Consider the following 107,639-nt stretch of genomic DNA (forward strand, 5'->3'; position numbering starts at 1 on the left):
ATATATATATATCTCTCTTTGGTGTTTCTTTTTTTTTCTTTCTTTTAAGTTTTTCCCTCACATCCTCTGTTCAATTTTGTTTTATCTGTTTTTGTGAGTCACTATGATTTGTGTGACAGATGTGTGAACATTTTTGAATTTATCCATCACTTAGAAAACTGGCCTGTGTTGCGTTCAGGGAACTGCATATGTCCAGTTACCTCCACCCTGTCAGGAATAATAGAGACTCTTTTCGTCACACCTTAACCAAATTAGACAACAACATTTTTCTGATCGTCTTTCACAGAGATGTGCTCTGAAGGTTAGTAGACACTAGAGGGAATTCGAAAACTTACCGGCTGTGATTCCAGGTAACTGAGAGCAAAAGCATCTTAAAAATCCTCATGAATTATGAAAAATAAAACCTGTTTGAGGCTGAAGCTGAATCTGAGTGATGAGGCAGATAAACACGCAGATAAACAACAAACCCGCTGTTTGTTCATTCAGCAGCACTGATGGGGGATACAGTCATTACTGACCAACATCCTATGCAGCCTTAAAATCAGATATTTCCTCCTATGCCCCAAACAGAGGAACTTTGTCATATTTTACTTAGTAAAAAGATTCAGTACCTGGTGTTTTCTAGATCCCGTTGACCAGTTTTAGGAGCAGCTTCTCCTCTCCTCTGGCACTGACACCTCCTGCAGAAGAACATCAGTTTTATCTACGACAGGAAGGAGAGCCTGTGTGACCTGCTTCTCCACCACCTGTGGCCCAAAAAGGTTTGGGGAGGAAACTCCATGTAGCACAAGTTTCTATCTTTGTCTCGTTTTTTTGTCTGTTCTTTCTTCTGTTCAGGAGCTGGACCTGACTGGTGGTTTCCTGATGACCTGAGTTTTTTTTTAAAAACAAAAAAATCTCTCCTATATCCTCCTTCTCATCACCTTGACCCCATCAGCAAACATCAGAGGAGAATGAGGAGATTCAGACAGGTTTCCCAAAATTAGACATTTTTCATTGTTTTTTTTCTGTTGTTCGCTTAATGTTCTGCTTTCAGTTGTCAAAGTCTCCCTGATTTCATTTGCTAATCGCCCACAGCTGTTTTCTTTCAGCCAATGATCTTCAGGGATTTTAGTGTCTGCGTTGCAGGTCATTTGTTGTCTTTGGCCTTTTTGTTCCTGTAACAGTGGAGCATCTTTCAGAGTTTCCTCTAGAAAGAGCCTCCTTCATCACCGCCTTATAGCCACTCTGTGGAACTTCTGTCATCTTCTCTCATAACAACCAGTGGAACACCATTCTGTTTTGCTTTCAAGAAAATATGGACCACCCTTCATCCTTCTCTGTTGGAAACACCTGAGCATTCTTCATTCATTCATTCACTTAACCATTTTTCCCTTTCGGGGTCACGGGGCTGCTGGGGCCTATCCCGGCCACTTGTGGGCGAAGGCAGGGGACACCCTGGACAGTTTGCCAGTCTGTCACAGGGTAGAATGTCCACAATCACACATCCATTCACTCTCACAGTCATACCTATGGTCAATTTAGAGTTGCCAATTAACCTATGAAGCATGTTTTTTGGACGGTGGGGGGAAGCCGGAGATCCCGGAGAAAACCCACGCATGCACAGGGAGAACATGCAAACTCCACACAGAAAGGTCCCCCATTTGTTGTTTTTCACATCCCCTAGCAAGGACTTGAACCGGGGGCCTTCTTGCTGTGAGGCAAGAGCGCTAACCGCTGCGCCACCGTGCAGCTGTTCATTATTTCCTTCAGGAAAAACTGTTAGCCTCACCTCAAGGAAACCATTCTTTATTTCCTCCTTTAGGCCACCATTGAGAACTTTTTACCATTTCTCATTGCAAACACTGGAACATCCTACTTTTTCTCCTTTAGAAAAGCATCCTTTATCACGTCTTCAAGGATACCATGGAGTATCCTTAATGAGAGGGAATAACCTAATCCTACAAAGTTGTCTCCAAATCTGGACAAAGATTTTAAAGATCTCATGTTAAAGAATGTAAAAAATCATTTTTATTTTACATTAGACAATAGAAAAGTGAAAAGTGAAAGGAGTCATTCTGATTTTGGTTTAACTCCATCAAAAACATTTTTCTCTAAAAACTGGTCATTTGAAGCACATGTGTCCCAACCTCACCTTCCATTCCTTCATTTGAACCAGGAAGTACAAACTGCTGCAGTTCCTGAAATGACCAGTGGAGGGTGGTGTCAGAGGAGAGCAATTTCCAAAAGATACCTTTTTTTAAGTCTGTATTAAAACTGTCATGTATGTAAAGCCTGATGTCAAGTTGTGGCTCATTTTTTTGCCCATGAGTAGCGTGTGGGGGGAAATTATGATTTCTTTTTTTCCCAATGAAAATAGCTTAATGGTTTAGTGGAAATACCTTTAGTAGGTTTTCTTTGGAGATAAAAAGTTGCATCATTTTATGTAAACAAGAAGATCAGAAAGATGACCTCACTCCCAATGTTAAAGTGCCTAGGATAGCACAAGAGTTACAGTAATGAATTGTGGGAGGTTCAGGAGGCTGCTGTGCTGTGCCCAGCATGAACACCAGATGTCAGCACATGTGTCTCTGTGTTGACTTCCTACTGCTTTTCTACAAAATCAAGCTTGTCTTAATTCCTGTTTGGGACCGTTCTTCTCTAAATGGAACACGGCAGATCCTCTTCTTCCTTTAAAAAGGTCCAGAGCGTTTTACCGTCACATACCTATTCACACACAGAGGCAGGTCTGGAACATCAGCTAAACCACTGGGTGTTGGGGGGCCTTAACTTTTTTGTGAAGTTTTACTTTTAGCTTCAATGAAACAATTTTCAGCTGTTTTCTAGAACAAAACCTGAATAATCTAAGTTCAGTGGATGTTTGCTGAACTTTTCTCTCTCACATGCTTAAACCTCTGTAGCTCCTAAACTCATCGGGGAGTTTTTTAGTCACATCGGCTGTTTACGGTGACGCAGGAATGAAACCAAACCCCCAATTAGGTTTCAAAAAGTTTGTAGTTTTGAAATGTTTGATTTAAAACTAACATAAGAGTTATGGCACATAGTTGTGATAACCCTTGGAATAAATCCTTAAATGTAATTTAGTGGAGCTTTGTCTGTTTTTTTTAGACATTTTTTACCTTGTTTTTGCTTTGTTTGTAGCTTTATATATTTTTAGTTTCATCCTTTGTTCTAAACTGTTTAATCACAATTTTTGTGTGATAGCTGCAGTTAAAACATGACCAAAGATAGCGCTCGGAATTCAGTTTTTTGGACAGTTTCAGGTTCATCGTGGAATTATTGTGTAAAAATATTAAACATATAAATAAACTGGGGTTGTGCTGAAAGGTGAATGTCAAGCAATGCCACAAAAAACATTGTAAATATAAATGAATCGAGTACATTTTTAAGTAGAATAACAGCTCAAAAAGGCCCCAGACTGCTATTAACCTTTTGTCTGTCCTGAAACGTGTTTTGCTTGATGAATTAAAACTGAGCCTAAAAATGAAGGAAAAAATTAGAGCGGGAAGTATAGCAAACAAGTGCAACGGTTTTGTTGTTTTCAGGAAAATGTCTAAGGCTGCAAATGTGACAAGAAAACTTGCAGGAGGGGGACTAAAGTGGGAGGGGCTATAACCCCGCTGAAGAGAGAGAAGAAACCCAAAGCTTCCTGTACAGATCTGGATCTGCAGCGTCTGTTAGCGTGTGGTTTCAACTGATCAAACTGTTGCAACTCATTGCACACGTGCAAACTCACGTGCAAACACACATTTATACTCAAACACACACATGCAGGAGTCTGACTCTGAGGCAGAGCTTCCTGTTCTTACTCTCAGTTTTCTGCAAAAACAAAAACACAACAATTAAAATCTGTTTAAAAGTTCTTTATTATTAATATTTAGTACTGTTAGAATAAAACACAAAAACATGCAGCAGCTACAAAACATTGATGCAAAGACTCATACAACAAATCAAACAAAATCAACAAAATAAGAAACATTTTCTGAAAACATTTAAGAAAAAACATTATCCCTGTATTAAAAAAAAGCCCCTGTTAAATGTTCTGTTGACAGGAAGGAGATGGTAAATGGTGTGTACTTCTGTTGCACTTTTCTACCTTCATTAAGCCCAAAAGTGCTGTACAGTCACAGTCCCATTCACACACATTTACACACCAATAGAGGCCAACCTATAACCACCGGGGGCAATGAGTGATCCCTGTGATCAGAGGGCGACCGCTCAGCCTCTACACCATAGAGAAGCATCAGTGAACCAGGGCTTTGATGGTCAGGAGAGTGGTGAAGGCCAGCACCTTGGTGAGCGCCACACGCACTGCATTCATGATCAGCAGGTAGGAGTTCACCGATGCGTTACCTGGAAGAGAGGGTTACACCGTTCTAAACTAAAGCAAAGTCCAGAGGAAACAGAAATGTGCATTCAGATGGTTGTATTTTGGAGTGTGTTCAGATGTGTTCAGGTGTTTGGTCAGGTGACTCACCTGGATGAACTTTCTCGCAGACATCCACTGTGTGGAAACAGAGAAGTCGGCGGTCACACAAACATCAAATAAAATGGTTTACTTTGGGAGGCGGGTTCTCTCACCGTTCCTGTAGTGGCTGTAGGTGCCATCCGCCTCACAGAAGTCCATGCTTCGGCTGCTGAAGGCAAAGTGGTAGCTCTTGTTGTGGGAGGAAATGGTGCCGGTGATATTATGGCTGACTCGCCCTCCGCACAAATTCATAGACAGCATTCCTGCACTGGGTGGTAAATTAGAAGCCAAGCAGACGTCCGGGTAGTCCTCACTTGTCTTTAACAAGGAAATGGGAGGATCCAAAGGACTAATTGCAAACAGCTGTGGTTTCCCTTGGGAACGATGTGAGAAATGAAAAGAAAGACAAAAAAACATCCATGTTAATAAAGGAGAGAGGTGGAGGGGTCAGTATGTCTTCAGATTTACAAACATTTGTGTTCAATGTTAACGATAACCTCCGCTAATATGGACAGGGTGGGGATGGGTTGGCTTTCATCCATTGAGTCCTTTTGCCCAGCACAAAACTGAACTTTGACTCTTAGTTCATTTAAACTCCAAATCCTCAAGGTTGGATCTAACCTACTGTTAACCTTTGTGGCATCCTAGGCACTTTAACATTGGGAGTTGGGTCATCTAGACCCACTAGACAATGCGCTGAACCTATTTTCTTCAATGATTTGTGATCTTCACTGGTGTCCATGGATTACATGAAATCTTTCCACCTTTATCCACCTTTGTCATGGTAGGGAGAACACGTCAATGTAAGGGTGTGGTCATCTAAGATAGCACAAGGGTTAAAATGGTATTGTGATTTTCCGTCCTCCTGGCCCTGCCTCAAACTTCTCAAATGAGTTTGCTTAGTTTTTATTTTACTATTATTGAACTTGATTTAGTGTTTTTAGTGGGCGATTTCAATATTCACATTGATAATTCTTCTGCTTTTGCATCAAAAGTGTTATTTTTTTACCGAGTTGTTTAATTTTCTTCAGCATGTCAAGGGTCCCACTCATGAAAAAGGCCATACTTTGGATCTGGTCGTTTCTTTAGGTCTAAATATTGATCAACTTTGTGTGAAAGACAGTCATGTGATCACAGCTGGACCCTCTGGTGCCTCACCGTCATTTACAAGGTCAGAATGTTTCTGATGGTTTAATGGACCGATTTGACATGAAGTCTTTTAAAAAATGATTCAATGTTGATTCTTTCATGCAATCCTTTACTAGAGCTCCCTTTGAACACGGTTGCTCCTGTCAGAATGAAAATTGTCTCTTGTAAAATGTCTTTTCCATGGATACATGAAGAAATTGTTCTAGAAGGCTTTGCTGCAAAGTGGAGTGTTTATGGAAATCAACTCATTTGGAAGTGCACAGGATGCACCGTAAGGACCCGATCTTTCCTCTGAATGAAATATAAGACAAGCCAGTTTAGCTTTCTTTTGTAAGTTTATTTCTATCACTAGGAAAAATCCTAAGATTTTTTTCAACACTCTTAACTCTCTTGTCTCACCTGATTCTTCTGAATTCGCCCAAACTTTCCCAACCTGATTGTAGTTCATTTCTTCAGGGGTTTCTTAGCGAAGGTTTGGATGTCGGAGCAAACATCCACAAGGTGTTTTATTCAGAAGAACTTTTAGTTAATTTTAGTCCTTGTTTTTAACTTTTGTTTATAACTTTTAGTTGGCCTTGTTAATATTGGATTGTACTACTTCTCTGTGTTTGGTTTTGATGCTATGCTGCCTTTCTGTAAAGCACTTTGTGATTCTTTCTGTGAAAAGTCCTATAGAAATAAAGATATTCTATTCTATTCTATTCTATTCTATTCTATTCTATTTAGAAACACACACCATCTTGTTTCAGACATAATGAAGAAAAAACACAAACTAAAGACTCTTTTCAACTCAAATTTTACTGAAATTTTGCACAAATCCTCCATAAATGGCTTTGGACAAAAATCTCATACATTTATCATTTATACATTCTGTCTTTTTTCATGTGATTTCATGATTTTGTTGCACCCAGTTTTATAAAGAAGAATTATTATCTTTGTACGATTGCTTTCATTTCAGTCTACTTATACTTTCTGCTGCATTCTCGAACATCTAAACATGTTTTTTATCAGGTTAAATAAAAATTTATATTTTTACCGCTAAAGAAGTTCACAGATTTGGAAAAATTTTAATAATGTGGCACCAACTGCATCAAATGCTTCAGACAGCAGAACGTCTGCATTTTCTATTGAACTGTGGTTTTAATCAGCACCAAAGGTCAATTTTCTGCAGATTTAGTCACAAAGGGAATTTTTTTCTGAAACTGTTTGTAAATAAAGTTTCTCACAGATCTATTGGATCTCTGGAGGAAAGCAGCAGAGCTGTGACAGTTACCATAGCACATTACAAATGTAGTGCAAAATATGTGTTTTTACATTTTCACTTTTAAAATAATAAAGTCCCCATTGCTGTGGTTCTAAAAACATATTTTTACTACAACAGTTACAGTTACTTAAAAGTACCGGTAATCCCCTACTTTACAAATTGGCTGTCTTAGATTTGTAAGGAGTACCACTCACTTTTAGTTTATTCCTTAAAAAATAAATTTTTAAAAAAAGCAGGTAGAAATAAAGGCCTTTATGCATCTGAAAGAGAAATAATTGATCATATGAACTAAACCTTAAACATGTAGACCGAAAATTTTGAATCTGTGAAATCTTACGAGCAAACAATTCACTCAAACACAAATATGAAAAGTTTAGAAAAATCAATGTTGGTTCCTAAATATCTACTATTTTCTTCTGTTTTTTTTTTTGATTAGATTTAATTTAAGTGCCAATACTTATGTTCAAGTACAAATCAAATCAAACTTTATTTGCTGCACATTTCACACTTGTGTAACACAAAGTGCTTTACATAATAAAGTTAATATTGTAAAAGAAAAAACGTTTGTACAGAAACTGTCAAACGTTTTTGTGATTTTTCGTTTTTGTTTTTTGAAGTCCCTGAATGAACATCATGACAACATCTGCAGAAATCTAAAACATTTAATTATGAAAACATTATATTTAAAAATCACACTTTTGAACCAGCTCCAGGTTCCAAGCTTTTGAACTCATAATGACGACACTGAAAACATGCAACATTGCAGTTTACAGGCCTAACAAACATCTATTTTACTGCCTTTTCACAGAGATGTTCTGCAGCTTCTGCATGTATTTTCCTAAAGAATATGAACAATGCAAAGTGAGCAAACGTCAGACAGGTTTAGACAAAATAAGCTTATTTTCATATTTTAAGATCCACTCAAGATGTTTTGCCTCTCTTCTCTTTTAAAATGTATGTCTGTAAAGATTTTTTTATGATGTGATTTACATGCTTGTTTATTCATTTGACTTAAAAAACAAATCTGTAACCCAAACTTTTGGGAAGAGCCTTTCAAACAGCCATCAAACTTCATTTGTTTTCTCTTTTCTCATTCTCCTCGGACGGAAAGTGTCCGCTGAGCAGAAGCAGCTGCATTCCTGCTGCAGATCCTGGTCTGCAAGACCCTGAACTCCTTCAGATTTGGAATTCACAGAACTCGCGGTTACAGAACATTTTGGCACCAACGTCCTCTTATCATTTCTGTTTTGGCTCTAACGTTTTGCCCTGGATACATAAACGATACTGTTCGATTAATAGTCAAATTTAAGTCTAAAACACAAAAAGTGGATTCTGAAAGCAACAAACTCTGCAGATGACTTCTGTTCTCCCTGAAATGATGATCAAAAAAAGTTTTTTTCTTACCTTCAGGAATGACGGTCAGCTTAATCGGGTTTCCAAACCAGCGAGGAATCACAGTGCTGCAGCCTCGTACAAAAACCTTGTCCCGCTCAAACCTCCTGAAAGTTGCACAAAAAAGGCTCACACACTTTTTAAATAGATCCATGTAGAGCTGGAAACCTGAGGAACAAACTGGGAGAGGTAATGTTTAAAATTCCCAGCTGTGAAGCAAGAGAAGCTTTCTGCAGCAGGAGAACCCAAAGTCCAGAATCCTGAAGATGAAGGTAAAGGAGAGAGTTTTCCTGCAGGGATGACCTGCAGAGGATTCTACTGCAAACATGGTTGCTGCTCCTGACTTCTGCTTTCTCTACAGGATTCCTGGTTTTCACCAGAGAAGCAGACAAAGTTGCAGGTTTTTGCACGACTCTGAATGCAGGTTCAGTCATTGTGGTAGTATACCCCCCCACAGTGAAAACCGCTCGTACAAAAACCTTGTCACGCTCAAACCTCCTGAAAGTAGCACAAAAAATCTTCACACACTTTTTTAGTAGAACCATGTAGAGCTGGAAACCCGAGGAACAAACTAGTAGAGGTAATGTTTGAAATTCCCAGCTGTGACGCCTGAAAAGCTTTCTGCAGCAGGAGAACCCAAAGTCCAGAATCCTGAAGATGAAGGTAAAGGAGAGAGTTTTCCTGCAGGGATGACCTGCAGAGGATTCTGCTGCAAACATGGTTGCTGCTCCTGACTTCTGCTTTCTCTACAGGATTCCTGGTTTTCAGCAGAGAAGCAGACGAGGCTGCAGGTTTTTGCACGGCTCTGAATGCAGGTTCAGTCATTGTGGTACCCCAATATACACAGTGAAAACTGCTCGTACAAAAACACGCAGCAGCAGGAAGTTGATGTTGCCACTCTCAAATCAAAATCTGTTTCCAGCAGAAACAGAACTGCAGACATTGAGCAAGTATGAGGGATTCCACGCTGAAAGAGTCTAAGAGTCACCAGAGGAAGGAGAACTTCTTATTTAATGTGATGGAAACAGACGTTTTTTCCACGACTGAGGTTCGGCAGCTGTTGAGGACACGGCAGCTGCAGCAACAATAAGCTGACAGACACAATCTGCTGTAATTCACAATCAGGACAACACATCAGGATCTGGTTCCTAAATCAGAAGACCACTTCATCCATCCCAGACTATTCCCCACTAGCACACAGAAGATTCATGTTCTGATGACTGAATACAATTTATGGATTTGCAGAAATGTAAACTAAAAGAGCTTTTATGTTTTTATGTACATGGTTGGTTTATCGTTACCATAACAACCAGATGGGTTTCAGGAGGGTCACATAGCTTCTCAAGGGGGTTAGCGATGCTGCAGTGCAGACTGTTCTACATCTGCAGTTTTTTTCATGATGAAAATGTATTGTTTTGCTGTACCCAAATCTTTAATCTCATTGCCTTCCAACAGATTGTTATTTTTCATTTTTAAGTTGGTATTATTTTACCTAAAGTGTTTAGAGTCATAAACTGCAACTTCTTTTTCTGTTGTGTATTCAAAAACACAAATATGTATTCTGATGTAATTGCTGCGAGGTGACCATTTTAGGGGGGGGGGGGGGGTTACAAAAAGAATTGTAATCCAGAAAAGGATCGAGACTCCGCCCACTTTTGTGTTGGAGAATTCAGATGTTTACACACTGACCTCTAACAACATTCACAAATGCTTTAACCCTTGTGCTATCTTAGGCACTTTAACATTGGGAGTTGGGTCATCTAGACCCACTAGACAGTGCGCTGAACCTTGTTTCTTCAATGATTTGTGTCTAGATGACCCAACTCCCAATGTTAAAGTGCCTAGGATAGCACAAGGGTTACACACAAAACAAAACACAGCAATCAAGCTGAGCGCAGAAAAACTTTATTTATACTTGAAGCTAAATTAAATGACGGGAAAAAAAAAAAAAAAAAAAAAAAAAACAGAAAAAGACACTCAGAGGATTAAAAGCATTGGTTTGTGATATAGAGTTTACAGAGACACGACAAAAAATGCATGTCTATAAAACATGTTTTTGTTAAAAAGAGCGTAGAAACATGAGCAAACAAGCAAGTATTCAAGAGTACAGTCTTTGTGCAGAATACAATTGTTTCTGCCAGCTGGAAAGAACGCTGATAACCATTTAACTCTGGAAAAAAAAAAAAAAAAAAATTTTTATTGCTGTAATAGAGGCTGTAAAAAACACAAGGGGACTGGCTTGGCTCTACGGAGGGGTGGGTCAGAAGACCACTGCTCTGACGGTCAGGATGGTGCTGAAGGCCAGAGCCTTGGTGAGCAGCACACGCACGCCGTTCATCACCAGCGTGTACAGGTTCAGCTTGCTCCTCTCTGGAAGCAGACAAACACGGGTCAGTCAGATCTGAAGGTTTTCCTGAACCTCTGATGGATTCTGGATCCTTCCATCAAAGTGTTCAGTATGCGGTGCACTGAGGTGTGTTGGGTAACTTACTTGGATAAACATCTTCCATGGGGACGACTGCTGGGAATCAGAAAATAAAGCAAACATTAAAGATTTTTTAGGCACATGAGGGAACTTGAAGAAACTTTGGAGAAGTTTGGGAGAGTTTGGTCCATTTTTTCACATATTTACGAGGTTTGGAAAGCTTTGGATCAGTTGGGAACTCTCAGAACTATTTCAAAGTTTTTGGACCAGATTGAATGGAGAGGTGTTTGTGACTTACCTGGGGCAACAGGTATATCGGGTTTTCTTGATGTAAGCTTAGGCTCTACCTTGTGTGTTGGAGATATTGGGACTGTAACAGGCACTGAAAAAACAACCGTCAGAGTTACCAAAGGGTCAGAATTCTGAATCATGTTCAATTCTTACTCTCACTCTAAGTTACAAGGGCCAGTTTATCAAAAGCAAACAGGTACGTTTAGGTTTGTTGAGGTGTGTTGAGGTGTGGTTGGGTGTGTTGAGGTGTGGTTAGGTGTGTTCAGGTCTATACAGTTAAGCTCAGGTGTGTTCAAGTATGCTTGGATTCATGGGGTGTGTTTGTCCACGTTCAGGTGTCGGTATGTTATCAATGCTTTGCTGGGCTCAGCTGACTCACCTGCTTTAACGTCCTTATTGTCGCTGTCTGTTTGGGAACAAAGAACATTATATTAAATGGATGGCAGCTCTTCTCAGGTGAAAATGCTGCAAGTCACAGCTCATGATCACTCTGTGTTTTTAGTAAAATTCAACCTTGATGCGAGCATTTAGCTTCAAACCAGAGAACCTGGAGGCCTTCTTACCACGTTTGGCCTCTATGATCACTCCATTCAAGTCACAGGTGTTGATGGGCTCACTACTGATGCCAGCAAAGAAGTAGGTTTTGCTCTTGATGGACACGGGGGCGTTTCCGGTGCTCAAAGGCCTGTCGTCATTCAGTTTCATGTGTCCTCCTTTTGGATGAAAGTCAAGTGCCAGGCATACTTCTGGATTATGAGAGCTTGTTGGCATTTCTTGGGAGTTGGGCCTCAACTGGGGGCGCAGGATATACAGGGTGGGAGAAATAACAGAACTATCTGCAGAAGACCAAAAAACAACATCAATTAAATTAATCACAGAGCCTCACAGGGAAGAGCAGATTTGAGCAAAACATTTCCAAAACCTCCATTTGAAATCCCACCTCTCTGTCTGTCTGTCCATCCAATACTTTAAATAATCAAATCACTACTTGGTGGATCAGTATTCAGTCACTATAGGATGCACATCTTCCAGATCCTCCAAAACAACTTGTTTTGAAATATGGCTTGGTAAGTTAGCCCTTATGCAAATTTTACTAATTTTCGGCCGATAGCAGCCCATATTCAGCCATGAGGGCAGTGGTGACTGTGGCTTTAAATGCTACTTTGATCATTCCTATTGTGATGTCATGATTGTGGCTCACATTTATTTTGGTTTTGCACACATCTGTGAACTATAAAGAGGTGTGATAAATCCTCCGTCAGATCAAAGATGCACAGACAGAAAAACTGGGGACAGGTTGCGTTTGGACTTTCCTTATAGATTCAAGTGAGAAAGAAAATTACCACTTAAGTCCTGGAACCTGTACAAACCAGTCCAGATCAGCACCAACACAATTGCAGACAAAGTGAACTAAACAGATCTGAGTCTGAGAACTGACTTCATTTTGTTTTGTTTAAAATGCAGCAGAAACCAGTTTCCTTTGGTGGATATTTGGGAACACTTACACTTCTTGCTGTAATAAAACTCTGCTCTGAGTTGATGAAAAAGGCCACCAGAGGCTCTACTTCAAGATGCTGACGATGAACATTGTATCCAGGAGATTCCTGGTGACCCTCTATCGGTGTTCCACAGAGAGCTTTCTTACATGCCACATTAGTGAGTATGGATCACCTGCTGCAGTGGCGTGGAGGAAAACACTCCAGCATGGCTGCTGTAACTACACAGTTCACTAGGGATGTCCCGATCCGATCATTGGAAATCAAGCCCGATCAAAGTTTCAGACTGTCAAAATCGGATGTTGTCAGGATTTATTTTGTTCAATTATTTTGATCTGCGCTGATTTCAAGCTTTCTATTTCAAACAAATGCCCCGATAGAAATCTGCATATCGTCAACGATCGTGACATTCGAGTGCTGTAAAATGCAGCTGAATATGACACTAGTTTGAGCAGAAGGCGCACAAAAACAGTTTGGTAAATGAGCAACATATTCACAGATTCAGACTTCAGGGCTCAATAATTCTTTTAATAAAAATTTTAAACTGACAGCAAATGTCTCTTGCTTTTTGTCTTTATGCAAACAAAGACCCACAAAAAAAAATTTTAACAGAAAAAAGATCAGGTTTTTGTTTTTCTCAATGAGAACGGCGCTCTCTTGCTTTGGACTGTGAGACGCTGCATTCGGTAAAACAGATTTAGAAAAAATAAAAAAGATTAAATAAATCGGTACTCTCTCATAAACAGGAACTGATAAATTGTAACATTAATATGAGCAATTCATGAATATTCATAAATTTCATGTTACAACAACTATGGGAGAAAGTCCCTACTTTTAATGTTTATTGGATCAGAAATCTTCTGAAGATCCCAAAGCTACAGACACCAAACTTTGTTACTTGTCTAATTACTACCATAATGTCTACGGTAAATGCAACAAATATTTTTGTAGAAAAATCACTTCCATTTATATATGTTTACATGAAAACAATTTTATATTTAATCAAAAAGACTTATAGTTCTAAAAGGACTAACGCTACAGTTTTCAAACTTTCTCACATGACTCATTTTACTTGATTATTGAAGCTACTTCACAGGTGTGATTTCTTTAAATGTTAAACAATAAAAGAAGGTAATAAAAATAGCGATCACCATGGATGTTTATAACATTTAAAAAAAATGTTTAGGTTTTTCAAACGTTTTAGATCAGGACTCTGTATCAAAAATCAAATGTTTTGGGATTAGATTAGGACCAAGCCGTCAGTAAAATAACAGACAAACAGACTAAAAACGGTTTCTATCCAACAGCCAGAGCTGCTCTAAAAAACACTCATTTCTGTTTGGAAGGAAAACAATCTCAAAGGTTTTATTTTGTTTTTCAGACATCGAAATTTCATGTAATTAGACTTGCATGAATGACTGTTCTGAAGATTAGAAACTTTAAAATTTCGTTTTACACATTTTATTACACTAAACACCTTTTATTGTTTTCATAAACTGGTTTCAAATGTTTGGCTCAATAGGTGAACATCAGTAAGTTTTCACTTTTGGTTTTCTTGACTCATTAAGGAGAAATTTAAAGAAAAGAAAAACGTTGAAAAGGACTTTACTGACAAATTACAAAAAGGTACCAATGCTATAAATTACAAATAAATGGTTTTTTTTATGTTTTAAACTAAAAGTAGGTCCCAACAAAAGAAGACTGTTAAGCGACAAGTCTTCCACATTTCATTACCTTTCTGCAGCGTGACTTTTGTCAGGAGTTTCTCAAATTTCAGAAGCCAGATTTACAGCTATAAAAACTTCATTTTCTCTGAACTCTTTCCTTTTTTATCATTCACTTCAGACTAAAACAGGTTTGGATATTTCCCGCACAGAAAATGTCGCTGCAATTCTGCTGCAGTTTCCATTCTCTGCATCCAAACGCTGCAGGACTCTGACCTTCTGCAGGGTCTGAACGGACAGAAATTATGGTTGCATACATTTTGCACCACATCCTGACACCAACAACATCTGAGGATTTTTGGTTTTGCTCCAAACTTTAGCTCTGGAAGCAACAAGGAACAAGCTGGTCCTTTCACCAAACATCATGTTTAAGACTAAAACACAAAACTAAATTCTGAAAAGAACAATCTGCAGATGGCTGCTGTTTAACCTGAAATGATGATCAGAAAAAGGTTTTTCTTACCTGAAGGAACGACGGTCAGCTTAATCGGGTTTCCAAATGTGAGAGCAGCACAGTGCTGCAGCCTCGTACAAAAACCTCGTCCCGCTCAAACCTCCTGAAAGCAGCACAAAAAAGGCTCACACACTTTTTAAATAGATCCACGTAGGACTGGAAACATTAGGAACATACTGGGAGAGGCAATGCCTGGAATTTCCAGCTGTGAAGCCTGAAAAGCTTTCTGCAGCAGGAGAACCCAAAGTCCAGAATCCTGAAGATGAAGATAAAGGAGAGAGTTTTCCTGCAGGGATGACCTGCAGAGGATTCTGCTGCAAAAATGGCTGCTGCTCCTGACTTCTGCTTTCTCTGCAGGATTCCTGGTTTCCAGCAGAGAAGCAGATGAAGCTGCAGGTTTTTGCACGGCTCTGAATGCAGGTTCAGTCATTGTGGTACCGTACACGGTGAAAACCGCTCGTACAAAAACACGCAGCAGCAGGAAGCTGCAGATCTCATTGACTTCCTACAGCTCACAAACCAAATCCTGTCACAAGAATGAGGCAGGTCAAAAGCAGTTGAAGTCCTGCTGCTCACCAGAGGGAGAAGGGGCTGTTTCGGAGATTTTTTTATCTTCACAGAAAATTCAGAGAAAGTCCAAAGCCAGAAAGTGGAAGATTTTTTAGTCCAAAAAGAAGATTGAAGTACAAATGGAAACTTTGAGGCATATGGCGTATGCTTATATAGCACTTTTCTACCCCAGCTGAATGCCCAAAACGCTTTCCAGTCTCAGTCCTAATCATCCACACACATTCACACACTGATGGAAGCTCTGCTGTCACAGCTCTTCAACACATGGCAGGGACCAAATCTGCAATCTTACAATCTAAGGTCAACCACTACACCTCTGCACCACGGCCGTCCCTTTAGACATGATGGGTTAAATCTGATGATGTGGTTTCTTGTTGGATCTGTTCCAGTTAGAAACTGGTCTTTGGGTCCCTGAAACATGACAAGAGTGAGGAATGCATCCTTTTTTTTGTTTTTTATTTTTTCAGTTATATTTTCTTCATGCTCCCAGTCACAGTCCAACCTGGTTTCAATAAACCACAGCTGTCTTCATTTGAGTCAATCACCATCAATGTCTCTGGTCTTCAATTCTTCCAGGTCAGATTATCTGTTTTTGTATCTTTTGTTAATCTGTTTTGGTAAAAACACCAAAAACATGAAGTGGAACTTTAAGTTATTTCTTGCTATTCCTCAGATCTGTCCTCATTGAAATGTATTTGTTTTAAAGCTCCACAACACTGGTCTCCTGCGTTTTGGATCCTTCATCACCACTTCCTGATGAGACTCCTTTGAAAAAAAATTCAGCGTTCAGGTCATGTTCCAGACAAACAAGCTATTGTCTTTGTTTCACGCAGATTGCAGACAAACTTGTCCATTCCACAAAAGCTTTTCTGTTCCCTCGTGGATTCTGTGGAAAGACAGTAAACCTCTGAACCAAACCCTGCAGGATTTTTGGCCCAATCTCACTTTAGTGTATCCCTGGACTATAATAAATGCATCTCTGTCTGTTCCAGGTAAACCTGCTGATCACCCTGTTTTAGCATCTTCAAGGGTGGAGGAATTAATCCTTAATGAAACTTCATGAGGAACCGTAGTTAGCGTAGTTGGAACATTTTCCTTTGACAGAAATGTCTGTGCCTCATTCGAAAAATGGTGTTTGCTCCTGCTGAACGTTCAGTCACAGCCACTGATGGCCAAATACATCAGTGAAGTTGCCAGAGTGGAAACCATCCATCCATTTCTTCTGCTCATCCAGGACTGGATTCCCAGCCACTTCCTCCAGCTCCTCTGTGGGGATCCCGGGGCGTTCCCATGTCAGCTCGAGAGACATAGTCTCTCCAGCATGTCCTGGGTCTTTCCTAGGGGCTCCACCTGGTGGGACATGCCTGAAACACCTCCCCCAGGGGGCATCCAGTGGCACCCCAAGGTGGCTCCTCTCGATGTGAAGGAGCAGCGGCTACAAATCGAGAGCTTCTTTCTCAGCTCTCTCTTCACCACAACAAACCGCAACTGCATTACAGCTGATGCCAATTTGCCTGTCGATCTCACGCTCCGGTCTTCCCTCACTCATGAACAAGATCCCAAGATATTAAAACTTCCCACATGGGGCAGGAGCACTCCACTCACCCACAGAGGACAAACTACCTTTGTCCGGTCAAGAACTATGGCATTGGACTTAGCGGTGCTGATCTTCATTCCAGTCGCTTCACACTCGGCTGCAAACAGCTCCAGTGAAAGCCTGGAGGTCCTGGCTGGATGAAGCCAACAAGACAACATCGTCTACAAAGAGCAGAGAGGAAATCCTGTGGTCCCCAAAGCAAACCTTCTCCAAACCCTGGCTGTGTGTAGAAATTCTGTCCATGATTATGAAGAGTTTTGGTACTATATTACTAAGTAATATAGAACCACTGGTTACAACCGAGGTCTGCTCTTCTGCAGACCTCGGTTGTAACCAGTGGTTCTTTGAGTTCCTGTTGTCTTCTATCAGCTGGAAGCAGTCTGGTCATTTTCCTCTGACCTCTGGTGTCAACAAGGCGTTTTTGACCATAGAACTGCAGCTCACTGGATATTTTGTCTTTTTGCAAACTTTAGCGATGGTTGTGGGTGAAAATCCGTGTAGATCCACAGTTTCTGAAATACTCAGACCAGCCTGTCTGGCACCAACAACCACATTCAAAGTCACTTCAATCATTTTTCTTCCTAATTCTTTTTTTGCCACATTCTTTTTATTGAATTTTTCAAAGCCATAAAAATAAAATTCAGAAACACAATTTACAATTTTAAATTTCACTCGAGTCAGCCATTACAAAAATTGCAACTTTATCAACAGTTTTTAGGTAATGGTTTCTGTTATTCACAGTCTTATTTTAACACTCCCCCCTCCCCACCGCAAGAACAAGAGTGCCTCTCCTTAGACACTGACAAAATGAAGAATGTAAACTTAACACGCTTGAAATTAAGAGAGAAGAAAAAAAAAAGAAGAATAAATAAAAAATAAAAAACCGAGGTCTGTTGTACCATCTAAAATTAACAATCAACAAACTATTCCAGAGGACCCATATTCTTTACAAAGTGTATGAAAGGTTGCCATATATTCTTCTACTTTGTCTTTCAAAATATATGTAATTCTTTCTAAAGGGACCCCTGACAGCATGTGTTGGAACCATTGGTTTATGCTTGGATTGTGAGTGTTTTTCCAGCGTTTGGCAATACACATTTTTGCATGAATCAAGCTGAGATTTATAAACGCCCTCTCACCTTTGTTGTAGTTATGTATTTTTGGAAACATACTTAATAAGAAAAAACTATCCCGCCCCGCCGGGACAGCCCAACGCAGGGGCCCACCCGAGAAGGGTGCCCACAGCCCCAGATGAGCACCCCACCACCACCCAGGAGTTCTGGGTATCCCCCCGCCCCAACCCCAGGTACGAGCCAGGACCCCCCAAGGGAGACCCAGGCGGCCACCCACCCGGCCCACGGTTGGTCCAGGGAGGAGCAAGGCAGGGGCCAGCCGTCCCCGCCCAGAAGGGGAGCACCCCGGGGACAAGGGGGGCCCACAAGGGATGTTGTAAACATGGCCCGACCAGGCTCGGCCACTGTTGGAAATTTGGCAGGGCCCAGCGCTCAGGGGCAAGGACCAGAACCCACCCCCCCAGGGACACGGACACCCCCGGCTCAGGCGTAATGTGACCCCCCCCCCCCACGCGCAGAGAGAGCACCGCCGTGCCCAGGAAACCGGCACCCAGGGGAGACGGCCGCCGTTGCCAATGGCCCCCTACCCCCCACCAGGGAAGGGGTAGGGGACAGATGGTCCCAGGTCCCACCTTCCTTGCAAAATGTGTGTGCGTGTATGTGTGTTAGTGAGGGTGTGTGCATGTGTGTGTGTTTATGTTGGAATGTATATTTTGAGGGGGGAGGGGTGTGTGTACTTAGGGGGGTGCAGTTAAAATTGGCCAAGGGGCCCTAAATGTCTAAGGTGCGGTTAAAATTGGCGGGTAGGGTGCTAGGAGGACATCTGCTGCTTGCTAGCAGTGATGTCCAAGCACCCCCCCCTACCAAGGGCCCTACATGTTTAAGGTGCAAATAAAGCCGAAAGAGGGGGGTCCCACTCCATACGGCAACCATGGGAGGGGGACCACTGCCAAGTAGCTCTCCCCCCCAAGGGGCATTGCAGGCTAAACCCCCCACCACCTCACCCTAATATGAGGTTATATGAGGAAGGGGGTAAGTTGGGGACAGCTGGTAGACTGTCCCCCGGTGGTCAAACAGCCCACCCCCCAGCCCAGGGGCCCCATCCCCGGAGGCGCCGACACCCCAGGCCCAGCACCACCCACCCCACACAGTGAGAGAGGAGCCAGAAAGCGCCGCCCCCCCGGAGCGAGTCCAGGCCCCCACCCCCAAGCGCCGGCCCTAGAAGAGCTCTGGTCAGGCCTCGACGGGACCGAGGCAGCCAACCGGCCGGGGCCCGTGCCTCCCTGTTCTCTGGCTCTGGGGGCCTCGCAGCGGTCCTGCTGGCCCTTGCCTGGGTGGTGGATGTGGTCACCCGGGGGGCGGTTGTTCTCTGCCTGCTGCCGTGTGGCGTTGGGGGGTTCCGGCTGCCGCTGCTGCGGCGGCAGGGGTCTTGGTGTGGGGATGGCTGGGCACTCTCCCTCCTTTTCACATTCCACCGTCCATTTTAGAAGAACATAAACACTCACCTGAGCAAAGGTGTTAGCTCACCTTTGCACTAATAGTTTGCATGATTGAATGAATAAAATATTTCTCACTAGTTGGTTTGAAGGCATAAGTATGCGTGTGTGAACACTATCGGTTTTGTGTACATGTTGACATGTGGACATTTTTGCAGCTAGCAAGTGTGTTTATAACATTTGAGTGTGTGTGGACAGGCCCCGCTCTTTTTGTACTACATTTGAACCGTACCGTAGTGATAAACAACCAGTAAACTTGCTGCTCTCTGCTACTTCATGGTCCCCCCCCCCCCCCCAACTCCTATTATTACCCTCTTAACCCCCCCCCCCTAACATCCCTCCCTCTTCTTCCCTTCTTTCCTTTTCCGTCCGGTCCAACACCAAAGATTTTTAAACATGGTTGAAATTAATAAACTTTGGCCTCAATTACAAAAGTGTCACGAACTGGTGGTGGAGGACCCAAATGCAGGAGACCAAGCTTGATGACAGGAACTAAAACATTTAATTAGCAAACTGAAACATGACAAAACTATGAGGGGAAAAAAACCTGTGACAAAACAGAGCAGATGACCTGACAAGGATGAACAGAAACCAAGACACTTAAATAGGCTGAGGGTAATTAAGTGAACTGAAGACAGCTGTGGATCATGAACCAGAAACTGGTGTGACTGACAAGGAAACCAAAAACATGACAAAAAAAACCAAACCATTGAATCCTTACACAAAAGGGGTTTATTCAGTCATACCTTTGGTTTGTCTGAAGATTAATAACCCCTCTTGTTAAAGTAAAATATGTCCAACACAAGAGGCCCTCAGCTCTCATCTGCCTGCCCAGCTGTTGGACAGGACAAGTTAAAAAAAATGTGTTTTGCTCAACTCATATTTATACGGAAGAGGATTAGGGCCATGGAGAAATTAAAAAAAAGGTCATAGACAATTCTGACTTTAAAGTCAGAATTCTGACTTTAATCCTCTTCGGTACTAATCCTCTTCGGTATATTTATTTTTTAATTCTTTTTAATTTAATTTTTTTAATTTAAAACTCTGAACCATATTTGTATCATGTGTTTAAGAATTGGGTTCTTTGTCTCTTTGCGCAGCTTTTTTGAGGTGTTTGAGTTAAGAAATAATGGGAGAGGCAGCTTTAGATCCTGGGATTCCATTTCAACCCATTGAGGTGTATTTTTGACAGTAAAATGAAACATTATAGATCTAATCTGTGCATTTTTTCTTCCTCATTCTGATGCTCGGTTTGAACTCCAGCAGATCATCTTGACCATGTCTACATGCTTAAATGCATTCAGTTGCTGCCATGTGATTGGTTGATTAGAAATTTGCGATAACAAGTGTTGGACACTTTTTAGTGAGCATTTAACCTTTTATTTCCTTTTTAAAACATGAAATAAGGTAAAAGAAACAAAAGAAAAAACAGGAATTTCCTGAAAGAGCAGAACATTTGATGCCAGAACAACTGTAGAAGCTCATAGTATTAAGGGGTTTGCTGAAGGCCATAAGTCTAAATGTTCCAATGTGTTTGTAAGCTTGTCTGCTTCCAGGTTTCCAACTGCAACAATGACTGGAGAACCCATGCCTTTTGTTTCTGTGCTTCTCCAGCTGCTTTCTTTTCTTTCTTTGCTGTTAATTGACATTGCTGGTGATTTGTTTCTAATTTTCCGTTCAGACGAATTTTTAAATTTCACTCAGGATTAAGAAAATAGATTTGTTTTCAGTGCAAAGACAATGGAAGTGATTGTGCACCCACTCCTCCTATGAGGCCATCCCCACCCAAAACAAAGCCAGCCTGCTGGGTTTTTGTACGACCTTGAGGCCTCCTCAGTCACTGTGGTAAGTAGACACGGCGAAAAACAGTCGTACAAAAACTGTTGAATTGTTTTTCTATGGCAGCATGCAGCAGAAAGTGAGCGTGGTTTGAGGTTTCCTCAAAGCAACCTGCTGTGGCCTCTCTAAGGAGACACCACCCTTATCTGATGGATGGGGGGGGGGGGGGGGGGGGGGGGTGGAGGCTGGTGTCAAGAATGAAAGGGCACCACCTGTCTGACAGCCTCCTGGGGCCTGTTTCACAAAGGAGGTTCAACCAACTCTGAGGTCAAACCTGAACTCTGAGTTGGTCAATCGAGAGATTGACAACTCTGAGTTTTCAGTTTCAGAGCAGCTGATCCGCGTTAGATCAATCAACTCTGAGTGGACTGATTCGGAGGTGAGCGTGCGCACCGCGTCTATAAGAAGCCATTATCAATGGAGCGCAGATATTACGAGTCACCATGGCAACCGTGAAAACAAAGAGGTCTGCGTATTTTTCGCCAGCTGAACTTGACGTGCTGCTGCAGAGTTGCAGTGAATATGAGAACATATTCCAGAAGAAAAGCAACACCGCTGCATCTGCAAAACAGAGACAGTTAGCTTGGGAAAACATAGCTGCTCAAGTTAATGCCTAAGTTTGCATTTAAATCATTGTTATAAATATTGACTGTAATAACTTTTTAAATAGCGTAAGGTGTGAAATAAAAAATGGTGATATTTAGGTGTACTTTTGAAGTGTTATTCCTGGTGTAAATGCATGAAATGCTGCATAGTGTACAGAACCAATCTGGGGGAAAATGCATTTAACGTCGGTAATGTTTAGAGGACTTTTTTGTTAACCTTCCCCTCTAGCAAACGTTGGTCATTTTAATATTAATACATGCAATTGTGTTTTTAAAAGTGAACTTTTGTCTACTGTTGAACCTTTCGCTGCGCAAAGACTTCCTTCTTTTCTCTCGTCTTTCCGACCGTGCGTGGTCAAAAGCGCAGGGGAGATTTCCTTCAGGGCTGAAGGGAATTCTCCTTCGGGGTTCACTTCCCGTTGGAAACCCTCAACCTCCAGAGCGGAATAAGAATGACTCCAAAACAGTTATTCTGGGAATGACACCTTCTCCGTCCTCCTCATCCGTGCTCACCCCCCCCCCCCCCCCCCCTCTGCACCTGCAATCGCCCCTCCCCTTGTCTCTCGTGGATTGCACCCCGCTCAGCACACACACGCTGCAACACTACCCCTGTATTGATCAAGTGGTATAGGTTTATATGGGATTAAGAAAGTAAGCAGTGCTAGAAAATTGTGTTTCCAAAAAGTAATTGTTACATTAATCTAATTCAATGTCCCTGATTTCATTTTCATGTAGATGCAATCCTGCAGGAATTAAAAGAAACATGGCAGCAGCTAAAAATGAAGTATAAAAACATAATTCAATCAGGTCAAATGTGAGCATGTCATGGATGTAGGCTTTGTTGACAATATTTGACATATGAAACATCTACATAGCAAGACCTAATGTTGTTTTCATTTTGTATATGTAATTGACTGCAACGAAAAACGGTAACGCTCAAACAAAAACGTATGGGGAAATGACAAAACATCGAGTCGAGGTCTCAAAATCCTCGTACGACGTAAATGTAATTCTCTACGAATTAATGCAGCCTCCTCGTCTATTGGGTCCTCCAAAAAAGGACAAGCCATTCTTGTCACTTAGATCGCGTGACGGAAATGTGGGCAATGAAGGTTGAAGCGAAATATAGTGCTTCGTCTTTAAAAAGGGGAGGGGACCGGCAAAAACTTCGAGTTTGGAGAATAAAACCTGCTCCCGACCAGGTTAGGTTCACAGCATAAGTAACCATGGATACTGACTCCGAGTAAAAGTTAACTCTCTTTCAGAAACGGGTTTGACTTACTCTGCTTTCTCTGGTTTGACAAACCTCCGATTCTGAAACGGAAAACCCAGGGTTTCCCTGATTTCCGGGTTTATGAACTCAGAGTTTACACTTAACCTCCTTTGTGAAACAGGCCCCAGATCATCTCTCTCAGTTGTCTCAACATTCTGGAATGTGTTGATATTTGCTGCTTCGGTTTTCTGGCTTTTTTTATATTTTGAAACATGAGGCTGTTTTATGTTGATTAGAAATGAATGGAAAAAAGCTTTGTATACTTTATACATTTTGTGCACTTTTAATGACTTCAGTCAAATTTCAGTAGCAAAGATCAGACTTTTAATGAGCCGGCAAACACTTAAATCTAACTTTGATTGTTTTCATCATCGTAGTTTAGATTTGGAAGTAAAGTTGGAACATTTCTGAGCTTATAATCATGCATATTAAATTGAGAAGATGAGAGGCAATGACATTCCATTGGCTATTTGAGCACCTCTTCAGTGTTGAAATATTTTTAACCAAAACATATCATTTTTAAAATTAAATAGGGGAAAAAACATTATTTGTAAAAGATTTTACTTAATTAGACAAAAAAAAACTGAAGCAGTTGTGTCGCAAATAAAAAAAAATTCAAATGTTTCTGACACTTTACTCTAGAAAAGACTAGTTTAGATAGATCCTACATGATTACTCTTGTAACTTTTTACCACAAACTGTTTCTTCTAATACAATCTCTCAAACAATTTCTGAAAATGTTGCATTTCTCATGAAGTGTTGCCAAAATAACTCAATTCAAATTCAAAGTTATTTTAATTTTAATTTAATAATTAATAATATTTAATATTTCAATTATTTCTACAACAAGAAAGTTAGGATGAACTCATAAAATATAGATGAAAAAAGTCAAAATTTTACAAGAATTAAGTAATGAATGTTTTTTAGAAAATACTGTTTCAAAAAGTCATAATTTTACAAGGAAAGTCAGGTTTTTTACCTTTCACCGAATCTCTCCTCTTTTTTTAAGTGAAACTTTTCCCTTGTAAAATTAAAACTTTTTTATTATTTTTACGTTATGATTTTGTATTCATAAAATGTTGACTTTAATTGCCTGACTTTATACCCGTCAAATTTGTACTTATTTCTCACAATTGTACGACTTTATTCTGAGATGTGGGATATTATAAATTTTTCTCCTGACTATCAGAAAAAAGAAATTTCGACCTCCTTTTTTTCTTTTGTTTTTCTCTTTTTTTTTAATCCTAAAACTACAATTCCCAGAGCCCATGTTCTTCACATTTTATCATAGAAAGTCCTAAATGCGTGTACATAATAAGAGTCCCGCACAGAACACAAAAACGCATTTCTGGTAGTCAAGAGGTTGAACCGTCACTTTGGTGATAATTAGGAAACACTGAGCAGACTTCATAAACTCAACTACTTTTTCTTTATTTCTTTTTTTTATTTAAATGTTGGTTATTTATGTCTTGTGTCTGCCGTAAATCGTTTGTCCATTATCCGGCGGAGGTAAACAAAGCGGCGTTAGCTTCACTTTAGCAGACGGATAAACTCCGCTGAGTGAGTTAGTGTGATAGAGAAACACGAACACAGCAGGTATGAACGATGGATGGACAGGTGGTAATGCGCCTCAGTATTTAAGTACTTAACTGCATAAGTGTTAATCAAGTAACTTATAAGTAAACCAATATATATGTCAAGTTTTATTTAAGTGTTAGATTGTTTGTTAATTTTCCACATTAATCTGATTCTAATAAATATAAATACCAATTAAAATAAAACATAAATGTCTGCTAAAATTGTTGTTTTTATATTAATCTAAATTATTTAATTTCAAATTATCCTTTGATTCAGAACAGCTGCTGATGTGATGATTTGTGCTGTGATTTAAGCTGCAGTTTCCAGGAATAAGCAGCAGAGGGCAGCAGATCGTAATTTCCTTACCTGCTCAGTTTTAGTGGAAGATGGTTTCTTCAGACAACAGTTGGAGCTACTTAAAACCCTTGCGCTATCTTAGATGACCCCAGCCTTACATTGACGTGTTCTCCCTACCATGACAAAGGTGGATAAAGGTGGAAAGATTTCATGGAATCCATGGACACCAGTGAAGATCACAAATCATTGAAGAAAAAAGGTTTAGTGCACTGTCTAGTGCTGGGGTCGGCAACCCGCGGCTCAGGAGCCGCATGCGGCTCTCTAGCGCTGCCCTAGTGGCTCCCGGGAGCATTTTCAAAAAGGTTTAAAAATGTGAAAAATGGGGGAAATATATTTTTTGTTTTAATATGGTTTCTGTAGGAGGATAAACAAGACACAATCCTTCTTAACGTTTTCCAATACTGTAAGAATGTGTAGAATAAATATTGTAACGCCCAGCAGGTACGTCACTTGTATCGGGAAAAACAGGAGCCAAGCTGTCAACAAGTTGAGCTGTCAATCAACTGGCAGTGCTGGAGAACTGTCCATGTCACATACACCACACGATTCCGAACAGTCTCAGAGAGGAGGAAGCAGAAAGAGAAGCTGGGCGCACAGCCTCCTTCCGGCATAACAAGCCCGTTTAATTTTGTACACACACCACATTGAACATTGCACAGGAGTCATCAACCTCTCTCCCTCCCACACTCATGGTGCAACATAAAGAAACAACATAAGACGAAGAATAAACTAAGGTGAAACAACAAAACTGCCACATGAAAAGAAACGTGGGCAAACAAACACTCCTGCTGAGCCCTAATTAGATCAGGAGACCGCATCCCACAATCCCCTGCTGCTAACAGACTTAAAATGCACATGACCGCCACTACAATATTAAATTTCAACATTTCTGTCAACAAAGATTTGCGTCATAGTCTGCGACACACGTTTCTACCAGCAGGGCTTTTTTATTTTAACTTTTAGCGGACTGCTAAGCAGGTGGCTGATGTAAATGAACCACCTTCAGTTCTGTGCATTGCTTGATGAAGTTGAAAGCGAATATTCTGATCTCCTGCTACACAACAAAGTCCGATGGCTGTCTAGGGGTGACGTGTCACTTTGTCGTCTGTTTCGAACACGTGAAAACATTCCTGAAAAGCAAAGACCTGAAGTTCAACTGGAAGATACTGTGGCTGGAAAAACTGCACTTTTTGGTGGATATGACAATATGACTGTGACAAGCCACCTAAACGAGCTGAATGAAAGTCTGCAGGTGCCGCAAATGCTTGAAGCTGTTCTGTCATTCGAGCGCAGCTGGCTGTCATGGGGCACGCACGTTCCATTTTATTGTTTTGTGTTTGAATCCTCAAAATAAAAATGACATCAAAAATCGGATTTCTTTATTACATTTCTTTCATTTTATCAAAGCAATGAAACATAATTCATTGATATTATAATGAAGTTAAACTTGCACAACAGAGCAGTCACGTGAAGCGTCGTTCTCCGCAGAATGCACTGCAGGGCAAATAAACATTTAATCGTTAATGCTCATTATGTATTTGTAGCAACTTAGTCATTTTGATAGTAGGCTCCTCTTTCTCTTTCGGCTTTTCCCATCAGGGGTCGCCACAGCGAATCATCCTTTTCCATCTCACTCTATCATGGACATCTTCTACCCTAATATTAGCCAACTTCATGTCCTCTGTTAAGACATCCATATATCTCCTCTTTGGCCGTCCTCTTGCCCTCCTGCCAGGCAGCTGCATCTCCAACATCTTTCTACCAATATATCCACTATCCCTCCTCTGAACATGTCCAAACCATCTCAGTCTGGCTTCTCTGACTTTGTCGCTAACACAGGCAACATGAGCCGTCCCTCTGATGTATTCGTTCCTTATCCTGTCTAACCTGGTCACTCCTAAGGAGAACCTCAACATCTTCATCTCTGCTACCTCCATATCAGCCTCTTGTCTCTGTCTCACTGCTACCGTCTCTAACCCATAGAGCAGAGCTGGTCTCACCACTGTCTTGTACACCTTTCCTTTGAGTCTTGCTGGCACTCTTCTGTCACACAACACTCCTGACACTTTCCTCCAACCGCTCCAACCTGCCTGCACTCGCCTCTTCACCTCTTTTCCACAATCCCCATCACACTGAACTGTTGACCCCAAGTACTTAAACTCCTGCACCTTCTTCACCTCAGCCCCCTGTAACCTAACGCTTCTACCTTGATCCCTCTCGTTCAGACACATGTATTCTGTCTTACTACGACTGACCTTCATGCCTCTTCTTTCCAGAGCAAACCTCCACCTCTCTAGCTGTTCCTCCACCTGCTCTCTACTCTCACTGCAAATTACAATGTCATCCGCAAACATCATTGTCCAGGGAGATTCCTGTCTTACCTCATCTGTCAGCCTGTCCATCAGCATAGCAAACAAAAAAGGACTCAAAGCTGATCCTTGGTGTAGTCCCACCTCCACCTTGAACTCCTCTGTCTGACCTACAGCACATCTCACCACCGTCATACTTCTCTCATACATGTCCTGAATTACTCTGACATACTTCTCTGCCACTCCAGACGACCTCATACAGTACCACAGCTCCTCCCTCGGCACCCTGTCATACGCCTTCTCTAAATCTACGAACACACAATGCAGCTCCTTCTGACCTTCTCTGTACTTTTCCATCAACATTCTCAAAGCAAAAATGGCATCAGTGGTGCTCTTACGGGGCATGAAACCATTCTGCTGCTCACAAATCTCCACCTTCTTCCTAAGCCTGGCTTCCACTACTCTTTCCCACAGCTTCATTGTGTGGCTCATCAACTTTATTCCTCTATAGTTGCTGCAGTTCTGCGTGTCACCCTTGTTCTTAAAGATCGGGACCAGAACGCTTCTCCTCCATTCCTCTGGCATCTTCTCACTCTCTAGAATCCTATTGAACAACCTCGTTAGAAATTCCACTGCTGTCTCTCCTAAGCGCTTCCATACCTCCACAGGTACGTCATCAGGACCAACGGCCTTTCCGCTCTTCATCCTTTTCAGAGCCTTCCTAACCTCATCCTTTCCAATCTCTGCTACTTCCTGCTCCACAACAACCACATCTTCCTCCCTTCTTTCCCTGTCATTTTCCACGTTCATCAGCTCCTCAAAATACTCCTTCCATCTTTTCTGTACACTCTCTTGGGTTGTTAGCACCTTTCCATCTCTGTCCTTAATCACCCTTATCTGTTGCACGTCCTTCCCATCTCTGTCTCTCTGTCTGGCTAGCCTGTACAAGTCCTTTTCTCCTTCCTTTGTGTCTAACCTGTCATATAGCTCATCGTAAGCTTTCTGTTTGGCCTTTGCCACCTCTCTTTTCACTCTACGCTGCGCTTCCTTGTACTCCTGTCTACCTTCCTCAGTCCTTTCTACATCCCACTTCCTTTTAGCCAACCTCTTCCTTTGGACGCAGTCCTGTACTTCCTCATTCCACCACCAAGTCTCTTTACCGTCTTTCCTCTTTCCAGATGACACACCTAGCACCTTCCTACCTGTTTCCCTGATAATCTCTGCTGTAGTTTCCCAGTCATCTGGAAGCTCATCCTGACCACCCAGGACCTGCCTCAACTTCTGCCTAAATTCCTCACAAGTTTCTTCATTCTGTAGCTTCCACCACTTGGTCTTCTTTTCTGTTTTCCCTCTCTTCTTCTTCCTGACCTCCAGAGTCATCTTACACACCACCATGCGGTGCTGTCTGGCTACACTCTCTCCTACCACCACTTTGCAGTCAATAACCTCTCTCAAATGACCTCGTCTACATAGGATGTAGTCCACCTGGGTACTCCTACCTCCACTTCTGTATGTCACTCTATGTTCCTCTCTCTTCTGGAAGTAAGTGTTGACTACAGCCATTTCCATCCTCTTCACAAAGTCCACCACCATCTGTCCCTCCAGATTCCTTTCCTTCACAATCCACCTTTGTCATGGGGTCATCTAAGATAGCACAAGGGTTAAAAGCAAAACTGTGAAATTTTCGGTTAAAAGTCTGTTTTGGTTCTGCTTTATTTTAAAAGGTTGAGTGAAACCGTCTGCTCTAAAGTCACTCGGTCTTTTTGTTTGGCTCCACACGCTTCACCCTGAAACATTCAACCCAAAAAATGTCAGAACCCAAAGAGTCCAAGACATGAGTTTGTTTTCTGATGTCACAGCGAATCACACGCCGAACAGAACCAGGAGGAACCTGAGGATTCAGTTTCCAGATGGATCCCAGTTTCCAACAGTTATTGTTGAGTTCTGCTGCAGAACCGGTCCGGTCCTGGAGGTAAAACAAAGACAACTGCTTCCTCACATTCATGAGATTTATTAGGTTTCGGATACAGCTGGTAAATGCACAGAAAAGCACAACCACGTGGAAAATATACACTCTGCCCCCCCTTCAGCGGGCCAATGAAACCGGGCTGATCTCCAGAACTGTTTCTTCAGGTGGAAAAGTGACTTCTGCTGGCTCAAACAGGAAGTAGAAGGATTGGTCACCTGTCCCAAAAGCTGCACTCTGATTGGTTCTCAACAAACAGGAACGCTGAACGCTTGACACACCCCGAAACCCCGCCCCTCGCACACCTCCAGCATCAGTGAGCAGGTAAACATGATCTGCCTCCTTAAAACACAGAAACAAGGATTTGAAGGTTGAAAACAAGCAAGGAGTCTCTGAAGTCTGAAAGGACCGGCTCTGCATGAGCAGCAGCTCCAGAACTCGGACCACATGCAGCCACACAGAACCGCTGGGCGCTCCGGATCCTCCTTCCCGCCTCGACCCATCAGCTTTCCCTGGACCGACTTCAGCCGCCGTCAGTGGACAGAAGTGAGGAAGCTGCCGCCGACACGCAGCACAAACACTCATCTACATTTCACGAAAGGCGGAGCCACCAACCGGCGCCAGAGTTGCAGCGAACACAAACAGAGAGCGTAAATGCAGGTTAGCTAAATGGGCGGGGTTATGACTTTCTTTTTTTTCTCGTTAGTAACAAGAAGACATAGAAGAGAAGCCTAGAAGCTAAAATCGCTATGAACAAATCACATTTCTCTTTTTTAATGGAGAATCTGCAACCTCTTGAACCTACGCGCTACAGCTAAGATTGACAGTTTTTGAGTCCCCCCCCTTCCCCTCCCCGCCTTAGTGAAGGCCGAGCTCTTTCTTAGTAAATGTGTCGGAGTGAGCAACACCGCCTTCTTCCAGCTCAGCAACACCAAACCTGTCTCCATCCTCCAAAGAAATAATGTTGTAAAAGTCCGGCCTGTTTTTTTTTCCACCTCCCCCTGAACCTGACCTCCACGTGGTCCTCGCCCTCCCACAGTGACTCTGCTTCAGGCTGCACAACGAGGCGCCAAAAACCTGCGCTCCTCAAAGCTGAGCATACGTCGCCTTCTGGGATCTTCTAAAAAGAGGCGGCTGATAAAATCAAGGGGGGGGGGGGCCGACCTGGTGAGGGGGGGCTGTCCAGTTGGAGAGGGGGTGTCCCTCAAAGTTAAGATTTCCGCAAGTTGAAGGAAACCCCAGCGAAAGGTATCCCTGCGCCCTCCAGTCCGGGAGGGGCGCCACTGCTCCTCAACGGCTGAGGGCGGTGTGGGTGGTGACTCAGCTGTGTTGGGGGGGGGTCGTTGCCTCCCCAGCTTCACCATTTTCAGGTTTAATTTCCCACTTTATTTGGAGCTCATCTACAAACTTCACGTCGTGTCACGCCCCCCTGTTTCTCCTGGTGGTGAACTGATCACATCTGGACAAAGCGCCGCACAGCGCCAGCTTCAGTGGGGGGGGTTCATGGCGCCGTGACCCCGCTGTTGCTTCTGCTTCTGCTGCAGGAGGAGCTGCTCCAGCGCCGACGGGCCCGGCTGCATCATGGAGCTCGACCAGATGGACTGCGGGGTAACAGTAAAGGTTAGTGTTGTGACGGCCCCCCCCCGATGAGACCCACAGCAGGGACACCCATCTGTGCCCCCACCAACCTTCAAGCTGTCCAGCAACACAGTGGAGGACGACTCTTCCATTGGAGTCTCCTGATTGGTCCAGGAGCCCGTAGACCCGCCCTGATGCCAGGTGGTGTCGGGCAACGTGGAGGGGGGGGCAGTCGGCAAGTAGTCCAAGCCGAAGCCGCTTACACCTCCTGAAGGATAGAAGGAGCTCATTATCCATGAGCCCCCCCCAGCAGGAGCTCAGATGCTTCCAACGCCACACTCACCGCTCTTTTCGGCCTTCCAGCGGTCTGCACCCCTGCGGTCCCGGCTGTCTGGAGTACCAATGGGCCCAAAGTTGGAGAAGGGCACGCCCCCATGGCTGTGAGTAGGGGGGGACGAGGGCAGGCTGCTGGGGTTGGAGGAGTGGGGGGACTGACTGGCGGGGGTGGAGTGATCTGCCAATCAGAGAGAAGCGTGCAATTAAAAAAAAAAAAAGAAACGCTCCACAGCGCCATCAATGAGCCCCTTACAGGTGACCATACCTGAACTGGCAGGAAGGGAGGGGGACCACGGCGTGCCCTCAAACAGGGAGTACAGGGACGGCTCCTGCTGCACCTCCGGCTTGGAGCTGGGGGGCAGGTTTTTGCCATAGAACTGACTGAAGATGCTTTTCTGATTGAACTCCTGAAACCACAGAGCCAGGTGTTCATCTGTCAATCAAGCAGGAAAAGGCTGCGCTGCTTTTCACCTCTCACTCCTGGGGGGCCTCACCTGCATGGGAAAGCCTGGGATTGGCAGCAGGGAAGAAGACTGGCTGCTGGGCTCTGGGCCGCTCTCCATCCTGCTCTGGTTTGACTGTAAACGAGCACAGCAGAGGTCAGAACAACCCCCCCACTTCAAAACAGTTCTAACATCCTGGACCCGACAGCAAAGCCAGCATGCAAGAGCGGGATGTTTGGTGTGATCCGGGGAATGTTTGCTGCCGTCTTCACAGATGTCAATCACAGGCAGACTGTCGGGGGAAGATCAGCCCTAAGTTGTGGACTCACACCAACCAACCAACCAGAACAGAGCCGCTCCACTGTGGGCGGGGCCAGGGAGGAGGACAGCAGATCTACATACAAACATGTTTGGTCCTGGAGCAGAGCTCAGAGGACCGGCCAAGGCCTGCAAGAAGTCTGGGGGCTTAGCAAAGAGCAGCTCCTCCTCCGCCTCCAAGTCTGCTAGAGTTTTTAACAGGTCGGGGGGGAGAAGAGGCGAGCTCTTGTTGTCCTAGTGAGAAATGAAGCAAGGACAGGGAGGACAGGGAGGGGGGGCAAGAGACAGAGTGAAGCCAGTAAGACGAAGGTGAAAAAGGAGGAAAGTTTTCTAGAAGCTGAGCAACAGGAAGTTACAGCACCCCCCCCCCCCCCCCCCCCCCAACCCAGGCCTCTGCAGCTCACCTCAAAGGGGGGTCCTCGAGGGCCAACCGAGGCCTCCTGGTCTGCACAGACAACCCCTGGTGGGGGTCTCTTCATCCTCATGTCACTCATCCAGGGCTCCCAGGGAAAGTCTGGCATCTTTACGTCAGAGAACTTGTTGTCCACGCTGGAGAGCTGTGGGGGGGGCTCAAACAGCTTCAGGGACTCCTGGTGCGGCATGAAGAAGGGGGGCTGCTGCTTCGGGGACACCTGCATGGGGGGCATCTTCTGCAGGGCGGCCTGGCTCCACATCTTAGTGGGCTGATCCTGAACCTGCATGAACTGCTCAGAGAAAACAACCATGTCAATCCTTGCACTGGGAGGTGGGGGTTCTGCCGCGGAAGGGGGGGGGGTCAGACCTGCTGGAGTCCTGGATGGTGAGGGGGGCTCTTCCCCAGCCCCACCTGATGCACCGGCTTGGTGGGTGACTGCTGCTGGCTCATGGCCTGAACCTGGAGCTGCAAGGCCTGCTGGGATGTGGGGGGTCCCGGGGTCATGGGGCCTGGCCCTGAGGGCCTCTGCTGGCTGTAGGGAATGTGGGACTGCTTCCCCCCTTGAACCTGAGCTCCCGCCTGGCTGTGGACGGCCTGCTGGAGAAAGTTTCCGGGAACAGAGACTCCAGGAGAGAAGGTGAATCCTGGACTGACCTGGAGCCCCGGGAACGCCACTGGGGGGGGAATGACGTAAGCGGAGGGCGGGAAACCTGAGAAGAACAAAGCAGAGGGGACTGTGAATGCATGCAAATGGGTTAGCAGCTTTAGATGGAGCATCGTTCCAGTCGTGTGCTTTATTACAGAATGTCAGGTTTCTGATTCAGTTACTCAAAGGATAAAATCATGATAACGATTCTTTATAAATCAGACATTGTGAATCTCTGGATTTTTTCCCCCTCATTTTGTCTCTCATAGCTGAGGTATAACTATGATAAAAATGACAGGCCTCTCTCATTTTTTTAAGTAGGAGAACTTGCACAAGTGGTGGCTGACTAAATGCTTTTCTGCCTCACTGTAAGTAGCGAGGCTTCAGCTAAACCAGGAGATCTATTTCAAAGCCCATATCTGCTTAATTATTAAATGAAATGGGATCTGAGACTGCAGGTGACAGAAAGAGCAAACAGCGCCACCTGCTGTTAAGTGTGAAGTGTCAGTATTAGTGGGGTGCATCAGTAAGATTCCAACCCAATGTGTCCATCATGTTTCTGGACGTCTTTCTCTGAGGACGCTCCAGGTGTGAGGTGAGGAGGCGGAGTCAGCCCCTACCTGGCCTGCTGGGCAGGGGGGGGAAGGCTCCAGGGTGGTGAATGGGGATAAACTGGGAGGAGCAGGTGGTCTGCGTTTGAGTGCCAGGAGTCTTCTTCACTTCGGAAACCGGAGTCTTCCTCAGCTCCATTTGCGCCTTCACCTGCAGTAGAGTCACTCGATCAGTGTGCGGCCCCCCCAAACAAGCAGCATCACATGACTGACTGGCCCCCACCTGTTTGCCGGCATCTGCAGGCTTGTCGAGAGGGCTCTTCTTCACCTCGCTCTTCCTCTTGCCGTCCCTCTTTGGCTCTACTTTCCCAGCGTTCCCCTTCAGGAAGTCCCGGCGCTCTTTGCTGGCGTCCTTCAGCACTGGGGTTCTAGCGGGCTCGCGGCTCTGATCTCTGGGTTTAATGTTCTCCTTGAAGGTGACCACAGGCCGCTCGCCGCCATCCGACCACGAGCTCTGCGTCTTCCCGGCAGACAGCACCGACTTCAGGCCTGAGTTTCCGCCGTCATTTTGCTCGCCGTTGGACGACTCCTGCAGCACCGGCACCTCCTTCTCCTGCGGCTCCTCGATGGCCTGCTCCGGAATATCAGTCAGGAAGACAAGGAGGCCATCTTCACTCACGTGGCACTGCATCAGCCTGCAGAGAGGAGGCGAATGAGGAGGAGCTTGAGGAGGCAGTAAACTGAACACCCCCCCTCAGAGGAAGGATTCTCACCCTGGCTGGGTGTCACACACCCACTTTCCCAGACTGGCGAGCCGCTGGTGCCGGGCGTGGACCGGCAGCCCGTCCCTGTCCACCAGGATACCCTGATGGCCTTTAGAGAAGTCCAAACACCTGGAACACACGAACAAGCCTCAGCATCCATGTGGAATGGAGGCTTCCCTATCTGCTGGCCTCAGCGAGGAAGAGGAGGGTGGTACCTGAGAGCGGGCCGCAGAGCCAGGAAACCCTGCAGCTCAAACTCCTCTGGCAGGGGCGCAGCTGTGAAAAAAACAAACATCCTCAGCGTCAAGTCAACCTGAGATTGTGCAGGAACTGGTTCTGGCAGAGAAAAACCAGACCTAATCCTCCTTTTTGCTGATATCCTATAGAGATCCTGGGAGTCAGAACATCCGTTTGTGCCTTTGTGGAATTGGAGACAAGATCTTCTGGGAACCTCTGAGATATAAATTTTGATGCCTGCTTACAGTTTGTGGATCTTTGTCAGGAGGATGAGCAGCATAATGGGGCACAGTATATAAAAAGACTTGGTGTCCTATAATAGCAGCCGGGCACAAACTGCAACTATTCATTTCTCCTTCATGATCAATTTGTAAACAGTTGTCACTTCCATGACAGAAAGGAGGACGGCATGCATGCAACACTACTAAGTCAGAGTCCCTGATTGGTTGAGCTGGTTTCTCTTTCAACGCGGTTTCAGTGATCCAGTGTTTTGTACGTAGTGCTCAAAAACTGTCATAAAAATAATGCCAGAATTTGGACACCAAAATGCACATTTACGCATGTTTACATGGACTTTTCATTGGAGGAGGCAGCTGTTAACGTAGCTTAAGGCTATGGTTCCTGGTCAGGAATGAGACCCCCCCCCCTCCCCAGGTGAAATGGTCTGCTCGGAATGAGGAGTGGAGCTTTAGGTTGAACGGTTGAATATCTCGAGTGATGTGGACTTTTAGCTTTTTGTAAAAAAAGGCAGAGCTGACTGTGAAGACAAAGCTCATTATCATTCTGTCAACCCCTCCTCCTGACCCTGATGAAAGGCTGAAAGCTCTCCAGAGAACCTGTGAGATTAAAGACGGAGCCACAGGAGCTCTGTCCTACCTGAGGAGCAGGACAGGTCCTCCTCTCTGGGCTGGAAGCTGTTGAGGATGGACACCAGCCAAGCCCAGATACTGAGAGGGAGGGAGGAGGTAAATACTCAGCAGAGAAGGACATTTCCGTGTGAGCGAAGGAGGAACTTACTGCTGCCTCTGCTCCACAGCGGACTCCTGGAAGACGCTGGGCCTCAACCGGAGCCAGTCCAAAGACAACTTGATGGCCGGCAGAGGACACTCGCCCATGATCTCCTCGTCCTGGTTCTTGTTGAGCAGAACCCGGCTGCACATCAGGCCCAGGAAGGACACTGAGGAGACAAAAATAACTGATGGACTGCACTCAGACCTTTAAAGGAGAAGGTCTGCAGTCTTACTGAAGAGGCCGAGCAGCTGGAACCAGCAGGTCTGCTGCTCGCAGCTGAAGCTGCGCTCATCCGCCGTCAGGTCTCTGAGGTGATGCAGCTCAAACAGGTTGATGACGCTGATGTGGACAAGCTGCTGGGAGCTGAAGGCTTTCTGCAGGATCAGCCGCTGCACACAGAGCCATAAAGCGCTCAGAGACGGCCAGCAGAGGGAGCCACTTTCACAGGCCATACATCAATCTGAGTTCAATGAAGACTTTTGACCACCTTTAGAATTGTTTTAAATCAATGTAACACTGAGTTACAAGCATTGATCATCTTAAAAAGCCCAACAACACAGATTTAGAGACTCAATTATAGTGACATGTAGTTTAGATCATTCATATTGATACAATCCATGGAGTTGCAAAAATTCAGGTCTTCCACCTTTGTTCCTGAACTGAATTTGATGCTTGACGCTCGTTTAAAAAGGTTTTCATAAACCTGACACTACGACCACATGTGGGAGGAGCTACTGTTAGCCTCATCAGTACATGGAACCATTGACTGTGTCTCATTTACGATGCACAGAAGGAAAGGCTGATGTTAAGAGATAAAGTTTGTTGTTGTTTTTTTGAAGAGCTCTGCAAAAGCTTCAGTAATCACGTCTCTACGTCCGGGTTGATGAGAGACTCTCCCAGTACGGTGAGCTTCATCCCTGCTGCACGAGCTGTGTCTGAATGACAGACACTGTCAGCCGCACTTCCGTGTCTCTGTAACACACTGACTGTCCTCGTAGTCCGCGGAGGGAGAAAAGAAGAATACCACTTTTTATGGCCTCAATGCAAAAGAGAAAAATATGGTAAAGCTCTGGAGGAGAACGATCTGATTCTCCTCCATGTTGGTTTTAGACTCCACCTGCTGATCAACAGGTCACAAAACTGAGTTCCTGATTGGTTGACAGGATGTAAATTTTTTACCAAATTTCAGATATTTGACCTCGCGCGGCAGCCAAATAGACGTCATGACCTCTGATCTGAGTTACAGTGACCTAACACTGAAAATCATCACCCACCACCACCACCTCCATGGGTTGCACGTCGAGGCTTTACAAATTGAAATTGGGAATTTTTGCTGGCACAACTTTGAATCTGTTAAAAATGACTGATGGATCAAAATAAAATAAAAAAACTTGTGCCAAAAAGGTGTGTTGCCTACGCCATATTGGCTGGAAGCATTATAGAGAATTGAACAGGAATCTGATGGAAACTATAGTTAATGAATTCCTGTTAAAACTGCTGGCTGTCTTCATACAGACGATGGAAAAAGGATGAAGAGATAATGATGTGGTTCTTCAGCAGATCATTGTAGGAGGAATCAGTGGACTGCAGCAGCTACACGTTGGGCCATCAGCTGATTTTGCTGCAGTTTTTTCTTTTTTACTGCATGAAGGTTGACTGACATGGAGGTTTATGTGCTGATTGGACGAAGGGGTCGTATCCTATTCAACACGAGTTTGTATCTCCCTTTTCACAGTGATGATCTTGTCTGCAGAGTTTTTATCAGCAGTCTTTTCTAAACAACTGTCCCTCAGAAGAACACACCCGTGTGCAAGTCTGCTTCAGTGAAGAAGAGTAACAGGGAATGTGAACGGCATCAAAACATTAGGACGCAGAGGTCGTTCAGGTTCTTTAAGCCTTCAGATCCTCACCTGTGCAGCGTGACGGTATAAATGTCAGGTGCTTGGATAGGATTACAGACTCTAACAGCTCCAAGAACATTAAGCAAGAGTCCAGGTGCATGAACCTTTTCTGTGTCAAGACTCCTGTATTTATCTTTTGAGCGAAATCACCATATCTGAGTAGTTTACTGACATGAGGCTTCACTTACACTACTGTAGGAAAAGCAAAGCTCCGTGATTAAATAGTGTCAGTGTGAACCCTCTATATGACCTTATTTGCCAAATAATCTAAATTTACATTAAAACAAAACTACTGTCAGAAAGAAATCCCAGTTAAAATGTAAAAACCGTAAATGTAACCTGTAGACTTCCTACCTGGAACTGCTCCTCCAGTTTCTGCCTCAGAGCGTCCAGCTGCTCCACGCTCCGGGTCAGGTACACGTGACCGTGGAACTTGATGAAGGCCTTGATGAAGTCGGACACGCTCCACTTGGACTTCAGCTCGTCGCGACTGCAGAAGAGGAAGAATTTCTAACTCTCAGGCTCCTCATCAAACTGACCTGAACCCTCGTGGGGAGCGGTTACCTCTCCAGGGCCTTGGACAGCGCCTTCTGCAGGTTGGTGGAGGCGGCCGGGAAGGGAAACTTGACAGCGATGCTGCGGCAGTAGTAGAAGATGGTGGTGAGGTGGTCTCCTTTGGAGGAGGCCAGGATGGCCAGCTGGTTGTAGGGCTGACCTGCAAGACACACAGGCAGGGTCTAAAGTTAGCACTCAGCGTTAGAGGGCGACTCGCCACACGCTGCGTAAATATTTGCGTCAATTTAGTCATGTTCATTAGCCCTTCTTCAGGTGAACTGTTTTCATGCTCCTCCTCTGCTGTTAGCGTTAAAGGCTGGTAAAAAGAGATATATATATATATATATATATATATATATATATATATATATTATTTTTTATCAATTCATTTCAAATTTGTTGTTTTAGTAGATTTAGTTTTGGGAAAATCAGGATTTTACTTTCCCATCACTCCGCTTTCTAGGGTTTCCGTTGTTGGGAGTAAGGTTAGCCCGCCCGCCTCTCGCTACAATCAGACATGAAAAAGACATCAACAAAGAGGAGCATGTTCTGCAAGGCTGAGAAATAAAAAAGGCGAGGTACACAAGTGCGTGTGACATGACAAACCTTCTCCTGTAACTTCTGTACACTTGTCTGTGTAACGTTTAGCTGATGAAGCAGCGGGACATGTGACCATTTTTACCAGGATCCAGAAGAACTGGAGGATACACCTGTTGGACTTATAGCAGCAACACAACGTTGAATAAAATGTGTTGATTTGGAGACAGCAGTGTTGTTACACACTGATGCCATGATGCTAAATGTTACGATGCTATGCTAATGAGCCGTTCCGTGTGTCCTTAATGTGCGACCGTAGTCTGGTTTAACGTACGATAGGCCTGCACAATATACCACAAATTTATGGTTATCGCGATATCCAGCTGTGATATATGCATATCGCAAAAGACAGCGAAAATTGCAATAAATGGTTACCTTAAATGTGCTAAAACAATCTTATGGCAGCTTGAAGCATTTAACGAATCAAATAAATACATGTATGCATTTAACCAATCAGATGGAGCCCTTTTATGTTAGATGTTTGCCTCCTATGTAGACCAGGGTCATTTGGATTATAATTTTTAAACTGTTGCAATGAAACAGGAATGATGTTTTTGGTTGTTTAGCTATTTGTTTAAATACCGCAAATTATATGGCCATCGCGATATTGATCACTAATATGGCATATCCGGAGTTTTCCTTTAGTTGGCCCTAAATGTCTGACCGTTTTTTCACAAATCAAACAATAAGACGTGTCGGAAAAAATACAGCTAAATTCATTAATATCATATTTAAAAAAAAAAACTTTTTAAAACATTTTCTAAATATAACAACAGATGTGAATCCACTTTTGTATGCAACTTCATTAGCATGCTGAAGAAAGCAGAGCCCCCCCCCTCATGTCAGCGCAGCATTTTCACAGTCAATGACATCATGACAAGAATCCAAAACATTATAAAGTTATCAGGCTGGTTCTGTTATGGTTTAATATCAAATGTAATCACCTGGAGGCAGAATTAGGAATAAAGGGCATTTTCTGCCCATCTGCCCCCCTCTAGTAAATCTGTTTTCTCAGCGTGTTTTGATTTGACATGACAGTTAGAAGACGTCCTTGATGTGTTCATACCATTTCTGAATTTGTTTTTTGCGGTTTCATTTTTGTAAATAATGTAATGAATCTTCATAAATTTCAGCTGGTTTGGACTGCAGGTGACTGACACTTCTCTTTTCATGGGGAGGGGGGGTACATGGGGCTTTTTTCAGCACAGTGCTGTGCTGCTGCACTAAAGAAACAAAAAAAAAACGTATTTGTGATAAAAAAAATAATGTTTGCGGTGTGAAAATGCCAAAAGTAGAGAGAAAATATACCGATTAGAAATCAATGGAAAAGGTTTTTTTTCTTAAATGTTTTTTTTAAGGTTGTGTTTGAATTCTGCCATGACTTACTCTCTGTTTGCATTCAACATATCGGTTTATAATGCAGAACACCTCAGGTTTTTCTGTGGAAAATAGTATAGTCATTTGGCTGTTAGAAGATATGTTTGGCCTGTCGATTGTTTTTAATCAACCGTCCAACTTGACTGGCGAGTCAAAAATGAATTCTCGCCCACTGCACACAGAAGGAGCATAAACATGGCCGCTGCTCTGCTCGGCGCCATCACGGAGGCTCTGACTCACCGTTTGAAGGAACCAGCTGAGCGGCATGACGGTAGTACGACTCCGCCTGGCTGGTCTGGTTCCGATAACGCGCTGAAACAGAAGAGGTCAGAGGTCAGCTGAAGCTTAAAACCCGGGTTTACTTCTCTCCCTAAAACAAATTTCAAAATAAAGTTCTTGTTTCATCACTGCTGCAAGAAGGGGGGTGGGGGGCTACTCAGGGAGACAAACAAACAAACATTACTCATTTAATAATAATAATAATAATAATGGATTAGATTTAGCTCCGCTTTTTAAGTCACTCAAAGCGCTTACAGTGTGTCCATTATTCATTCATACTTGGTGACGGTAACTACTGATGTGGCCACAGCTGCCCTGGGGCAGACTGATAGAGGCGTGGCTGCTAGTTCGCGCCTACGGCCCCTCTGACCATCACCGGGACATTTACACACCAGTGGAGCCACAATGGAGGCAAGGAGGGTGAAGTGTCTTGCCCAAGGACACAACGATAGTTGGCTGGGGGGAGCGGGGATCAAACCGGCGACCCTTCGATCATTGGACGACCTACTGAACCGCCTGAGCCACTGCTTCATTTAATGTTCGTTTTAGTTCTTTTAGACAGATTTTTGTCATTATTTTAATAATTTACATATGGAAGAGCATCTCTTTATTTGTCAGTATTTTCCTTTGAATATTTTTAAAGCAGTTGCATCACATCTTTGCTGATTCCTGATCTTCTGGCTTCTTTCCTGACTTTCCCATGAAGCTCTGCCTCCTTCACATCCTGTTAGGATCAGGATCCTGCTGCAGCTTCAGGAGAATCTAAGAGGTCATCTGGACTCAGACATGAACATCTGCTGCTCTCACTGCAGCTGGAAGCTCCTGCTGCATGAACTGGACAGCTGTGACATGGGGGGGGGGGGGCTGTATCTGCTGCCACTCAATGGTGCTATAAGGACTAAGAGACATACAATAGTAATTATGAGGCCCCGCTCAAAGATGATCAGCCCCTCACCGATGTCTCCAAGGTGCACCAGGCAGTGCTGGCAGATGTAGGAGCAGGAGCTGGGCTGGGGGGTGACGATGGCGCCGCCGCTGCCTTGCTTGTTGCTGATGATGCCGAGCTGGGATGAGCGAACCCGGCAGGGCAGGTCCACGTTAAAGACCGTGCAGAGCTCCTGCAGCAGCTGGAAGCAGAGCATCCTGGTCACTCACAGACCCGGGACACAGCAGCTGCACAAGGGGGGGGGGGAGAAGAGGGTGGAAGGTACCTGAGTGTAGAAGCCACTGGCTGCTTCCAGAAACAGGGACAGGTTGGCCTGGACCTCGCTGCGGTTGGGGTTGGCCCGGTTCTTGGCCTGGCTCTGCAGTGTGGTGATCTGGTTCTTGAAGGCATGGTTCCAGCTGCACATACACAGACAACGGGATAAAGCAGGGGGGCTGACTGACGTGCGCGCTGCTGCAGCGAGAGCATTGGGGGGTGGGGCCGCTTACAGGTCCTGCTCCACCTTCTTGTCCAGAGCGTACTCCAGGTCTGTGACCAGCATCTTCTGGTACAGATCCTGCAGGGCCTGGCGGGACGTCCACACCTCTGCGGCCCCCAGCTTTGAGTCTGAACACACACAGACGGACACAGATTCACCACAGGTCCTGAGGAAAACCCTCGGAAAATCCCCACATTTGTTGTAGAGATTCAACAGATAAACAAAAAACAAGAAGATTCAAATAAAAACAAAACACAGCAACAGTGTGTGGAAACAACAGATAGCTGCATTTTCATGACCATGAGGAACATAAACAAAGCTGCTGCAGAACATCTTCATCATTTACAGACTAGGACTAAAGGAAAAACTACATTCACACACTTTTTCCTGTCAATGTCAAGACATGAGTCCACAACAGAATCCATTTAAAATACTGCAGCAGCAAAGTGACACGGGGGCAGAAATGTCTGTTCAAATGAATTCTAGAGGGAAATCCATGTTTTTGAGGAAACTAGAAAGAAGACCAAAAGCAGCTTAATATGAAAATGACATATGAAAAAACACATAACCTTAAATGTCAACGACAGCGCTGCACAATATGAGGAAAACTCGGGATATGCCATATTAGTGATCAATATTGCGATGGCGATATAATTTGCGGTATTTAAACAAAGAGCAAAACAACCAAAAACATCATTTCCATTTCATCGCCACAGTTTCAAACTTATAATCCAAATGACCCTGGTCTACATAGGAGGTGAACATCTAACATAAAAGGGCTCCATCTGATTGGTTAAATGCATACATGTATTTATTTGATTCGTTAAATATTTCAAGTTGCCATAAGATTGTTTTAGCACATTTAAGGTAACCATATATTGCAATTGTCGCTGTCTTTTGCGATATGCATATATTACACAGCTTGATGTTGTGATAACCATAAATTTGCCGTTTATTGTGCAGGCCTAGTCAACGATGAATGCTCTGTGATGAAATACGATCAAGACTTTCTCCGACACAAAAAATGGCAAAGAAGAATATTTATGATTAGGAAAAAACAAACAGGAATATCAGAAAAATAAAGTGAAAAACATTAAAATTTTACTATTACTTTAAGGGTTTTGTCCTTAATGTATGTTGTATTTTCTACAAGATTTATATTAAAAAACCTGATTATGTTCTGCATTTGTTCATACTGAAGTTTGTATATCTGAGTGGTGATTGGTATTTATAATTGTTTTAAATCTATAAAAACCCATTTTTAATTTCCCTGCTTGTTTTGTATTCAAAGAATAAGTCTGATGCAGACTAAATGACGCTTCATGAGTCTTTTCTGGCAGTCAAAGCTTTCAGCTTCAGGATGAAGAGTGATGATCTTTATGACACACTAAAGATCATTTGACTGTCTGAACTCTATGACAGTTTGACTATCAGCAGGTTCATGAACAGAGCTTCAGTTTTCATAGTCTTCTTCACTAACAGACAGTGTGATGAAGACGAGTGAACATTACCAAAGGGACGATTCTCTAAACACAAACGTACTTCTGTGCTTCAAGTATTTCAGAATGCATCATTTTATTGATCCCTATTCAAACCCATCTTTATTAAATGTTTGTAGAAACACAGAACCGTTTGTCAGGGGATTTTCCGAGGGGAAAAAACCAAACACGATTCACAACGATAAAGAAATGTGTTCCAATAATGAGACTTTAGGAAACATTAAATGAAATGTTTGTCAGGGTGAAACAGAGAAGATTCCAGACAAATCTTCTGATGTGAACCTGCACAAAATGTTGTTTTTCTACATCATCAATAAATCTACTGAAATGGAATCTCTCGCCTCATAAAAACACGTCTGATCATGGCTTACAGGTGAATTCTGTGAATGTGGAGCCTGAATGGAACTCAGTTATGTTCAGTAAACCTGCTGCAAGTCAGTAGTATCCAGTCCTAATTATTAGTCCATGTGACAACAAACTCGGACCAGGAACTACCCAGCTGTTTAGCCTGAACTTCTGTCATATCAGCCTGCACTCAGTCTGGATTTTAAACTTAAACAACCTTAGCTGGAAACTGGGCCCAGACGTGCGTGAGTGTGTGTGTGTTAGTGTGAGTTTGTGTGTGTGTGGGACTCACCTGTCATGTCCGCCTTCAGCGCTTCTGCCTGACTGCACCGGAAACAGAAAATCAGGTTAGACGGGACCAGCGCACGCGCGCACAACCACGTAAACAGAGCGCGTGAACGAACAGCTGACTTCAAAAGTCCGTCGCGCGGCACTTCCTCTCCGCTGTCGCGGGAGGAGGCTAACATCCAAGTCATCATTAGCTAGTGCCCGTCATGCAGCGGGTTCACACAAACAAACAGACCTAACACTAACACATCTTACCAGATATAAGCGAAACAGACATGCGCAGAAATATGCTAGCATTCTCTGTGGCACGCGGCGGCTAGAACCAGCATACCACGTCACTCACAGCTCACCTGTCCGCAAGCTCACTGTCTTATCACATTTTTGTGTAATCGAAGGCGTGCTGGCAGCGAGCGGGCCCTGTTTGTTTGTGGACAGACTGAGACTCGCGCTAAGGAGGTGGTTCCGCTTAGCTACGGCGCTAGCAAACAAACGTGCGCTCCTTCAGCACGACCAGCCGCTACGAAGGTTCCTATCGCGTGACCGCGTCCCGTGATCGAACCCGCGCCCCTCTTACCGTAAGATCTGCGCGCAGAGATTCATCCTGAACCGGAACCAGGGATTCAGGCTGAGCTGGACCCGAGGCTAACCAGCTCCCGGCGCCATGTTGTTCCTGACTGACCGCGCGGGACCGCGCGCACCGAGGGGCGGGGCTAGGATTTGGTCTGCTACGCGCATCCTGTAGTGACGTCAGGTAGGTGAAAATTTGGTTTTGTACAAAAAACAACAACTTTAACTTAAAATATTTTTCTTTCTTTGGGAATTTTCTGCTAAATAAAGTAGTTCGTGTTGAAACTGGTTTGGGGGAAAAACAGTCGGAGGAAAATAACAGAAAAATAACTGAGAACAAACCTTGGCAAATTTTCTGTATGATTTTTTTTTTTTATTATAAACTATGAGATTCTAAAACATACTTTTTTAATGGTTGCTTATACCACCAGCACCAAACTATCCTGATGAGACCTCATTTGCTTTATCACAGCGCCCCCATGCGACAGAGTAGCTAAATGGCAGGATACTCATCTATGGAGTTATTTCAGTCTCAATAATCAGAAATGCACACAACCGGTTTTACAAATACACACGCTCCGATTCACAAATGTCATTTTATGCAAACGTGAAAAATAAATTCGGAAATACACACCCTGTGTTTCACAAACACACACATTGTGTTTCACAATGCACACTAAATGTTTTACAAATGCACAATAAGTGTTTCTCACAAATGTGCACACTGTTTTTCACAAAAACATTTTAGAAATTCACAATAAATGTATCAGAAATGCAGACTAAGTGCTTCACAAACGTGATTTTTAGGTACACATGTGATGTGAACTCACAGATCATTCGAATTGCAGACTGTGCATTCAAAATCCCGTTCTCGTTTGTGAATCTCCCCGTGTGTGTGAGAGATTTTTCTACGGTGAATATTGAGACTCATCTGACGGAGCGGGTCGACTAATCTCACCATTGGCTAGTGAATCTGTCAATCAAACTAATTGGCAAAGCAGGCGGGTTCGCTTTTAGCCAATCGAATGGCCCCTTACACTCTTCACTCTCAACTGACGAGGGAGGGAGCTGTTCAACACAGCAGTTGGGAGGACGCGGGCGGCAAACATGGCGGAGAGGTCTTCTGAAAGGGATCAGTCTCAGCCCGTAAGTAATGCACTTATTTGATTATTATTCCCTCGTTGTACGTCCTGTAATGTTATTGAATACTAAGTTGAAGCGTTCTCCTTGGCCAAGTGACATGTGTGAATGCTTTATGAACATTTCAGCCGAGTCGTTTGCAGAGTACCCCCACCGCAAATTAGCTTAGCTTAGCCTGTGCGGTCATATTTTTTATGAAAGCGGGGGAGGACTTATGATGGTTTTGTCAAGTTTTATACTTGGCATACCAGCTCTTCACACAACACGAGTAACTACAACCAACCAGGGGCCTCGAAACTAGCCGGCTTTTGACTCAAATTCTGTCTGTCTGCCCTGTGAGTGTGAGGGAAGTTTAAGCTAGCGCGTCGGTTCAAGCTAGATATACAGCCAATCTGTAGGTTCTTAACATGATTCATAAGGAACTAAGGGGAAAACATGCCGGATTTACAGCAGCACAGAAAGTTTAATAAAAAGTATTGATTTGGAGACGGGGATTTGTTTAAACACTGATGCTATGCTAACTAGCTAGCTAGTTAGCTGTTCCGTGTGCTGCCTTTATGTAAACGCGATCCGGGTTAAAGTTAGACACAGTCTTTTCACAACCCAGACTTTAAGACGGGGTGGATTGTGCAACAAAGTTAATTCATATGACATTCATGAAAACTGCATTTTGTAAATATAACAGACGTGAATCCACTGTTGAATGAAAGAAGCCTCATTAAGTTTCTAACGTTAGAACCCGTATTGTGCTGAAAAGCCCTGTGAGATTGTGTCAGAGTGACAGCCACTAAATTCCCCGTATCTTTACTTCCAATGACGAAATGACAAGAATCCCAAACATTATGTTTTTAGTCTGTTTTGTAGTCGATAAGTAGTCACAGAAAGGGCGGATGGGAGAAATCAGCTGTCAACAGTGATTTGAGTAGAAGTTACTGTAAGTATTACACACAGGCTTCCTGTGATCAGTGTCTTGTCTCTGATTTTTTTTAAAGCTGTTCTTTACTACAAGCTCAAGTTATCATAGCAAGAGTGTTTTAAAAAATTCCCCTTTCTAATATTTGAAAATTATGTAATTTAATCTCAGACAGCTAAATGATCTAATCCATGTTTGTCGTGTTTTTATTTATTCTCTAGGAATTGCTGAAGTGTGACATCCTAAATACCTTTCTATTCTATTCTATTTCATATTTTATCATCCTATTGTATTACTGTTTTACCTATCAATTGGGAATTTAGCATTTTTGCCCCTGTAAATATCTGCCAGTTGAAAGTATTTGTACTTGTATTCCATAGATCTTGTACCTGAATATAGCAGAGAACAACTGTGCAGACACCCACTTGGCCTTCTTCAGTGACGCTGTGAACGTGTATGGATTACCTCTGAGGTATTCATGTTATTCATAAAGAAATATTTTATTCACATATCGGGCAGTATAAGCACTTGGTTATTTGTACAAAAATAAAATAACTTTTTTTAGACTCCTCTGAAAACAAAGGCAACTCTAAAACTCTTTCCCCTCATGAATAACATTTTACCCCCCCTTAACAGTCTCTCTCACCTCAATTTTTTCCCCAGTGATACATGTAACCCACTCCTGCAATTTGTCTAACCTAGAAATTCTACTTATTGGCAACATACATAAGAACATTACATTTTAAATTGATGTGTACCGTATTGGCGATGCATTTGTAATTATGTGTTTGAGACACGATTTTCATGTTATTGTCAGGGTGAGAGGAGATCACGGAGGACAAAATGTGGGCATAGCTGAGTTGATGCTCACAGTACGTAGAACTGACACAAACAGCTTCATTGCAGCAAAAGTGTACACACAATCAACGGTGAGTTGAACCTAGTTTTAGACGCATTAATATAAACATAAAAGTGAATGATGTATTAAAAATAAATCTGACAATATAATATTTCTTTTTGCTTTTTTCCAAATACAGGATTGAGCTCCTCTGGTGTGATGTCTTCATGACTGTTACTGGTTTATATTACAACATCCTGCACTCTCCTGAGGACCAAGACTTGCTCAATATCGGTAACATCACGTATTCTGCTGCCACTATATTTTTCTACCACGCATTCAGGCCAGTTTGGATGTCTTTAGTGACGCGTGGGACAGCCATCCAATCAGGACGGAGCAAAGCATGACACCAAATCAGCTGTGGCAGTTGGGCTTGACCCAGAACCCTGTTTCTGATCCCCGGGTAAGTGCTTTATTTCAGTGTTTTTCAACCTTTGTTCACTTGTTCCACGGTCTGACACTGGACTCTGTGGAAAGTTACACCGCTAAAGACGAGCTTTAGCTGGTATTTTTGTTATAACTGAGCGACTTTATCAGCAGAATTAAGAACAAGGAAGGGAAAACTTTAACCACTTCTGATTGGTCAGACTGATGACATGTGATCAAGCCTTCAATAATGATTGGCGGAGACAGTTAAAGGGGCGCGACTTTTCCTTACACAGTTATAGCTGCAGCTAAATCGCGGCACCGTCAACCTTATCAAAATGTATTTTATAGAATTAAATAAACACAAAGAAAAAGTCATTTTAAGATCTTTTATATTCCTAACTACTCAGTGTTTTATCAGTGCCTGTTTGGATTAACAAAGAGCTGATTTCCTGGAGATGGGAAATGTTTTTAGATCAGTTAATGAGGACCATCTCCCACGGCACACTAGTGTGCCGCGGCACACACACTGGTTGAAAAACACTGCTTTATTTAATCTCACTGTACTGGACAACTGATTTGTGTGCAGTTCGACTAAAGTGGAAAGTATCAAGAACAGTATAATGAAATCACAATGACTACAAGGAATTTTCATCAAAAATGAATGAAAAGTATTATTGTTGTGTGGTGCAAACTATTTCCCTAAATTGTTTGGTTTTTTAAATCAAGTAGGAAGAATAGCACATCTGCAAGTTCAAAATGCATCACAATGCATGGCATTATGAGCCATCAGCTGTACTAATCTCACTACTTTGTTAAGAGTCACTTATTTGCAAATTATAAACAGTTATGGAGATATGAGGTCTGCCTGCTAGAAACAATATAAGTCATTATTAGTGGGTCTCTGTTCATACATAATCTAAAACATAAAAAAAACAGTGCTGTTCATAAACAGTATCTTTTTTTTTTTTGTCAGGGTATGCTGGTTCCAGAGAATGAATGGGAGGAGAGTGGATCCATGACTGAACCTCATCCTGGGATCAATGTCCTGGTATGGGACAGTCCCCTTTTGGGTCCACAAATGTTGGAACTGCAAGACGACATCAACCCATTGTGTAATTCAGACCGTTTGGGAGTTGACCTACATCTTTACTGTCCCGTTTGTTTAGAACTTAATTTAGGCGACATAATTACATACAGAAGAAGAGAGACTGAAGGGAGCAAGACAGAGTTCAAATAAATACTGCTGTATTGTTCAAGGGACTTCATTGTATGTAAGGATGTTATGAAAATTAGTTCCAGTTTAAATAAAATTCAAATCAGTAGAGATCCCACATTTGCTTAAATTTTGATGTTTTAATCTGTCCATGTTTTCACTGAATTTTACTCTGCAATAAAGGGTGAATGTTTGCACTTTGTTGTTCTATGACCATCTTTTGTTGTGTAGTATTTAACCAGTTATAAAACCCAGAGAGATGAGGAAACTTTTTTTAAGGGTGACCTGGCCAAGAGGTGTATATGTATATGGTTACAATATAAAATCTATGACATTTGAGTTATTAAAAAAATAAAATTAAGTTCCAGCAGAGTGACTTGGGGAGCAGGGGAGGTGTATTGGGTATCTGTGATTGACAGTGAGATGAACTTGAGGTAATGTAGTCCCACTGCGTGGTACGGAGCAAAGTGATGCCAGTTTCTCCACAAAACCTGTGGAAGTTGCAGGTTTTTCTCCTCCACCTTCATATGATCAAGACCGAAGGGGACCGTGTCTGAGTGTTGAAATGACGCTAGCATGAAAGCTAAGAGAAGGATAACGTACAAACAATCCCGAGTGAAACATTCATTTTAAATCTCATGACCAGTACAGAGTTCGATGGATTCTATGTCAACTGCATTCAACCAATGTTGCCTTGCTACCAGGTCCACTGAAAAGTTGCACAAGCCAGTAAATTTTGACAACCGAAGGCAAATAAACCGACAAGCCATGCTAAAGCTAACACGCTAACGACCGACTGGTCCAGAATCAAACATGGGCGGGGCTTTTGCCACCCGCAGAAAGCGTAGAGAAAGTGTAAGGGGCCATACAATTGGCTAAAAGCGAACCCGCCTGCTTTGCCGACGAGTTTGATTGACAGATTCACTAGCCAATGGTGAGATTAGTCGACCCGCTCCGTCAGATGAGTCTCAATATTCACCGTAGAAAAATCTCTCACACACACGGAGAGATTCACAAACGAGAACGGGATTTTGAATGCACAGTCTGCAATTCGAATGATCTGTGAGTTCACATCACATGTGTAACTAAAAATCACGTTTGTGAAGCACTTAGTCTGCATTTCTGATACATTTATTGTGAATTTCTAAAATGTTTTTGTGAAAAACAGTGTGCACATTTGTGAGAAACACTTATTGTGCATTTGTAAAACATTTAGTGTGCATTTGTGAAACACAATGTGTGTTTGTGAAACACAGGGTGTGTATTTCCGAATTTATTTTTCACGTTTGCATAAAATGACATTTGTGAATCGGAGCGTGTGTATTTGTAAAACCGGTTGTGTGTATTTCTGATTATTGAGACTGAAATAACTCCATACTCATCATACCCACCACACAAACACACACCTCTGTGCAAAAGGCACAGAAAGTCCACTTTTGGGTTGCAGCTGCTGAACAAAACACTGCATTCCTGTCTGTATGGCAGTCAGGAACTTGACCTAAAAAGAAGAGTGAGAGGGCTTGACCTGGATAACCCAGAGCGCCATCACAAACCCCAGTCTCCTATATTTGGTGCCCTCTTACAGAGTTCAAACCTGCAACTGTGTCGAATGGCCTTTTCTTTCAGATGCCGCTGTGCACCGAACCCATGACCACCGAGCTTTGGGCCGAGGACTGTTCGAGTCAGTTTGATCCCTTCAGGTGAGGTTCTTCTGGATCTAACCATCCATTTTTTTCTTATTTCAAAATTAGGTTGAATTCAAATTTGACAGAAAGGCCAAACCAAATGTGTGTAGTGTTTTGGTAACCTATCCCATAAATGAAAGAAATAAATAGGTTCCGGATGACAATGTTTTAATTTTGTTTAAAAAATAGACATTTAATATACATATTGAAGCAAATCGTTTTGGAATTTTTATTTCAAAACTGTGGCTTCTGTTCTTAATTTAGTGCCAATTGCACCAATGGGTAAAAATGTGAACTTAGAGAAATGCTGTTTTCCAACTGGAAAACACAATCAGTTTTTCAGTTGGAATGACTGGAAAACTGACTGTACGACTCAGAAAACTCAGGAAACAAAAAAAATCTTTATAGTTACAGAATATTTTTCTGAATCTAAACAAAGGTCAACGTATTTGTAGTGCTCCATCTCTTGGGAAACACCAGAATGATTAAAACATAAGGATAGTTAATCCCAGTTTAATAGTTTAATGGGCAGCATATGGTCGTAGTTTGGCCGTCTCTGGTCTCAGCTCAACAGAGAGGCATTTTGAATGCCTTGGTGGTATAAAAACAAGCTGACCTCAGAGAGATGTTGCTTTTTCCACTCATAAGAGTTTGACCCGCCCATTTCAGCTACAGCGTGACGTTTTCAATCAAATTCAACCTAAAGATTGTTTGGTGTCATTCCCATCTTTTTCAAAGTCAAGGAGTTCAAACAGAGGAACTTTGGGACAAAGACTGAAGAGCGGAAGGACTGAAAGGAGGTTCTGGATCAATCTTTAAAAAAGAATTCTGGAAGTTCATCGTTTTGTCTGGGGAGGGGCCCAGTTGGATGTAAAGAGCTGCAGCTTCCCTTTGTGGTCACCCATAGAATGAACTCAATTTTTACCCAAAAAAATAAAAAAAAACTTTCTTCTACTTACGTTTTTTTTTTGGAGGGGGGGGGGGGGGGGGGGGTATTTTTATCATCCTCCCACATTAACATTTTTCAGCAAACATCTATGAAACATTCCTCAATCACACGGTTTTGGCCTCAGCTGATGAAGTCTACGATTAAGAGGAGTTTCTGCGCGTGTCCAGCAAGGGTCATTCAAACACAGCTGTGGTTGTGACGAAGCACAAAGAACATCCAGCTGAGCCGGTTTGGATCCGTTTTTAGTCCAGCTGGAGCAGCAGATCTAAAAGAAACGTCTGAGGGTTTAGAAGCTTCAAATGCTGAAGGTCTGTTGTTTTTAAAGCTCAGAGGAGCGGCAGACATCAAGTTCATCACTCAGTTGACCAAGTCTGAGGTCAGTTACAGAGTTTAGATATAGTTTATATATAGTTACTGTTACTTAGGGTTTTAGCTTCTCTCCCTTTAGTTTATGAAAGCTAGAAAAAGCTTAATTCTTTCATAAAAACTAACAAAATCTATTTTTTTTCTCTGAAAATTAATTAGCTCCAAAGGGAGAATTGATTTACAAATTGATTAAAGACCCATTCCAATGAAAATTATGATTGTAACATGTTCTTGTGGCATTTTTCTCGTGATGGAGGACATATATAAAGAAAATGAAGATTATAATTGCATTTCTGAGTATTCCGAATCAGGAGCAGACAAAATAATGCCTTTGGAAAAAGCTTGTAGCAGCAACGTAGGAGCCACAGTCAGCAGGCCCGAGTTCCCTGCTCTGCTCCATTCTGATGCATCCACTTGTAGACAAATAGATCCATGAACGTCTTCATTTTCCTCGTCTGAGCTGACATCTGACTCAAAACTGGATAGCTGCTCCAATATTGTTCACCCTTTTTGTTGCACCAGACATGTTAGGTTGGAGATGTGAGGGGCTGTAAGCTAGAGGGAGAAAGGGTAAACATTCCCGCCCACAACTAAGAGGCAAATTTCCACTACACTACTGCTGCTCTGCAGAAACTATGTCCTAAAGAGCGACGCAGGTTTTTTGATTTTGGCTAAAAACAGCACAATGAAAATTAAAAGACCACTGGGGAGGCGTTTAAGATAGATCAAAAGATGATCAAAGTGAATACGTTAACATGGATTTGATTAAAACAATTTTTTTAAACACAGCTCTAATAAAGAAAAGCATATGCAGGAAATTCAATGCATGCATTTTTGGACATTATGAATGAAACCCCTCATCAGCTGTTTCACCAGAAAATGCTGTTTTTCCCCGGATCCGTTTCCATGGCGACAGCAGATACACGGCAGCGGCTGTGCTTTGAAGCAGCTTTATTCTGAACGTGGGACAACAGACAGGAGCAGGGGTGACCCCCTCCCATCCTATTCAGTAGGTCAGCAACAGGACGAGGAGGAATAAATAAAATCCATAAGAACTCGTCTGGAAAAGTTAAAAACAGAAGAACGTAGAACAAAGCAAAACGAACAAACAGGTTTAAAGTCTCTTAGAAAACACTTCAGTCTGTGAGTGAGCACACACACATCCCCTCTGTACACCGAAAGATTATTTACACATTTTTGTTTTTCCCGTCTCTTAAGAGTGGGAGGGGGCGGGGTCTTCCCATGTGCCATGCCCCGCCCCATCAGCAGCTGCTATTCTTGAACTCTCCATTTTCAGTGATTGATAGCTTGGTGGGGTTGCTGGGCGACAGGCCGTTTCGGATGTTGGGCGTGCTGTAACGCTCCTTCACCTGCGTCAGCGCTGCCATCAGCTGCGAGTTCGCCACGTCCAGGGAGCCTATCCGCTTCTCCTGATTGGACAAAGACGAGAGAGGGCGGGGCACAGGTTAGACTGACAGGTGTAAAGCAAAAATCAACAACAGCATAAGGAAAACTCAAACTGTCGAGTTAAAACCACACCGCCACAGTCTGGAAGGGAGCCTTTAACTAAGGGGGAAACTGAACCTTTTCCACAGGAAAATCTCTAAATGTGATGAGGAGAAGCTGTTGTGACCTTTAAGGTTTTCTCTCTTAACACCTAAAAGACCCACTGACAACAGTGTTTTTGTTGTTTTTAACATGTTATTGTAGCCTTTTTGTCATGATGGATGACATGTATAAAAAAATAAAGGTTTCTGACTATAAATCAGGAGCAGCTGAAAAAATGCTTCTTCTTTTTGACAGATAATACGCTGGGCCACAAGCTCCACTCTGCTCTTCAACAAGGAGGGAAAGGCGGGGCAGGGTCACTCCAGGCCAACGGTCCCGCCCACAACTCAGATTTCTAAAGAACTCCTGCTGCTCTGCAGAAACTATGTCCAAGAAAATGGTTTCATTTGCACCAAGATCTGTGGCTGCTTTCACTCGCTTCCATTTCAGGTGAAAAGGAAAGTTAGGAATAAGGCCAAATGAAGCGCATGAGCATTTGCCCTGTTGCACAGGAAACAATGTCCAGATTGAGTTTAATCTCTGCAGCTGTGTAGTCCCACTGCTTTCCCTGAACAGAGACCGTGCGGTTGCAGGTGGAGCATCTGCCTCTGTGGACTCACTGTTGTTGGTACGATCAGTCCAAACAGCTGCGGTTAGAAGGCTGGGGAAGCAGACGCTAAATAAACATGGAGTGTCATTTTCCGCTCTGCAAAGAGTAAACAGTCCAGCTCTGCTTTTCATGCTGAATCAAGGGAGTTGATGTTCATGGTCTTCTGTTCTGTTGGAGTGACTGTCACGACTCCATCGTTGGTGTTTTTGTGTTTGTCATTTTGCTTAAATTTTCTGGTCAGCACCATGAGGGCGGAGTCTGTTTGAAGACATGGAACAGAGTGTGACATCATCGGTGTCAATAAAATGATTTTGGTTTTTAAAAGAGTGACGCGATCGGGCATTAGCAGCTGTTCACACAGTTTCTCTATGTGCATGTCTACAAATATTTAAAAAAAGAGGATATAATAGTTATAACAAAGTAAAAACAGTACTTAATGTAGTTTTAAGTAGTTTATTATTATTATTTTTTTTTTAGATTTATGTAGTTTATTAGTTTTAATATTTTTATTTAGATTTATGTAGTTTATTAGTTTTACTAGTTTAACAGAGTTTAAAGTAGTTCACAAGTTTGTGATGTCCCTCTCTGGTCAATCAGTGATCTGGAGTCTGATGCTATCCAGATCTGTACTTTTGGAATCCACAGGCTCCAAGGGTGGAAAAAAAAAAAAAAAGTACTGTACTGCACAGAACAACACCGAGTGGGTATAATATAAATCTTGGTGGAGCAATAGGGCTCGTGGGTAAGTGGATTTACATCATTCAAAGCTTTTTAGAACAGAGCCAACAATCACTTGATGAGAACGACTTTATGACTTTTAGCATGTAGGAACTGGATGCCCCTGAAAAAGCTCGTCCAGGACACGGAATAATATCAATCTGACCCTTTGGACAGTTCCGGGCCAACAGAGGAGACCCCAGAATGAAAACCTGGATGCTGATGAGCAACACATGTGCAGGTTCAGGTTCAGTTCTCTCCAAAACGGTCAGACAGACGAGCTTTAACAGACGGTGTGCTAATGTGTTCCTAAGATACTAAATGATAGAAACTGGATTCAAGGACAAAAACAAGAGAAGCATCCTGGCCAATTGATAAGGATTACTACTCCGGTATTACTGAGTCTGAATTAGTGATCAAAGATTACAGATTACTGATCCAGGATCATTTGTCAGGGATTACTGATCTAGGATTAATTGATACATTTGACAGCATTTCCTGTTCTGGTTTTGAAGAACCTGTAATAAAAAAATTGCGAAATTGAAAGTCCAAAAAAGTCTAATCAGTCAAACTTTAATTCAACTAAATAAAGGCTTGGTGAACATCTAAAGGAGGACGGGTTCAGATCGATTCTGCAGATTGAAACAGTTGTTCAAAAACACAACCTCTTAACATTTTACTAAAACAGTTTTTATGTGAACTCCCTTGAATGAGCTCTAAAATAAAAAACAACTGCAGACTGGATCATGAGAAACAACGAGGCGGTTTTGACCCGACAGCAGTGCAAAACAAAACAAGTTCAAATGAAAGGGGGCAAAACAAAGAGCAGCCCAGCAAGCTTAAACTTGCAAAACTAAAAGATGTGAGGATTTTGAATTCACAGCTTTATTTGGAAAAGGGTGATCAGGAAGCTCCAGTGATCAGAGGCAGGGGGGGTTAGGATGTGGGGGTGGGGGTCTGCAGCCAAACCAATGTTAAAGTCACTGAGACGCGCAGCCGCAGCTGGAGCCAGCAGACCTGCAGAAACGCAGACGGGCTTGACGGTGAGGAAGGACAACAGTCACATGACTGCAATAACAGCTCATTCAGATCATGGGGGAGAACTGTGACAACACTTGGGTGATGAAGTGAACTATTTTACCAAAAGTATTCGCACACCCATCCAAATGATCAGATTCAGGTGTCCTAATCACCTGGCCACAGGTGTATAAAGTCAAGCACTCAGGCATCCAGACTGTTTTTCCAAACATTTGTGAAAGAATGTTCCGCTCTCAGTGAATTCCAGTCTAGAACTGTCAAAGGATGTCTCCTGTGCAACAAGTGCAGTTGGGAAATGTCTTCGCTCCTAAATACTCCACAGTCAACTGTCAGCTCTATCATAACAAAATGAAAGAGTTAGGGAACTACAGCAACTCAGGTCGGCCACGTAAACTGACAGAGAGGTTTCAGCGAATGCTAAAGTAGTACACAGTGGTGGCCTACTTTCTGCAGTCAGCTGCTACAGAGCTCCAAACTTCATGTGACCTTCAGATGAGCTCAAGTACAGAACACAGAGAGCTTCATGGAATGGGTTTCTATGGCCGAGCCGCTGCATCCAAGCCACACATCACCAAGTGTAATGCAATGGGTCTGATGCAGTGGTGTAAAACACACCGCCATTGGACTTTAGAGCAGTGAAGACGCGTTCTCTGGAGAGATGAATGACATCTGGAAATCTGATGGATGCGTCTGGGTTTGGAGGTTGCCAGGACAACGGTACATGTGGGACTGGATTGTACTGAGTGTGAAATTTGGTGGAGGAGGAATTATGGTGTGGGCTTGTTTTTAGGACTTGAGCTTGGCCCCTTAGTTCCAGTGAGAGGAACTCTGAATGTTTCAAGATACCAAATCATTTTAGACAATTCCATGCTCCCAACCTTGTGGGAACAGTTTGGAGCAGCTGTTTCCTCTTCCAACATGATTGTGGACCAGAACACAAAGCAAGGTCCATAAAGACACATAGGACAGAGTCTGGTGTGGATAAACTTGACTGGCCTGGATAGAGTCCTGACCTGAACCCCATAGAAAACCTTTGGGATGAATACAGCAGAGACTGAGAGTCAGGCCTTCTACACCAACATCAGTGTGTGACCTCACCAATGTGCTTTTAGAAGAATGGTCAAAAACTGCAAAAACACTCTTCAACATTCTGAACAGCCTTCCCAGAAGAGTTGAAGCTGTAAAAGCTGCAAAGGTTGGCCGACATCCTATTAAACTCTATGGGTTAGGAATGGGATGGCACTTCAGTTCACATGTGAGGCAAGGCAGGTGAGCGAATACTTTTGGTAATATAATTCAAGGGCATTCACCAAAGAGAGAGAGAGAGAGAGGCTTTCTCCATGACTCCAATGTCAGAGCCACTGGCAAAGATCTAAACATTCTGGTCATCTACATTTCTGCTGAAAGCTTCTAGCCTTTGACCAATAACCTGACAGAAAACCAAAACAATCCAAACTGTGGTCAAATGGCACAAGAACAACAGGTAAACAACAGCAGACAACAGCTGAACTACAGCAGGACATCAGACACAAACAACTAGATGAATCAGACACAACAGGTAAACAACACCTGAGTGACAGAACTTCAAACAAATACAAAACTTAGATAATGTGCAAATACAACTATACAACAAATAAACAACAGCAGAAACAGAACTTAACAGAACACCAAAACAAGTAAATAATAGTACAACACTTAAAAAAGCCAAACAACAGAACATCAGAAGAACAATCATCAAACAGCAAAAAAGCTGAACTTTTTTTTGTTGAAAAAAATAAACTTCATCTGAACAGAATCTCAAAAATATATTTACAACAGTCAAGCTACACTACAACAACAAGAAGAGACACCTAAACAGCCTAACAACAAACAACAGCTATAAAACTCCCAAACACCACCAAAACAACAGGCAAACTACAACCAAACCACATCTGAACCAAAACCCCAGAAGGGGAAATCTTTGTCAAACAATGCTGATAGAACATCTAGATCATTTCCCTTCAGTCATCGCTTCCAGCTGAATCCCAGATGAACTCTGAATGAAAGTTATCCTAACAGATGCTGGAGACTCATAGGTGGGAAGAGCTGACATTACACTATGCTACATTAAGATAAGGTTCACAGGTTCCAGCTGTTTGAAAGTCATTTCAGCGTGAACTTGATCAGGATTTCAACTTGGCCCACTACCAAGCCCCTAAACAATGTCTGAACAAATGAGTTTCTCTGTAGGAATGCCTCTCAAAACTGAATCAAAGACAAGCTGCCTGCTCTACAAAACCCCTGTAGATTCTCCTCAATGGCAGGAACCTGGGTCTGAAAGTCCAGCAGAAGGCTCACTCTCACACATTACTGAATAAATGGTCTTTTTGGCCAGCTGGACAGGCGTGATGCGTGCTTTTGTGTTTTAAATAATAAATAAACAGCGGGGAGGGGAGGGGGTTTCCAGGTACTTGCCTGATTGGTTCATTTCACATCCGTTACTGACCTGAAATCAGTGAAGACACGTGAGAAAAGGAGCAGAGGGGGATCCTGTTGTGGATTTAAGCTCAAATCCCAGAACTGAACTCTCACTCTCCAGGTTCTGACCCCTTTAGGTGTAACAAGCTGCAGATGGGGATGATGATGGTGTTGCAGGTGTGTCTGCATACCTGAGCATCAATGATTTTCTGCTTGGCCTCAATCACCGCTTGCATCTCTGCGTGGTCCCTTTTTAGCTCCTCCTCCACTGCCATCAGCCTGCAGACATGCATTGATTGATTCAGTTTGATGGGATTTGAGTTCATCCCTGAGAGCAGTGCCTCCTGTTGATCCCTGAAAAGCTTAGCTTCTATTCAGATTTGAATGTTTGTGCGCAGCCTCCATTAAATCTGGTCTTTATTGGCTGACTTTGACAAGTGGCTAAACTTCTGAACAATTAAAAATCTTATGTTTTTAAATCATAACAGGAGTGAAGCTGCAGGCGCTGCACTGCTCCACCAGAGAGCAGCACAGAGTCACTGAGCCAGGAGTGAACAGACTGTCAGAGTAATTTAAGTAACAAGGTTAAGCGATCAACAAAACCAGTTTTTTCTCAAAGACATGAGAGAGCAGAGGACAGGACTGCTCAGAGATCAGGACCAGCGGGAGACAGAACTACAAAATGGATTCAAACAACATCAAGTGAATCAACTTGAACTGGAGTCATCTGATCGTCTGAACATCTCATCAGTTACTTCACAGCAGCACTGTGTGGTTCTGCTAGGATCCATGGTTTAATTGTAAAAATAATCCACAGCCACTTGAGCAAAGCATATGACTTACGAAAAGATTTTAACAAGTCTTCAAAACTTTGTTTACCTTTTGAGTTGTATGATTGGTTAATCAGTAAGTGTGGTCTAAGTTTGACACATGGTTACAAACCCAAAAGGATAAACATTGCTCACCCGTCACATTGTCTTTGTTTTCAGCAGATGTAAAGAACAAAGTACAGCTGCTACTTAGTAAAGTAACCATTGGAACACAATTTTTGAGAAACAGCAGCTGAGAAAAGAGTGATTCTGCAGGATGGAGGTTAATCATTGAGAAGACACCGGGTGGTCCGTACAAGAGGACGGTGCTAACTTCTCTTCAAAATCAGAGGATCTAGTAGTTTTTAACATATCACAAAGAATGAAGCTGTAGAATTTCACTATACCAATGGAAATTGATAGGAACCTGGAAGACTCCGCCCACCTTACTAAAATAATTGGACAAAACTGCAGAAATAATTTGAACATCACCATTACTATTGTTAAGGTTATCAAGGTGAAAAACCTTTTTATAGATATAGATCTCTGTAATTCTTAACTTGCATTTTTATGTCCACAGTTTTAATACAGATTCAAAAAATGATTTTACTATCTCAAAATACATCATAAAGAACATCACTCAAAGCTGTGAGACAGAATTTTAATAAGACACTGGAGTGGGCGGAGTCTGACACAAAAAAGGTCTGGACCAGTTGGAAGTTCCTGCATTGGCTAGTCTCTCTGTACCTGCAGATGATGCTCTTCATCTGGCTGTCCTTCTCCTCTTGCTGCCTCCTCAGGCGTTCCTCACTGTCCTCCAGGCGGCTCTTGTAGTCCAGCATGAGCTTCTTCATCTGTTGCTCCTGAGCCAGAAGCCGCCGCTCGTATTCCTCCAGGCGGCGCCCGGACGCCCGCAGACACTCTTTCAGCCGCGATATCTCCAGCTCGTACTGCAGGACAGCAATTGTACGAACCAGAGATTTTACCAAAGCTTTAAATAAGTACATTTCAATGAACGGAAGAAAGAGCTTTGTTTAGATAAATTCACTTCCTAACATCAGTAGTCAGGCAGAAAAGAACAGAGGAAGAGTCTGACCGTTATGCAAAGATTTTTCAGTTTCAACATTTTTTCTAAAATGTTAAAAAAAGAAATGAAATTTAATTGGCATGTTTCCACCATTTACAAACATGCCTGATAAAACAAATCAGAGAAAAAGTTCTGGATTCCTCAAATATGAATTAAAACCCTTTAAACTCTTTTTCTATACGGAGGACTCTGAGGTTTTTTGGGAATTATCCCCTCAGTGTGACGTGTTTAGGCGAACCCACCCAGGTGAGTCTTCTGCTTACCTTTTCCGTCTTCTTGCCCTCCTCCCGGATTGGCCCCCCTCTGCCCCCCTCCTCCTCGTACTGGCCGTTGTTTAGGACCCAGGCCGCCGTCCTCTCCACTGGAGACATTACGGCAGCCTCCACCGGTGATGTCACCTGCAGGCGGTCAAATGGTCATTAACACACCTGGGAGAGAGAGCAGACCTGGCACGGTGATGTAGTACCTGTGATGGTGCCTTGGCGGTACTTATTGTGGGCGGGACCACATTCTCTACAGAACTCTGTTGAAGGTTGCTGGGTCCAGCAGTTGGTGTGGGTTCAGTGTTGGCACTGCTGCTGCTGCAAAGGGAGGAGCCAACAGGAAGAGAGTGTGGCGTCCTGGCCCCGCCCCCAACTCTGCTTTGCTGCTCAACCTTTACAATGTGGGCGGTGCCTGTTGTTGTGCTCTGGCGGGGTATGGCAACTGCTGTGGCGGCACTTTGTGCAAGGTTGGGCCGTACAAGTCGGCGTGGTGAGAAGTACTCCTCGCTCTGTGTGCTGCGCCGGCTGCCGCCCTCGTCCAGGCTGCTGTTGGACGCCGCGCAGGCTTTCCCCGCCTCCTGACTACCAAAGTCATCAGAGTTGCTGTGGCTGTTGTGGGAGCTCTCAGTGCTCAGGTTCTCTGAGCTAGAGTCCCGCCTCAAGGAGTGGGCGGAGCGTGTGGACAAGCTATTGGCAGGGTTAATCAGGTGGTACACAGGATTCTGGAAGGACAGTGGCTGCAGGCTGCGCTGCTGGGTGAGGGGGGGCTGCAGCCGACGGACCTGTGGGGCGCTCTGCGGCTGAAGGTCTTTGTGTGGGGCTTTGGACTGGGGAAGCGCCGGCGTGACGGGGTTAGAGCTGGGGAAGGCTGCTGGGGTTGGAGCAGCACTGATGGAGGCCCGGGAGCCCGACCTGCTGAGACAAGGGCCCTCATGGTGCGGCAGGGGCTGTGGGGCATCCTGCAGGCTCCGGACTTCCTGCAGGTCCACCAAAGAGACACTCCTGCCACTGGGCAGCAGGCTGTCCCGCTGCTGCCCCTGGCCACCGTTTGGAATGGGGAGGGGGCGCTGGGGAGGACCCTCCATCATTTCGACCGCAGACTGCAGGCTGTGAACGCTGTGGCTGTAAAAAGTGAAACACTTCTGGATGAGTGTCGTCATGACGATTGACATGCGTATACAGTGTGGGCTTGAGAGTGTAGGTACCTGTCAGCCGCACCCTCAAACATTCGCTGTATCCCCGACGACATGCTGCCAGTGATGTTATGGGCGGAGCTATGGTGCTGGAAGCGTTGCAGCTGCTGAGGGAGGGGTGTCGGTGCTGCGAGACTCTGAGTGATTTCTCCCAGAATCCTTGGTAATGGGCCCAATTTGGCAACAGTGGCCTGCAGGAACGAATTTTCACCCTGGTTTTCGCACGTGTGCACGTGTTTGTGTTGAGGAAGGGGTGGCGGGAAGCACCAGGATGCAATGGTGGAGGAAAAGCAACATGGTGGAGGGAGACAGAAAGTGAACAGAAGGGGAAGAGGAGGAAAAAACATGAGGAAAACTGAACAGAACCAAAAAATAGAACTTCATGCTTCCACTAAAACAGAACCACAAACAGCAGAAGCATGCTGGGGGAGGGGGGAGGTGAGGCACAACTGCTGGGGGGGCATCATGCTGCAGGAATGAGATAAATGAATTCAAGTGAACTTAGCTGACTTTATGAGTGCAGGGAGTCATTTATGACTACAAAGGGTTCTGGGGGGAGTGGGGGTATTTAGAATTTCATCTGAAAGGGGGACTGAAACGGTCTGTCCTGCTGTGAATAAAGGGCTGCACATGCATAATGGTCATGCAGAACCGCAGTCAAACAAAAAGGTTCACCTGTCCAAACCAATACGATCTAATTCCCTTCAGTAAATATTCAACCTATAAATGAGTAAATTCTCAAAAAAAAAAATCATTTAGATTTAACTGCTTTGGAAAATACAATTTATACCCGTTTATTATCACAGTTAGTTACCATCATAGGCAATTAGCATGACTACTGGTTACCATCACTGCCATACTAATACTGTCAGTTACAATCACTGCACACACACTGCAGAGCTTTTGTGTACCTTGTCAAGTTGAGAAACAACATCCCACAGCAAAGTGTGCAGCACTGACAGCTCCCTTCCCAGGTCAATGTAGCCCTCAAAGCCTGGCGTGTTGGAGAGCGTCTCTGGGTTTGATATCTCTGACAGGAAACGCATCATTCCTGCCCATTCGTGCTCCAGGAAGTCATTCATGAAGGCCATGTACTCCTCCTTGTTTCCAAATCTGCAGAGGAGTCCAGCTTCAGAAGTGTCTCCAGAAAAATAGCAACTAGTAAAAAATAAAAAAATAAAAATCTGACATACTTTGTGAAGTTGGCGAGGTTCTGAATGACTTTGGCGATGAGCGTGAGGTTGCGGGATGTGCGGTCGTCAGGGTACTCCTGCATCAGACTGAAGAGTGAAGGAGACATGATGGCGGGGCAGAGGAAGCGCAGGAAAAGCGAGGCGCTGATCAGACGCTTGCTGATGTCCTGCACGTGTCCGCGGGCAACACACTGCTGCTTCCAGGACGCAAAGACTTCCTTCAGCTCGCGTGGAAACACGCTGCAAAGCAATTCAGAACAACGTCACAAAACAAATGACATACACTGTTGAGAGGAGCCATTAGGTACCGTTTTCTTGGTATTTGGTATGACCCAACTATTGGTTTAAACTCATGATGTCACAGTCTCAGAGCAGTTAGTTTACCACAAGGCCACTAAAATGGTTTGGACTTCTAAAATCCCCTTATCTTATTAAATCTTATTAAACCCAACACAGTTTAAACTATAGACTCTGAACAGTAGAGGCCCATATTTGTCCATTAGATAGCCGTAGTCGTACCAGTAGGAGTTGATGATCTTGCAGAAAGCCAGTTCACAGCACATTTTCAGGTTGCTCCGGTGCTCGGTCAGATCGCTGCCTGAGCAACGGCTGGGATCCACCTCGCAATCCTCGTCAGACTCATACAGAGCTTTGATGAACTCACCTGTAGGCGGACACAAACACGTGAAAAACAAACCAAGAGGCAGAGGATCCAAAGATACTTTAGCAGCTCAGTGAGATTAACAGCCACAGAGTAAATGAAGACTCATGACTCGTGTGTGTGTCACATATGTGTGTCACGGATATGTGGGGGCTCACCGAGTGCATCATGGAGATACTTTTGTCCCACCAGCTTTAGGTATTCCTCGATGGCCTTGGTGGCCAGCGTGTTCTCCCTGAATATCAGGACATCATGGTCGGCACATCGATCCACCTCTGACATCACCAGGTCTGTAAGGAAGTCCTGGAAAGGATAATGATGAACATGAGCAGGTATTCCTGCAGATCTCCTCAGTCTGAAGAGGGACGGTCTCCTGGGCTGGGCTCTCACCTTGGCTCTTCCTGTGCTCTGCAGTATGTGCACCAGCGCGCAGGCCATCTCCTCTTTGTTTTTGACGCTGATGACGGGCTCCAGCACGGTGCACAGCATGCTGTAGTTGTTGGTGATGAACTCTGCAAACTCCTTGTACTGCTCCATTGGCAGGATGGAGATGGTCTGGAAGCGGGACTTGATGCGGATGGATGGCCCTCCTCCTTTGACCTTGCTGACGGTGGGGGTGCTCACCGGGTACCACTTCTCCACAAACTGCCGACCCGTCATGCTCGACACCGGGATGTTAACCAGACCAACATAGTTGTTCTTGTCCTTCTTCTTCTTCTTGTCTACGTCGCGGTAGATGTGCACAGTGATGCTGTGCACAGAGGGCAGGCTGGAAAAGTCAAAGTACTCCCCCCAGAAAAGGCTGTCATGGCGAGTTTTGCTGGTGGTCCTGGCGTACAAGATATCATCCAGACAAAGCTCGCAGAAGTACTTCTTTTTAGGCGGTAAGTCTTTGGCTTCAATGATCCAGAGTCGAAGCAGGTTCTCCGCTCGCCGACGGTTGTCCTGGAAACAGACATATTTACCACTAATGCAGTAGATACGAAAAAAGAGCGCTCACAACAGTGTTTTAAAAACAACCTTGGGTTAAGCTAAAGACCATAGAGTTAAAACAGCGATAAACTCCTTCTCTTTGTCTAATTAGAATTTGTGAGGTCATGAGGATCCAAAATGGCAACAAGTCAGTCTTTAAAATGTAAATCTTTGGTTATGCATTAGATCTTCCTTAAATCCTTTGATGAAATCCTGTCAGATATATGAAAGGAATACAATAAACTCAGCATAAGTCAGTGAAGAGGCAAAAGTCAAAAGACAAGGGAAGTTTTGAGAAGGTGTGTTAAACTGACGACTGTCAACATCCCTGCCCTTAAGTGATTGTCTTTAAATCAGAATATAGTATATTACCAAAAGTATTCACTCTTGCGGGTTGCAAAGGTCGCACCCTGGTGAACTAAGGGGCCAAGCTCAAGCCACATGTACTGTTGTCCTGGCAACCTCCAAACCCAGACTCGCCCATCGGATGGTCAGATGGAAAAGTGTCATTCATCACTCCAGAGAAGACGTGTCCACTGCTCTAGAGTCCAATGGCGGTGTGTTTTACACCACTGCATCAGACGCTTTGCATTACACTTGGTGATGTGTGGCTTGGATGCAGCTGCTCGGCCATAGAAACCCATTCCATGAAGCTCTCTGTGTTCTGTACTTGAGCTCATCTGAAGGTCACATGAAGTTTGGAGCTCTGTAGCAGCTGACTGGACAGAAAGTCGGCCACCACTTTGCACTATACGCTTCACTATGCATCAAAAACTGGGGAATGATTATTAAGTCACAGATGGTATAATTTATTTATAATATTTCAACCAGACCAGAAAATCCAGACAAGAAAAACTGGTCTAGAAAGACAAAAAGATCAAGACTGATCAAACTGTTCTAGATGGGCAAACAGATCAAAACAAGGAGAAAAGGACCAGACCAGAGGCTCCTGATCAACTGATCCAGACCAGAACAGGTGATACACACTAGACCACCTACCTGATCTAGACTAGACCAGAAGATCCACCGTCAACCACAAAATCCAGACCAGCCCAGCTAATTTGGTTGTTCCAGACAAAGCCAGACAGTCCAGATGAGATCAGAAGATTCAGACCAGAACACAAAACTATTAACCAGCTGATCAGAACTACCCCAGCCTCTTTCAGATCTGTGACAGCAGGGCTCACCCCATCAAACAACACAGCCTTTCTGAACCACAACCACCATGTGAGCCTCACCTTGTTGGGCTGAATGGTTCTCCTGAGGTTCTCCATCCATTTGTCTCTCTCTGCGGCTGATGTGCAGCTGAAACACTTGCTTCCGCCCGAGTAGGTCACCTGACAGACAAGTCAGACACAAAATGCACACTAAAACCACAACCACTGATCACAGACAAACAGGTGAAGATATTTTTTGGCTTTTTTCTTAAAGCGACTTGATGCTCTTCTTCATTCACGAGAGAAAAGATTTAAGTTTTCCTCTAACATTGCTCTTGCTTGCTGAAAAAGCTTTTGAACAGCTTCACCTGAAACCTTATAAAGGCAGACATGCCAAACTCAACAGTTGAGGGACATGTTTGAGCCCCTCCCTCATCAGAACCACGAGTCACCTCGAAGCAGAAGTCCCGCCCCAAGATGCTGCTGTGCAATGGCTTGACCAACACGTTCTCCTCCATGCTCAGGTCCAGAGCTTCTACGCCGCTGCCAGGGCTCAGCAAAGACTCATGGGAGCTGGATTCCTTTAGCCTGGGGAGGCCCCGGGACCTGCAGGACAGGAGGGGAATAAGTTAGAAACACCCTTCCTCAGCTGAAATACCTATGAAAAACGGGCATAGAGCCAGGTATGGGGGGACCCCAGAGCATTCCTGCTGCTGCTCCTCTCTGCAGCTGTTCAATCTGCAGCTCAGTCTGTAAACAGACCTGAACTCCCAGTGGGTGGGGCCCTTGGAGGCGTCACCACAGTAAAAAACAGCTGAGGGCAGGCAAAGGCGTTCATCCACATGGGAGAAAGGGAGTGTTTGCTTTGTAGAAACAATAAGAGCAGCATCCTAATTCCAACTAATAATCCAAAAACAGTAGTGCGTGCACACATTTGTAATCCCTGCATCAGATGATTTCTGTAAACCTGGATTAGCATCACTAAACCCTTTCATCCCAGTTCAGAGCATCTCTGTCTTATCTGTGCTGGCTTCAACCTCATTGATCTCCAGGATGTTAAGAGCTGCCCTCAGATCTGCGACGTCTGCAGTCCAGAAAAACTTGCAAAGATCATGCAGACCAAACCCTTCATGAGGTGTTTAGACGGAATAACCTTCACCTTTGGTGCCTACATGAAAAACCCAAAACACTAAAAGAAAGAGACTCCTTCAAAGGTCAATATGAATTGTCCGCATCAAACACAGAACCCTTCAATGTTTCTGCTTATTTGTGCTGGAATTCTCTGGCGTCAGAAAGAAAAGACATTGCTAACAACTAGGGTTGTGCCGATGGACGATATCATCGTCCATCGTGATGGGTGACTGACATCCCGATGGAGAGACCACCATCGTGATGCCACGCCCCCCCCACGTTGCGCGTCGACACCATAAGCCGAGGTTACATGTACCAAATATCTTGATGGGATCAATGATTAGAATCCAACCGTGTAGATGGGCCCAGAAAAATGTTTTCAGAATATAAAAACGTTCACTAAGGTCACACTTTCCGTCGGAATAAATCATTCGCACATGCGCAGTAGGGTTTGAAAACCGGAAGGATATAAATTCCGCCGAGCGGCTTTTTTTTTTCAAACTTTATTGAATGTAACAATTCAATACAAAACAATGTTAAACAGCGCCGAGCGGCTATATACATTGACAGGTCAGCTCGGTAAAATACGAGATGATCTTCTAAACGTGCTTTTAATAATGTTACGGTTATTGTGAAACACATGTTCGCTCATCATTCGAATTTTAATCCGTGTGGTCAGTGCTTTTTCTGAACGAAGCCAGGATTAGCAGTATGCTAACACGGGCTAACAACATTAGCTTTGGGTGGTGCTGCATGCTGGCTGCACGTAAACATGTAAGAATAACATCAGCCTTTATTTAGTCGGGACACGACTGGAAACACAAATCCGCGTGATTGTTTGAATGTTTTCTAAGGACTGAACGACATTTCTGCTTTGAAGCTCAAACCGCTGTGTGTGCTGACGATCTGTGCTCAGACACACCTTTAGACCCGGTTCTGAGTTCGGTTGCTTGTACCCCTAGAGCTGCGGGACGGATCGCAGTCTTAAATCTCACACACATAGCGCTCATGTAACAAAGCTTCCCCTCAAACACAAAGCTGTAAGTCCGCGCTCCGCCGGTCCACTTCACTAGTGAAGTGCGGGAGCGGACTACTTCTTTTCTATTTTGTTTGTTACTTTTTTTTGTTAAAGTCACTTCCCTCAGTTTATACTGGATCATCGCGGATTAGTCATTAGTTGGGAAATAAAATGAAAAAAGCAAAAAAAAAACGAATAGCAGTTATATAAAAACGAAAAATGTACAAATACCCCCCCCCTCCCCCCCCCGACGATGTCATCGTCCATCCCGATGGTTGACAGCAAACATCGTCAACGGCCAATTTAAGGGACATCGCCCAACCCTACTAACAACACACATGCACATTTCTATCAAATCACATTTAATAGTTGATCAGAACTAAACGCAACTTTGTTAAAAATACTATTACTCTTCACTTTACACACTGAGCTCATAATATTTTCTCCCTTTGGCTCTCTTTCTTTCTTTGGTCTGTCTGCATCCAGGATGAAGGGAACCGCACCATAGTTCACCTGCAACTGAACAGAAACCCTGAAACTCAAGTGGACCAGAGTTCTCTTGCTTGATTCCAACCTGAATCCAGGAGAGCATTCACACATGCCAAACAGAAAGGACAATCAGAGAAAAGCCGCTTTGGGAGTGAAGCATTAATCCAAACACTGAAAATAAGTCCAGCAATATTAAGGAGCGAGTGTATCTCCATTGTCTGATGATCATAACCTAAAGAGTGAAAAACCCAGCAGATCCTGAGCTGAACGCTCCCCGTCAGTCCCAGCAAGAAAGCACAAAAGCATGGATGCAGACACGCATAAGCACACACACACAAGCACACACACACAGCTTCAGTTTCAGGAAGGGCTGGTCCCCCGCATTACAACAGAAACCTGATCCACTTTGCAGGCAGAGGAAGATACACTTCCAGTCCATATACACATACATACACCCACACACTAATATACACACACACACTTATATACATACACACATAGGCTTACACACTTAAACATACATATGTACACAAGTTTACACTCATACACTTTTATACATACACAAGGAAACCCACACAAACACACACATGCAGACACATGTACACCCCCACACATATATACATATACATACACACACACGCACCCATATACATATACACACACACGCACCCATACACACACACACACACACACACACACACACACACACACACACACACACACACACACACACACACACACACACACACACACACACACACACACACACACACACACACACACACACACACACACACACACACACACACACACACACACACACAGACAGACAGACAGACAGACAGACAGACAGACAGACAGACAGACAGACAGACAGACAGACAGACAGACAGACAGACAGACAGACAGACAGACAGACAGACAGACAGACAGACAGACAGACAGACATATATATATATATATAGATATGTGTGTGTGTGTGTGTGTGTGTGTGGGTGCGTGTGTGTGTGTGTGTGTATGTGTATGTATACAAGTATATAAATATTTATGTATATAAATACATATACAAACATATACAGCACAGACACACCTGCTCATCAAAACGGTGAATTAACACATGTGGAATTATATATACATAAAAAAGAAAGTGTGAAACAACTGAAAATATGTCATATTCTAGGTTCTTCATAGTAGCCACCTTTTGATTTGATTACTGCTTTGCTCACTCTTGGCATTCTCTTGATGAGCTTCAAGAGGTGAACCTGAAATGTTTTTCACTTCACAGGTGTGCCCTGTCAGGTTTAATAAGTGTGATTTCTTGCCTTATACATGGGGTTGGGACCATCAGTTGTATTGTTCAGAAAGTCAGGTGGATACACAGATGATAGTCCTACTGAATAGACTGTTAGAATTTGTATTATGGCAAGAAAAAAGCAGCTAAGTACAGAAAGACGAGTGTCCATCATTACTTTAAGAAATGAAGGTCAGTCAGTCTGAAAAATTGGGAAAACTTTGAAAGTGCAGTCACAAAAACCATAAAGCGCTACAAAGAAACTGGCTCACATGCGGACCGCCCCAGGAAAGGAAGACCAAGAGTCACCTCTGCTAAAATTAATCAGAGTCACCAGCCTCAGAAATGGCAGGTTAACAGCAGCTCAGATTAGAGAGCAGGTCAATGGCACACAGAGTTCTAGCAGCAGAAACATCTCTACAACAACTGTTAAGAGGAGACTGTGTGAATCAGGCCTTCATGGCAGAATATCTGCTAGGAAACCACTGCTAAAGAAAGGCAACAAGCAGAAGAGACTTGTTTGGGCTAAAGAACACAAAGAATGGACATCAGACCAGTGGAAATCTGTGCTTTGGTCTGATGAGTCCAAATTGGAGATTTTTGGTTCCAACCACCGTGTCTTTGTGCGACGCAGAAAAGGTGAATGGATGGACTCTACATGCCTGGTTCCCACCATGAAGCATGGAGGAGGAGGTGTGATGGTGTGGGGGTGCTTTGCTGGTGACTCTGTTGGGAGTTTATTCCAAATTGAAGGCACACTGAACCAGCATGGCTACTACAGCATCTTCCATCCGCTTTGCGTTTAGTTGGACCATCATTTATTTTTCAACAGGACAATGACCCCAAACACACCTCCAGGCTGTTTAAGGGCTATTTGACCAAGAAGGAGAGTGATGGGGTGCTGCACCAGATGACCTGGCCTCCACAGTCACCGGACCTGAATCCAATCCGGATGGTTTGGGGTGAGCGGGACCGCAGAGTGAAATCAAAAGGGCCAACAAGTGCTAATCACCTCTGGGAATCCTTCAAGACCATTTCAGGTGACTACCTCTAGAAGCTCTTCAAGAGAATGTCAAGAGTGTGCAAAGCAGTACCGTAATTTCCGGACTATAAGCCGCTACTTTTTTCCTGCACTTACAGCCCTGCGGCTTATTCAGTGACACGGCCAATTTATGGATTTAATTGGCGGCCGCCATGTACGTATTTTCGGACTCACTGAATGGTTTGAGCTGGAGACATGTTCTGCTGCTCGTTCACATAGAGCTGCGGGGCCGATGGCAGTCTGATGGCTCCCACACGTAACAACTCATCCTCCCCTCATCCACAAAACGTTCAGTATTAAGTCCGAATGCTCTGCACAGACACGATTTGCTCCGTCCAGCACAGAATGGGGACGAAGCGTTCTTCCCTGGGAGACAAGGAGCGCGCGGGGCGAGCGCGGAGCGCAGAGGCGTCCGCGGACCAACAGTGTTTGTTGTGGAAGGAAACTTCTGACGCACGCGCCGCGCTGAGGCGCGCGTATCGCGCTGAGGCGCGCTTTTCAGTCGCCGCTGCTTTATTTTACTGGTGTTACTTCTCCCATAACGCTGCCGCGACACAAGCGGAAGGAGAGCCGTTTCTGTTCACCCCTCCATGCACTGCTGATACTTGGTCATTCTTAAACACATACAACAGTGTGGCGAGGCCGGGCGTTGACCCCGCCTTTAGCCCTTAAGACTCATGGGAAATGGGGAATCGCGGATGTAAATTTCCTCATCATAACTGAGGGATGTAATGTTGATTATATGGTTACTGTTTGTAATTTTATGTATGATACCTAGATTGTCAATAAGTAAAAAAAAAAAAAAAATTAAAAATTAAAAAAAAAAACATAACTGAGGAACTTGTGAACAGAATAGAGTTCCATGCTGTTTGGCAGATGTAGGAGTATTCAAATACATGATCTTGAGGCAAAGCTGACTCCACCCACAGTGTGCTAACGAAGTACACTTACTCTGGGAATCAGGATGTGAATTGTCAGGATGACAATGATGCCTAGTACATGCGGCTTGTACTCCGACGCGGCTTGTGTATGTATAAAAGTAGTTAAACACGTGAAAATTGGTGGGTCCGGCTAGTATTCGGGTGCGCTTTGTAGTCTGGAATTTACGATAATCAAAGCAAAAGGTGGCTACTTTGAAGAACCTACAATATGACATATTTTCAGTTGTTTCACACTATTTTGTTATGTATATAATTCCACATGTGTTAATTCATAGTTTTGATGCCTATGTGTGGCCTAGGTGTGTCCAAAGTTTTGGTCTGTACAGTACTGTACTCTACGTATATGTACGCACACTCAGAAACATATACACGTGCACACACACACACACACACACATACACACTTGCATACCCTTAATTGCTTAGACACACGCTTACATCACTACAAACAAACATGAGCAGCAGAGGTATCCATGACAACAACATCCACAGTCCCAAATAGCCGTGTGCAGATTTCCGGCTCTGACTACAGAGACAGAGCCTTCTTGACCAATCAGCATGCATCTATCAGCGTCTATCTGCATCTGTGCAGACACAAACTCTGGAGTCCTACGGGAATTCAGGGTGTTGGAGCACTGGGGGATTTGTACATCAGCAGCCTGAGCTCACTCATGCAGAAATGCACACGAGTCTGCATGGGTGTGGTATTATCCTACTGTTGTGTGATCCTTTCTGCATCACCAGACCTTCTAACCAGCAGAAACTGATGGAGCAATGCAGAACTCAACCAGAACCAGAGAGGATCCAGAATGTCAAAACAGTGCCGAGTAGGGATGCAAGGGATCACGGCTTATCCGTACGGATCACCAGCCACGGTTCAGCACGCACGTGTACCACAGATTGCATCCCCCTCCCAACTTTCCGCGAGCATGCATTATTTAAAACAATTGTTTCTTCACACCGAACGCTATTTGTGCGTCAAATTCCCAAACACGGTCTTTATTTCAACATGCATCAAAGTCGCTGTTCAAGGGGGGGGCGAAAAGTGCGTTTATAAAGCTGACGCTCCTTCGTGTGGGAGGAGCTAACGCCAAAAGTTTTTGTTGACTTCATATGGTAACCGTGAATGTTGAGAGATCAGTTTTATTTTTTATTTTTATATATGTTTTATTAAATATATGTTTTGAAGCATTTCAAAAAATAAATTGTAGGCTTCTATCTTGTTAATTTTTTCCTTATTATCTAAAAAAGGTTTGAACCGTGACTCTGAAACTATGACACGATGCAAACCTCTGTTGCACCCCCACTGCTGGGCCACCTGTGGTATTTTTATCTTTTTGCATCCAAGTGAAAATAAAATCCAGACACACTTTTACAGAGTTCTGACAGCAGGGGGCGACCTTTGCAACTAAAATGTTCCAAACGGAGGCAATGCAGCAGACAAAAAATGATCTCCATCAGTAACCCTGACCTTTTTCATTTACCTGATCGATCAAACACTTCTAACCCACTGAAATGGACTATAAAAAACTTAGCTGGGTTAAACCAGCTCGCACAGGTCAGACTGATGGAGCTGAACATCACACCACCACTGTCTGAGTGTTATAAGAAGTCACCTGTCAGCATCAGCAGGGCGCAGGAGGGGGAGCCTGAAGCTGGTGGTCCGGTCCAGTTTGGTCTGACTTTTGGTTCTCTTGATGGATCCTTTAAGACGTTTGCTAAAGAAGCCCTGAAACACCAAAACAACAGCATATGTTCATCCCTTCAACCTCCGAAGCAACAAGATTAAAGCCGGAGTAGGAGTAGGAGTGGCAGTGTCAAGAGGATAAAAATCCACTAAGTCTGATCAGAGATTGTCAGGTTCACCCGTGCTTTTATCCCTATGCTAAGATTAGTCTGCAGACTAAAAAACGTAACCCCCTCTTTACATCAGTGTCCGAGATACATGACCAAAGATCCAAAATAACACCACTCCTAAGTCGATCACTGACCTCCTACCTAAGTGTCCTGGTGCCACGATGGACTCCTCTGTGTTTAATCGTGGTGTACACTCTTCCAGGTATCACAGTCATATTCCATTGGGACATTGAAGTCAGTAGAAGTCCCAGTAGAACAAAGGATTACCCGGTTGGAGCTCTATCTAGAACCTTTCCCAGATTCTCCCAGGAGATCCTGTACTATGTACTGCCATTCAGCCCATAAGCTGAGACCACTGTAACAGACCTTGTTCCCGATCTGCAGTCACAGAGACACGACCTTCCAGTTCACCAGGGTGAACCTCTCAACATACTATATTCCTGAGAACCAGCACATTTAACAATGTCATCTGTAGTCTCCATGTTGTCTCCCCAAGAATTCAAAGTTCCCCAAATCCCACCCAAACACATGAGATATCAATGGAAAGGCCACGCCGTCTTGTTTTAAGAACATCAGGACTTAGTGCTCCAAATAAGTCAAAAGATGCAATCCAAAAACAAATGTCTTCTAAAAAGGACAGTAAGTAATGAGTTTGTTCTCAAGGGGGAATAACAACTAAACCTTTCACCATGGACACCTCAAGAGTGGAAGAGAATCAAGCCCTCTTAAAAAGTTGGGTTTAGCCCAATATCATATCATATCCATGGCTACATCAAATGTTTTTAATAGTTTTTCCAAAGGGAATAATCCAAGTATGATGCAGCTATTCAGATTGATAAATGCACATTATCTGATTGACATCAGGACGACCTGATCCCCCAACTCTTTCTGAGGACACAAGGGAGGTCAGAGCGTCCCTGAAGGACAGATGACGGTCTTTCATACCACCCCGACCTCAGACAGGGAGGGGTGGTATGATCTAGCAGATAAACCAATCAAAGCTTTCATTTATCAGGATATCTGTCAGCACAGCAAAGAGAACCTGCAGCCTCATTTCCTGAGATATTTATATCTTTAAACTCATGCCCCCTCCCATCATGAGAACTGCTCCAGAAAAGGTTTGCTGCTGTGATCTCGAATGGAGCACCTCAAACTCCCACCACTGACAGCATGAAAAAAGATAAAGATATTTCTTCCAAAGCGTGGAAACTAAATTGGGAAGAAAAAAAATCTATTTTTCACTGTGAGCTGTTTTTCATTTATCGAGAATGACTCCTGTGACATGGTGGGGGGGGGTTTGCACACAGAGCTCTGATACTCACCGGAACTCTGAAGGGAGATGAACTGGGACTGTCAATCGCCACACTCTTCTCTGAGCTCCCCAGCCCAGAGATGCTGCTCCTCCTCGGAGAACGCTCTGAAGACACATCTGCAGACACAAAGAGACATCACCTTCATTACGACTGAGATCATCATTGCGCTATAATTTGAGACTCTCTGGAGGAGGCGGAGCTCTTTCAAGAAATAAATGTTTCGAGTCAACAAAAAGAAAAAGACAAGCAGCAGAGTTTATGCTAGCCACCCCCACATGGTAACCTGAAAACTCCTTTTTCAACAAAGTTTTTAGGCCACCTGCACATAGCGCAAAAAAAAAACTTTTCAACTACTTTGGTGGTTACCATGGTGACACCTTAATGAAGCCAGAGTCATAGGGTCACACAAAGCCTCCATCTGGAGGGTTTTGTAAATTTACAAAACAAAATTGTCGGCTCTGGCTTGAGAGAGAGTGGAAACGTGTCTCTTCTATTGATGATCTGCAGCAATAAACTAACAGCTCATGTTTTCTTCAGCCCAGGACGCTAGGGTCAGCTGAGGACCTCTGGATGATTGGGTTGTTTTAGCTTTTCTTGGGGCAGGATCATTTTCTGGAAGCTGCAGATCTTCATCAAGCACACCTCTGACTTCAAACCAGTTTAACGAGGCCCAGAGCGTCGAAAAACAGCTGAAGGTCCCTCAGGAACCTCTAGTGTTTTCACACTTTCAAAGAACTTCTTTGCAGACAGCCAGATCAACACAGGACCACCTGAGGACATCTGCTGCTGCAAACACCTGCAGCCTCCTGCAGGGGGGCGCAGCATGCAGGGAGGGGGGGGGTCCAGCTCTGCTGCAGGAGAAAGCCGGCTGCATGCAGGCGGCGTGCAGGTGCAGATACTCATGCACACAAACACAGAGGGAGGCAGGGACGCCACCACTCAAAGCTGAAGCAGCATGCTGCAGGACAGCGGGTCACATGACACAAACACAGAGAGAGACGGTACCTCTGTCGCAGCTGTTCCCCATCATCTGAGGAGAGGACACACGCACACACACACACACGCACACACAGCGTCAGATAGAGTTCGCTTAAGCAAGCACCACCTTTCAGCCAATCAGGTTGAGCTGCATCCCTCCAACTTCATCCCATCAGCATCCTTGCCTCAGACCCCCCACCCCCACCCCACTTGTCCTTCCTTCTCCCCCCACCCCCACTGAGCAGTAATTCCAACTATCACTGCAGTTATTCAATCACTACCCAACTGCAGCCTCCTCTTCGTCTCCTGTCATCCTCTTCCTCATCTCTCTCACTGCAGCAGCTCGCTAAAAGCCTCATCACCCCCCCCCCCCTCCCCAGCTTAAGAAGTTTGTCTTCCTGATGTGCAGTGCAGCTAATGTGTGTGTGTGTCTTTGTAAAGCAGGAAAACAAAGAAACATTGCTCCTCCCCCTTTGTTGAGAAAGGACGGGGACGGGGGGGGGGGGGGTCCATCGGTGACAGGTGGGTGGAGCCATGCAGATGAGGAGGCTGGTGAGGAGGAGAAGGAGAGTGTGGATCTGTCTCTGCCTGTCCTGACCCGGTTTCTTTGCTGAGATCCTCGCCCCAAAAACACGGACAGGAGACTAACCCGGAACAACCTCCTTTCACGTCACCTGCAGACGCCTCACCTTTGACCCTGAATGTGGGCGGGGCTGACACGGCCCAGTGACACTGAAACATTAGCAGAAGGAATGCTGGGAATGTCTAAATGTTCATTCAGAAGCTTCAGGGGTAAAGGAAGAACATAAAAACTCCTTTGTCTGTTTGTGGGTGGAGCTTAGGTGATGACATCAGGCAAGATCATATGGATAAAATTTGTTTGGAATTTAGATTTTTCACAAAATGTAACAAAAGTAAAAAAAAAAAAAAAAACAGTAACTTTTGTAGAGTCGCATCAATGGTCTGTCCCAAATTCTCCCCGTTCTTATGGTCTGTGAGCCTCCCGGGTTTTTCATTCTGGGTCTAATCAGATTTCACCTTGATGCTGGGATCAGGTTTTCCAGTTGTGGCGCATTCATCTGCATCCATTTCCTCTGAAAAGCTCTGTAACTTCTGAATTTGAAAGGGAATTTGGTCATTTGTTCTTTACGAATGTGAGCCAGATTTAGTCATTGCTTAAATATAGATTTAAAGCGACCTGAAGCAGAGGCTGACCCTGCCGACCAGAAGACGTACGGCACTGTAACCAAACCGAACCTTTCCTGAAACCTCTGAGAGCGTGCGACATGAGAGAAGTCACATCCTGTCAGCTGCTGCTCAGTGAGTCGTCTGAAAGCACAAAGAGTGTTTTGTCATGGGAAAGCAGACACACACTTTAGCTTTGACAACAAAAATTCAAAGAATTTGTCCTCAAAAAGAAACCGGCTTTGTGCCGCCACCTCTTCATTCCTGACGCGCACACAGACGTTCACAGAGTGGACCCGGCTGCAGCTGGACTGTGATTCACTCTGAAAACTCAAACCTCAAAACCCAGCGAGCTCTGTCCCTCTGCCCCCCCCCCCCCCCCCCCCTACTGCTCCACCCCCTTTCTTTCAAGACACAATCTGACCACATGAGCTGCAACACTAAACACAGGTTTCTCACAAATCTGTGCCTGAGAGGCCTGATCATAGCTGAAGTATGGGAGCACTGGAGTGCCAAAAATAAAACACAGCACTTCAGTGAAACCCACAACCCCCCAAACAATCTAGCTTGACTGAGATTTAGTTTAAAGCTTATCTAAGGATGCTGGCCATTTGATTAAGTTGTGGAAACCCCAAACTAACTGCTAACAGAAGAGATAAACATTCAAGGTGTCTATCCTGATATTGAAAAAACAGGTCTCAAAAACCCTAATGACGGGCAGCACCTCTGGAGGGGGCAGACCGGGGGTAGGGGGCCACATTTCCTCCTTAAGTCTGCTTTAAAAAAACTGGGACCATTTCAGTTTACTATGAAACCACAAGGTAGGTAGGTTCCACATCTGAGTCAGTCTTCAAATTTAAAAAAATCCCACTTTTCAAGAAAAATAAATGAACTTCATTTTTTTTCTCCTCTGGGGTTGAATTTTGTGAAAACTGAACCACTGGAAGTGGTTCGGAACTTCCCTAGCCTAGTATGAGGGCGTGGCATTTTGATTAGCAGGTCAAATCCTCTGCTCCACAACCACCAAACTGGGCGTGTCTCTAGCTGACCAGTGTGCTTACCCCGCCCACTCGCCTCTTTTGTAAAAGGAAGGAATTAAAGACCCCCTCTAAAGATCTTTTGATCTATTTTCAAAGTGTTCCTCATGGTCTTTTAATTATGATTATATCATTTTCTAGCCAAAATCAAAAATCTGTCCTTTTCTAGGACATAATTTCTGCAGAGCAGTACTTCATTAGTAATTTGCCGCTGACTTGTGGGTGGGGCCATTGGTGCGGAGCAACCCAGCCCCCTCTTCCCTTCCCTGTCACAAAGTGAGAATGAGCCTAAAACAAACTAGCGCGTCACATGACTGTCCCTGTTAAGGGGACGGCCTCAAAATAAGAACTGACTGGCTTAAAAAAAAAAAAGAAGTATAAACTAAGTGAAAGTTATGCAGAAAACAAAAAAAGAGATTTAAATATATTTACAAACATTAATGTTTCGTAAAACCTTTATGCTATATGGCACTTTTGAGATTCCATAATGCATATGGTTACCTGCACATGTGCACAAACCCACATTTACTGCTTCAGGGGGAGTTGGCTTCAGCTGCATTTACTCTCAAACTGCCCAAACTGACCTGAGAATGGTTTCAGTTATGCTGATGGAGTTAGCTGTTACTCATGACCTCAGACGCCGGGCCGGGTCTGCCCTGATTGGCCAACAGGTGTGTCACACAGGAAACCAGAAATCCTGGACTGATGCTTTCAAGTCTTCTGCATGGTCACACTGTTTTATCGGACCAAAGGGGTTTCTGTGTGGTTCAGCTGAGTCAGACTAAGGACTAAAGTAAATAAGGGGGAGTAAATTAGAGGAGTGTTTGTTTACCTCATAAAAATCCACTGTCTAAAATAAAGAATGCCACAGCTGTCGGTCTGTCTGTCTGTCTGTTCTCGGGATATTTTCTATATGATCCCGTTTTCAGACCCTGGAACCCTCATTTTCCATTCAAAGGAAATGTGAAGTTGTTGATGAATTAGCTGATGTTGGGACACACCTGTGAAGTTCTGTCTGTGATGTCTCACCAGGCATGTCATGTGCAGGCTGAGGTCAGTCTCTGATTGGAGGAATCTGATTAACTGAACCTTAAAATATGCCGGTACCTGTGCGGACACGAGCACCTGTTACTGACAACAACAGCGATGACGAGGACGCAGGTTCTCAAGGCTTCTGGTTCCGGTTCGGCTTCTGACAGAAGTTCGGCTCTTAGCTCCACCGCGCGGTTGAGCGAGCAGGACGGCCACTTCCCCCGTGTTTCATAACGCGCGCGCGCGCCCACAAGTCAGAGCAACACGAGCCGGGCCGGAACCCGAACCCAGCCGAGGACACAGGTCCGGAAACTCACCAAAAAAGTCCATCAGAAACGCGCTGAAGTCATTACTCCGCCGAGGACGCGCCCGGAGCGCGATCACGTTCCCACCCGTGATTTCAAAATAAAACTCACGACTTCTGAGTACTGAAACTCGCCTTCAAAATAAAGGCTCAACACTGCTACTAAGAGTTTTCTTTTCTTTCTATTTTTTCCTCTGAAAGCATAACTTGAATGAAGACAAGTGAAGTGCTTTTTTAGAGAAATTATAATCCAGTTCAACAATGCAGTGGAAGTCCAAAAACACTGAGCAAGTTCCTGTCAAACCCAGAAGTTCCTAATGAGGATGTGAGCTCCTTCACAGAGTCAGTTCCTTTTAGAAAGGAGAATTTTTTGAGAGTGGAAAGACATGAAAGTGGTACCTTCAAAAAACTGTCCCTCTCTTCCTAGTAAAGAGAAAATACAGAAGCATCCTTTCTGAAATGACAGGGCAAAATCCAATCCCACAATGCTTTGCAAATGTAATTTGATGGTTTGTGATGAAATTAGAGAGCTAGTGATAACACACACACACACACACACACACACACACACACACACGCACGCACACACACACACACACACACACACACACACACATGCTTGTAAATGTCTTTCTGCTGTAAATTCAGGTTTTTATCCTACAGTGTTCTATGGATGTTCTAATGGACAAACACAATAGAACTGATCTGACAAAAGACCCAAACCTTTTTCATTCAAACACCACATTCATGCTGATGACATGTACGCATGCTGCAGCAGGACGTGATCATTTTGTAGTTTTGCTGCATGGTCAGAAAACTTTGGGCAGGAAGTGTCGGCAGAAGCAGATGCAGAAAGGAGACGATGAAGACGAGGAGGAAGGTGCACTGCAGTTAAGCAGCGCCACTGTAATTTGACCAAACCCACAGCGGCTAAAATGACGCTGCGGCTGCATTCAGAGGACAGGCATGAAAACGAGGACACGCTGATGCCCCCTCACTGCTTTCTCTTTCCATCACTGCACAATCTCAACATGACCCCCACCTGCTGTGGGTAAGAAGCATTAAAAAAGGGAAGGCCAGGAACTACCCAGAACACCCAGAGTCAAGACCTCCGGTCTCAGATCCAAATGATTCCACTGAAGAAGGTCTGCCCCCCCCCCTACAGATCTGGTCCTTGACTGCAACACCCATGGGGGCAGCTGAGGTCAGTCCACCCCCTCCCCCCTCCCTGTGGACGGAGGAACCAGCCAGTCTGTGCACAGAAATCCCCACACATGGCATCTGCATCCAAATGCCTCATTTAATTAATCAGAAGAAAGACGCAGTAATGTCCCCTGTTTGGGACATTTGGACCCCCCCCCCCCCCCCCCCCCATGCCACAAAAAACCACAACTCCACACTAGACAACACAGGGCAAAGAACACAATTTAAAACACAAAGCCCCCACCATGACACATAGAACATTCACACATTAAAATGAATGGGTGTCATGATTCAGCTTTTGGTCCTCCCATCCAAAATGAACAGATCTACTGATGAAAACATCAGCAAATCACTAAAAGAGATGAAAAAAAGCTTAATATAAAGCATTGATAATAAAATATTTCTGTTTTTAAAAAATAATATTTTTGTTTTTACAAGAAAAATGTATATGAATATTTTGAATCTGAGCTGCTGATGGAGGCGTGTCTATCAGCAAAATGAAAAATTATGGGTCCAAATGTCTTTTTCAAGGAGAAACTGGACTTCCTGTGTAGGCGGAGTTTCAGAGATGCTTCCTGCTGACATGCAGGAATCAGAGACAATGACCTACACGTGAGGACAGTGGACAGAGGACATTCAAAGGAGGTCCCCCCCCCCCTCCATTGACTTTGTGTTACATTCAAGAACACAAAGTCAGACACGGCAGAGGCGGCGGCCGTCTGCGGTCGGATCACATCCGCCCTTTTGTTTCTACTGTAATCCCTGCAGACTGATGGCTTTGTGCTCACGCACTTCATGCATGCGCACATGCACACCCATTTGATCCCGTTACATAAGCACTCTCACCCGGCACCATGGCGCCCTCTGTCTGGAACTCTGGGAATGGCCCCTCTGAAGGGACGCTGACGGTTCTACGGAGGCTCCGGGCCCTCGAGGACTCAGCAGGGGGTTCCTGAAGCTCTCCTGCAGCCTGTGAGAAGGGAGAAAGAAAGGGGTTAGAGTGTGCACTGTGGGGTCTGCGGGACGGTACGGGCGAGCCCAGTTCGGACCTCGTCATCTTTTGGGAGCAGGATGAGCTGGCTGTCGGTCAGAACGCACAGCCTCCTCTCCCAGGCAGCGACCTTGGTGTATGGACTCTGACCGCAGGAGAAGTGATGCGCTGGAGGCCCCTTCACATCTGCAGACACACAGAACACACACTGAGTGACACTGGACCCAGACCTACTGTACGAGGTAAACATGACTTGAAGCAACCCCTCCCAAAAATGAGCTTAAATTCTGGAGACAGAACAGTAGATCTAAAGAAAAGATGAACAATGCCAGAAACTTTAATCCCAACATCTGGATTAGATTTAAAAAGGAGAAATCTTAAAAAGTTTAGAGTCAAAAGCATAAAAGAGCTTTCCAAGACAATTGTTAAAAATCTGAAACACAGGTAAAAGTCCACCGAGACTATTTTAACCTTTCATCCTTTCAGAGTCGGTCCTCCTACAGAAACTGCTGCTCTGAGGAACAGCGAGTCCAACAAGTTTGGAAATAATCTGAAATCTGAGTCATGCAGTCACAGATGCAGCTGCAGTTTCTGATGCTGAACTGACATCCATAAAAGCCAGAGCAGTTGTTGAACAGATCAGAATCTCAGAGCTGGGCTGTCTGTGGAACCATGTGGCCTCTGCCAGCACCATACAAAAATCAGAGCTGATCTGGGTCCAAAGTGGAAGCAGGTTTGAACCTAACTAAAGCCCAAAAGCCAAGGATCAGGGCGGTTGTTCCTGTTCATGGACCATAGAGCTAGATCAGGGGTCGGCAACCTGCGACTCCGGAGTCGCATGCGGCTCTTTCCTCCCTGTGCTGCGACTCCCTGTGTTTTCGTTTCTGTGGGAAACTGATCCAAATGGCTCTTTGAGTGGTAAAGGTTGCGATCTGCAGATCACCCCCTCCACTCCAGCAGAGGGAGCCAGAAGACCAAACACAGCGTCCCAACATAGAGGTAGGCCCTATGCATGTCACTGTCTGAGAGCAGAATCAGCAGGGGTCAGGGGTCACACTGGCAATAGAAGAGGGGCTGATGTTCACAAAACTCCTGAAAGGTCTGAGGCTAGGGAGGGGGGAACACACAAAGCACTACACTGTTTGAATGCATGTGTACGCACGTGTGCACGTGTGCATCAATGTGCATCTGAGTCCTTCAGCCGCTGCACAACCCAAACAAAAGCCCGCTCTGTTTGTAAACTGGCATCAGGTTAGCAGACGTTGCTTTCACTGCTCAGAAGTGTGTGGGAGAACTGAGTTTCTGTGTGCCTGTGTACACACTTCACTCAGACACACAAGCAAACAAATCCAAATACAAGCAAACAATTGTCGCCTGGTCTAAGGTTCTGTTTGTGTGTGTTCACATGTGTTTGTGTGCGTGTTCATGTCGGCTTTTGAGTGTGTTTATGTACATGGTTGTGTTTTCACACATATGTTTACATATATTTGTCAGTGCATATCACATAAATCTTTGTGTGGGAATTCACGTTTGTGAGTGTGTGTGTAAGGGTGTTTGTGTGTCCACGTATATGTGTGTCTGTATTTGTCAGTGTATTTTCATGTATGTTTATGGGTCTTTGATTACATACGTGTTTGTGTGTTCACGTATGTTTGTGAATGTTCACACATGTTCCTGAGTTCTCATGTTTGTGTGCACCTGTGTATTCACATGTTTGACCATGTTCATGTATGTTTGTGTTCACATTTTAGTGCGTTCGCATACATGTGAGTGTATTCACACAAGTGTTTGTGTTCACATATTTGCGTGTAAGTGTGTGGATGGGGATGAGTTCACATATATGTTTTTGTCTGAGTTTAAGTTTTTTTATGTGCGTGTATGTTTGCATTTGTCTGTATTTGTGTGAAATTGTTCATTCATGTATGTACTTGTCTGTTCATGTATGAGATTTACTGTGTGTGTTCAAATACTGTGTGTGCTTGTTTGTGGCTACATGTGTGTTTCTGTGTGTGTGTTCATATGTGTATGTGTATGTTCAGATATGTGGTTGCTTGATCATTTAAGTGTTAGTTTGTATTCATGTGAGGAGATTGTGTGTTTATATATGTGTGTTCAGAAGTGTGATTGTGTGTTGACGTACCTGTTTGTGTTTGCCTGTGTGTTCATGCTTGTATGCTCGAGTATGTGTTTGTGGAGGCGTGTGTGTTTTGGTATTACTGAAGTCAAGAGTGTGTGAGAGCAGAAGCAGCTGCAGATATCTGCTTTCAGGTTATTTCTGGATCTCACTAAATCATTGAAGCTGTACACACACACACACACACACAAACGCACGCACTCCCACACAGACAAAACGACACCCCCCCTTTAGCTATCTGATCAGCTGATCTCAGACCTGCAGGATGTGCATGCGTCTCAGAGCGAGCTATCACTCTGAACACACAACACAACAAACTCAACAATCACAAAAATCCCAACAACAAATAAAAAACATTTCAGCATATAGCAAAGACAATAAACAAACACAATACACACCAAAAACACAACAAAGAATTTACAGCACAAACAGAAAAACAATAAATTACAAAAAATACAATCCAATACCAGAAACACAAAAAACTCAAGAAACACAACATGTAACAAACACACAAAAACAACTATTTTGTTTTGCGATTTGAGCTCCTCTGTGAAGAATTTTGTCAACATTTTTATCGCGATGCATCGAGCTCATTTGTGGAGCGGTTCTCATGGTTCTTCTACGGTGTTTACATGAACTAAAGATCACCACAATCAGTTTCCAGGGCTTCCATGGACACACTCATGCACTCAGATGTTAAAAAAGAACAGGGGGAGTGGGGTGGGGGTAGCAACCTCTTCAGTTGCTGGATGTTCCTTCACAGCCTGACCTTCAGCTTAAGCCTGATCTCTGATCCCTGAGTTCTGTCTTGAAGGCAGAAACAGCAGCTTCAGAGTCTGAAGACGCACAAATGCAGAAGTCCTTATTGTGACTGAACGGTCTATTTCTGTGCTTGATGAATCAGAAAAACACGTCTGCCTGAAGTCTGCCTGAAGCTGCTTCAGCCACACCAGCAGACTTAGGTTAGATCAGAAATCAAGCTATCACATTTATGCGTGCATCCTGCAGCTTTAAGATAGCTTCTTATCATTTGCAGCAGTTATTTCTGATTTGTGGTAGCTTCTACTGATTTTCAGCAGCTGCTTTGTATTTATGGCAGCTTGTTCAGATTTACAGCACCTGCTTCTCATTTATGGCCACTTCCCAATTTTTTCTTTAATTACGTAACAAAGAAATGTCTAACAGATGTGACCACTCGATATAACTGACAAACTGCTAGCAAGAGTGCCAGAATGATGTCAGACAAGAAGAAATGTAAACAAGAAAAAATTATAGCTCTACGTTCACACTGGCATGTGACAGTCATTCAAGAATATGCGTTTAGCATATGGTGTTCACACTGGACCAGCAGGGGAGGGCTTCTTCTTTTTGTTTTGCTACTGTTTACTAGCGCAAGTCTGCCACCTACAGTTGGCAGAAGCTTGGTGTGAAATGTCAAAACGGAGAAAATCTCGTGAATGTTATTCCAGGCTTCTTCTTTCACAGCTCTATTCAAATATACTGTATGAAAGACTTGGTGTCATAGAATTCTGGTCGGCACTAGGGCTGCACGATATGAGGAAAACTTGCGATATGCGATATTAGTGATTGCGATAACGATAAATTTGCGGTAAATAAACAAATAGAAAAATAAACAAAAACATCATTCCCATTTCATTGCAACAGTTTAAAAATTATACTCCAAATGACCCTCATCGACATGGGGGACAAACGTCAGGGTGGCTAACCCTGGTCCTCAAGAGCCTCAACCCTGTCTGTTTTCCAATTCTCCCTAGACTTATCGATAATGATAACCAAAATCAGGTGTGTTCAGTCAATCAGGATGTGAAATCACTTGAGTCAGCCAATCAACAGCAAGCTGGTTAAGGAGAGCTGGAAAACAGGCAGGGTTGAGGCTCTTCAGGACCAGGGTTAACATAATAGGCCTCCATCTGATTGGTCAACAATGGGAAGGCGTCCATCGGATTGGTCAAAGCATAAAGGGATTTATTTGATTCGTTAAATGCTTCAAGCTGCTAGAAGATTGTTTTAACACATTTTGGGTTTGCGATTTATTGCGATATTCGCTGTCTTTTGCGATATGCATATTGCAGAGCTGGATATTGCGATAACGATAAATTTGCGGTATATTGTGCAGGCCTAGTCGGCACAAACCGAAATTATTCATTTCTCCTCTATGATCACTTTTCAGATGGTTGGCATTTCCGTGGATTAACTACCAAACCCAAGTCCCTGATTGGTCAAAGTTCAACATTTACAAAATTTATAAAATTGTTTCTAAAGTTAAAGCTAATCAAAGCACGAGACATAAAATTATGCCTCATCATATCAGAAGCTTTTCAGCAGCACAATTTCTCCATTTTAGGTCAAACGCAGCTCTTGTCTCCTGGTCTTGCCTAGTCCTGTTTGAAGTTGATGCCCGGCTCCATGTAGGTCTTGGATGCTTTGGTTAACTTCCTGATAGCATCTTGGCAGTGTCTCATGGGGAATTACATCAATATCTGAAGAGGCTTCAATGCTTCTCTGTTTTATAAGTGTTTCACATTTTTACTGTGTTGTCCATCTAGAGATGAGGCCCGATGTGGTGTGATTCAGGCCACAATGTAGATGGTGTTTTTTTTTTGTCACACTTCCGTTTTCATCATGAATTTCAAAGTTCTAGTCTCCCTTGTAGCACTCTAAATTAGCATAATATTTTCTTTTAATCTAGCACTAAAAGCTGAAGTATATTCCATACAGTAAGGTTATCAATCCTGCTAATCAGCTTAATAAAATGTGCAACAGAGTTATTGTGGAGGTGATCATTTTGTGACCCAGTTATCTTTTTTTTTTTTTTTTTGCTGACTAAAACCTCCATAGAGTATCTATAATCACTTGAGGTGGAACCTTTGGCTAAAGTTAGCTTAGTTGCAGCTTTGTTTGTTATTTTTTTTTTTTTTTTTTAAACCTGAAGTAAGAAATGAACTAAACCCTTCCTGTCAAGAATCTCACCGGAAGCTCAGCATTGAGCCCAGTCTGACATGTCGTTCCATCTGACAGTCGTTCCATCTTCATTCACAGATGGAACGCAACAATGGTGTTGGTGGTTTCACTGAATCACAAAATCCCCCATTGCTGCCAGCTTTCACAGTTTAACTTGTGTTAAAGGCAAGTTTTTAAATACAGTCAGCGTTTGAAGAGAGCGGGAGAACACAGACCAAAGGTGGTTATTTTTCTTTACATGTTCCTGATCCAGGACTTTCCTCCTTCAGCAGAGACACTGTTAAAACCGGCTGTGTTTCGTTTTGAGGTTTTGGGTTTTCCCCCTGTCATCCTCAGTATTTTTAAATGTTTGGTTTTCAGTTCAGTCTTGTCAGGTCACCTGCTTTATCATCTGCTTTGTCATTCATTGGTTGTCATGGTTTAAGTTTGTTTAAGTTTTAGTTATCGAACCTTCATCAGCGCCTGAAACTGACATAAAGAAGTCAACCTGAGGAGGCACAAAGCTGGCAAGTGGGGCAATTTTATTTACCTATATATTCACCTTACACACTTCTGCTGCCATCTGCTCCTGCACTGAAGGATTATGGGAAAACCAGAAGGACAGTCAGAGTGCAAAACCTCAGTCTCCTGTTCAAGGTTTAGGGCTTCACCAGCTCAGTGGTACTTTGTAACCCGCGAACGTCCAAACCCCAGATGTGGAAGGGGCGTCATCAAACCCACACCACCAAGGGCCGGTAAGTGTGGAGGGCCGAGAGCTTTATCAAATATTCATATGTGGGGCCCTCTTTGGGGTCAACAGCATCGTCTGATTCATTCAGATTGACAGGGGCAGCAGAACAGAGACGATTCAGTGAACCCAGGTCTCCATGGTAACCGTACCTAAGAAGGGAGGTGGCTGTAGCCTGACCAACAGAGGGAAGTGTTTGCATATTTTATAGTCTGCCATAATCAGAACAGGAAGCCATCAGCTTCATAAACTATGGTCATCCTGTTTAATTTCAGGGGTTAAACTCCAATGAAAATACTGTTCTTTGTGTTTTTAACGTGTTCTGGTAGTAATTTCTGATAATGGAGGACATGTAGAAGGAAGATTAAGATCTAAATTGAATTTCAGAGGATTTCTTTATTTAAATCGTTATGAATCAGAAACAGAGGAAAAATGTAATTTGTAAAAGAGCTTTTTTGTGATGCAGAAGCTACAATCGGCGGGCCACAATCCCTGCTCCACTCCATTCTGTTGCATTCACTTGTAAACGACTAGATCCATGAACGTCTTTGTTTCCCTCATTCAAGTTGGCGTCTGGCTCAAAGCTAAACAGCTGGATAGCTCCAATATTGCTCACCATTTTTGTTGCACTGTCAATGTCAGGTTGGGGTTGTGAGGGGTTGTAAGCTAGCAGGAGAGTATGCAAACAGATGGGTGCAGGAAGTGGGGGCGGTCCCACCCACAACTCAAGGGGTGAATTTCTATTGAACTACTGCCCCTCTGCAAAAACAATGTCCAAGAAAACAACAGTTCTTTTCTTTATTTTGGCAAAAACTGCATAATTATAGGGCTGGGCGATATGCCCTAAAATCAAATCTCCGATTTTATTTATTTTTTTATTCTATGGGTATCATGTCTTTGGCTATATGCAAAGCGACACTTCGGGGGTTGTTCTCCACCGTGCCCCTTTCCTAGAGATGGGTACCGAGCCCCGGGATTGAACGAGCCCCGGGGCAACATTCTTCAAGACCGCAGTATCCGTCAGATCTGACCTCAACGGTTCTGCTATCGGAACTGGAGAAGTCGAACTAATGAACTAACTATATAAGTATTGTTGAATGAGTATGTGTGTCAGCACGCTGCGTGTGTAACCGTGCAGGCGCGAGAGTGAGTGAGAGCGTGCACAAGTGTTGGGGGTGAGCGGCCAAATGTTGTAGGCAAATGATGCAGCGTGGGGTCTCTTCCTCCTCGTCTGTGGCAGCAAACCCATACCAGTTCCAAACATCAGATGAGTTTATTCCTTTCTTGGGAACAAACTTCCCACTCTCATGGGTAGCTATGCTGTCGCTTGCTGTTTTGTGTGTGCTATGATATTGTTGTTTGTCGCTTGCCATACTGCCGTGTGAAACTAACGCTACGGAAGCTTTGGGGAGCCAAAAATGCGCCGTTACACAAAAACTTGATGTAGTTCTTTTTTAAATCGCCCGTAACAAAAAATTCAAATTAATTCATTCAATCGATTTTTCGCCCAGGCCTACATAATTATAATTAGAGGAACACTGGGAGCCCTTTTACAATAGATCATAAGATGATCGGAGTGGGTCTTTAAACTCTCTGAGTCTTGTATTTTTAACAGGTACACTGTACAAGTGTCTGGAATATTCTTTCATTGGAAGAAAACTCTATAATGAGCAATTTCACAAGAATTTTGCCAATTAATCCATAAACCTAGCAGCATTCAGACACAATAGAAAAATCCACTGTACAGACGTTCCTTCTGCTGTTGTCACTCTAAATAAAAAGGTGTTCTGTTTAAATAGACTAAATGCCGATTAAATATTTTCCCCCCGCTTCCCTGCTTCTAAATCTGATGGATCTTTTTCCCTCTCAACTTTATTACTATTTTTTTTAGACAATTACAATCTCTAACAGTTGTCTGTCCAACACACCTTCTCAGAACTTTAGCTTCTCTGCCTACTCCTAACTCTTCTCCGCTGCCTTTTTCAGCTTTTATTGTCTTTATTTCATGTAGCCGACACGATTTCACCACAAAGTGTTGGACTTGAGGAAGACCCAGTGTTTAGATCAAGATCATTGTCATTTCAATGATGGCTTGTGTTCTCATTACCCGAATGTTTTTGTTATCTGCTCCCGTTAGGAAGTCATTTTGGATCTCCCATGACATCCATTGACTGTAAAAACAATGGACAGCTCAACCCTTCCCTTCTTGTGTTCCCAAATAGGAAGTACCATTGCTTTCTGATACGGCCGCCGCCATGTTGAAACCAGTCGACAGTGATTGGTCCCACTCACTCTGAGTCATCAAATCAATGGCAACATAGATACGATGACTCAGAGTGAGTCGGACCAATCACTGTCGACTGGTTTCAACATGGGGTTGCCCGTATCAGGAAGCAATGATGAGAATTTTGCCACATTTCGCAAGCCGGAGGTAAGGCTTTTTCTGTGGGTGACATCACACCTCGATTTGTCCATTGTTTTCACAGTCTATGATGACATCACATACTCTGGTTGGATGAAGGAAGGACTCTGTTTTTAATTCTATTGGACAGGTCATTTTTTCCAACTATTGAAGCATCAAAGAACAACAGCATCCACAGAAAACGACTAGCTCTGTGCACATGTTTGGTTAGTGTGCATGGGTTTGTGTATCTCTGCAGCAGAATTCATGACTGCTCTCAGTTTGTCTGAGAGTAATCTTTGGAAATATTTTTCTTGACATAAGTCAAAGGTCAGTTTTGACTTCAATTTTTAATTATGCTACATAATCGCTTCCATAGGCCAGAGCCTTCCCTGCTTCTAAATCCAACAGATCTTTTTTCTCTCAACTGTCATTATGAGTTCACCACTACTCCTGACACCGAAGGAAGATCTACTCCTGTCATTCCTGATTTCCACTTAAAGCATCATGTGCCTGTGGATGCACAGAAGGATGACTTCTGATTGGACGACCAAACCAAACTGTTTATATTCATGAGCCTGACAGCGGGGGGGGCTCCACTTTCCCACGGAGATCTGAAAGGTTAATGAGCTCAGGGATCTTTTGTTACAGGCTCTTATTGTGAAGGGTGCATTTACATACAAAAGGAAAACCATTCTCTGCATTTTGTTGCAGCATTCCTAAGACCTTTATAAAAACCTACTAGCTCCACCAGCGCCACCCATGAGACCAGAGCACGACTACAAATCTGAGAGGAATCTAAGAGGAACATAATCCACAGCGGGAACCAGCCACCAAGGCCTCACATACACAGATAACCTGACACACTTACACCACAACACATATGACTCATTCAGCTAAAATTGGGTCAACAAGCACACAAGAGAGTGTCAGTCAGACTCACTCAACATTAACGTCTCCCTTTCATATGAAACTTAAAGCAGGATGATGACTCAGCTCTGCCAGTGTATCCGTTTGGGGGTCTAACATCTGAGACTTCACCATTTTATAAGGAGTCTTCTCCAAATGTGACATGATGTATGTATGAGGAAGTTATAATTCTGTGGGTTTGTAATTCTGTTTCTTTTGGCCATGATGTTCTTAGCCTCCTTGGAATATTCACAAAGTGTTTGCAGGAGTTTCTGGTCACACTGACAAACTGTTTGATTTACAGAGTGTAGTACAGTATAAGAAGTTGCCTGCAGGTACTGATAAACTGTTATGAATTACTCTATGTACTGCGTAAAAAAATGTATATCATATGTACTACAGTAAAAACAACAGTTTACTGCATGTACTACAGTGGAAACTATACCTTCCAGAATGTAATATAGTAGAGATTGTTATTTATTCAATGTAATACAAAGGAATTACTGTTTCTGACATGTAATACAGTAGTAAATTAAACTGTTTAGTGCATGTACTACAGTAAAAGCTAGTTTGCTACATGTTCTACAGTAAAGGTTTGCTTAGTGTATGAAAAAAGATTTTGCTGCAATATAACAGTAAAAACTATTGTAAGTGCATGTATTACAGTAAAAGACCAAACTTCAAGGATTAGGGTTAACTACATGTACTACAAGGAAAACTTATTGTTTACTGTGTGTACCACATTAAAAAAAACTATTCACTGCATGTCCTACAATAAAAACTATTGTTTAGTGCAAATACAGTTGCAAGAAAAAGTATGTGAACCCTTTGGGATTACTTGGATTTCTGTATTAATTTGCTATAAAATATGTTCTGATCTTCATCTAAGTCACATCAACAGATGAACACAGTCTGCTTAAACTTACAACACAAAATAATGTAAGTGTTTAAATGTGCAAGCCCCGAGGCAGATGAATTCTCCAAGAGCTAATTTAAGCTCTTGGAACCAACCTGGAATCCAATCAGTGGGATGAGATTGGATTCGTTGGTTATAACTGCCTTGCCTCATAAACATACAGTTTGGAATTTGCTGCTTTCGAGAAGCATTGCCTGATAAGAACCATGCCTCACACAAAAGAGCTCTCAGAAGATCTACTATCAAGAACTGTTGAGTTGCTTGAAGCTGTAAAAAGGTTACAAAAGTACCTCTATAACCCTTGGTGTCCATGTATCCACGGTAAGATAGACCATCTACAAATAGAGACAGTTCAGCATTGTTGCTGCTCTCCCCTAGATGTGGTTGTCCTGTAAAGATGACTGTGAGAACACAGTGAAGAATCCTCAATGAGGTGAAGAGGCTAAGACTTACAGAAATCTCTGGCACATTGTAATATTTTTGCTGACATATCTACAATAGGAAAAACATTAAACAAAAATGGAGTTAATGGGAGGACACCATAGATGAACCCATTGCTGTCCAAAAAAAAACATTTCTGTACGTTTAAAGTTGGCAAAAGAGCACCTGGATGTTTCCCAGTACTAATGACAAAATATTCAGTGGATTAATGAAACAAAACTTGAGTTGTTTGGAGGGAATACACAGCGATATGTGTGGAGAAAAAAGGGACAGCACACCAACATCAAAACCTCATTCCAACTGTGAAAATGGTGGAGGGAGCATCATGGTTAGGGGCAGCTCTGCTGCCTCAGGGTCTGGACGAATTGCTGCCATCAACGGAAAAATGAATTCCCAAGTTTATCAAACCATTTTGCAGGAAAACTTAAGACCATCTGTTTACCATCCTCAATAGAGGATGGGTGATGCAACAAGACAACAACAACAACCCTAAGCATAGAAGTAAATCAACAACAGAATGGCTTAAACAGAAGAAAATTCTGAAGTGCCCCAGTCAAAGTCCTGATCTCAAGTCGATTGAGATGCTGTGGCTTGACCTCAAGAGAGCAATTCACACCAGACATCCCCAAAATATAACTGAACTGAAACAGTTCTGTTCAGACGAATATGAAGGTCTGATCTCCAACTACAGGAAACGTTTGACTGTAGTTATTGCTACCAAAGGTGGGTCAACCAGTTATTAAATCCAAGGGTTCACATATTATTTCCACCCTACAGTATGAATGTTTACAAATTTTGTTCAATAAAAACACTTTTACATGTTTTGTGTTGTATTCGTTTAAGCAGAATGTGTTTATCTGGAGATGTGACTTAGATGAAGATCAGAAGATATATGAAAAATTCATGCAGACATCCAAAAGGACAAAAATATTACACAGAAAATCAATGCTAATGGTGTGAACTAAAATAAAAACAAGAGTCTTTTTTAATTACTACAGTAACAAAGTACCATACAACGATAAAACCATTGTGTACTGCATGGACTAAAGTAAAAATATATACATTACTGCAATTACTACAATTAAAAATAACAAAACCTGAATAAACTACAGTAAAAACTATAGAAAAAGATGTGGTAAAACTGCTTGTTTTCTGGGGGATAACTGCTCTTTGTGCACGTCTGAGCATGAATTATTGATTGGAAACGTGAGGAGTAGATTCAGGACGACAGCCTGACAAGTTGGACTCGCATCACAGAGACGTGGAAGTCACAGATGATGGCAAGGTCTGAGCTGGAAGAACTCATGGTGGAGAACAGGATAAACCACTGACGAGCGGAGTAAGGGGGAAGGGGAATAATGATGCAGACAAAACATGATGAGGTCTGCAGGGGAAGCTGTGTGCCTCAGTCAGCAGCTTCATGGTGGAAGAAACCTCTTAATATCCAAACAAAAGACCTAGAGCAAACAGAAAACCCAACTCCCTGACAACATGATGGTGGAGGTTTAATGCCATGGGTGACATATCTGTAACTTGCAAACACACAAACAACAAGGCAGATGAGCTCTCCTACCCGAACCCCCTTCCTCTGCGTTTGCTCCATCCCTCAGGACTCTGTTAATTTGGCGGGACATCAAGCTGACCAAGCCACTGAAGGTCAGTGCTTTCCGCCGGGAGCTCTCAGGTTCAGCGGGTCCGGGCTCTGAAAGAGACCGAATGAACCTAGGTAGAGAGCCCGGCCCAGTCTGATTATGGGTCTGCTCCGGACCCTTGCTATGGTCCAGCTGGTTGCGTGGATTCGTTTTACGGGTGGATGTCCTCCACTCATACTGGTCCAGTGGGCGCTCAGAAGTCGGCTGGGAGCCAAGCCTCCGCAAAGGTTTCCAACGAGTTTGCAAGTGGTACTGAAGGTGCCCCTGAACCGGGCTTGTACGGATCCTGGAGGGAGTTTCACTCCCACTCATGGTCCAGCTGTTACAGGCTTCGGTAAAAAATATGGCTGACTGCTGTGCCTCAGGAGGATGGTACTACTCCTGGAGCCGGGTTCTGGTTCAAGTTCCATGGCGAGGAGCCGTCGGGTCAAACTCGTGCTGGCGCCTCTCCGTTTCTCATCAGGCTGTGACTGTCTTCCTGACAGGAAATCAGCTCTTCTTCAGACCGGCCAATAAGGTGCCAGCAGTCAGTTGACTGTGGTTTCCTGCTGAAGCTCTGAGAGGAGCGTGCTGGCGCCGCTCCAGGTCACATGACTTTGTGGTCTCTGCAGACATATGTGATGATGCAGTTCTTACTTCCTGCTCAAGCCTTCTAAACTTCGACTCCAGCCTGGAGTTGAAGTTTGGACCTCCAGCCTGGACAGGTCCGATACCAGATCCCGGCCCCAAATCTGAGTGGACAAACCAATTGAAACTGTCCAACCCCTTGTGATTCTTCCATCTCCTCACCACAGCTACAGATGTTCCCGTCCGTCAGACTTTTTTCCTGTCTCTGAATGGCGGCGCCAGGTTACCAAAGTTTGTTTCTGTTTGCGCGTTCGTCCATTCAGCTGCTTACAGCTTAAACCAAGTTGTGGTTCAGTAACATGCACACAACTAAAGCTGATAAGTTCTGCGACTCACGAAGACACTCCTTCATACAGAGCAGCAGCTAATTCAAAACCTCGATCAAGTAGGGAGGGGCCAGACTACATAAAAACAACAATAGATCTATTCAAATAAATAAACACATTTATTTGTGGGGAAAAAAATTATTGGTGCTTCCAAAGTTTTGACTTCCTGATTTCTCTGTCAATGTTCTTCAAAGACCATTCATCAAAATAACGCGCACTTTATCCTAAAGCTCATTTCCACGTTCTGTGTTTTTCTGAAATCCAAAGTGAACCCAATCCCTGCAGATGCTAGCCAGGCTGGTGTCCACGGCAACACCACATGTAGGTCAGAGCTAAAAGGGGGAGGGGGGGGGGGGGGGGGTTGAGAAATCCCAGAAGATGCCAAGTTGTCCAGGCTTACCCAGTCCAAAGCAATGAGGGAAGGAAGAAATGTGGGTGTCATGGAGGATTAAATCCTCCTTCATGTCTGGCCCTCCGGCAGCATTTCCCGGAGCCCCTCATGATTGCATCCTCCTCATCCCCGACCTCACTCAGTAGCAAGTCCTCCTCATCCGTGAACCTCCAGAAATTGTTTCCTTCTTATTCCTGACCCCTCAGAGTTGTTCCCTCCTCAACACCAACCACCCAAGAAATAGTTCCTCTAGGCCTGGGCGAAAAATCAATTGAATTCATTCATTCAAATTTGTTATTACAGGTAATTTAAAAAATAACTAAATCAAGTTTTTGTGTAATGGGGCATTTCTGGCCCCCTAGAGCTTCCATAGCGTTAGTTTCACACAGTGGTATAGCAAGCGACAAACAACAACCTCATAGCACACACAAAACAGCAAGCGACAGCATGGCTACCGGTGAGAGTGGGATGCCTGTTCCCAAGAAAGGAATAAAATCATCTGTTTGGAACTGGTATGGGTTTACTGCCACAGATGTGGAGGAAGAGACCCCACACTGCAACATTTGCCTAAAGCCCATCGCTGTCAAAGGCAGCAGCACCACAAACCTATTCCAACACCTGGGGGAAACCTTTCATTACTGTTCTCCTTCCCTCCGTAACTCCAAACATGAACGCGCGCCCCCAACACTTGTGCACGCTCTCACTCGCTCTTGCAGCACGCTGACACACATATCAGTCATTCCACAACACCTATATAGTTAGTTCATTAGTTAGATAGTTAGCAGTTAGTTGTTACTGCTATTTGTTAATAAAGAATAGTGCGTTGTAATTATTACTTGTACCGGTATTCATTTGCGATTTGGATTCTCATCCTTCTGTGTGGTCACATGACTCCACTGGTTCCTGTTTCCCTGCACCTCCATGGATACTTGACCCGCTCTGGGGAGATCAGGTGATAGAGGACCGCAGCTCTGGGGATCACCTTCACCTGCTTCTCCAATGACATCCACCAGCTGGAATCTAACCTGAAACTTGGAATTCCACGCATTTTCTGGCTGTGAGCCCGGACATTCCTGAAACTGGAAGTCACCGGAAGGAAACAACAGGGGAAGAACGGGGAGGAAGTCGAGGAGCGCCTGGAATTCAAAACATCTCTGACTTAATCTCGGATAAATCCTGGAGTTCAGTGAATTCTTGCAGCTTCAGTAACATCCAACCACAGAAATACAGGAGCATTCCTGCTTCAGATTCGAGGATCTTCCTGCTCCCTCCTTTTCCCTGTTTTGATCCCCCATCAAAGACCCAAACAGCTGCCACTCCTTGACCTTTACAGCCACTTCCTGTCAAGCTCCTTCATCTCTTCCTCTTCTTCAGCTGTCAAACTTAAACTTCTAGCAGTCTGACAATAAAAACTCTGCTTGTTTATCACATATTCCAAGTTGATATGACTTTTCCTGGTTACGTCAAGGTAGAAAGGAAATTTGGTTTTCTTCCCCAGAGAAAAAGGCGGACTTTTGGACAAAAGTGGGAAGTCCAGGTAGGATACACTGTCAAAAAGCAGAGTGCAATTGTAACCGGATAGGAGCTAAAACTAGGAGTGGGCGGATCGATCCGAGTATCAATGGTATTGATACCAAGATGAAGTATTGACACTAGCGTGATGAGATCGATACTTTTGATACTTTCCTTGCAGTTTTTCTTTAATAACGTGCAGTAAGGAGCTTGAATTTACTTACAAAGTTCATGAGAGTGCTGTGTCTATCTGTCTGCAGTGTTGCTCAGATTGGGCAAAAAATGCCCAATCTGAGCAACACTGGTTTTGTCCGAATTCCTTCACTACAGACTACAAAGTGCACTAGAGCACAAGCGCATTCCCCATTCTGTAGTGCTGTCCAAATCTACAATTCCCAAACCGAGTGCCCTAGAAATTTCCCAGAAGTCTCGGCGAAAAACCAGAGCGAATCAATGCTCACTTGATTGGCGAATATAGACCAGAACGCATTGCGTCTACACAATTTTTGCCAAAAAAAATGTATTTAAATGTATTTTTTAATAAACCATAAACGTTTTTATCTTTAGTAGACAGTGGACTCATAAATAATCATTGTAAAACGCTCATATCAATTAGATTTAACATCACATCCGCCGTTTAAAACAAATAAAAAAGTAGTGAGCATGGTGTCCGAATTGCTCTTAAAATTCAGGGCACGATGTCATGCAGCACTATAAAGTTTTTTTTAGTAGTTAGGGGTTAGGGAATTCGAACATAGCCACTGTCTGTGTAAATAGCAAGCTCCGCCCTTGTTGCTGCTTACACCTTGCCCCTCCCCTCCTTCCCTTATCAGAGAGCGGAGAGAGTCATCAGAGAGCCTCATATTTTTACGCAATGGCAGGATTTTATGTTGTGTTGTTTATATTTTTAGATTTACTCAAACCACCAAAGAGCGTAAGTGTCTGCAGCTCACCCAGCAGTCAAATGCGGGGAACACATTTCACACTCCTAGGCGAGTGACCACTACTGAGACTTTACCTTACCTTTATCACAGTTTTTCTTTTGTTCACTTTTTTTTTTTTACTACTGACTTTATATTTTATTACTGACTTTTTTAGGAAATTATGTTTGTGGTGTTGTTTTTTCCTTTTTCTGTTTGTAACATGTTTGCTTTTTTAAATTTGCACTGTTTTCTTCTTCCTAACCATGTGTTGTGCCATCATTACTATAGATGTTTATATTTGATGTATTTGATTGTTGTAATTAGTTAACAAGCAGTTACCAAAAGTCTCTGTCCTGTGTTTTATTATACATTTAATGAACAAAAAGTGGTGTATTTCCCAAACTATTATATAACCAAACATTTCAAAAAAAAGTATGGTATCAGTAGGGCTGGGCGATATGGCCTAAGAATAAAATCTCCGATTTTATTTTTTTTTATTCGATTTCCGATCCCCCCCCCCCCCCACCCTACTTAAGGAAAGCAATAAGTACAAACAGCAAACAAGTTCAAGCAAATGTTGCTTTTATTTAATCAAACCCAAGACAAATGTAACCCCCATTTCTGGGATGAACAATAAATAAATGAACACACTCTTGGAATCAAAGTTAAGTATAAGATTTTTCTTCTTACTCCCTTTTTAGACTTGTGTTTAAATAATTTTGTCTTGTTTTATATAATTTTTGTCTTGTTTTTGTCTAATTTCGTCATTCTAAACTTGTTTTCACTTATCCAAAATAAAAAGGTTACTTCCTTACTTAAAGTCCCAGCTGTGTTTGAGTCACACTTTGTAGTCTAGACTAAAAGGAGACAAACATTCACCTTAAGAGTAGCATCATTTTCTAAAGGATTAACAATACAGCTCATATCTGGGGTCTAAGGTTTTAATTAAATTAATAAACCCCGTCTTCTCCACGGAGATGATGATGAAGCAGCAGAAGTCACGATCAACACCCCCCTCGCGACCGCCTCCTCCGAAAACAAAATCCTACGGCGGCCGCGTCGCAAATGAATATATCGGTCAAAGTAATAATTACAATGCAGTAACAACTAACTAACTAAATATACAGGCGTTGTAGAATCAGTATCATCATGTGTGTGTCAGGGCGCGTGCGCGTTTAAGAGGACTGAGCGCGTGCCACGCGAGCGCGCGTGAGAGCCTTTGACTCCGATGGGCTTTAGGCAGCGTGGGTCTATTCCTCCACGTCTGTGGCAGTAAACCCAGACCAGTTCCAAACAACAGATGATTTTATTCCTTTCTTGGGAACATACTTCTAAGTGTCACCAGTAGCCATGCTGTCGCCAGCTGCTTCGTGTGTCGATTGTCGCGTGTCGCCGTGTGACACTAAAGGCCTGTTCACACCGGGACGAATTTCGCCCGTGCGATATTCGCCGATGTTTAACGCCTCATGACTAAACAGATGGCACCAATGTGAGTGTGCACACCGACGCGAAAAAACGCCACGCGTCAAAGCGTCACTTTTTAAAATACGCCTCGGGTTCGTTTTTTTGGTTCGATGCGCCGCGTCGAAAACCATACGACCAATGAGAATGGCGCTTTTGAACAGCGAAGAAGATAGACGCTAAGTAGCGTCTACACTGCCGCGAAGAAATAATGACAGACATTCTAAAATATCCCCGAACCAAGCACCAGTTGGAGCTACTGGTGCCGGAAATATTCATGTTTTCTTTGTTTGATTCTGACAAGCGCGTAAATACTTGCTCTCTTCTTCTGAGCGAAAAGCGACTTTAAGAAGCGTAAAGTTGTGCAGCGCCACCTTGTGTACAGGAGTATTTCTGTTTTATATTAAGCGCCATCTAATGTCAGGGAATGAAATTGCATGTTCACTCGGCTCATCGTCAGTGAAAATCGCCTGGGTGTGAACACAAAAAACGTGGCGAAAAACGCTGGCGAATAACGCCTGGCGAATATTCGTCCCGGTGTGTACGGGCCCCAACGCTACGGAAGCTCTGGGGAGCCAAAAATGCGCCACATAAAAACTCGATTTAGTTATTTTTGAAATCGCCCCTAACAAAAAATTCGAATTAATTCATTTGATCGATTTATCGCCCAGGCCTAGGTATCAGTATCTGTGAGACTAGCCCTGTAATTACATGGTTTTGGATCGACACCCATATTCCCAGTATCGCCCACCCCTAGCTCAAACCCGTGACTTTTTGGATGGTAAACCACTGATTCCCAGTCAGGAGCAAGACATTTTACAAAAGTCCCAGAAAATAAAATTTGCAATTATAAAATCAATGCTGCTAAAGAAAAAGACCTAAAATAACTAATTTCCTTCTCCTGTTTTCTTCTGCAGACTTTTAATGGCATCTCTGGTAACAGACTCTTGTATGTCTCAGATCAAGCTGCGAGGATTAAAAATGTACTGCTCCATCAGACGGCACTTGGTCCAGCTCTGCTCTCTATCTCCTAGAAAAACCAGGAAAGATGGAGGCATCCGTCGGTGGGTGATCCACTTCCACCACAAGTACAGGATGCTCATTTCAGGGGACGGGAAGTCAATCAGGACCGCACACAGCACCGCATTTCACCCCAATTAGAGACACACTTCTGAGCTGAGGAAATCTTTGAAAACTAGAAACATCCAGTTAAAAAAACCTGAATGACCAAAAGTCTATAAAAACAATAGCAGAAAAGGATTTATAATGTGACCAATGGGGATTTGGTTCGGGGGCGTGATGCGGTATATAAGGAGAACAGGTGTGTGTGTGGGATGCAACACTTGTCCGTTTCCGGTTTTGCGGTGTGTCGTGGGGTTGCTGTTTATGGCATTTGTTTGTTTGTTTTCACATTCATTTATATATAGCGTGTTTAATGTTTCACCTGTTTCTTTAAATATATTGGTGTATGTCACATTATTGTATGTCATCATCTTTTGGTTGCAGTACTGCTGCTTTGGTCTGACAATATAAAAATAAAAGGGCTTGAAGCTTTCCATTGTCTTCGCTCTCGTTTCTGCCGTCGTGGCACGCACCTGCGGAGGAACCGGCTCCAATATCAATGCATCAAATTCTACAAATCAGCCACTTAAAAGCAGTATAAAAGCTGGGGGCGGAGTTCAGATTTGTTTCCTTTGTGCCCGTTTTGTGTTAAACATTTAGGTCTGCTGCTCGTTCATGAGCATCGTGCATGAGCATATCATGCCCAAGCATCACGTGCAAGAGTGTGACGAGCTCAAGAGTAAACACATCAAATGGAAAATCCAACTCTGAAAGAGAAGTTCATCTGCTGGAAAAACCCAAAAGTGTACCGCAGATATCAGTTCAGTTCAGCTTGAAGACAATCCAAAAAGAATCCAGATGTTAATCAAAAACAAACGAATCCAGGCAACTTTCAAAATAAAGCACCAAATGGGAGACACACACACACACACACACCAAGAGAGAAGAGTCCAGCAGCAGGAGAGCTGAAGGAAGCTGGAAAGGAACAAACAAGTCAGAAAGAGGACGAGTGACTTTTCCACTCCTGAAATAGTAGGCTCCCTGTTTTGGAGGCAGACACTGGGAGGGGGACATCCTGCTTCAACACCACTCATCCTGACAAGGAGCTTCCATTTCCTCCCTGATCTGCCTCCATTGTCCTGAAGACCAAACACTGAGCTCAACCTGGCCCCTGTCCACACAAAAAAACATGGTTTTCTGACTGACGTGGTTGAGAGCCAGAGTCTGGTTTAACACTGGTACTTTGGATACAGATTGCCAGAGCACTGACCCTTAGCTCCTAAAGCTGGTTCCTAACTGACAGAGTCTGTATATAAACTTTCAGTGTCACTAAAGCCAAAGGTGGTCTGTAGAGGACACCCAGTGTTTCTTAGCATTGGGAACATCATCTGATGATTTGTTGAAAACCGAACCTAAAACCATGGTAAGATAAATACAGAGAAAAAATTAGCAGCCAGTTTCCAACCCAATGGATCAGCTGTATCATACATTTGAAAACATTTCATGAACACAGCAATAAAGGACTTTATTTCGACAGTGCCAGAGAACCTTTCTTCTATTGCAGTAATCATTGGTGGCTGTTAAACTCACTAGACTCCAGGAGGCTGGAGGGTGGTACTACTATTTCATTCATAAGCATTCTCCACTTTTGAAGTTTTACCCCCAGTGTTTACATTCTTTTGACTACCATAACTCTTCTAACATTTATGCAGTTAACATAGTTCCAGCAGCTTCTGAAGCTGAGAAAAGCAGCTTTGCGCTGATATGCAACACTTTACATGCAAAGCTGCTTTTCTCCGTGTCAGAATCAGCTGATTCACGTTAATCGTGCAAACAGTTCCAGTACGTCAAAGAGTGTGTTATTTAGGTGTCGCCAGCAACATCTCCGGTATTAAAGGGTTTTAGATGATGTACTGCTTTGGCACTGAGTTTGTGTGCCGGTGTGTGTGAATGTATGTGTGAGAAATAAACACCTACATGTACCGACCATCAAGGCACCAACACTAACACAGAACCAACACTGGTTCCTTCTTGGTAGGAAAACATTAACACAGAGCATTTCTGTACCTAAACACCTCATGAGCACACAAGCACTTCGCAAAGTCACCCACCACTGTGACAGCTGGACACCCCCAAACACACACAAACACACAGGGAGAGCAGTTTTACCTGAGCAGCACTCAGAAACACACATTTTGAGTTATGCTCTAAATGCAACATTCTGTTCATTGGTACTGCAATCAACCACCATGTTTGTGGTCAGTAAACGCCTCATGCATGTAGCAGGGAGGGGTTTTGAGTTGGTCAGTTAATACATTGTACTTAAACACCATCCAGCTTCCACAGTCAGGGGGCTGCTGGACCCCACCCAGCTGCTGTGGAGCAAAGGCAGGGTACACTCTGAATAGGTCGCTACTCTGTTGCAGGGTTACACAACCACACACACACACTCATATTCACACTTGAGGGCAATTTAGAGACACCATAAAAACTATGAAACATGTGGTTGGTCTGTATGAGGAAGACGGAGTGCCCGCAGAAAACCCACACATGCAAGAAGAGAACATGCTAAGTCCACACAGAGAGGTCCCTGCTGGGAATTGAACCAGGCCTTCTCGTGCTTTTTTTTTCTTAAAACAAAGTCCTGGAGGAGAGCTGCTGAAAAAATGAGTTTTTTCTCTAACAGTGAATGCCTCACGCAAACAGCAGAGTTCTCAGATTTTCTTTGTACTCATATAACGCATTGCTTTTGCAGAACTAGTGTCTGCCTTTGCTGGTGCTGTTCCATCACACTGCTATTTAGAAGTAGAATCCAAAACATTTGGTAAAAGAGTATGATAACGATATCATTACCATTAGTACAGGTGTGACCATTGCCCTCTGCCCCTGAATGCAGCACTGTTGGATGGGATGGAGGGATGTGACCTTTAACTGTACATAAAAACTGGACCAAGTTAGTGTGACGTAACCCATACAATATGGCTCACTTCTGCCTCTAACCAAATTAAGTCAAAACAGTGGCCATTTTTTCCACAATATGGACATCGCCGTGGACGACGTCAGTAAGCAGCGACTGGTCTAAAATCTCTCAATCAAGTGTTTTGAAAGTTTATCATAGGGAGAAGCAGGCACCACCTACTTTTATTGAGACATCTGATTGGTCGGTTTATTACTTGAATATCTGGCACTACATAAAAACATTTCACCAAAAAAAACAAGATTATCAAGAACATGTCAAAAAAGGTATCAAAGCAACAACGGTTATTCTGACAAATAGAATGAGTAATAGCTGTTCATTTCATAACAGAAGTCTATAGGATTCTGGTACTTTTTGTTTGAAATGCAGGGGTGGGGGGTTAAAGGGTCTCACTCAGTCTAGTTCTCATTAGGGTTTTGGTTAGATTCATGATTCATTTTAACAATTCCATTCATATCATAATCTGTGCTTGCCGCTATGAGTCAATATTCAGTCAATATTGGTTCATTTGGAACGATCCGATTCACTGACCATGAAATGAATCCAGGACATTTTTAGCCAAAATGTCCACCAGTTCGACTCAGGGAAAATCTCCTGAAAATTAACAGATTCCAGTGCCCTAGTGTCAATGAGCAACCTGCAGGTGTCAAAAGAATGGGCAGACGGCTGGTTCTAAACGCAGCAGGTTTATTAGCTCAGATAAAAGTTCACAAAGCTAAACCAGGATCAAGCAGGCAGGAGTCAATAACAGGTATGAGAGCATCAGAAGAGACACAGGTAGTCAGGATCCAGGCAAGAGTCGGGGCAGGAGGCAGGCAGAAACAAAATATTAAATATATTAGGTCAGTATATAACACTCAGTAATGAAGGCAGAGTAACACGAACAATATTTCTCACTGAGTGAGGCTCAGTGAAGTGCTTAAGTGTACTGTGAGTGATTTGCAAATTAGAGTCAGGTGTGTGGCATCCAGGAACTGCACGCTGGGGTTGTTGGGAGATGTAGTGCATTCTGTACTCTGGAGACGGTTCTGCTGGGTCAGGGGGCGGAGTTACTTTACTGGCATGCTGGGTTTTGGGTGTACACAAAGGTGAAGCGTCTGCCCTGGGACAGGGAGATCGTGGGTTCGAAGTCACAATTGGATCAAACCAAAAACGTTCTCTATCAGTGGTTGGACTGGGGGGCTTAAACCACCAAATGGGACTGCAGCTCACTGCTCTCTGAGGAGAAGTCAAATACAGAGAATAGAGGCCCACAGTCAGGTTCTGTTCCGGCTGGGAGAAATGCTCCTGCGGAGTGTGGAACTGAACTTGATTTTTATGGTTTCTTGAAGACAGGAAGCTAGAGGTGTCTGCTTTCACCTGTGTGTCCTGAACGCACCACAACCACAGTACCAGAGCCTCAGATTCCAGGTCCCAGCCAGGACCCCCAGACTCATTCATCAGTCCGCTTCTTTTAACCGAACTCTCCAGTTTCGTGGAACCGTTGAAATATCAATAAAGTTTTGGCCATCAAATATTTTTCTGAAGTTTTGAAAAACATAAAAAAGTTCCGAAGTAGAAAAGCATCCGACGTTCATCAGCAAGTTCTTCAGGACCAACAACAGAACCGGACCGAAGTTGTCTGACGAATTTAAGAGCCTGATCAGATCCGATGGGAGTAAACTTTTAGAAATCCCATCCCGACGCCCCCCGGCCCCCCACCGGTCCACTTCGTCTTACCGTAAACTCGGAGCCAACCCTGAAGCTGGGTCGCCGCGTCCCCCAGGATCTGGTCCAGCAACGGGTCCACGAGGCTCAGTCCGCCGCGCAGGGACTCCACGTCGGCCGCCTCGGAGTCCATGTCAGGGAAAAAGTGGGAGAAGCCCCCCAGCAGAGTTCGTTATAATCCGGGAAAGTAAAGTTTAGGAGTTCGGCGGGGGGGGGGCGGAAAGTGTCCGGATGATCCGTCATGGGACACTTTAGTCACTCCGACCGCCCCACTGGTCTCAGCTAGCCGTTAGCCGCGGCGGCAGCAGCCGGCGGCGGTCCGGCAGACCGGCGGGCTCCGCCTCATTGTCCCGGGTTACCGGAAACGTGCCAAATCTCCTTTAAACCAGAGTCTGGGACAAGCAACGGCTCCTTTTTCCCTCTGCCACCCTCAAACATCCACCGAAGCGCCGCTGGGAATGAGCGGAGGCACGCGGCGGCTGAGGGCTCCTCGGCGGACTGACTGTCTCAGTCTCTGCCCCTGCTGCGGTCACCGCTTTGCCGCTCGGCCGCGCGCTCATGCCCCGCGGCGAGAGCGCGCGGGGAAGTTTTTCTGATAATGAGGAAACGAACTCTATAAAACAAGAGAGAGAAAAACTGAAACTTTGGAGGGAAAACAAAAATATGCTGCGTCGCTTTAACAAAAGTTTGGTGAAAAGTGATTCCAGCCTCCATCCTGTAATTACGACCAATTATTGACACAGAGCATCTGTTACGGTCATATTGCACGTGACAGTTAACGTGATGTCATCGTATAAGATAAACAGACATAATTCACGTGTGGCAGTAGTACGGAGCTCTATAGACGACATAAAAAATCCGTCCCCCAAATTAATCATTTGTAGCCACAAATTGGCACTTTGTGTACTCAAGTTTTTGTTTTTGTATCATCACTTGCTACTACTAATTTGTGGCCTAAAAATGTTAACATGAGTGTACAAAATACTAATTTGTGTGCAAAAAAAATTATCATGTGTGTCCAGAAAATACTCATTTGTGCACAAACAAATGCTAATCTGTGCACACAACAAACTAATTTGTGGCCACAAATGATTAATTTGAGAGAACAATTGTATTTGTTAAACATGCTGCATAGGTTAATAGGTTACTCTAACTGTCCTTAGGTATGAGTGTAAATAGGTGTGTGATTTGTGGCCCTGCAACAGACTGGCGATCTGTCAAGGATGTCCCCTGCCTTCGCCCACAAGTGGCCTGGATAGGCTCCAGCAGCCCCGTGACCCCAAAAGGGACAAAACGGTCTTAGAAGATGAATGAATTTTATTTATTTATTTGTACGTCATGACAAGGGTTCCATGGTAATGCAGTGTTTGCGTAAGTAAATATTTAAAAAAGTGCTTTCATGATCAGATCTTCTGAAAACCTTCAAACATGAAGACATTTAGTTTACCGACAGTATTAATCTTCTCTTTGAAATCACTGGTTGGCTCTGACGCTCACACAGTCCTTGCTGTCGGGAATCTTTAGGAACATGGCGTCATGGATCAGGTCTATTCAGAGGTTTGTCTGAGTTTGCATCTTGATGAAGATCGCTCCTCATACTCACAGGAAAAAGCCATGACAGAGGTCTTTGAGAAAGCGTGACAAGCACGTGGAACGTTTCTGTGCATGTTTGAACTGCGTCCATGTGATAATGAAGATAGAGCAGATGTTTCTAAGATAACATGCTTGGTGTTTTCCTTGAGCTGCTGATGGAAGGTGCAGGCAGCGACTGAGACGTTCAGCGGGAACGTTGAGTTTCCAAATCTGCATTTATGTGATGATCAGAGCTGAGAACATCATTGGTTTGCTCCTTCAGTCCTGTTCATCATCTACAGATCAGCAGCTTCATTTCAAGAAGACAGATTCAATAGAATCTGATTGTGTGGAGTCTTCTTGTGAAAGTCCGTAGAAGTCTTTTTGTTGATGAATAACTTCCTCCTTCAGAAAAGGAAGCCACCAGATCACCCAGGTGGAGCTACAAAGTTCTACTAACATCAGATAGAAGACCATCTGCAGCAGATCAGTCCTGCAGGTTTGTTGGGAAATGTCAGACAAATACGTGATGAAGAGGAGAGCAGAGAGTTTGTTGATGGGAACACGTTCCAGTCCTCCTTCCTGGACGATCTTCTATCTTTCTGTGGGTTTGGCATGCAGCTTTCTCTTTCATCAGTCACGTGAAGAGAGCGCACCCTGCAGGCATGAAGGAGTACTGCCCTACAGCTAGGGTTGTGTATCTTTCCCTCTTTCATTGATCCATACATGGTCCATGAATTGATATATGAAGGTTTAACTAATTTTGTGGTGATGCCACGCAGTCCGATTCTTTTACCGAAATCCATACAATATAGACATTTATTATTCATTTGGCATTTAAAACTAAAAATGAATTATTATTATAAGCGACAGAAAGGAAATGTCTTTAAGATAACAGCTTCAAACATTAAAACCCTACATTTTGGTCCTTTCGACTGTTTATGGTTAAATAAAAAGTGTGTCATATTAATGTATTCAGTTGCAGGGGTGTGCAAAATTGTTTTCATAATGTTTAGTGCAGACAACACTAGTCCCTCCATGTGGTTCGCCTTCAGTCCATCGTCATTGACCAGACTTGTTCGAAGCAAGCTTGTGATTGGATGTCTTTTAGTTTGCATCACATTTACATAAAAAGGCAAAGACAGTGGAGAGACAACAGGAAGAGGAACTGACAAAGTTTGACAGAAACAGATAACTTGTGTCTTAATCAACTTTATACCTGACATATTCTTGTTGTTTTCAACCAATACTGCTGTCACTTCCAGTGTTAATTATTCTTTAATGCCATTTCTGGTAGTCTTGAAATGTATGGTTTTTATATGCACATTTCCTAATGGAATGCATGTGGACCAGGATCCAACTGTGGTTCTGATTCGGCTGTCCTTGTGAGAATCTGGCTGAAATAAAGTTCAA

The 107,639-nt window shown here is 43.7% G+C and overlaps 4 protein-coding genes and 2 long non-coding RNA genes across 33 annotated transcripts; 2 read left to right on the top strand and 4 right to left on the bottom strand.

The window, feature by feature from the left end:
- Positions 1-3,848: 3,848 nt before the first annotated feature.
- Positions 3,849-8,699, bottom strand: LOC144986747 (uncharacterized). The gene is made up of 4 exons (XM_078934667.1): positions 8,286-8,699; positions 4,582-4,842; positions 4,478-4,504; positions 3,849-4,353 (listed from the first exon to the last, which is right to left on the bottom strand). The coding sequence occupies exons 1-4, from the start codon at positions 8,425-8,427 to the stop codon at positions 4,244-4,246; spliced, it is 540 nt and encodes a 179-aa protein (XP_078790793.1). The 5' UTR covers positions 8,428-8,699; the 3' UTR covers positions 3,849-4,243.
- Positions 8,700-10,162: 1,463 nt separating this feature from the next.
- Positions 10,163-15,676, bottom strand: trdc (T-cell receptor delta constant). 9 transcript variants are annotated; one of them, XM_078934669.1, is made up of 8 exons: positions 15,548-15,666; positions 14,841-14,919; positions 14,673-14,766; positions 11,553-11,825; positions 11,369-11,395; positions 10,997-11,080; positions 10,765-10,794; positions 10,163-10,643 (listed from the first exon to the last, which is right to left on the bottom strand). In XM_078934669.1, the coding sequence occupies exons 4-8, from the start codon at positions 11,758-11,760 to the stop codon at positions 10,534-10,536; spliced, it is 459 nt and encodes a 152-aa protein (XP_078790795.1). In that variant the 5' UTR covers positions 11,761-11,825; positions 14,673-14,766; positions 14,841-14,919; positions 15,548-15,666; the 3' UTR covers positions 10,163-10,533. The 9 variants fall into 9 exon arrangements, with proteins under 9 accessions (XP_078790795.1, XP_078790794.1, XP_078790796.1 ...); XM_078934668.1 differs by having other exon boundaries at positions 15,526-15,656; XM_078934670.1 differs by lacking the exon at positions 15,548-15,666 and adding an exon at positions 15,240-15,397.
- Positions 15,677-29,355: 13,679 nt separating this feature from the next.
- Positions 29,356-44,605, bottom strand: smg7 (SMG7 nonsense mediated mRNA decay factor). 4 transcript variants are annotated; one of them, XM_023965205.2, is made up of 23 exons: positions 44,465-44,605; positions 43,895-43,926; positions 41,769-41,886; positions 41,546-41,678; positions 41,290-41,461; positions 40,296-40,367; positions 38,091-38,241; positions 37,881-38,016; positions 35,858-36,014; positions 35,632-35,791; positions 35,491-35,561; positions 34,593-34,653; positions 34,387-34,506; positions 33,897-34,308; positions 33,683-33,824; positions 32,783-33,126; positions 32,406-32,705; positions 32,086-32,235; positions 31,735-31,818; positions 31,506-31,647; positions 31,248-31,418; positions 31,015-31,172; positions 29,356-30,927 (listed from the first exon to the last, which is right to left on the bottom strand). In XM_023965205.2, the coding sequence occupies exons 1-23, from the start codon at positions 44,488-44,490 to the stop codon at positions 30,814-30,816; spliced, it is 3,426 nt and encodes a 1,141-aa protein (XP_023820973.1). In that variant the 5' UTR covers positions 44,491-44,605; the 3' UTR covers positions 29,356-30,813. The 4 variants fall into 4 exon arrangements, with proteins under 4 accessions (XP_023820973.1, XP_078790813.1, XP_023820975.1 ...); XM_078934687.1 differs by lacking the exon at positions 44,465-44,605 and adding an exon at positions 44,241-44,380; XM_023965207.2 differs by lacking the exon at positions 32,086-32,235.
- On the top strand, positions 44,500-53,930 carry LOC144986750 (uncharacterized). The gene is made up of 3 exons (XR_013650607.1): positions 44,500-44,641; positions 50,617-50,690; positions 53,794-53,930. It is a non-coding gene; the product is annotated as an uncharacterized LOC144986750 (long non-coding RNA).
- LOC144986749 (uncharacterized) lies at positions 45,435-49,187 on the top strand. Of its 3 annotated transcripts, none has more exons than XR_013650606.1 (6): positions 45,435-45,603; positions 46,891-46,982; positions 47,328-47,439; positions 47,548-47,642; positions 47,727-47,811; positions 48,751-48,921. It is a non-coding gene; the product is annotated as an uncharacterized LOC144986749 (long non-coding RNA). The 3 variants fall into 3 exon arrangements; XR_013650605.1 differs by having other exon boundaries at positions 45,436-45,603; positions 47,712-47,811; XR_013650604.1 differs by having other exon boundaries at positions 45,444-45,603; positions 47,548-47,811; positions 48,751-49,187.
- rasal2 (RAS protein activator like 2) lies at positions 52,925-105,324 on the bottom strand. Of its 15 annotated transcripts, none has more exons than XM_078934681.1 (19): positions 104,667-105,324; positions 81,565-81,692; positions 81,362-81,485; positions 74,786-74,892; positions 73,223-73,335; positions 66,148-66,301; positions 65,777-65,875; positions 63,957-64,511; positions 63,725-63,869; positions 63,425-63,569; positions 62,906-63,145; positions 62,624-62,825; positions 61,725-61,903; positions 60,723-61,641; positions 60,520-60,654; positions 59,917-60,119; positions 58,552-58,639; positions 58,358-58,388; positions 52,925-53,420 (listed from the first exon to the last, which is right to left on the bottom strand). In XM_078934681.1, exons 1-19 carry the CDS (start codon positions 104,785-104,787, stop codon positions 53,284-53,286), a joined length of 3,825 nt encoding a protein of 1,274 aa, XP_078790807.1. In that variant the 5' UTR covers positions 104,788-105,324; the 3' UTR covers positions 52,925-53,283. The 15 variants fall into 15 exon arrangements, with proteins under 15 accessions (XP_078790807.1, XP_078790804.1, XP_023820980.1 ...); XM_078934678.1 differs by having other exon boundaries at positions 61,725-61,924; XM_023965212.2 differs by lacking the exon at positions 58,358-58,388 and adding an exon at positions 75,782-75,806 and having other exon boundaries at positions 61,725-61,924; positions 104,667-105,185.
- Between the last annotated feature and the right edge of the window lie 2,315 nt (positions 105,325-107,639).

The sequence above is a fragment of the Oryzias latipes genome, chromosome 17, assembly GCF_053564925.1.
Source record: "Oryzias latipes strain Hd-rR chromosome 17, Olatipes_Hd-rR_3.1".
NCBI lineage: Eukaryota > Metazoa > Chordata > Actinopteri > Beloniformes > Adrianichthyidae > Oryzias > Oryzias latipes.

Bases quoted from the DNA above. Each gene is read 5' to 3' on its own strand.
- rasal2 (XM_023965208.2), bottom strand. From the start codon at position 93,980: ATGAGTGGGAGTGAAACTCCCTCCAGGATCCGTACAAGCCCGGTTCAG. The intron at 81,693-93,589 runs GTAGGAGAGCTC...GTGTGTCTGCAG, and splicing joins CGCAGAGGAAGGGGGTTCGG to ATGTGAAGGGGCCTCCAGCG. The intron at 60,655-60,722 runs GTACTACATCAC...GACCGCCTGCAG, and splicing joins CCGCCAAGGCACCATCACAG to GTGACATCACCGGTGGAGGC.
- smg7 (XM_023965205.2), bottom strand. From the start codon at position 44,490: ATGAATCTCTGCGCGCAGATCTTACG. The intron at 34,654-35,490 runs GTAGGACAGAGC...TTTTTTTCACAG, and splicing joins GGACCTGTCCTGCTCCTCAG to CTGCGCCCCTGCCAGAGGAG. The intron at 34,309-34,386 runs GTGAGAATCCTT...TCCTCTCTGCAG, and splicing joins GTGTGTGACACCCAGCCAGG to GCTGATGCAGTGCCACGTGA.
- trdc (XM_078934671.1), bottom strand. From the start codon at position 11,760: ATGCCAACAAGCTCTCATAATCCAGAAGTATGCCTGGCACTTGACTTT. The intron at 11,081-11,368 runs GTGAGTCAGCTG...TTGTTTTTTCAG, and splicing joins CAATAAGGACGTTAAAGCAG to TGCCTGTTACAGTCCCAATA. The intron at 10,795-10,996 runs GTAAGTCACAAA...TCTGATTCCCAG, and splicing joins CGATATACCTGTTGCCCCAG to CAGTCGTCCCCATGGAAGAT.
- LOC144986747 (XM_078934667.1), bottom strand. From the start codon at position 8,427: ATGGATCTATTTAAAAAGTGTGTGAGCCTTTTTTGTGCAACTTTCAGG. The intron at 4,843-8,285 runs GTAAGAAAAAAA...ATCGTTCCCAAG, and splicing joins GCTGACCGTCATTCCTGAAG to GGAAACCACAGCTGTTTGCA. The intron at 4,505-4,581 runs GTGAGAGAACCC...GTTTCCACACAG, and splicing joins CTACAGCCACTACAGGAACG to TGGATGTCTGCGAGAAAGTT.